General features: G+C 54.1%; 1 protein-coding gene and 1 non-coding gene across 6 annotated transcripts; both read right to left on the minus strand.

Moving 5' to 3' along the window:
• Nucleotides 1-2,013: 2,013 nt before the first annotated feature.
• On the minus strand, nt 2,014-98,046 carry CRACR2A (calcium release activated channel regulator 2A). Of its 5 annotated transcripts, XM_064478941.1 has the most exons (19): nt 97,870-98,046; nt 92,388-92,572; nt 62,698-62,948; nt 57,979-58,090; nt 56,705-56,888; nt 53,217-53,363; nt 39,837-39,927; nt 37,503-37,598; nt 35,447-35,634; nt 30,848-30,919; nt 28,041-28,086; nt 26,174-26,277; nt 22,784-23,102; nt 20,206-20,338; nt 16,578-16,659; nt 16,365-16,479; nt 8,595-8,696; nt 6,038-6,114; nt 2,014-4,586 (listed from the first exon to the last, which is right to left on the minus strand). In XM_064478941.1, the coding sequence occupies exons 3-19, from the start codon at nt 62,929-62,931 to the stop codon at nt 4,502-4,504; spliced, it is 2,187 nt and encodes a 728-aa protein (XP_064335011.1). In that variant the 5' UTR covers nt 62,932-62,948; nt 92,388-92,572; nt 97,870-98,046; the 3' UTR covers nt 2,014-4,501. The 5 variants fall into 5 exon arrangements, 4 of the variants coding, with proteins under 4 accessions (XP_064335011.1, XP_064335012.1, XP_064335009.1 ...); XM_064478942.1 differs by lacking the exon at nt 92,388-92,572; XM_064478939.1 differs by lacking the exons at nt 92,388-92,572; nt 97,870-98,046 and adding an exon at nt 86,136-86,427.
• Nucleotides 95,538-95,610, minus strand: TRNAK-CUU (transfer RNA lysine (anticodon CUU)). Its single transcript has one exon. It is a non-coding gene; the product is annotated as a tRNA-Lys (tRNA).
• Nucleotides 98,047-124,626: the final 26,580 nt, after the last annotated feature.

Genomic DNA, 124,626 nt, shown 5'->3' on the forward strand with positions numbered 1-124,626 from the left:
GTTTTCTGTTATCCCCTCCCAGTCCACAGCGCACAGCCAGGTTTGATTATTCAGGATGTGGAGGGTGGGGGAATGATGGCCTGGGGAATTCAAAGTAGCGGGTGATACAAAATTCAGTTTTATGTGGCTTGAGGTGTGCAGTGTGTAATCCCTCCTGACTCTAACCACTGAAATCCTGGCAGCAGGCCGCCTGCCCGCAGGTGGAGGACACGCCGTGGGGCCCACTTATCGAGCCTCCGCGTGTTGATACTCAGGGCTTAGAGAGATTTGGTTTAAGTTGCAGCAGGGGAAAGCCGGGTTAGATCCACCAAAGTGAGCCGAGGACCCAGAATATCTGGGGACGCACGGGTACGCCTGCTGTGACAGTAGCCCACCACAGGTGGGTGACTGGGAGCTGTGGGGCTCTGGAGGTAGCAGACGGCCTTCCTAGACAACTGAACGCTGGATGCAGGAAGGCTGGCCGTGACCGCCTGGCAGCGAGCCAGGAGCCAGCATGTCCTCACCTGTCTTCACATGTAGCCAAGGGACTCTAGACCCCAGGGCCGCCCAGCCACAGCTAAGGCTGCAGACTTCAGGGCCGCTGAGAGAAGGGGAGGGGTGGGGAGAGGAGGGGAAATGGGCCTCATGAATGAAGAGTGCTCTGGGAGGGGGCCGGGGTGGGGGAGGAAGGAGAGAGGGCTGGGCGGCACGGAGGAAGGAAAATGTGGCCGCATCTGCTTGTTTGTGTTTCCTGTATTTAAGATGCTGACTTCTAGCATATTTTTAAATCCATCAGACGCGAAAGGCTGATTTAAATAGATCTGCAGTGTGAAGCTGGTAATTTCACTTGCCACAGTGGAAGAGCCGGCAGGATTCAGCGCCTCTCCCCACGCCAGGGATGCTATAGAAACACGCATCTCCCTGGGGCTTTTAGGCAGGTGCTTGCCTCCCTGACGGTGGGAGGCGGACACGGACTTGGCGGGAGGGGGCGAGGGTTAGCAGGAAACTGAACTGGAGGAGTGAACCAGCCCAACATTCTCCTGGTCCAGGGGGGCTTCCTGGTTCAACCCATTCTGACTCCCAGCCACGTCTTACACGACATACTGTCATTTCAGTGTCAGCTCGAAAGACTCCTAGACTCTTGGGGTTGGTGCAGTGCGGGTGGGGGCCTGGTAATTCACAGCATCCAGTTTCTCCCCTGCATTCCTAAGAGCAGAGTCCCCACATCTGCTTGAACACCTCCAGTGTCAGAGAGCTCACTGCCTAGTGAGACAGCCTGTCCCGTTGCTGGACAGCACGCACCAGGACGAGGTCCCCTGGGGGGAGCTGCAGTCCCCGTTCTAATCTGGTCCTCTTGGCTTAGTGCCAAAGTCAGCCCTCATCCCTGAACACGGTGTTCAGGTCCCTCCCCAGCTCCACGCCTGTGCCAGTTCTGAGGCCCCTTACTGTCAACTATTATGCTGTTAAGTCTCTGCAAAACCCAAATATTTCTCGGTGCTAAATTGACATCTTCCCTGCTGTAGGAATGCATCTTTCCCGGTGCAGCAAGATTCCGGAAACAACAGAAGACTCTGTCATTTATTTTGTGCTATCATTCAACACGCTTGGGCCCCTACTCTGGGGCCAGGCTGGACCTACCGCTGGCATTCGGGGTATGGAGGTCCCCTCCTCCCCAGGAAATTATCTACAGAGCGAGGAGGCCAACTCCTAAAGAGAAATGTGTGCACGGGTGGGGTGGGGTGGGGTGGGGGGGCCAGGCCGGGGTCGGCTCCGGGCCCTTCAGGGAGGGGAGCCTGGGGTTGCTGTCTGCAAGTTTTCACAAGATGTTAATGTATCCTTGGGGGCTTCCCAGTGTCTCCTCCCCTCAGTGCACCGGAAGTTCAAGGGCCTTAAGCAGCCTTGCCTTCCTTCCCTGCTCCTTCATCTCCTGACACAGCTTGAGATTCACACTGGGTGCCTGAGAGCCTCATTTGCTGGGCATTGAAGACACTCAGTCCTTCACTCCTTCATGGGACATAAATGTTTGCGAAAGAGGTCGTTCCAAAAAGAATGTATTGTGGTAAAATATACATCACACACATTTACCATTTCAACCATTTAAAATGTCCAATTCAGAGGTACTAAGTACATTCACAGTAGTGGGTGCAGCCATCACTCCCTGCCCTCCAACCTGAGACCGTGTCCACCGCCCCACAGAGAAAGTCCTCCGGACACCACGCGGGTGAAGGTGCTTCAGGGACGAGTGCGGTACCCAGCGTCTTGATGGCACCCATGGGACCTCCACCTGCCTGGTGTCTAGTCAGTGCCAGGCCCTAGCAAATACAAAGTTCTGAGACCAGAACCCTGCTGGGGGAGCCGGGAGCCTGGAAGCTGGCCCCCTGTCCACCTTCAGTGCAGCAGGGGAAGATGCAGAACAGCCTGAGGCCAAGTCTCCAGCTTTGTCCTATTAGCCACGAAATAGGAGACGCTCTTACCTGAGGCCCCAGCTTCTTTCAGTTACCAAGACGTGCAGGATTTTCTCTCCCTCCTATTGTCTTTTGCTCTGGTCCCTTCACGGGAGACAGACGACATGCGAACGCTTGTTTAGAGCTTTTCAGTTGGCTAAGTCCCTACCCAGACTTCTCACACGACCTGCACCCCGCCTTGGCAGACTGGTAGGGCAGAGAGCTGTTTTATGGATTTGCAGGCTGGGGCTCAGAGCATCAGGCGGTCCTGGGTTTTGCCCAGGGCCACCAACTTGTGAGCAGGTTCTCACTCTGCACAGGTCCTCAGGGGCTAGAGGAAGCACTGGGACTGGCGCTGCTGCGTGAAGGTGGCTGGTTCCGCTCCAGGAAGGAGGCAGACCGGGCAGGGAAGCACGTTTCACGGCGCGGAGCCCGGGCCACGCTGGGCCACTGAGCTGCCTGCAGGTGACAACGGCGCTGAGGTGGAGGCTTGGATGGGCCTCACGCTGTCACAAAGGCAGTCAAATTGCAGCAGCTGGAACGCTCCTTGGCACTTTGTTTTAAACCCAGAAGCAGCCCCTCATTCGCACCAGTAAGCCAAACCCCGCAGGTCGCCTCGGCCACAGGGGCCAGGCGTGCAGCCACCAAGAGGTGGGCCTTGCTCTTGAGATGCCAGCTCTGCTCTCACCAGGACCTCCCGGTGAACACTGCCGGCCAGACACCGCGTGACAGGCGGTGACAGAGGTGAGTGCTCCCGCCCTCAGGAGGCAGTCCCTGGGCGCCCACACCGCCTCCACGGAGTGGCCCGGCAGCCCATGCCCCTGTGCCGGGTCACCCTGAGCCTCTGCCCTGGACACCTGCCCACGGAACCCCAGGTTCCACAGTCACATGACCCAGACTCACTCTGAGGCCCCTTGAGGGCCACATGCTTCAATCCTTGTTTTCAAGCCAAAAAAGCTCCCCCCTCCCCATACACGTGCTCGGGCACCTGTGCCGGGTGGCGCAGGGGCCGGTGCCGTCACAGGGGTGCCGCGGCCGGCAGTGCGCTCGGTTCGCATCTCAAACGCCTGCAAAACGCCAACATCACGGCCACTTTTAAAAAGAATTAATACAGCCTTCTGGAAAAGGTAAAATCAAATGAAGTCAGCAGCTGTGGACCTGGTGTCAGGCCTCCCTGCCTGCCTGTCAATTTACCGAGTTAATCAGCATGTACGATTTTCTGAGAGCTATTTTGAGGACATTTAGAAAGTGGCTTTTACACGCTGTGTGTGCCTTACTTACACCCTCCGGACACGGTCGCTCTGTTTAGCAGCAGATGGTTCCTCCCCCCTCGTTTTCTTTTCTTCTCGTCAAAGTCAAGCCTGTAGTGAGCCCACTCCCTAACCCCAGCAAACACTTCTCACCCCCAGACCACCCTGGAGTCGGGGTTGTGGGTGGGCGGTGGGGAGCAAAGGCGGTGGTTTTCAAAGGCACGGCTCCAGAAAACCCAAGCGGACAAATAGGGGAGGTGTGGAGGCTGCTGAGAGAGGAGGGGCCCTGAAGCTGGGGAAGGAGCAGGACCCCTTGGTGGACAGGGTGGAACCGGAGGTAGGTGCCGAGGTCCATGACGCATGTGCCGAGAACATCCCATCGGGTCCAGAGACAGGCTCTGAGGCCAGACCAACGCCCTGGCACCACCCAGCACTGTCTCTGGCCTACAGGAAGCAGCAAGTCGCTGGCACAGTTGCCACGGCAACCTCAGGGGCCAGGCTCAGAGGGGCATGGGCGGGGGGAGAAGGCACGCGGTGGATTTTCTGGAAAAGTCCATCTGTTTCTTTCCCCCAAGAAACCAAGCTGGTGGAGGAGAAAAGAAGGGAACAGGCCTCCGGGTCTAGACACAGGAGGGAGAGAAAAGACCCCAAGATGCACCAGGAGCAGCTTTCCTGGCGGGATGTGCTCCCCTTCCCTTGGGGCACGTCACCCACAAGGACAACGGTCCAGGCGGGTCTCGGTCGGGGCCCTGGTGCAGGAGCCCGTGTGCAGGAGGCAGGGGAGACCCTGTGGCCTCGGGCCCGGGCGGGGGTCCTGGGAGGCCTGTATCAGCCGCAGCAGGCTTTCTTCTTGGCGGGGCGGTCGACCTGAAGCGTGTCCTCCCTCACTGTGTCTTCTTGCTCCTTGAGGATCCTGGGAGAGGGGAAGGTACAGGGTCACAGAGGAGAAGCTGCTAGGCACCTCAGGTTACAGGCCGCCTGGACCATAGGGAGGGACCCAGCCTCACCGGAGCATCAGAGACAGTACTCCAAGTCGCCCCCTGGCAAGCCCAGGTGCACGACTGTAATGGATAAAGCCGGAGTACAGTCCATACGGCTCCTTCACAACGCCTCCTCCAGGAAGCCTCCCCGATCCTCTGGGTGGTGTAAGTTCCCCAGCAGCACTTGGCCCCTTCCTCTGCTATAACCCCATCACCAGGGGTAATGCACTGTCCATGGGTGGCTCCCTGGGCAGAGAGTGAGCTGCTGGGAGCAGGGGCTGTATCTTTGGTCTCTGCAGCATATCACAGTACTGGGCACACAGCGGAGGCTCAGGAATGATACTGATTGGCTATTAACTTTATGGAAGGGCTTCCCACTTGGCCCCAGCTCCAGATAAAATATAAGAGGTGAAGGATTAAAAATAGCAGTAAGTATCCTATCTCTGCTTTATACTTTCAAAGAACTTCCACCTCAACATCTCTTCTGATTTTCACAACAGCCCCTGGGTGGGCAGGGAAGGTACACACGGATATTCCTATGTTGGGGGTCAAAGCTCGGAGAGGCAGGGTGACTTGCCTGGGGGATCAGTGGCAGAGAAAACCCTAGAACTTTCCCCATAACTCCCTAGGTCTTCCATAACCTAACCCCTCCAGTGCATTGAAGTTGTTCTGGGCTCTTAATTACTCAAATAAAAATAGGTTTGAGATGCCCCAGAATGAATGTTGAGCATAAAATGAGCTCTAGTCAGTATCTGCTGGATGGAAAGTGGATGGATGGATGGATGGAATGGTCGGATGGACAGAATGGACGGATGGATGGAATGGTCGGATGGACAGAATGGACGGATGGATGGATGGAATGGATGCATGCGTAGACGGATGGATGAACGCGTGAATGTCGAAGGATTAAAAATTGGTCTGTGTGGTCTGTTTCCTTAGTTTCGGTGTAGGCAGAGGCTTATGGGACCAGTCCCTGAGCACCATCCCCTTGGGTGCCTCTGTCCCCATCACAGCCCCTCTTCTTGGCTGCCCCTCCCCCACCAGGAGCCCGTATCACCGCCCTCTTGCCCCTTCTGGCTGCCAGCTAAGCCCCACTAAATATTAGCCAGCGTTGAGGGGCCTCTGATGTGACCTTTCCCAGGGATATTTGCATGTAAAAGGGGATCCCTGGGAAAAGGACAGCCTTTAAGTCTCAGAAGGCAGCTGCGGAAGGGGTGACAGGCAAGGGGGCTTTCTTTTGTCACTGTGTTTCAGAGGGCTACCCATGACCCCTGGGGTCCCACACAAAGGCCGAGGCCTGCAGCCCCTTTACCCAGGCAGAGGCAGGGCCTCCCCCGGGACCGCACAGCGGGGGCACGTCCCCTGCTTGGTTGTCTCTCTTTACCTGGCCAGATGGAGCACGGACTCTCGGGTGTTGTGACCGGAGTAGGCACTGCATTCATAGAAGATCAGACTGTTCTCCTGGAGTCACAGAACAGGGAAGGAAGGAGGAGGTGGGGGCGCTGGAGGGGGCGAGGGGAGGCGGAGGAGAACGCCTGTCCGCATCTCCCACGCCCTCCCTTCCTCTCGCCCCCTCCCCACTCCGTGCCAGGATGATTTCTGTGCCCTCCGGCTCCCTGACTGATGGGGCGTCCGGAGCCATCGGTAACCCGGGTGAGCTGTACCAGCTGCAAACAGCACAACGTGCGCTGCGGCCCCAGCGCTCCACGCCTCCAGCTGCTGTCCGGTGTGTCCGGGCCCGTTTCCCGTTTTTGCTCCAGCCTGGGAAGCAGGCAAAGACTCAGGGCACCCTTCCCACGTCACAGGCGGGGAAGCCGAGGTGAGACGCCCTTCAGGTCGCAGCAGGGGTCCCAGCAGCCAGCGCTCCCCAGGACGTTGGCCCAGTGAATTAATACAGTTAAGGAATCCTCCAGCAGCCCACGTGTCTCGGGACAACACCCATCACTTCACTGGGCCAGCATGGGGGTGGGGTCAAGGGTCATTGTTATCCACTCATCACTCCCATCAATAGGTCTCCTGCTTCGCTAATGCCAGTGCTAGTGGCATCCGGCATGAACCCTGGAGGCTGGTGCCCTGTGGGGATGGGCAGTTGGGGATGCCTGCAAACGCTGGCCCCACCCATCCTCTGCCCCCTTCACCAGCCCCCGGCACACCTCTGTCCCACCCCGACTCCCCTTCGACCCGTGGCAGAATGGAGGCTCCGTGGTGGGGGTGGGGCACGCCCGGACCCAGAACTGGGAGACAGCATTTGCCTTCCAGCTTCAGCCCTGAGCCCACCAGGGAGGAACTGGGTGATAATTTGAAGAAATCACTTAACTTCTCTGAGTCGTGTTTTTTGTTTTCACTTACAGAAAAAAAAAAAAAAAAAGGCGGGGGGGTGGGGGTAGAAAGAAGAGAAAAGAAAACGGGATGGTAACACAGGGCTGCCGTCCCTCGATCAAAATCCTTGAATCCCGATGCATCTTGGAATCCAGAATTTTTACATTTTAAAAAGAAGATGCAGGCACATAGCATGTATTACATAATAGCCTCAGCGAGTCCGGGAGAGCACCCTGTAATCTACTGTATGAATATTTCTTCAGGGGAACATTTGAATATTCATTCAAAATGAGGTGAACAAAAACCCGTAAATGGTCTCACAGCAGTTCTGGTCAGGTTTTTCTGCCAAACAAAGTGCAAAAAAAGCCCGTCCCTGCGCTTAGAGCTCTGCGGATTCAGGATGGTGGATGCAGGTCTGCGTGTGGACATGCGGCTGCCGGGGGGGGGCCCTCCACAGAACACCTGTGGCCCTCCTCCCTCCTCCTCTCCCCGCGAGCCTCGCCGCCTGTGCCCGCCTTCCCGGCCTCCGAGGCCAGGAGTCTCCGACTAGACCTACGAACACACTAAGAATTACGGGGTCCTGGGAAATCCTTGTGGGGAAGCACCAGCGCCCCAGACACGTGGTTGCTGGAAAACGCTCTGCTCGGGCCGGAGGGCTGAAGCTTGCTTTAACAGAAAGCTTCCCAGCACATGCCCTGAGTTTATCTTGGGCTTGCCTCTGGGAGGCTCAACCGTGGTAGGAAGGGTGAGCTCTCTAACAGAGCTGTCGGGGGGAGGGCACGTTGTCTGGTGGGTGGTGAGTGCTTCATCCCTGAGGGCGACCAAGCGGGGAAGCACAGATGATGGGATTCAAGTATCGGATGTAGGACTGAAGTAAGTAATCTCCTTATTGTGAGTGAAAAACAACTGCCTGCCCTGTCAGGAAGCGAAGGATGCTGCAGCCATCAAGCCCTCACACTGCAGCTGCCCCGACGGGGAGCCCAGGAGGAGCTCAGGATGGAAACAGGATGTTTGATACCAAGCCGCCAGCCACTGCAGGCACCCCAGAAAATGGCACCCCCCCAAGGAGACTCAGGATGGGGACGCACAGGACACTGGCCCTAGACATCGAAGGAACGATTTCAGTGAGCCCAGACTTTTGCAACTTCCCATTCACAGAAAAGCGCTAAATTCCTTAACTTGCGATGTCTGCTTTTCTTTAATTAACGCTAATCTTTGGATGTTCCAGACTAGCTGGTCTCTGTTGCAAACACTTCTGTGTATCTTGGCTCGTCCCCTACCTCTTCAGATCCGTCCCTCAGAGCGATCTCAGGAGTGAAGACTGCAGAATGTCCACCGAATAAAACAAAATTCTCAACTTTGAGGTTGAATAGTGTTTTCTCGGCTGACATTGCTATCTGAGGATTCGTAATTCCGAGTTCCTAGAAAGAATCTGGGAAACTGCCCCCACTCAAGTCAAGTCCATCTTACAGCCTGTGGCTTTCTGGCAAGTTCCACATACACAGCAGCTGGACCGTCCCCACGATGCCAGGACACCCGTCTGGCTCACTTGCCTCCTTGCCCAGGGGCTCCCGGAAAAGGTTCCCGCCCTGTCCAGAGAGATGGGAATGCCCGCCCCTTACCTTGGCCAGCTGCTCCCCCAGGCCCCGAGGGACTTCCCGCTCTTTCTCGTTGTCAATTTTATTGCCCAGCAGAAGAATGGGAATGCGGCCTCCCACGGCTTCCTGTGGGACAGATAATCCCCCTGTGAGAGAAGCATCCCAGAAGGGCAAGCGGGAAATCCTGGCTGGAAAGGCACAAACCGGCCACACATGCCAGGCGGTGACAGAGGAGACCGCTGTCCCCCAGAGTCTCAGTCTGCAGGGCTTCTGTGAGGTGCCCAGCCCTCTCAGTGCAGAGGTGCTCACCCTGCTCCTTGGATCCCAGATGGAATGTGCCGGGCCCCCCCACCCCCCGCACCTTGTGTCCTGGCAGTGGGAGCAGGACGAGGTCACAGCTGATGCTGATAAAAGAGAGGTCCTTCCAGAGCCACTGAGGGCACCCCCCAGGGACCAGACGTGGTCTATGTGGACCAGAATAAACAAGGAATTGCTGAGACGGGCTTGGAGGTGGTTTGGGGGCTGCGTGGTCAGCAGTGGCGTCTCTAGGTGCCTCAGATTGGGTACGTAGTTCCCTGAGGGTCAGGTCCAAATCCGATTCATGGTCCTGGGTTCACAGAGCCAGACAGATGACCGTCCTGTGCCTCCTGGGAGGGCACCGTACAGGGAGCCCTGTCATGGGTGCCCTGGCTCTGAAGGAGCCCTGATCAGGAGGGACTAGGGGCCAGTGCAGCCGCCCTGCGTGGGCTGGAGGAACAAGTTTATTCGAGGAGTCAACTCTGCTCACTCCTCCAAGGCTGGGGCGGATCAGCCAGGGGCCTGCACCCCAGGGGCCTGCACCCCAGGGTCCCTGAACCCCAGGGCCTCTGCACCCAAGGGTCCCTGCGCCCCAGGGTCGCTGCACTTCCCTTGTGGAGAGGAAGTCCTACGTGGGCCTCTCCTGGGGGCGAACAAGGGCCTGGGCTGCACAGTTACCAGGCGAGTCAATATGATAATGCTCACGTTTACGCCGGCGCCTAGTTTTGCTCTGTGAGACATTTAATTAGGGGCTTTCCATCATAATTCGGAAACAAACAGTTTTTCACTGTCGCTGTGCATTTTGCTCAGTAGCAAGGGCTGTGGGATCACAGAGACCAACCAGCGGTGCCGTCTGGCCCCCAGTCCAACTGCTTCACCTTCGAGTCCCTCCAAATAAACGTCCGCAGTCCAGCTGCACATCCCTGACTCTAAGTTTAAAGGCTGTTCCACTCGAAATGAAGCCTCCGTGCCTCCTCAGTCTACATGCTCGCTCTTGCCGCAGCTCAGCAGTGAAAAAATGCTCATTTATTCAATGAGACCATTAGAGCTCAGAAAATCCAGGAGGATGTTCGACCAAGTCAGGCACACAAGGATCCACCTGTTAGCATAGGCAAACGCCATTCTCTAATCTTTGGCTCCAAATTCTTACTTCCAGTGACCCTGTGCTGCCGAGTGTCTTATTAACCAGACGGCTCTACAGGCGGTCTCTCGGCGTACCCACGGCGAGACGGCAACGAACATTCACACGGCTCCCGGGCACCACGAGACCTCACAGCGTCTTCTGGTCCATCAAGAGTAGCCCCGCTCATGCGCACGGCGGCTGATGCCCTCGGCGGACTGCGCTGTGTTCCAGTTATCTGCTAGCAAGGAGCCCCCGACGGTGTGTGGGGAACTCTCGGCTCCTCAGTCCAACTGTGGGTCCCGGGAAGCCCCCCTCCCCGCCTGTGCTGTGCTGCAGAAACTTGTGCGGTGAGATTTTCACCGAAAAGGAAGAAAAGTGGAAGAATTGGGAAAATGGGCCAAAAGCCCTGCCGTTCGGAGCACAGCGGGGGAAAGAGATTTGCAGACTGATGTGTGAGGATGACTAAGGCTTGTGGGATGTCTTGACATGGAAACGCTCTGAAAATAAGAGCATCAGACTTGAAATTCCAGGGCGGAACTCTAACCCGGAACCTGGTGTTACCTGTGATGGGCAATGGCCTGTTTCCTTCCTTGCAAAGGGGATGCTGGGTCCTGAATGACCAAGCGGGCTGAGGTAGGGGACCGCCAGCCGGGCCTCTGGGCCCCGCACCACCAGCACAGGGCTGCCTCTTGGACAAGAAGAGGCAGTCTTCCTTCTTAAAGTGATTCTTGGATTAAAAAAAAAACAATAATGAAAGAGCTTAGAAAGAACAGCGGGAAAAAAAGCCCAGGCCTCAGCTGGAGCTGTGGTTTCTGCTCTTTGCAACATTCTTCTTTATACAAACTCTCTGGACACCTTGCTTCCCCTCCACGGGCCCTGGCCTGCGCTGATGAAGGAGGGATTAGGCCTCTCTGCAAAACTATGGCAAAAGTAAGTGAGAAATCACACGAGGCCAGGGCGCGTGAGACCCATCCCGGGCAGTCAGTCTCCCACACAGGAGGCGCTGGGGCTGGGCTGGGGTCTCCTGGTCCTCTCTGACTTAATCCTCACAGCTTGAGCTGCTCACCTGCCTGCTAGGGTGTCAGCCTGCTCACTGCTTGGACGAAGATGCTAATGATTATGCACCAGATGAAAAGTCCAAAGGGCATCTCCTTTGGTGACTAAGCCTGAGGCCACCCAACCTCGGCTGACACTTCTAGAGATGTTGGTGAATCCCGGCGGGCGCCCCAGGTCGGAGGGAAGGACCGGAGCTCCTGGGTGGGGCACACGGTCTCTGTGCCACGGGTCTGGGCTCTGCCACGTGTCCCTGTGGGATCTGCCCGCCCCTCCTCATTCCCTCTGTATTCCCTGAGCTGTGAGGTGAGCTCTGATATGGAAGCCTCTCCCCACCTTCCATCACTTCAGTTGCCTTTCTCTGAACTTGAGCCTCTTGGAAGATAGATTTGTTGAAATTCAAAAGATTACCCCTCTCTGACTTTAAATAACAAGAGCTGTCAATTTGGAGCAAGGGCTGGATTTCAGCTCAGGATGAGCAGCTGTTGTGATGTGTGTGTGTGTGTGTGTGTGTGTGTGTGTGTGGGTATGTGTGTGTGTGTGAGTATCTACTTTATTTGCTGGGAGACAAAAGCACTTAGCCAGGATAGTGCTGCTGTCTCTCCAGACCCAGAACAAAAACTTTCTCAGCACGTTAAAGCATGCAGTTAGGCTAAGAAAAAAAAAAGGCTGCAAAATTATATCTTGGGGGTTTCCATATTTATCTGGCCCCCCGATGATGAGTCAAAACAAGATTTATTTGTGTAGCTCGTTCTAAACTGCCAGCACTTCAAGCTCAACTTGGAACGTGGGGGGAAAAAATCAAACTGCTGTTTTTTGCTGCGTGCTGCACATCACTCCCAGCGACACAGACCACAGAGCGTGAGCCGGCCAGGGGTGGGGGTGGGGAGGGAAGCGGGCCTGGCCCCTCTCAGCTGCAGAACTGCTTTGCTTGGAGACTGAAGCCAGAAGGGCTGAAGAGAGATGAAGGCCTCTTTTCCAGAAGTGGATTTCGACCTGGGCCATGGACAAGGATGGAGCAGAGCACAGTGGCAAAGCCCGTATCCCAGCTGCCGGACAAGCCGTGTGTCCTCGACAAGTCCCTTCTCTCTGCAGCTCAGGACTTCCCATCTATGAAGCAAGAGCCTCGGTGAGATTAATCTGCACATTCTTCTTCCCCCAGCTCAGAGTCACTGGTCTTGCTAGTTAAGGACGCCGGTCAGATTCCATTCCCTTGACTTGCAGACCTAAGAGGACAGCGCTCACAGTTCAGGTTAATGCGTGGGGACCGCAGACACTGCAGACCAACAACCTGGGCTTGGGAGAAATACCAGCCCATCAGGCTGGGACCAGTCCTATGTTCTCCACCTGATGCAGGCCCCAAAGTCTTCAGACGTCCAGTACGTCTCACGATCTGAACATGGGGTCCTCAGAGCCTGAGGAACTTCTCCTGCAGACTGGACTGGTTAAACCCATGCAGGGGAGGTGAGCAGGTCCGGCAGGGCCGGGAATGCTAAAGGCTTTGATTTCCTTTGAGTGTACAGGAAAGATGAACTGGCAGGAGCATCTTCACAGAGAGTGTCTGGGCCCAGCGTGGGCTTCTTCTGCAGGAGGCCTGCAGGCCAGGCAGAGGTACCGAGCTGGGAAGAGGCCCGGGAGAGGGCAGGACACACCTGCCTCATAACACAGAGCAGCTGCCTGCATCTCTTGAGCCCAAGGAGTTTGGTTCCCCATGGGCTGGAAAGATCCTCTAGGGCCCTCTCATCCACATGCACTCCAGCTCCATCCTGGACCCCCTGAGAGTCACATGCCACCCCCTGTGGAACGTGGGGGCCAGGAGGAACCTTCCAGAGCCTCCGGTTCATTGTTTCACTGAGTGGCTGGCCACGTTTCATGGTCAGGAGGTGGCTGGGCTGGGACAGTGAGAACTTCCTATCCAGGGAAGTCCACACCTCCCCCAGCGCTGTTCCTGCCCCACAAGAGTCAGTCTTTGCCGTGTGTGATCGATGGCAATCTCAGCCTTTTCTGCAGTATCGCTTTTCAGGATGAGGAAAAGGCAGCTGAGAAGAGCTGGTATTCACTTAAAACTAAGGTTTCGGAAAGCGCCCCCTCCACCCCTCCTCCTCCAGGTCGGGGAGCTGGGGAAGCACTCGGAGCGCTAGGGAGACACAAAGTGGGCCACAGACACTGGGTCCCGATGATACTGGGTGTCAAGGTTTCATCTCTGATTGCTGGTTGCCAAGGCAGAATGCCTTAAGCGTTTCAAGAATCTTGAGAAGAGGCGGATTTATGATGCCACTGTTCCACGCCTTCTACACACACCCCACCGCCTGCCTCAGCCCTCTGCACGTGCCCACGGAACCCCGGGCCGCGGAACCGGGTCGGTCACACGGAGTCCTCCAGGGCGCCCGGCGAGCGCCGGGCACGCAGGTCACACCCAGCCAGTTCCCGTCGAGGGAGCGCCGGCGTCTCTGAAAGTGGTTTAGAATCTTGCTTCTCCACGTGCTTCCCTGGACTAGCAGCACCGGCTTCACCTGAGAACTTGTCAGAAATGCCGTGTCTCAGGCCCCTGCCGGGACCTGCTGGACCAGAATCCGTGTTTCAACAAGGTCCCAGCAGCTCCCGGATACGATTCGACTTGGAGAGGCACTGGCTTAGGCTGGGAACCGTGGCGGCTGAGACTCAAACGACCTGGCAAACTTCGGCTCTCGTTTGGATTTCTAGGCCCGGAATCATTCTGCCTGGGCGGGGGGTGGAGGGAGGCCCCGGAATCTGTCCTGTTTGAGCACGCCAGGGGTGAGCCTTCCAAGTCTGGAAGCACCATCACCGGACGCGGACCTGCGCCTTTCACTAAACCTTTACAGCAGGAGAACTCAAACCACAGGCCATGCAGAAAAGCCCCGCCCCACGCGGATGCCTCTGAGTTGACCGCAGGCGGACCTCCTGTGTCGGCGTGGCTTCCGTGGACACTCTGGGGGGGGGGGCGCGGCTGGCAATGCTTTCCAGCCCCACTCCGCGCTGGAACAGGCCAGGCGGCGGGGCCCGGCCGGTTCCCTGCGGAGCGACTGAACTCACACTGCCAGCTGTGAGGGCGCCCCTTCTGACAGTTCTTAACCTCCAGGTCCACCTCCAAGTTCAACCTGAGGTTCCACTTCTTTGCTAGATTCCCAGGCTCTCTGCCCAAAACAGGGACCTTAGAAACGACAGCCCCCTACTAACGGCGGAGAGCATATAAATTTGTCTCCATCCATTCCTGTTAATCCCAGACTATTTGAAATGCCTCGTCCCAGCGCTGGTACATGGCTGTCCCTCCGTGTCTGCAGGGGATTGGTTCCAGGACCCCCCGCAGGCACAAAATCCACAGATGTTCAAGGCCCTTACATAAAATGGCGTGGCAAGGTTGGCACCCCGCCCCCACCCCAAATCCATGTGTTCCACACCCTCTGGTTCAGTGTGTGCAGAAAGCCCCTCTGTGCTTCTATCAAAGTTTAGATACAGGGAACCAACCATTAACCGTCTGCAGCTGGGAAAGGAATAGGTGACCTTGAAAAAGTCATGGCCCCAACTTCGTCTGAGAACAAGCTGGCTGCATCACATCAGTGATGTTCAAAGGGAAACACTCTGGTCTAACAAAATTGTAGCTGGACCTCCAGGGCACAATCCTGAACAAAGTAGAGGGTTCTGAGGTGGGGGAGGAGGGGCCCAGATCTTTGATCATGACCCTTCCCTGCCCCTCCCTGGCCCGCGGGAAAGGTCAGTCTGATGCCAGGGCTCCTGGGAGGAAAGCTTTGAAAACCACTGAGTTAGGTAATCACTGAAGTCTCTCCCGGTGCTTAACTTCTGCGAGGAAGGGAAACCGGCTGGTGCCATCAAAAATAATCATGTCACAAATTATAAAGTTTAAATAGGAGTCACTTCCAGATCACCCACCACCTGCCTCTGCTATTAGCTCTGTGCAGAGCTGTTCACTGCATTTCCAAAATGTACATTTTCTCTATGGTCAGTGTTATAGATGCAATAGTTTTGAAAAAATAATTTGTATCAAGCAGATTTCCCAGAAACCCCTGAATCTGGCTTCCATCCTTGTTCCTTATTTTTCTTGGTAACGAGAAGGATGTGGATTAACAGTAGAGAAGGGAGTGGCCCATTCAGTCCAAACTTCCAGAGAAACAGATTTCAGCACGAGGAAGCGTGACTCTTAGGGCCGAAAGACAAAACAGTGAACAACCCCCGTGTTCCGCCTGCACAGCAACACAGCCTCCATCCATGCAGCCAGCATCTGCTGAGCGCAGGTGCCGGGGGGCCAGGTCAGCGCTGGGCTCTGCAACGAAGCTGCACAAAGCAGCAGAGACCCGGGCAGGTAACGGCGTGGTTACAGCATGTGACAGGGTGACAGGAAGGTGAGGGGCGGGGCGAGGCCTATGGGCTTGAGAGAGATTTTGAACCTAAGCTCCACGGGATGTCTGCTCCTCAAGTCCCCAGACCCCAGAACAGTGCCTGGCAGTGCTTAGAGCAAATTAACACACAGAGCAGCGGTCCTGCTGGTGCGAGGGGCTGGGACCTCCTATTTGACTGTGAGCGAAAGAATCAGGGCGGGGCCCGTACGAAACAGTAGGTGGCTTCTCTGCACCGCCCTTGGCCTTGAGAGGCCTGTATCCGAGTGGGCTCGGAGGACACGCAGGCGGTCAGGAAGTAAAGACGAAGCCTGCTGCAAGGACACCGAGAAAGCAGAGTCTCCCCGAGAGCCCAGCAGTCAGAGAGGAGCCCTGTGTCTCTCGGGCCCTGCCCAGGGTGACTCTGGGGCAAGCCTGGGGTCCTCACACTTCAGACCAGCCTCCCCTGGCTTGAGGAGTGGTGACCAAGGCCCCCAGACACTGTGAGGTGCCGCTCCTGGGCTGGGCACAGCGGGACCCCCTGGATCTAGAAAACTGCAGGGGGCAGGGAGAGGTGGTGGTGACTCAGGGTAACCACAGCGGGGGGAGCCGGCCTTGACACTGGGCGCCCCCTCCCCCAGTCCTCTCCCACTTTCCACAGCCGAAATGACACCATCATTGGCTTAATCTGTATTTTCCCTGTGTCCCCTCCACCCCTCACCCCAAGGAGGGCAGAGGCGGCATCTCTCATGTTCACCTTTGGGTCCCCAGTAACCAGCCTGCTGCCGGGCCCTTGGGGAGACAGACACATGGATGCCTGAAAAGGTTTGTTCCGGGAGGTGGGGTCTGAGCCAGGTTTTGAAAGTGCGGGTAGCGGGGATGAAGGTGGGGTGGGGTGGGGGTGAAGGTGGGGCGGGGGTGGGTGTGGCCCAGGAGGAAGGGCCTCCCTGGGGAGGACCACCGGCTCACCTCCACACTGCTCAGCCACTGCCGCACCGACAGGAAGGACTCTCTGGCCGTGAGGTCGTACATGACGATGACGCCGTCGGCCTTTCTGAAGAACTGCCGGGTGATGCAGCGGTACCTGCGCCGAAGGGCGGGTCAGTGCGGGGCCTCCCCTCCGCAGCCGCCCCCGCCCCCTCAGGGAGGGGGAGGCAGGGCTCCCCGACGATGTCGCCTCACCTCTCCTGCCCCGCCGTGTCCCACAGCTGCAGGGCCACGTGCGAGTCGTCCACACACACCGTCTTCACGCGGTAATCGATGCCTGCGGGTGGAGCAGAGCGTCAAGTCCAAGTCAGGAAACCACGCCCCACCGTGTCCTCCCTCCCCGTGTGGCTCCTGACAGGTGATGTGGGCGGGGACAGAGCACTGGACAGGGAGGGCCGGGACCTGAGCTCTGGTCCAGTCTCTGCTACTGCCTAGCTGTGGGACCTTGATCAAATCACCTGACCTCTCTGAACCACAGGCTTCTCCCTGCAGTGTAACCCAGACCCTCCTCAGGGGTCAAATGAGACCAGGTATGTAAAAGCAACCAACGAATGCAAAGAATTGCCACTCATGAATTCACTCCCTCATTGTGAAGATGGAGGAGACAGAAACACTGTCCTCAAACTCCATCCTTCCTCCCTCCCTCCCTCGCTCCCTTTCTTCCCTCCTCCCTCCCTCCTTCCATCCTTCCTTTTCTTATTTCCCCCTAAAATCCTGTTCAATGTTCCCACAATAAAATTCAAATCTCCCTGGTGGGATGGATCACACTTTCAGACTTCCATCTGTGACCCCACCTGGCGTCATGGACCCTGGAGAGTGGGCACAGGGTACGGAGACACACGGTGGGCCCCACAGCAGCCCCCGGAGACGGGATCTAAGTGCAGGTTCTTTGAGAACAGACGTTGCGAGGACACCGGAAGCCAGCGTCCAGCCAAAGAGACAGTGCAGAGTGATGTGGGACCAGAGGGATTTCTGACCTGTTCCAACACTCACGGGGAGCCCTGTCACCGCGGGTGTGCCGTGCGGTGGGATATGTGGGTCAGGGCTGGGCGATGGACCCCGGGAGGGTGGCGTTCACCTTTCTGGACAGGACAGGCCCGAGCGGTCATTCTGAGCAGGAAGGTCTGGGACTGGGGAGTGCCAGCAAGTTGTCAGGGAGGAAAGCTCGTGGGGTTTCTCCACGGAGATGAAGAGAGGAATGGAAACTGGACGGGTGCCCTGAAGGGCAGAGGACATCCTGCCAAGGAACGCTTTGGGAAGAAACACCTTGGCTGTGGCTTGTAGTTTTAAGCAGGGGACTGTGAACCCAGGCGGGGCCTCAGGAGGAGGACGGGACTCGGAGTCCTGGGTTCTAGGGCCTTGGCCTCCAGCAGCCAGTCTTCTCAGTGACAAGCTGAGCCCCAGTCTTCTATAGGAACCATCACCTGCCGTCTCCAGGACGCCCGCGGGGATGGGCTGGTGCTGAGGTCTGGGAGGCAGGGCGCCCCAGTTCACACTGTTGCGTCATAGAACCAGATGGTGCACAAGCTGAGGGTGGTGTGCAAGCCTGCACTCGTGAGGGAGATGGGGGGCCAGGAAGTCCCAGGTGGAGCTGAGCTCTAGGGAGCTGCTGCGTCCCTGCCGGTGCCGTGTCGAGGGGCTGGGGCCACCGTGCTTGATGGGGTCGGGGTGGGGGAGCTGCGTGGGCTCCAGGAGGCCGGCACGGTGGCTCCTCTGTGTCTCTGAAGGGAGCATCTTCCAGGCGGCTGGCGTGACATCTGCTCAGGACACGTGTGCAGGGAGGCGAACCCCCGCCTCCGCTCCAGCTTGTTTTGCGCAGCACGGTGAAGGGTGTCCCGGATTTGGAAACTTGGATATTTTTCCCCTTCCTAAACTGTAGGTGTTTCCGTAATTGGCCTCCTGGGAAGTGCAAATTAGTCTGATTTTTCTCTTTTTCAGAGTGCTCCATCTCAGGGGCACCGGTTGGAAGTGTAAGACCCCGATTCCCTGATTTCACCAACAGGAGAGGCGCTGTGAGTGTGCACTACGGGACGGACGCCCCCGGGGGCTTGAGGTCGCAGCGTCCCTCCCCCGCCTCCCGTGGGCCTATGCCCGAGCCATGACCTTGGTGGTCGTTCCTTGGGGACCCCACTGAATGCTCCAGGGAAGGCCAGTCCAGCTCCATGGCCGCTGCCTCCTGTGTCACTGCGCTCAGCACACGTGGTTTAGTCCCAGCCATCCATCTCCAGCCACACAAGGCCAGGCTCTTCTGTACTGTCTTCCCATCAGGGTGCAGTTCTTCATCTTGGGATGCCCCCAGTCTCCGGGTGCATCAGGGCGGGAGGGGACAGGACAATGTTCCAGCTGTGGCACAGCGGAGGAAAAGGCTCAGCGGTAAGAACAGGGCGCCTGGAGCCTGCAGGAAGGGGCGCCTGGAGCCTGCAGGGAGGGGCGCCTGGAGCCTGCAGGGAGGGGCGCCTGGAGCCTGCAGGGGGAAGGCTGGAAGGAAGGTTACGCTACAGGAAGAGAACGGAGGCCCCCAGGCAGGGCTCTGGGCAGGAGGTTTGTCTCGTAGGGCCAGGCTGCGAGACAGCCAAGGGTCACGGTGGTCTGGACAGAGCCCTGGACTTGGAAGCTGTCCTGGGTGACCCGGTTCAAATCTCTCATTTTTTTGGGTGAGAAAGTACTGAAGCCCAAAGAGGAAACGTGTCCTCCCGAGGTCACACGGCTGGTCAGTGGCGGAGCTGAGATGAAGGTCCAGGATTTCTGAGGCTCTGTTGAACCTCCCCACCTGTGCCAACCTCTGCCCACGTCCTGTGGCAGAAAATGGGGGCTGGGCACGCACAGCTCATTGTTGTCAGGGACACGGTGGACTGGCACAGCAGGGGCGCGTGTGTGTCAGGGGTGCAGGCCAGGGTCAGCGCCCACCAGCGGAGGGGATCGAGGACCTGCCTCTGGACCTCTCTGGGCCTCAGTTTCCCGGTCTGTCCACTGCTAATAGCAGTGCTTGCCTTTCAGGGTTGTCGTGAAGACAGATGACTGTAAACTATGGTAAATATTCAGATCAAATCAACGTACTTGCAAACAGAGTTGACTTTTCTGTGTGGTTAAATGGCCCGTAGAAGGCACGCAGTGGATTTCCTCTTTTTGCTTGAGTGATTTGAGTCAGTAGAAGCTAAGAAGTTGACATGCCCCTGGGTCTCCCACATATTCCAACACGAGGAGCAGCTCTGGGTGAGGGGGCAAAGGCCCCGATCTCAGTGCAGTGTCAGCCAAGATGCTACCGGGAGCACATGAAGCCGTGATGGGCTGGTAATAGTGGAGGTTAACGGGCTTCCGCAACAGACTCCAGCTGATACCCAGCAGCCCTGGGGTGGAGTCGGGGACATTTGATGAGTAAGAGAAGGCACCGAGAGCACTGCCACCCGTCCCGCCTGTCTGCACGCGTGTGCGTGGGCTCACACGGGCAGGTGCGTGCGCGCGCACACACACACACATGGGCAGGGAGGCGGCTGGCCCGCGGGGGAGGCAGGTTGCTGTGGGGGGTGCCGGCCCTGGGGAGAGTAGGACAGGGATGATTCCAGACCGATGGGCTCAGAGAGGGGACAAAGGGCCAGAAGTCCACCTTTGCCAACTTCAGTTCTCCTCAGGCTGGACGTAGGGAGCATTCGTGGTCCATCCTCCATGGAAAGAGCTGAGGGGCCAGCTCCGTGCAGAGGTGGGCCTCCCCTACCAGCCGGGCCCGCGGCCCCTCCCACGGCTCCAAGTGCCTCCCAGGGCCCCCTTCCCACAGCTGTGCCCTCCGCGAGGTGGGCCAGGGGTCCAGCCTGGGGAGAGAACTCACCTACAGTGGCCGCCGAGCCCGGGGAGAAGCTGCCGTCACAGAGCCTCCCCAGGAAGGACGTCTTCCCCACCGCCGAATTGCCCACGAACACGATCTTGAAGAGCCGGTCTAGGGTGGACGCAGGGCCTTCCTCCTGTGGGAGGCAGAGAGTCCGGCCACATGTGGGGACTGTCGCCAGCCCCCAACGCCTGCCACCCCCACCCTTCACTGTCCCTGCGGTGTCCAGGGAGGCCGCTCTGGCCTCAGATACAGGAAACTTCGAGCTCGAGGCCTCGAGTGTCTTCCAAGCATCAGCAGAGGGCAGAGAGGCGTCACTCAGCCAACACTGTGGCCCACATCCTGTGCTGCAGGCCTGTGCTGTGGGCCTGGTTTGTGGTGGAGGGAGGGAGGCCGGCAGGTGCGGGCCGTTCCAAGGGCCCCGGGAGAGCACGGAGGAGGCAAGGGGCACGCGGCGGGGAGGCTGTGAGCTGGGGCTTAAGAGGTGGCAGAGATCTCCTGCAGGGAGCGGAAGGACAAGGTGGGTGTTTGCAGGGAGAAGGGGAGGCAGGAAAAAGAAGGCTTATGTATCTCTCAGGGGCAGAGACATCCCAGTGGGAGTAGGTAGGGCCTCATTTCTGTCCCATGACTGAAAGCCTGGACCAGATGGACACACTGCCCTACTGTCCCATTGCACCAGCTTCCCTCTGGGATGCCCGTCTGCCCTGGAAACAAGGCAAGACAGCCCCCGCGCAGTAGCCCGGGAGAGCCTATGGTGCCAGGCTCCATGGGCAGAGCTTTTCCAGAACTGAGTCCTGCTCCTCCTCCTCCGCCCCGCAGCGGGAGGCGCTGGGAGTCCAGCGCAGAATGGACTTGCTCTGGGGTGCTGGGTGAGTGAGAGGTAGTCAGGCCCAGCAGAGGGTCCTTCCCGCCGAATGGCCCTTCAGGTCCAGGGAGCTGCCTGCCTGCCCGCCCTGCCCAGCACCGCCTCGACAAACGAGGAGGTCCTTAGAGCCCGTTTAGAAGCGGATTTGGGGGAGTTAAGCTCCTCTCATTGAGCAAATACTCTAATGCAGTGGCAGCAGATATTAGCAGTACTTGAGTTTCAGAGAAAAGCCATTAACAGCCTTTTGGGGCGAAATCAATTCCATGCAGTACTTAGGAGGGAATTCAAGGTCAATTACAAGAATTTAAACTCAGTTTAGAAAAAAAAAAATCCCACACTCAGAAATGCAGCCCCAGTTTCTTCACTCCGGCAATGCACAGGAATCACTCCCTTCCCAGCCTGAGTCTCCGTTTGTTTCAGACCAAAGCTCTGTGCAGCCCTTGGTGCCACCAGGCCCAAGGATGTTCGGTCAGGGGGCCATGAAGGCCGGGGTGGGCGGGATGGTTCTGGCCGCAGAGGCGGTGGTTGACCTCGCTCTGTGCTCCCCCTACCCCCGCCCCGCCCCAGGCAGAGCGCTTATTGCCAACAGGAGGCAGGATGCGATCAACACGGTGGGGGTTCAGCTTTGGGCAGGACCCACCTCACTGGAGCAGCGAGCCCACTCCAGGCACTTAACCTGGGGGACAACCCCCCACGCCCGCCGAGACACTGAGAGAGCCAAACTATGGGGAGGGGCTGGGGAAAGGGTCTCTCTGCCGGCAGGTCAGGAGATCTGTCTTCACCCTCCTTCCCACTGTTCTTCTTTTTAAAAAACAAGTCTATTTATTTATTTATTATTAGTTTTTTAAAATGGAGGTACGGCGGATTGAACCCAAGACCTCCTGCGTGCTAAGCATGTGCTCTACCACTGAGCTGCACCCTCCCCGCGCTGCTCCTCTTTTTAAAACAGCTTTAACAAATAAAAGTGATGCACACTAGTTTTTAAGATTACAAAACTTAGTAGAGAGGAAAATAATAATTACTCATAATCTACCCCACTGCCTGGAAATGGTCACTATTCATACATCTGTGCATTTTTTCCATTTATACAGATGAATTAACATATGTTTTTTGAGAGATTTGAGATGGTATATATAATTTTAACCTATTTTAATATATTATTATGTATTAATATCGATAATAAATGACAACTATATTACTAAGTTATATATTATAATTAAATTATGTTATTTAGCATTATATTGATATATATTATTATTAAATTATAAATATTTCTTTGAATCACTAACGGTTTTCAAAAACGTGATTTTTAACAGCAATATAATATCCTACTAAGTTAATCTGCTCTGACTTCCGTCCCCGTTGTTTCTTCAATTGTTTGCTTTTTAAAAATTTTTTAACCTTTAAAATTTTTTTTTATTCAGGGGGAGGTAATTAGGTGTATTTATTTAGTTATAGAGGGTCTCTCTGACTCACTAAATGCTTTTGAATCTGAATCAGAAAAGAGCGCACAGGGCACGGAGTGAGGCCAACAACAGAAGCTGTCAGGAGACTGGACCAGACCCCCGAGATCCCCCCGGGACACCTGGCAGGGCAGAGAAATCCGGTGAACCACCAGGCCGGCTTCATCTGACTCCCCCAGATCCCTTCTCGTGCTCCCACGCTAGGGCCAAGCGACAGGGGTGACCCACAAGCCAGCGTGGGACGTGCCCTTACCTTCCACAGGGCTTCTTTTCCGACAGGCTGCCCTCGAGGAGACGTGGGCACCTGTCCCAGAGGTCGGGCCTGTGGGATTTGTCCCTCCAGCCCCTGGTCGGAGACCTCCTCCTCTTCGGGGCATTTGCCCAGTGGCTGCTCAAAGGCCCCCCCCAGCAGCTGGGGCAGGGGGTCCTCTTCAATGGAGATGATTCTGCGGAGTGCCCGGCGGAGCGGCCCCCCAGCCCCTGGCTCCTCTTCCGTAAGCGGGTGTCCGTTCAGGCCCAGTGAGCTCCTCCTCCTCGGAACGCCAAACACATCTTCCTCCTCCACTGATTGGCTGTTTGCAGGAAGAAAGAAGGGTGGGGAGAATTTTGTAAAATGTATCAGTCTTTTACTGAAGTAGGGGTGGCCTGACGGCTTCTATGACAGACAGTTGAGGAGCAACCTCACTGTGGGGCAGAGAGGAGCCAGGGGAGGGAAAACCAGACCCAGCACTCTTTAGCTTAGTCATTCCACACCTGGAATGACCGAGTGCCTGGTGAGGAAGGCGGTGATGGTGAAGGTGAGGTGATGAAGGTGAGGAAGCTGAGGAGGCAGGTGATGATGGAAGCTGATGAAACTGATGAAGACGAGGATGAAGGCGATGAAGGTGATGAAGGTGAGGAGGCAGGTGGTGGTGATGGAAGCTGATGAAGGTGAAGATGATTATAGTTGAAGATGATGAAGGTGAAGGTGATGATTGCTCCCAGGTATTAAGCTAAGGACACAGTCAGCAACAGGTGGACACGGCCCCGTCCTCATGGAAGGCCTGGCTCAGGGGGTTGAGAGCGGCAAAGACACACCAGCTACATTGTCCCAGGTTGTGGGAAGTAAAGGTGTGAAGAAAGGAGTGTAGCAGATGTGGAAACAAAGCATCCTGGGTTAACCGACCATCGGTGGCCTTGGCGCTGGTCCAGCCCCAGCCCTCACCACCTGTGTGTCCCGAGGTAAGATGCCAACTCTCCAGGGCTGTTTCCTCACCGTGAAACTTGGCCCGCCTGCCCTGCCCACCTCACCAATAAGACGGTGCACAAACCAGACACGTTAGGGAAGTGGCTCTAGGCGACGCGGGCGAGGGGCACCGCTGCTCTGGGAGGGGCCCTCGCACTGCAGATGGCCGCTGGCCCGGGGAAGCTGCCCTCCTGGGGGCTTCGGGTGCGAAGGAAACCAGGTGGCGCCCCCACCTGCCTGTCCTTCCTCTCTGTTTGGGGTCAGAAGCGAGTGGCCTCGGAGGCCTGAGTGCATATTTGTTTCCGGGAGCATCTGAGCGTGAGGAACGAGGAGACGCTGTAGGAGGTGGCGGAGCTGGGCAACAGGCGGTGGGGCCAGCGCACAGGCTGCGTCCCCAAGGTGTGACAGCAAAGTCCCACAGCCCCTCTGGGGGGCGCTCTCAGGTCTTTGTGAACAAGTGGAGATGAGGACTGTTTTACAGGGAGGACCTTGGGTCCAAAATCGAAAGACACACACACACACACACACACACACACACACAAGGATTAGAAGAGAAAACAGAGCAGGATGAGGCGGTGAGGACATGGGGGACAAAAGAAAGACAGTGAGTGAAGAACACGGAACACGCCGAACAGGGAAGAGCCTGCATTTGGCCCCTGGCTCGTGGCACTGAGGGCTCCGAAGGCCCCACAGCAGGAAGGAAAAAGGAAGCACCGCGTGTTTCTCCGTCCTGCAGTTGCGGGCGAGTCTGCGAGGCCAAGCTGAGGGGTAGTGCCTGCTCACGCAGGCGGTGGCTTAGTTTGGTCCCTTCACATAGGATAAAGGATTTGCAGCAATTCAGGGACCTTTACGCTCATTTATAAAGCCAGCTTTTAACAGAAGCTAACTGTCTTCTTTCCAACAAATCTCTTCCAGAGTCTAATGAGCCTACTGCGTGCTTTCCCACCTCAGCACACACTGAGTGTCCCCATCTGCTCGTGCTCCGCTCACAACTCACACGCAAGTGCAGGCGTGTGTGCCCCCGTGCCAGGAAACACACACACACACACACACACACACACACACAGAGCACGGCTTTTCAAAGGCCTTGCAACTAGAAAAGAAACGGCCCCTGAAACGACCCTAAAATGAAGCATTTCTTGGCAAAAGCTCTTCATTTGGGAAATTCTCCAGCCCCGTCACTCTCGGGAATACCTTCAGCTTAGCATGGCTAAGTTCATTCTTGGTTTTGCCTCAAAACGCTGTGCGCCGACGGGAGGGAGCAGGCGCCTCTGTCAAAGCCGCACGGGGTGCAGGCTCGCCGCCGGCTGGCTCTTCGCTGTCTGCGGTCCGCTTCCTCCGCTCAGCTGTAAGCCCCGCGGTGAGGGCCCCTGTTCACCGCCATGGCCCCAGCACACGGCACTGTAGCTCGCACACAGCAGGCATCCGTGATGGACACCACGTCCGGTGAGTCTTCGGAGCCTTCGCAGGGCCCCGCAGAACGTCTGGTACAGGGCAGGCCATTGGTAACCGCCTGATGAAGGCCTAGACTCGGTTCGGAGGAACCCAGAGGCCAACTGTTGCTGCAAGGATTTGGCTCCCACACTGGGTCTCACCACTCAGCTATTTAGAAAGGGACTTCATGACGATCAGGTTCAAGGTCTTGACTGACCAGCCGCCTGGCCTCCTCAGGTCACCTCCGCCTGGCGAACCCGCGACTTCCACGCTTGCCGTCCTCAGGGTCTCCCAGACGAGCAAGTTCACACACTTTCTCCAGGGCTGACACTTAGGGATCCGCCTCCCACTACCCCTCTGAGGCCACGCACGAGGATGGAGCCCATGCCCCGAGGAAGAGCGGGCGGGGACGGGCTTGTCTCCTCCGAGGAGCCACGGGCACGCCCCTGGGGACTCTCAGGCCGGGGGACTCTCAGGCCGTTGTCTGCTGTCCAGCAGCAACCAAACCTGTTATCCTTGAGCTAATTAAACAGGAATTATTAAAAGGAGTCCGTCAAGTACAGATCCTGTGCTTGTCCCGTATCACACTTTCATTACCCTTTAGAGCCACAGTCCTGTCTCTGTAAAACCGAGGGCGTCCGTTCTGCGCAGCAGAGCCCCATCCAGCACGCCCGCCCTCCTCCCGCTGACCCCTCATCCCCTCACGCTCCCTGCCACGCCGCTGTGTCTCTCTGCAGGCACACGCCAGGCTGGGGCGGCCTCAGGTGACAACAGCCTGTCCTGAGGGCTGGCTCTGCGCACAGCTCCCTCCCACTTAGAAGTCAGAACAGGAAGGGGCACGTCCTCCAAGATCCCAGGGGGCCAAGTGCCTGACCCCAGGGCTCCCCGCTGGGGCCCATCGGCTCTCAGTGGGCTCAGAGCCCTTGCCCAACCGGAGCAGGACCCGCGAACAGATGACCAGTGAGCAAAGCGGGGCTGGCTCACCTTCTGAGAATCCCTCTGCCGTCCATGTATTTGCCGATCACAGAGCCAGACCGCTGCTTCCAGCCTGCTGAAGCAGCTGGGTTTGCCTTGGCCACCTTGTCTTTCTGCAGAAACACAAAATGCCCTCAGACCCACGCCTGCTGGTCTGTCCCAGCGTTGGAGCAGAAGAGGGCTCACTTGCCCACTGCACAGGTCCGGCTTTAAGTAAAACTCTAAAGGAGGCAAGCGAGGTCCCAGGTTCCCTGCCAGCCCTCATCCACTCCTTCCTCTCACTGTCATCTCTCCCTGGAACCGCCCCCCCATCTCCCATCTAATAATGCAATCAAACAAACCGGTACACCGTTTAGAGCTTGGGGTCCGCCAGGCTAGCCTTCCCAGGAGTAGTGATCATTTGCAAAAGAACAAATAAAAAGAGCTAAGTGTGGAATGCACAGGAAAAAATATCTGTGGGCAGAAAAAACTATGCGTCTTGAAATCACAGTCTCCTGTGAGGCCCCAATTCCTCTTTATTTCCAAAGCCCCAGAGGGTTGAGTAACCCCGTGCCCTGAACACAGCCCCTCAGCTGGACAGGGGACTCCAGGTCCTTGTGGAAGCAGGCTGGGTGCAGACAAACTGCTCACACATCTGCAGCAGAGAGCCTGGGTGGAGTGCGGTGCACTCCCACCACCCATACTCCCCGACAGACGCCTGTCTTGTCTTCCAGGAGAGGAGGGAGCTGGATCACAGGAAGACTGGCTCATTAAGCAGCCAGCCCCATGGTTCCCAGTGATCCGTGCTGACAGAAGGAGGGGCTGCATGTGCCCCGGGGCCCCAGGAGGGATGGCTGTGATTCCAAATGAATCTTTAATTATGATTCAGCAGGAACACGATTTTATCCCTCTTTCTTCTGTGCCCCACGAGGGATCTTAATTCCATTCTCTTCTCAAAGCAGAATGAGTTTGGCAGGTGAAGGGAAGTGAGGTCAAGAGATTAGGGTGACATTGGGTGGGAAGTTTTAAAATACATTCCGTGCTACTTCTAAAACAATTATAAGCATTATCATCATCAAACAAACATGTGTAGGCTTAAGCCTTGCTCTAGCAGCACACACAGGTGGGCGGCGGAGAAGCGAGCTGCCAGCCAGCGATAGAACAGAGGTGCTGGTGTGCGTGGTCCCCCCAGGATTGGCAGTTATAAACCAGGTGGGACCGGTTTCCAGGCAAACTAGCTGCCGTTTGCCAACCACATTTAGGGCACTGAACAGCTGAGGGTCAGTGCGAGACCTCCTTTTGCCAGAGTTTTTGCCAGAATCCCTACAACATGGAAAAGAAGAGTAGTAGATTCCTTCTCCTCCTGTGATAAATGAGGTCTTGGTTCAAGGAAGCTGATCTACCCAAGGACACACGTGACATTCGCAGCACGATGGTCCTGATAGTCAGGAAGTCACATCCACCCACCCTGCCCCACTTTTGCTTCCCTTCAGAGCATCCAGTGGCTACTGTCGGGGAGGGGGGTAATAGGGGAACGTGAAATCCTAGATGCTGTGTAATGCAGCCCTAAGCGGAGATCTTCCATAAACGCAGGATTTTTGTGCTATTTGAGAATGTATGTACGTCACGGATGGAACTAGCATTTCTGCCTCCGAGAAACGTGGGCAAATATTTCAGTCTCGTTCTGTCCAGAGGAAAGTGCGTCACTTCATGGGAAATTAACTCACGGTTACACAATAGGTCACCCTCTATTTTTGCTACTTTCAAAAAATCTGCTGCCACTGTCCTGCCCACACAAAGGAGCCATCAGATCCAGAGCCTCAGGACACTCTTGGGCTGGTCCCAGCACAATGTGGCGGCCACTGGACCCCAGGGGAAGGGGGCGCCGGCCAATTACCTGAAAATGCATGTCCCGTTCATCCCGAAGGTGCTTGTTCCTTTCCCTGTGGACGGAGAAGGGGAATCGATTCAAACCCGGGGTTCGCAGTCAGCAGATGCAAGGGCAACCGTTTGAGGGTCAGATGGGTGCCGAGGAAGGCTGGGTGTGGAAGCCTAGGGAGGGCGTGGAGTCGCTTTCCTTAGGGACTGGGGTTAAGGACAGCTGTGTAGAAGTGAGGTCAGAGGCAGGGGGATAGATGGAATGGCCTTGTGACACCCAGGGCCCTTCAGGATCCTGCCCTGGTCCATGCTGTCGCTAAGGGAGCCTCCCCTACAGCTGGCCAGGTGGTCCAGCTCCACCTGGACCGAGCCCCGGCCCCCCTCTCCAAACCGTTCATTCATGCATGCGTGCCTTCACTCAGCACATGTCCCCTGAGCTCCCGTGGCATGCTGGGCTCCGCTCCAGCCACCAGGAGTACCCTGAGGGCTGCGAGACGAAGTTCCTGCCCCCCCCCCAGGGCATTGGCATTTTAGCTCAGGGATCAATGCTATTGAGAAAAATCAAGCGGGCAAGTGGAATAAAGAGGGCCAGAGATGGAGGGTGGTCAGGGAAGGCCTCTCCAGGAAGGTGGCGTCTGAGCAGCGGCTTGGGGAAGGTGGGGGAGACTTCATCACGGACGGGGGACCAGCCAGGGCAAAGCCTGTTGTCGGGATACAGGGGAACAGAGAGGAGGGAGCAGGTGCTCAGAGGAGGAGGTCAGAGAGGAGATGGGTGGTGTGGGAGCCCTCCATCCCTGGCCTGTGCACCACTGTAGGGGCTCGGGTTTGATCCCAGTGAGATCTGGAGCCGTGGTGGGGGGTGGTTGGCTGTGGAGTGTCTAGACTGGGCTCAAGTTTTAAAAGAAGACGCTGTGCTGAGAAGAGAGTGCAGGGACAAGGGTGGGGCCCTGATGATTGGCCCATATATTGAAGTCTAGTCAGTTTACAATGTTGTGCCAATATCTGGTGTGCAGCATGTTTCAGTCATACATATACGTACACATATTCCTTTTCATATTCTTCTCCATTATAGGTCACTACAGGATAGTGAATATGGTTCCCTGTGCTGGGCAGTAGGACCTGGTTGTTTACCTATTTCATATATGGAAGTTAGTGCCTGCAAATCTCAAACTCCCAGTTTAACTCTTCCCGCCCTCTTTCCCTCCTGGTCACCATAAGTTTGTGTTCTACGTCTGTGAGTCTCTTTCTGCTTTGTAAATAAGTTTGTCTGCGTGAGAAAATTCAGGCGCCAGCTGGTGGACAACTGCCCAAGGTCACACGGTTCACAAGGGGCGGCCCTGGGTTTTGAACCAGATCCAGCTGCAAAGCACACGTTCCTACTGGGCACCCCAAATTGCTTCCTTTTGCCCCCATTTGCCTTGGGAGGGCAGCCCCTCCTGGCCTGGTCACCCCCCAGCCGGTGTCCTGATCCCTGCACCCATTCCCGCTGTCCTCTTGTCCCACCCACTCCCAGCTCCCTCTCTCCCTGATCCTGGTTTCTCTGTCGCTACCTGGTGACCTCACTGTGGGGAGGGGGCTGCTGTGGGCCTCCCTCCGCATCTGGGCTCTCACCAGCCGACTTGGGGGGCCAGGCGACGGCACAGAGAGGCGTCTGGCTGGGATTCTGCATGGATGCTGGTCTCCATTAAAAAGACCCAAAGTAGTGGCAGCGTGCTGCCTTGGCATCCTCCCCTGCGCACTCACGCTGAATCTGCCCTTTTAGTTTTTCTAAGAACAATAGACAAAAGAAAAAAAAAAACCAAACTCAGACTTGTCCATCTTGTTCTCTGCCTTCAGCTGAAACCTTCCTATGAATCAGGACCTTCTCTCCTAAGGATTAGAACTTGGCCACCATGACCCTCTCCCACGGCCCCAGCCTTTGGAATCACGTCTTGAGTGAAGCGGATCTGAAACGCATTCAGGCTGAAGCATGTTTCTGTTGAGCGGCTGCAACGGTGTCGGACACGGTGACCTTACCTTGCTTTCAAATTAAAAAAAAAAAACCCTAAAACCTTCATAATGTACCTGATTCAAAACCATTCGCACTTTAAAAACCAGAATTCAAAGTCCTTGTTTATCGAGGGGTGTCTGGCAGGCAGTGTGTACAGCAGCTCAGAAACTCTGGAGGCAAAACGGAAACTTTCATCTTTCTCCACATACGTCTGAGTTGGCTGTTTTTTTGGTTTTTTTAGGGGGGTGGCGTATGCCAACCCAAGCCGATGAGCTATGAATGCCAGACCACGGGCTTTGAACTCACAGTGGGTTTAGCAGACCGAGGAAACTGCTAAACCCTTTCCTTGGTGCCCCGTCTGTGATTCATGTAGTCATTCAACAAACATGAATGGAAGACAGCAGGATCAAGACAGTCAGCCAGATACGGGTCTCAGTTCTGCTCCAGCAGCGAGGATCTGGGGCACTTTTGGCAAATGGCTTCACTTCTCTGACACTGACTTCCTCATCAGTTAACTCCTGGATTAACAACTGCCCTCCTTCCCCAAGATCTGTGAAGCTGGAGACACAGCGTCTGGCACAGGGCAGATGCTCAATAAATTCCGGCCCCTCCTACTCGAGCGAGTCCAGAGCCGGTGCCCAGCAACACCACGCCCGCCCGCGAAGGTGCAGCCTGGGAGGGGAGGGCGGCGCATGTGAATGGACCAAACGTGGCGGAAAGGTGGCACTCTGCTGCCCAAAAGTAGGCGGGGCCAGGGGGACGAGGGCGCTCTCCCGGCAGGCGGGGGAGACTCTGGGCTGCCCCTCTCAACCTCAGGCGTGGGGATGTGGACGCACCTCAGGAAATCCAGCTGTTTCAGGAGCCCCGACTTCTCCCGCTGCAGGCTCTCCGTCACGCGGTACACTTCCCTAGGAGGAGGCAGACGGCAGAGATGAGCAGACACGCCCGGGAGCCAGGCAGGTGGGGCTGCAGCCAGACCCCCGACCCCCGAGTGGGACCCCGCCGGCCTCCCGCTGCAGAGCACGGCTCAGCGCAGGGGCTTCAGCCAGATCTCAGCCAGTCATCGCAGGGCCGCTGTCTGGAAGCCGCCATTATCCCCACTTTACAGACACAGACGGTCAAAGGTCACACGGACGACCCATGACTGGGCCAGGGTTCTAATCCAGCCCCCGGCCCCCGGCCCAAGAACGCGCCCTAGTGATGACTGCACCGCTCCCAGCTCGCATCGGAGGTCAGGGGTCGGAGGTCAGGGGTCAGAGTCAGCAGGCTGCTCTGGACCAACCACAGAGCGAGCTGGTGAGCTTCCTCCTACCCCACGCTGGTTTACTTTGTTTTCAGGAGCCACTGAAGAATCATTTTTCCTTTCCCACCTGCCCCCAACAGCCTCTGATCTGTTCCCAGATGTCTGGAATTTCTACTGTTGGCCATTCATTTCTCTGACTTAGGATTTCTTATCTCTAGCTACAAAGCAGAGATTTAATGCTATCAAGCGTCATCCATCCTTTGTACCACCGTGTGAGCATTTCATTCCTAGGAGTTTTGAGGGAGGGGAGAGAGATGCTGAGCGATGCGTGGGGTCGCTGGAGGGCAGTTAAGGCTGCAAGGTGGGGGCCGTGTGTGCTCTCCTTACACCTGCACCCTCCACGCGGTGCCCGGCTTGGGGGCACAGGCAGCAAACAGTGGTGGGAAGGAAGGGAGGGGAGAGGATGGAAGGAGGGGCTGGCAGGGGTGGAGGGAGGAGGAGAGATGGAAGGGAGGAGTGGGGTAGGCGAGGAATTCGGCCCCGCTCAGAGAAGAACAGAAAAACATAAAGCAGAACTGAGTGACACTGGAAAAGGAGCCTTGCTTAACTGTACAGCTCTGTCTCCATGCTTCCGTCTGGGCTCTGCACCATGGCGCAGAGATTTTAAATGTCCCTCAGGCTTACTGCAAAGGGTCCAATGGCCCTCGAATCCAAACCACAGCATGGTTTTCCACAGGGAGCACCTTACGCCCGATAAATCTGTCATGTCCACAGGCTGTCAGGGCTGCCTGGACTGTGCACCGCCTGGGCTGGGCAGGGACGTACCCCCCGTCGATGGTCTTGCTGGGCTGGCGAGAGCAGCACCGCTGGCTGGGGCTGCGGGACTCGCCCGCCAAGCTAATTCCTTAAGAGGTATCTGCGGGTTTTTCCCCTTTATAGAACAATTATAAAGTCAATTTTCGACGGTAACAGACTGAATCAGATTCTAAGTTCAACTGAGACAATCCTAATTAAGCAACGAAACTTCTCTGGCTCCTGAGGAGCTGCAAACTCCGAACATTTCATCCCCAATTATATTTAATTTCAACTTGAGGGAAAACAATGCATTTCCCATGATCCCTGTCGGGGACTCTGCTCTGATCAGCATCATGGGATCAGCTCAGCTGCCTGTTCGCTGCCTGGTGCCCTGGGAGCCAAGGTGGCCCATGCCCAGCCCTGGGGCCCCCCGACCCCAACCCCAGGCCCTGCTTCTTTCTGGGGGCAGCCGGGAGCAGACGGCGTTCCCCGCTAAGGATGCTCACTCACTGGAGACCTAAGGGCTGGATTCTCAGACCATTTTACTGCAGGGCTAATTCCCACATCATAAGGCATTCCAGGGGCGGGTCTCCTTACACAGCACCAGCAGACCTCCGAGCTGTGCAAACACACACACGTACCTGGCATGTAGTGGTGCAAATACACCTCTGTTTGTCTAATAGGCATACCTCTGTCTGTTTAAACACACACACATAAATATTCAGATTTTTCGTGTGTTAACAAAAAGAAAAGCATTTCTGAAAAAAAAGGACACTTGAATATTTGACTAAATGACACTTAAGGTCCTTCTAACCTAGACATTCCACAAGTTTACGTCTGGCTGATGCATGAAGTGAAAGGGGCAGAACTCGCCATTTCGTGGTAGTGACCGGTGAGAGGTTTGTGGCTGCCTGGAGGAAGTGGCTGTGGGCTGTGTTTTTATGAGAAGGAATGAAAAACAGAGCACTCTCCAAAAGATCTGCCAAGTGAAAAATGCAGGCAAACGTAGAACCGTGTGCTGCCACTTTGTGAATGAAAAATGTGTGTGTGTGTGTCCATGCACGCCTGCGTATGCAGAGGAACACTCTGGAAGGATCAAGGGGTGACGGGAGGCCGGGAGTCAGGGGAGGGGGCCAGCCTCTGAGTGTACATCCTTCTGTGCTGTTCGAATTTGTGCCTTGTCATTAACAACCTACCCAAAAGGAAAGGTAGTTAACAACACAGACAGAGGACCTGCTTTGCAGCTGAACTCCGTCTTCCTGTTATCTCCCCTGCTTGATTGCTCCTTCTTTATCTGACTTTAAAATCTCATTCTCCTTCCCTGAGCACCTTCAGAGCACAGGAAGATTCATTTTGCCCATTGTGAATTCTAGCTAATACACGACGGAGTCTGTTTACCCAGAAGCTCCCCCTCCTGGCGCCCAGCTGCTCGGGAGCAGTGTCAGGCAGCGGGGCACTGGCAGGGAAACCTGGGCGTCAGAAGGACGGGGCTCTGACCTCGTTTTCCAGCCCTAACGAGCTGAGTGGCCGTGGGTTGGTCACTATCCCTCTCTGAGCCTCAGTTTCTTTCCTTTGTCAAATGAAGAGGAGGGTTTGAGCATGAAGGTCCCATCAGCACCGCTGGGCTGGGATCCCGCCCTGCAGAGGACAGGCTGCCCTTCTCTCCCAGCCTCCCCAGACAAGGCTCGCTCTCCTGGGCTCCAGCGCGCCCTCCGGCTGCACGAGATGCCGCCAGACAAGTCCTGAAGGTTCTGCAGTCATTTATCTCTCCCTTCTAACCCTCCTTCCCTCTTTTTCAATTTCCAGCCTCCAGAGATTGCATCTCCGGCTTGGTTAATTAAGATAAGACTTGAGAAAGAGTGCGGTCCCCACGCTGAGCCGTTACCCCGGCTCCGGTGGGTGGCCGCTCGCTTCCTTTTGCTGCTCTCCAGCCTGCAGAAGTTTGCTGCTTTTAGAACTTGATTGAATTTTAAGAGCCCGAATCCTTCATTCTATTTGTAAAGGCAAACGCCTTGTTGACCTGCTCTCAACGAGGAGGAAAGGATTCTGCTTGTTTACAAGGAAATACACTGTCCTTCCCCTGGTACCCCAAGCGTGGGGATGGCGAGGCTGGTTGTGCTTTAAGTCAATGGCTTGGGAATGCATCTGTTTTTTGGCGGGAGATATCTCACTCCAGTAAAACTCCAAACCCAAACACATCTCCCCCCTCTCCCCCTGATCAGTCCCAACCACTGCAGCACCCCACACGTGAGTCAGACAATGAACCATGCGATCTAGGCCGATGGACCAACGTTTTGCCAACACTCAAGTCAAGGCTTTTGAACAAGGAGAGTTGTTAACATGTGGAAAACACCAAGCCTGGGTGAGTAAGACGGCTCTTCCCTCTGCAATCAGACTTCATACCCTGCCCAGCCCGGGACCAAGCCCACAGGTAAATTTTGCAGAGTGAATGCACGAGTGTATGAATGATGGCCGGTCCCCGTCCTGTGCACACACTTTCTGGAGTCAGCCACGTGTGGCCAGCACTCAGCATCCTGGGACAGTTACTGAACACCTCTGGACCTCGGTTTCCTCGTCCGTAAATCAGAGCTGATAATAAGAGTAGCTGCTACAACAGGATGCTGAGAAGGTCCAATGAGATAATGTCGGACTTTCCACCCAAGTGAGGTATGCTCAGTGCCCAGTACAGTCCCCGAACTCAGTAGCTTTCAACAAATGTTTGCCACGTGACTGAGCCAATGAACGCACGGATCCACGAATGAACAGATACACTAGAGGGATTCCTCCCCCCCGGGCCTCAGAACACACTTGTTCTCAAAGCTGGATGCTCCTGAGACTCATTCCTCAGGGACCCCTCTCGCTCAGGTGCAGACCCAGCCCTGGACACCGAAAGCAGCAGTTTGTCAGCAAACCGGGCTGGGAGAGACATGGGATTCCCCACTGGGCCCCCGGAGAGGAGGGCTGGTCGGGGAAAAGGACAGGCAGAGCGGAGGGAAGCTCCCAGGGCCCCACGGAACCATACACTGCCCTCGGAAGTCCCCCTGCTCCGCCCTGACCACCTCGGTCTCCCAGGTCTCCGGAGCACGACGGCCACGCGTGGTCTCTGCTCCACTCAGCTCTCCCGCAGCCCGCCTTCCACCTGTTGGCTGGACAGCGTCTGTCTAATTACATAGTGCATTTCCCCAGAATGAGACTCTGCGTGTCTCATCCATCCCGGTAACGCCTGGCACAGAGCTGGCCTGCTTACTGGTCTCAGGATCCTAGACAGAGGTTCGAGGAGCCGCAGCCCTATGTTATGAGCAAGGAGGGGGGTCGGGAGGGTGGGGGGCAGTGCTGACAGGCTCACAGCAGGGGATGGAGCCCGAGGGCAGCGCGGGGGTGCAGGGGCTGAGCTCACATCTCCTTCTCCTGGTGCAGCTGGCAGGCCTCTCGCTGCAGGCTCTCCAGCTGCTGCTGCGCTTCCTGCAGCTCCCAGGCTGTCCGCTCCAGCTCCCGGGCCAGCTCCTGGTTTGTGAGTCTCAGCTTGGTGTTCTCGGCCCTGGTTTCCTGCTTGTCATCGCTCAGGGCGGCGCACTGGCCTTCCAGCTGGAAAGGAACCGGGGCGAGGGGTGTGCAGAGGGTGAGCACCGCCACGGGCAGGCTGGCCTGCCCCCGCCACCCTGCCACCCCAATTTCCCCGCCTGCTGGGCTGAACCTGCCCCGCGGCCCCTCACTGCCTCCAGCCTCAGGGAGCTTTGTTTTCCCCTTCGTTCACACACGCACACTCTCGGAGGCAGGCGGGCTTCCAGAGCACACCTTGTCCCGTCCCTGTCTCAGCGGGGCCACCGAACAGGCCGCGGGAGCGGCGCCACCCAGAGACCGCCAGGAAAGGAAACGCCACATCGTCTGTGTCCCTTGCCCCGGTGGCAGAGAGCCTTATCGTCTCATCAGTGGTCTCATCGGTGGTCTTGAGATCTGACCTAACTCCCTCTTCTCCTTTATGGCAGTTTCCTTTCCTTGGTCCTCGATGGAGGCGGGAACAGGTGATGCCGTTTTCATAAAACCACCCCTCCCGGTCGTCAATCCTAAGAGTCCACCCGTTTATTCCCTTTCCTCCTCTCCGCTGAGTCAGTCCAGCTCCTTGAATCCAGAGAAGCTTGGTGTCAGTAGCCAGAAACCCTGGCAACTCTTAGGAAACAGCTCAGACAGGTCAAACCAGACACACACCACTTCTCATGTCCCTGAAGCAACTGAAAACCTGTGTTTGTATCACCTCAGCTTTCCTTGGCTGGTGGTGATGCTGCGCAGCGCTTCCAGCCCTCTCACCAGAGGAAGACTCAAAGCAAGGCAAACAGACCATCACGCGTTCAGTGTAATGAACGTGGCCAGAAGGAGGAGGAGGAAGCCGCAACAAGGAAGCTTGTATGATTCTCAAGATGCTCCTGTGTAATCAGGCGAGCAAGCAGTAACTAAGTGGGGTGGCAATCATTCAGCGGAGGGTAAGTCTAATCGGTAAGAACTTAATGCAGAAGAGTGAGGAGGAGGAAGGGAACAAGGAGCGTCTGTGCAGGGGGAGGGGAAGGCGCTGAGAGCATCTTGCTGCGGGAGAGAAACCAAACTCTACAGGTTGGGTGCTCACGGGAGTGATGCGGTCTCCAGCCTTAGCATGGGGTGTCTTCAAGCGATTTTAATGCGTCGCTAAAAACAGCCCTCTCTGTTCACGTGGAAGCAATGCGTCTGGGTCTGTCCAGGGCTGGATTCCTTCCAGCATCAGACAAAACAAAACAGGAGGCCAAGTGGAATCCGGGCCTCTCTGCTCTATGAGCCCTTGCTTTGGTGAGGAGGCTGCGAGCGTGAGGTGTGCCTCGGTAGTCGGTCTCCCAGCCGTGGTGGAAGGACACCACCCCACACAGTGTACCACTCAGCCCGTCTCTGGTGCTCAGGTGTCTGCCTCCATCCTGGAGGGTGACGGGAACCGTCCCGAAGGACGCTGGTGCACCTTGTCCGGCACACGAGAAGACGGGATGGCCAAGCTGACCTTTGAAGAGTCTCTTCCACCTGGAGGCACCCCTGGCCATCCTGGCAGGAAGACGTGACAGTCCGCAGCCTCCCCCCAGATATCAGTGACTGTGTCCCGCCTACCTCAGCATCCCCGCCCTGCCTCACACAGGCTACAGGAAACATGTTACACTTTGGCCTTCTGGCGGTTCCTGGGCAGAATCATATGATGATACCTGCAGGAACCTCGAGGGGGAATTCTCGGCAATTTTCCCAAGTGCAACACCTGGCACGGGAGAGGTAAAGGCTTTATCTTGGAATTACCTATAATTTCTAATGCTCTCTTTTGTATAGCTAAATGCTGCTTCTCAGATGGAAAGAAAAAGTCCTTAAGCGAATGGCAGGGAGAGCGGGCAGGAGCCAGAGCAGAGGGGGAGGAAGGGTCTGGTCCTCTGAGGACACGGACAGGAACGTACCCGCTTCTGTTTCTGGGTCAGCTGCTCCAGCTCCTGCTCCTTGGAGAACAGCTTCTGTTCCAGCTCCTGACTGCGGGCCTGGAACCTCTCCGTGTCCTGCCAAGCCAGGAAGAGCGACACATGAGGCCCAAATGCACCTGGGATGGAGATTTTTTTCCGCCTTGACTCTGCTCAACCACAGGGCCCGCCCATCCTTTGGACCTTGAGGTCCTTCCCACAGGCTCCCGGTGTCTCACTGCCTCGCCGGCACAGAGCATTGAGGGGGCCTGTGATGCTGGAGCTGGATGTGCAGGTGGTTGAATATCTCCCTCGTGGACTCACAGCGCGAGAGATGGAGAGATCCAACCAGGGGTCCAGCCTTCCCAGCTGTCCTCAACTGTAGCCCCGCCGTCCTCACGCTGTGCCAGGCGAAGCCTGTGTACCCAGGGGCTTAACAGCCTGGCCAAACACATCTTCACAGCTTCCGTGTTTATGCAAATAGCATGAATCTAAGCACTGAGGCTGAAAGGCGTTTGGGTCTCAGAGGCACCGAGGAGGGAGAAGCCGGGGCAGGAGGGGAGAGGTGGAGGTGCAGGCGTGCTCAGGCGGCCTCACTGGTGCACACCTGGCCGAGAATTTTTCTCCTCCGACCTCTTCCCACTCCCCATCCCTGGGCCTTGGCCCACCCTTTGTTCTGGACGCCCACCTCTTTCCTCAGCTACGACCTTTGACTTAGTCATGGTTTGGGTAGAGGGGGCTAAAATATCCCCCAGAGCTCAGCCCCTCTGAGCAGAAGGCCATTGGGGTAAAGGGGGTGGCTGTCCTATTTGTGGGGCCGGGGTGGGGGGAAGCTGCCGTTCTTGGAAAGCTCTGGCCGTGTCTGCAAGGGGAGGAGCTGAGTCCTGTCTGTGTGTCCCGCTTCATCACACGAGAGGCCGGACACAGCCGGAACGCATGGGAGCCCTAAGAAGTAAGCGGGGGCGGTCTGGAAATACCAACCCCCGTGCAGGGGCCCTGGGAGAACATGACTGGCTTTTTCCGGGAGGCATTCAGACGCCCTCTCAGTCTGGACACCTGTGATTGTAAATGGGGCTGCGGTGTGGATAATCGGAAGCAGTATAAAATGAAAGACCGGTTCAAACCAGCCTGCACCAAGGAAGAGGGAAGGGGCCTGACAACAGCTCAGATCTGCGCTGAGAGGCAGCGGGTGACAGGGTCCCGTGTTCAAAATTCTATGCTGACTCTTAACTCCCAAGGTGATGGCCCCAGGAGGTGGGCCCCAGAACCCACGTCAGTGGGATTCGGGCCCCCATCGGAGATGCCAGGGGGCCTGCCTGTCCACCCGAGGACAGAGAGAGCGGTGGGCAGCCCGCAGCCCGGAGCAGGGCGCTCGGCAGAACCCGGCCGTGCTGGCCCACTGCCGTGGGCTTCTAGCCTCCAAAACTGTGCGAAATAAATACTAGTTGTGTATAAGCCACCGGGTTATGGTATTTTTGTCATGGCTTGGACTAAGCCAGGAGAACGCCATTTGAGACCGAAGACTTTTCTGCTGAGAACCCACTCAGTGGATAATCCACAAACGGATCATAGAGCGTTCCCTGTAGCTCTGTTTAAGGAATGTGTCCCCCAAAGGACCCTGCTTAGCCTGGAAAAGGAGGGGACGTGACTGGTTCTGACCTCCCAAGACAAACAGCAGGGCTTGGGGGAAGGCGAAGGACAGGCTAGAAGCAGGGGTGTGAGTTTGACGTCTCTCCCCCGGGCATTGAGAAGGGGAGGAGTTTGCGTTGCTCTGGGAGTTAAATTCTCTAGGTGCCGAAGGGGAAGGGGGAAGCCCTGGGTCTATTGAGGGGGCTGCTGGGCATGGAGCGGGACGGGCTGGTGCGCTCGGGGGCGCCTGCCGTGTAGGTCTCGGGACCGGCCCAGGCCCGGCCCAGGCTTCAGGCTGCTCCCACTGGTAAGGCACCTTCATCCTTTTGTGCATTTATTCCTTCCTTCGTTCGCTCACTTGTTCATTCATTCATTGATCCAACACACACGCCGAGCACCTGCTGACTATGCCCCAGGCGTGGTGGAGGTGCTGCGGCTGTGTCAGTGCGTCAGATAAAGATCTCCCCCTATGGGGCTCACATGTTAGAAGGAGCAGGTGGATCATAGTCGATAAGAATAAACCAACCAGTAAATGATGCACCATGTTGACGGTGACGACTGCCTTGGAAAAAACCAACAACGCAGAGAAACAGGAAGCCAACAGTGCGGTGGGCGGCGGGCGCCCTGCAGGCTTGGCAGGGGGAGGCGGTCCGGGCAGGTGAGGGTTCAGCCTGGCCCGCACCCAGACCCCGGGACGGGCGCTCTTACCTTCAGGAGGAACTTCTCCTTCTCGCTTTTGATTTGTTGCTCCATCTCCTCATAGAGGTGCTGGATTTCTTCGTCATAAGCAGTAATTTTCCTGCCGACAGAAGCAAAGTCTGATGAGGTCGACACCAAGACCCCCTTGTCCCGCGGTGGGGAGTCCCGGAGCTCCGGGAGGAGAGGGTGACCGCATCGCAGGTCAGGTCAGCCAAGGCTGCAGGGCCAGCTGACCCCAGGGGCCCGGCCGGACCCTCTCGTCCTCCTGTCTCCTGGCCGTAACTCCCCCGGCTCTAGCTTCCTGTCCTCTCTGCTCGGCGTCAGCAGCAGCCCACCTGCCTCTGCTACGCTCACCATCTGCTTGCCCACTGATCCCTGTGGTGTCGGCAGCACAAAGGTGTGTCGTGTTGGCTTCTTTTCTGCTTGGTTTCTTGGCTTCTCTCTTTCCCCCTTTGGATGCTGTCCCTCTGCCCAGCTCCATCAGCACCGTCTGAACTGTACTCGCCTGGAAATTGTGTGCTGAACTTTGTGTGACCCACACTTCTCAGCAGATTTTCCAGAGGGGCACTGGTGGTGACCGCCACCACCGTCACCACACCCCTCTAAAGGAAGGGCCCCACACCTGGCCAAGGGCTCAGGCCGTCTCGGCACAGGGCGAGGTGGGTTAAATGCTGAGGGTGGTGCTGACACGTCCTCACGCCTGCTCTCAGCATCCTCTTCTCCTCTGGAGAGCCCCACAGGACAGGAAGTAAGTAGCTGGGCTCCTGCACGGAGACAGAGACAGACGTGGCTCGGGGACAAGGTCTGTGGGCCACCCCAGGGCGGCTCCTCCTTCTCTCCCTGTAACGGGTCCTCCCCCAAGTTCAAACGGAGGGACCGGGTGTTAGCACCTGAACCAGGACCGGAAGTGACTACACGTGGCTTTCCCAGGGGACTGCGTCTTCACGCCTCCTGTCCAAAGAGGGCGTATGAAAGGCCCTCGCGGCCCCTCCCTCCCTCCCCTCTTTGTCTCCTGTTACGGGGGCTCTAGGCTCCAGCAAGCAGGTGGATGGTGTGGCTCTCAAGGTCTGTTCGGAACACACAACACACACCTACTGCAAATTTCGGCACCTGCCCTTCTAAACGCAACCGCTGCCCCTCTGCGTCCTTTACTCGAGGAAACATGCTTTTATAATTGAGGAAAGAGCCCTGGTTCTCAGTTCTAAGAAGTACTAGGGAGATTCTGAAGAACACACCAAGGATGGGAAAGCATTCATTCCTCAGAGCCTTCCACCCTTCAAATACACACCTCCTGTATCTTGATGTCCCCCGGGACTCTGGTCCGGTGCCCTCCCTGCTGCCCGAGGCTGCCCGCAGCCCACCGCCTGCCCTTCCTCACTCGCTGCCTGTCGGGGGAGCACTGACAACCATACGCACAGACTGCCATTTTGATTGGCATCCTTCCAGTCCTACAGAAACCACAAAACCGACCCAAACACAGGAACTGGTGTGGGTCTCCGTGGTCCAGGTCACTCACTTGTCTTTGCTCCCTTTCTTGGTTGGACCCCCAAGACCACCAGCCTGACTTAGAGTGAATATGACATTGGCCCAGGGAATGCTGAGCGAGAGAGGACAGCTCTCCAAGACCCCAAGAGCGGAGGCTCTGTGTTCACCACTGGGTTCCCCGTCCCCAGAGTAACACGTGTCTTTTTGGCTAAGAGTGAGAAATCTTGTCTTGGTAAATGACAAATGTTTGGACTGACACTTTGGTTCTTAGCTAACCCATAACAACTACAAGGAAATCGTGGCAAGAAATAGGGAGTGAAGTCACCTGCTGTGGAACAGGGCCACCCCAGGGACACAAATGAATACGTTTTCATGGAAATTCCAGAAAGAAAGATGGTCTTCCCTTGGTCCCTGGACTTCTCTTCCTGTGTGCAAAGAAATTCAGATGCTAGATGCAAATGGTACTGAGGAAAACTTTAGAGACAGTGATTCCAGCCACATGGGTACCAGAGAACTAATAAAGGGAGATGAGAAAAACTTAAAAATGGATTTGGTGCTGTTAAAGCAATACTAATTACAGCCATTCATATGAGCTGTTTACCATTCAGGCCTAATAACCATGCAGGGCATTCATTTTACACTATCATTAAATGTGTTATATTAACTTGAAATTTTATTTAATTAAATTAATAAACTCTATGCTTTTTGTGCTCACATGTCAGTTTGTTGTCGTGAAGTCAGTAACTTTGCAAATTGCTCAAAACAAAACAAAAAAGAAATAGAGGAAAGATAGATGGATCTTCTGAAGGGAACCTCCCCCCAGCCCTCACCACAAAGGATGTGCCCGCCGCCAAGAGGCCCTGGGACCCCGGTGGGCGTCCAGCATCCTGGACCCCAGCGGACTCAGACACGGAACCCACGCTTTGGAAATGCTTTTGAACAAAGCTGGCCTCCTGCCAAGGCCCAAGTGACTTCAGAGGGTGAGCCCTGACTCAGGGCTGGACACCTGAGCCCCGGGAATAGGAACGTGAAGGCCCTATGCACACCCCTCGCATCACTGAACCAGCTCAGGGGGCAGGAGACCGGGGTTCTGATCCCAGAGCTGGCTCATTTCCTCCATGCGACCTTGGGTAAGTGCTCCGACCTCCTGCGACCCCGGGGCTGGAGTTCCCTCCGGCCTCATTGCAATGATGAACGGGAGGGCAAAGCGGTGGGAGCCACGAAGCCTAAGCACATGTCAGGTCTGATTTACCGTCGTAATTGCTGTCAGGGGCTGCGGCGGGCGGGGGCCGGCCCCCCACAAAGGAGGACGGTCTTGGTTTCGAGGAGAAAAGGCTGCTGGGTTTGGAAAGGGTCAGAGACCATCAGGAAGATGAAGAACGGAAAGCCTGGTCAACACCACCTCCCGATGGAGCAACCCATCCGCGGCACATCCCCAGGTGAGCAGGAGCTGCGGCGCCAGCAGCCTGCCCGCCAGGAGCCCCGCAGCGGCCGTGGGAACAGGCCCCGGGGGAGACTCGGGAGAGAGCCCGGCGCCGGGCGCCCCGCGTCCTGCCCCCGAAGGAAGGAGGCGGCCCGTTATGTTTGCTCATTAACCACCCCTTGTGGCCACCGTCTCTGAAACCACTCGTGCGGCCTGATGTGCGCAAACAGACTTCGGGGTCTTCTTCCAAGAGAACTTCCCCATCAATCCCAGCGCACTGCCCCCCACCCCAGACCTCCGAGGACACCACACGTCTTTGCCGGAACATTTCATTTTAAAGTCCTGAACAGTGGTTTCTTTTGGGTTTATGCTGTCGCAACTAGGTTGTGAACACTCAGACATTATGTCACCCACGGGGCCTGTGCTCAAACTGTTAAGGCTGCAAATCTGTAGGAAATACAGCTAAGGCTTTGGCTACCAAACTCAGAAGACCATGGACCACATTGGGGGAATACCGGATTCCAGGGGAATTCAAAACCTGCAGGGTTGGAAAGCTTGCCTGATCCAGCCACCTATTTTTCCAGTGTTAAATCCTTGCTACCATATCCCCACCAAGTATTCACCCAAACTGGGTTAGAACGGCCCCAGTGGCAGGGAATGCTGGGTCTCTAAGCAGTTCTTTCTTCTATGGAATATTCTGCCCCATAGAAATATGTCCTTTCTATGACCTTGTGCATCTTCTGCAGATATTTTAAAACAGTGTTAAGACTTGAAGGAGTCGCCTTGAGTTGAGGCCACGCCTCTCCATTTCCGCCAGCCACGTCTTACGTGGAATTTGTCCTCTATGTAAGTCCTTTCACCGTCGTCCCCTTTACTCTTCTCTGAATGGGCTCTAATTTAGCCTTCTCAGTCCACGCAGCCCCACACTGAATGCCCAGTGTGTGAGTCTGATTGGTGCAGGTGGGAGCTGGATGACTGCTCTCCTGATCCGGACGCCACGTATCTAGTCATGCAGCCCAGAAGCACATTCACTTTTCTTGGCAGCCACACTACAGTGGATGAATGCCGAGCCTGTTTGTCAGCTGAAACCTCTAAACCTTATGGCTGTGTGCTTGTTTTTGTTTTAAAGATGGTACCACTGAATCCTCTCCCTCCCACCTTGTGTTTCTGCCACTGGCGTTTTGGATTTTGGCAAGGTCTCAAATGTAATTCTGTTAGATTTTATGTTTGTTTAGATTCAGTCCATCTTTCTAGATTGTCACTATCTTAATGGGTCCCAACTTGTTGCTCAGTGACCTTCCAAGCTGTGTTGATACTTTGAATGTTCAATCATAATGTAAGCCAAATAATCCACAATGTCGGTTTTGATTATTTATCTGAGAGTTACTTAGAGGAACATTTTTAAAAATATACAAATTACTGGTTTCTAGTTTTATTGTATTATTGTAAGAGAATATATTGGTAAGGAATTTACTTTTTGGAATCTATTAGCCTTTCCTTTGTAGCCCCATATGATCAGTTTTTACATAAGTTCTATGAGAAGAATGTCTCATAGAACCACTCCACAGTCATCTATTAAGTCAAGCTTGCTGGTTGATGTTTCAAATACTTTGTATATTTAATCTGCTTTTTGCTAGACGAATGTCAAATTTGAGATAAGTTTGCTAAAGTCTTCTAAAGTTTTGTCTTTATCAATTTTCCTTTTGCTTTTCCAAGTTTCTGCTTTATGTATTTTGTTGCTATGTTGTTTGGTACATAAGGGTTTGTATCTGTTATATCTTCTTTAGGGATGGAACTTTTTTTTATTACTACAAAATATTTTCTCTCATCTCCCTTTATTCATGCCATTAATAAAAATGTTGAACAAGACAAGGAGAACAATCTATAACAAAGCTCTCTGAGCTACTAATTAATAACATGTGGGCATAAATATGCAATCTGTCTTCTACTAGCCATTCTCAAAACACTCTGCTCCTCCAGGGATGTGTTTAATTATTTCATTCTATGCCATCTGTGCCCAGTTATTTTGAGCAACAGAGGAAGGAGGAGACAAAGAAGAGAGAGAGAAAAGAGAGGGAGGGAAAGAAACATGAGTTCTCAGGGGGACAGAGGACAGACGTATGAGGAGCCAGGGAGAGTAGGTAATAGTCATGATCACGACTATTTACCCTCTCCTTTCTGTCTCCCTGTGATGGCTGGATAGCCCCTCTTGCAGAGTCCAGGGTGGTCTAGGCCATAATCCCCTGCTGACAGCTACAGCTGGCTTAGAGTTCATGAGACTCAGAGTGACAAAGCCTCTGTTCAAATCCTGGTTCTGACACTGATAAGCTTTCTGGCCTTGGACAAGCCATCTTATGTCAGCGAGCCTGAGGTTTTCTGCATCTGGAAAATCAGGTGGTAACATCTATGTCAGAAAGAAGTCACCAGGACTAAGTCAGATAATGCTTGTCCAGCGTGACAGGGAGCAGAGAGACTGTATCTACTACATTCTAATTAAATAAGTTCTCTGATCCTCCAGAGGCCTGGGGATCCCATTTTGAAGGTCGTTTCTCTAAAATTCCTTCAGATTTCAGCCAAGAGGCAAGTAGAAACTGAAGGAAAATCACACAGCTGTCTGGTGTGTGCAGGGATGTGTGCAGAAGCAGGGAGGCAGGAGGGACAGAAGACGTGGGACGGACACAGAGGGGTGGCTCAGGAGAGAAGGCTGTGTGGAGAGAGATCCATTGGGTAGCCACCAACATTACAAAGTACTGATTAAATTCTTCGTAAAGCCACATTTGGGGTAAAACAATTTGGACTTCCAGAATGGTCTCTGCACACTAGGAATTGAGCATTTATGAACTTCAAGTCCACGCTGAAGTGGCACAGAGGAAAGGAACAGGCAGAAGAAGCCACACACCATGAAGCAGGCCCTTTCCAAGCTCCAGCTGACACAATTCTGTGACCTGTGACTGCAGGGCTCTGGCTGAGGCAGGAAGTGGGAGAAGGCCCCCTGCTGCGATGGTGGGGAGGGTGTAGGGTCCTCAGGGGAAAAGCTAAGAAAGGCTGAGTCCAGAAGAGGGAGATTTTCCGCAGTTTCCTTGCCAAAGGACAACACTTTGGTACTGAGGATGCTGCTCGGGAAGTGATGGGTCTGAAAGGGTGGGGCCCCCTGAGCGCCAGGCTGAGATGCCCAGGTCCCAGCTCGAGGATGCTGTACCATCCAGGGCGTCTGAGTTCAGAAGATGCGCCTCTCTGAAGGATGACTGTGTGTGTGTGTGTGTGTGTGTGTGTGTGTGTTTGTGTGCGCGCGCATGGGCTGTGCACGTGAACAGGAACAGAGGGACTGAAGAGTTATGGATGGGACACGTGGGAAGGAAGGAGGGCTGAGAATAGTGATTCTCAGGTAATTACAAGGCTTACATTCCGAGAGGCCTTCAGAGATAATTTGCAGGGAGCAAGAACTGACCCTGCCAGCCTCCCACAGGCGCGGGAAATCAATTAACCTTCACAGAGTGCACTGTGCCCAGAGAGCTGAGGTACCAGCTGGAGGACGGCGTTAACACTCAGCACCACTGGGGTTCCAGCTCACGGCACACAGGCCAAGGCCTTCCTGCTACAGAATATTACTCGGTCAACATATTTTTCTCCTGTTTCCTCTCTGCTTTGCCTTTGATTAGGAACAAAGGATCTCAGAAAGTCACCTGGTCCAGCTTCTAGGCTCCAGACAGGATATGCTGAAATTATTCCAGGAAAAATGTAGCGTCTTCTCCCTAAATGAAGGTGGAGTCTTGACCTTGGACAGAACAAATGGCCATTTGTCTACATTTTAGATAAATTTCAGGAGATGGAACTCAAGACAGAAGTCCAAAATGGCCACTGGCCTTGGAGAATTGTTGCTCTGGTTTTCTGAGTTTCTGTGTGGATGGGTAGTGGGCTGGCCTGCCTAGCTCTGGTCTGCAGAGTCTGGTGAAGGCAGATGCAGATAGAGGAAGGGTCTCCCTCCCATCACAGACTGCGTGCTTGAAAGCCTCCTGTGTCCCACGGGAAGGGAATGAGGGCCAAGGCAGCAAAGTGGCCGGTCTGTGGTCAGCCAGGTTCCCGGGCCAGGGTGGGGGGAGAATCCAGGCCTCGATCCAGTCGCGTGTCCATCTGCAATACCACACTGTCCTCCCAGCATCCTCGGTTTAAAGCTGCCAATGCCAAACGTCTGTGTTTAGGATTGCGGTGATCCAAGTTCCATCTGGGGTCTGTCCATCATGGCACGAGCATGGACTGGGGCGAGGACTGGGGCCGACCGACTGCACCGCCGGACAGAGAGGGCCACGATCATGGGGGACTGACCCTTTTCCTGTGTCTCCCCTATCCCTGCCCCTCTTCCTCTGATCACAGAGTGAAGACCCCGGACCAGAAACATCTCAATGAGTCTGCTATTTGCCAGAGAAGAAAACGGAAGCAAGTTCAGCCTGCGCCAGCTTTGCAGTTGGGATGAGGCCAGTAGGAGGGACTCAGACTCAACACTGCCCCTTGCCTCCTTCTCCAGGTAACTGCAGGATCCGGCAGCAGAAGGAAGCTCTTACTAGAAAAATCCACTTGGGATTTTATTGTTCCCCCGAAATCAGTCTCTCTCAGTCTGTCTAATGCCTCTCTGTCCCCGTCTCTGCCTGTCTGCCTGTCTCTCTCTCTCACACGCGCATGTGATTAGAGTAAAGCTGAACGAAGTTGGGAGGGTCTAGCTCAGTGGTAGAGTGTGTGCTTAGCATGCACAAGGTCCTGGGTTCAATCCCCAGTCCCTCCATTAAAAAAATAAGAACAAAATAATTAAATAAACCTAATTACCCGCCCCTGACCCAAACACACACACACACACACACACACAGAAACCTGAAGTACAGCTGAATGAAAGGAAAACATAAGACTTTGTAGAAAATTCTGCAAAGGTTGTAAAATCGCCAATTGGATTTTCAAGATGGATGGTTTCTCCCTAATTAGATTCTGCTGCCGTGTATAAACCAGCTTTGCAGCTTTATCCTGTCCTATAAAGCAAACCATTTTTCACTAGTCAGGTTTACACATCATGTCCACGCCGCCAACAGCGCACAGAGCCCTCGCCTTTCACTCTGCTCGCAGGGCGATGTTAACAACGCGCTTCGGCTTCAGGTAATAACATGCCAATTAAAAAACACATGTGCGTGGCTGAGCCACAGCCTCACCAACCCGCACCGAGAACCTCGTGTTTCCACGCCAAGAGCAGGTGCACAGTTATAGGCTGGAAGGGCCCCCGGGAGTGCCCCTTGCAGGCTGACACCTTCTGGAAGAAGAAGCCAGTGGGGCAGCCTTTCTCCGCGCGTGGTCTGGGGCCCGCCTGCATCAGAAGCCCTGGGGATGCGCGCTAAGATGCACGTTCCTGGGTCCCTCCCCAGGCACACTGACGTAGACTCCCTCGGGGAGGGACCTGGGAATCCACCTTCCACGCGAGGCTCCCTGCTCATCCTGAAGCAAGCCGACATTCAAGGACCATGCAGCGAAGGCTCGCCACAAATGTCATCCCCACGATGCTCCCACCGCTGCCCGACCCGGCGGCAAGGTGAGGGAGCGATGCCCCTCCCACAGCACCAAACACCAGCCCTCGGGCTCTGTCGGGTCCCGGGTGTCACAGCTGGGGCCGTCTGTCAGGCTGGAAGACGCAGCCTGGTCTGGACACCCGCTTGGAGCTGAGGGAAGTCAGTGTGGACAGAAAGCTGCAGGACAGCGGCAGGGCAGGGGCTGGAATTGAAGGGCCCCTCCTGCTCCTGAGAAACGGCCTGCGGCCCGAATCAGCTGGACAGACTGTGCAGACGAGGAACCGACTCCAATGAGGGTGTGGGGGGCGCTGCCAGGTTTGTCAAGGCCAAGGTGGTCCAGGCGGCTTGGGTGGTGGTCCAGGCTACTGAGCGGCCGAGGACCTAGCCGGGCCTGCCTCTGATCTAGAAAGCGCTTTTCTCCAGAGTGCTCAGAGCTCCCAGGCAGCCTGATCCATCCTGACCCCCACCCTCGGGGTTATTGTCTTGGTGAGGAACTCAATCAGGTCGCCTTCTCCAGCAGATCCCGACTCTGGTCGGAAGTCAGAATCTCTCGGGATATTTTATAAACGCAGACTTCAAGCCCCACCCCCAGACCAAGGCAACAACGGGGCCGTCCCGGGGTGGGGCCCCAGCATCCCCCGGCGAGTCTGGTCAAAGGTCCGACTCTCCAGACAGCATGGTTTTGCATCCAGAGAGCTCAAGCTTGTCTTTCCAGACGAAGGTGACAGGGAGGGTGGTTTCTCCGGCAAAGGAATTCCTAATTCTGAGGGTCAGTTCTTCCTCACGTCGCACTACGTCTCTCATCGTAAAAGGTCAGGTTCTCCGAGCTTCTGCGTGGTGGACTCAGAGAAGTGTGGCACGGGTGCAATCTGACCCTCTCCTCCTGGGGAGATGTGGGGGTGCTGAGGGAATGTGCCCACTCTGGAGCGGCCGCAGGGGAGCTGGGCTTTAGCCCAAGGTCTGTGCATTTGACCTTGACCCAGGAGGCCATAGCTGCTTCCCAGTGGACACGCACCAGAGTCAACACTGACCCAGATGCCAACGCAAATCTGAGATTTTCTCAACCCTCTGTCCCAAAGGACAAGAGGGTGGAGGCTGGATGGTCCTAGACTTGCCTCCTTCCCCTGCTCCCTAAACACAGGGTAAGAAAAGAAAATCCACAGCAGTGAGGGAAGGCCCCGGGCCATTTCTGACACCGCCCCGGAGCCTGGGTCTCCTGACATCAGCCTCGAGATGTCAGCCCCAAGCACGCGACCCGCTGCGTCCTCCTCCCTCCCAGAGCCTGGAGGTGACGCTGGGGGAAGCTGAGGGGACCTTACTAACGGCCATGAAACTAACTCTGAGGGGGCAGGGGAGCTGGGGACAGGACTGCCCCCAGGTCAGTGGCATCTCTCTGGGTCCTGTGGGAGAAGAAGGTGTGTGGTTTGGAAAAGGAGGAGGGAGCCTGGGCGCTGCTGCCAGTGGCAACGCTGCCTCGAGTCTCAACAGCATGGATTTCCCGGTCAGCTTCGCGGCGGAATCTTGACGGCTCTGCCCATCGGTCTGATCACAAACTCCTCAAAGATGGGGACTCTGTGTTCTGTTGGCTGAACTCAGCCTGGCACAGAGCAAGTACCCCTTCCGTGCGAGGTGCAGCCCTACGTGGACCGTCCTCCTGGGGCCCAGCCCTGGGCGGGTCGCAGCCGCCCTGCCTCGTCACCCTCCCCAGGCCAGCACGGATTCCCTGACGGAGTGGCCCCGGCACTGAAAGGCCAGCTTGTGGAGGCGCCTGGGTGACGCGTGGAGAGTCCTCAGGACTCCCCCGACTCCAGCCCGATCAGACCCTTCCGCAGACCGTCCTTTCTCTCCCCTCCCCGCCAGACCGCGCCCCTCCCACAAACAAGCCCAAACCCCCAGACCTGTCTCCTAGGAGATGCCCCAGAATCACACAGCCTCACCCTGGGTCACCCAGAAAGCCTCCTACTCAAACCCTCTGCACCCTGTTGGGGTTTCCGGTTTCTTGTCTGACCTCGGAGCTGCAAGGACTTCTAAGGGTATGTGGTCCAGGTGTAACCCAGGAGCAGGAGGTGACCACTCTGTTTTTTTTCCCTTTAACAGAAGACAACACAGAGACACTACTCTGCTGTACACCTGACTCTAGTGCTGTCAAGCGACTGCACTTCAATAAAAAATAAGAATTAAAAAATTTAAAAATAAAAAAATTTTAAATAAATAAAAAAAAAAACTACCTGAAAACCTCAGAGCCAGTCACCCGGAACGAGCGTGAGCACGTTTCCTGGGCCTTGTCTCAGTTACTCGCATGTGTACGTGTGTGGGAGCAGCAAAGCCAAGTGCATCTCTTCTGGTGAGTCACAATCAGAAAGCTTGAAAAATCCCGTTCTCTCCCGCTGCCAGCAAGGAAACAGGTGCACAGAGAGGTAAGGCAAGTTGCCCGAGTCACACAGCTGGCCAGTGGCAGGGCCTGGGGAGGGGACCTCGGAGTGCTCCTGCCTCCCGTTTCAGGGCTCCACCTGTGGCTACAGGTCTCGGGTTCTGCACCAGAGGACACTCGGGAAAGGGGCTGCCGGAGAGCTCAGCGAGCCCCGGATCCCACCAGAGCCCCCCACCCGGGAGGGGGCCTCGTCAGCTGGCCCGGGGCAGGTGCAGCCGGCAGGGGCGCCTGCGGAGGGTGGGTGCAGAGAGCTGGGGGTCTTGGCTGAGCTAGTCTTGCCCATGCAGCCGAGAGTGACCTTGACTTCCATCTCAAGAACGTTCAAACCATCATTGAATTGGGATGGAAGCACGAACAGAGGCCACTTAGAGATGGACGGAAGGGCTGAGGGTCTCTCCCTGCGGGAGTGCAGGTCAGCAGGGGCGCTCCCTGCAGGTAGGGTTCTGGGCCACAGGCCACAGTGACCCTCACCTCCTTAGTCAGCAAGGGAAGCGTCCCCTCTGGGGGTGCCGCCTGGCTTTCACTGTGGCTCCTCGGGGCGACCATTGTTGGGGTCTGAGGGGAGGGTGGTGAGGGGCAGAACTTCATCCAGCCCCTCATTTTACAGGTGGGAAAATCATGGCTCAGAGAGGCCCGGAGACCAGAGCGAGGTCACAGAGCCAGTGGGTAGGAAAGCCGCCGATGACTCAAACCCAGATCTCCCGATTCCCAGCCCCCATTTCTCACGTCCACACAGGAGGCCCCTGGACACCTTGTTAAAACGCAGAGTCAATGGGGCTGGGGCAAGGCCTGCCACTCCGCATTCCCCAGAAGCTTCCTGCTGGTCCCCAGGCTGGACTTTGGTAGCAAAGCTCTACATCATGCTGTCTGGAAGGATAAAGGGGTCCTTAAGCTTCACCCCAAATGCTCCACATCAGCCAGGCAGATCCTCCACGACTCACAAACATCCCTACTTAAAACAGTGATAAACATGACGACCTTAACATTCACCGAATACGTGCGGTGGGCCAACGCTGTTCCGAATGCTGACACGCGTCATCACATCTAGTCCTCGCATCTCTCCGAGACGGAAGCTGTTCCCATCCCTGTCTGACAGATGAGGAGGCTGTGGCTCAGAGAGGTTAAGTAACTGGGCCGACGTCACACAGCTGGTTAGTAGCAGAGCTAAGACTGAAACTCGGCTCCGTCTGAGTCCTGGCTTACTTGGTGGAAGACTCGCTAGAGCATACTCTCAACCCCTCCTCCCGCCGGGCCTCGGGAGGCCCTCCCCACAGTCCCTAACACTCCTCTCGCCAGACCGTGTGTCCTCCAGCACCAATTGGCCACAATTTCTCCTAACGCAGGGTCCGACAGGTCCTTTTTCCACACCTGTGTATACCCCGTGGACCTCAGCAAGTTTTTAGAATTGCTGCAGGGGACGCCCCGGGTGACAGGGAGCTCAGGGCGGGGCGTGGACAGCGGTCTACACAGGAGCACATGTGGTGAGCCAGCTCTCTCGGAACTAGGGGCCTGTGTGCTTTCTATAAGGCCACGTCAGCCCAGACTGCAGTGCGGACCCCAGGAGGCTTTGGTAGGAAGCACCTGCACGGAAGGGCCAGTGGTCTGTGCTGGAATTATTGGGGATTTTTATGGAACACGAGCAAATCTCCAGGTGGGACCAGAGGCATGCAGAGGACCTCCTCGGCGTGCTTCCAGGCTCTACCTGAACCAGCCTGCATTTTGGCTGAGGCTTCAGGACTACAGACCATCCTTAGTGACACCAGGGTTCACAGAACGCGAACTCATTGCTGTGCTGTGGGCTGGATGACCGCGGACAGGCACGGGGCCCGAAGACACACTCATTCCCACAGGCTGACCGACACCCGCCCGCTGGCCCGCACCTGTGCAGCACGGGGCCCGGCCGACACCGCGTCGGCCCCTGCGCTGCCTCCTCCGGTTGGTGTTCACCTAGCCTGGCGCCACCTCATCCAGGCAAGGGAGCCCTAGAAACCGGTAATGATTGGGAGAAGCCCTGGGGGGCAACGCGGACGGCAGGAGAGACTGAGAGCGGGATGAGAGGGAGCGGTCAGGACGGCTGAGGGCCCCTCCGGATCGTGCGGGCAGAGCCGGCGCATCGGGGCCTCACTGCCCAGAGGCACGTACAGTGGTGTCTAATGGGTCTCAGGCGCCTGACTGTCTGACTGAATCCTGGCTCTGCCACCCGCACGCTGTGCGTCCTGGGACATGTTACTCACGCTTTCAGAGCCTCGATTTCCTCATCAGCAAACTGGGGAAAATGATAGAGAGTCCAAATGAGCTAGTGCAGACCAGGTACCCAGGACAGTGTCTAGCACACGGTGAGGGCCCAACAAACGTGAGCGAGGGCTTAGAAGTACATGTGATGACAGCCACAGGGCCTGGCCCCACCCCGGCAGACGGCCATAAGGCGGCATCGCCAAACGTGAGAACAAAGAGGTGTTTCCGGCTTCCACGCGCCCGTGCCGAGGGCGGCGGAGACGGGTACCCACTTTTGCAGGGCGCACTCGAGTTCGTTCTTCTCCTCCTGGGCTTCTTGGAGCTGCGAGAAGATTCTGGTCAGGAAATCCTCGAAGTCGGACAGCAGGTGAGGTTTGTCCTTCTTCAGCTGCAGCCAGAGTTGCTTGACGTCACGTTCGCTGCGGGAGAAAAGGGAGCGTGAGCGCGGGGGGCCCGGAAACGGGGCCCCGGAAACAGGCCCAGGTGTCAGACTGACGGCCGGAACAGCTCGCCGCACGCCGGCTCCTTCATGCGTGTTTCCTCTTTTGATTCTCTGGGAACCTGAGAGGCTGGTGCTGCCATTCCCCGCCATTTACAGGCAAGGAGATGGAGGAAGGGGGTGAAGAGGGCGGCCTCAGATCACTCAGCTGGTGGGTGATGGAGCCGGGAGCCTGTCTGGTCCCGTGCTGGCCTCCGCTCTGCTGTCTCCCTCAAGGGGCTGGTGGGGCTGAGCCCACACTGCTGTGTGGGGAGCACCTCTAGAGGCCAGAAAGAAACAGAGGGACCGGAGCCCAGCGTGGGCAAGGACAGACGCATGGAGCTGAAGGAGAGAGCCTGTGGCCCCCAGAAGGACGGTCCTTGCAGCTCAGAGGGAAAGACGTGCCATCCGATGGCTGGCAGAAAGCCGTTGTCACGGCGGGGCAGGGAAGGGAAGACGCAGCGCCCTGCAGGGGCCTGGGGGCAGCAGGCGTGACCAACAGGCAAGAGGAAGAGAAGGAGCAAGTCTGAGAGGTGTGTGTGCACACGTGGAAGGACGAATAGAGAGTCCGGAGGGAAGGAGGCAGGCAGAGAGACAGAGCCAGAGCGACATGCCCAGAGTTGCACCCCCAACAGGCACGTGCGCGCACACTCGGCAGCAGAGACACGAAGGGCCACACAGATCAGCGAGGGGAGGGACGAGGGGGCCCCCGCACACGACAGGCCCTGCTCTCCCTCTATGGAGAAACTCAACAATCTACAGCTGGTGATCAAATTGAGCCAGAAAGCGATATGATCTGCACTCCATTAAATTCTGAAACCACTGTGATCTGAAGGTGGTTATAAGCAGGGACCCTCAGGATAAAGAATAAAACCTTTGTGCTTGTGTAACAAGCACTATATGTGAGACATTTTACTCAGAAGTGATACTGGTATGGCATGCCAGCGGTGTGCCTGGGGCGGAAACACTACTCTGCACCCAGCGGAGAGAGGCCCACGCAGAAGTGACCCGACCTCCGGTTAGTTAGCTGATCGTATCCAACCACCCCTCCATCCCGCTTTCCTTCCCGAGCTCCATTCCATCCAAACATCCACAACCTGTGTAGAACCTCCATCCATCCACCTACCCACACACCCATCCATCCTTCCATCCTTCCATCCAATAAGTATTTATCATCTGTTGAAAAGCTAGCACAGGACTGGACGGCATGAGGGAATCTGGGAAGCAAGACAAGGGGAGGTAAAAAGCCTTCCTGCTTCCCAGAGTGAGTTCCGCTTCCCCCACACAGAACACGTGTGGCTGTCTGCTCTGTTGTACTGCAGATGTGACGGAGGTGGTGCAAAGGGTTCAGGGACAAAAGGGTCTCAGGGAGACACAAGGATGACCTCCCGTCACTGTGGGAGGTTGCCTGTTGTGAAGTAAACGCATTCTAGGGTCAGGATCCACCCTGCTGGCCCAGGCCTGTCTGTTCCCACCTCCCAGGTTCCTGTTGGAGCCTCCAGTGAAATCTGCAGATCCACCCGACGCTCTTCCAAAGCTCTTTAACCACCTGGTCATGGCCACATCACCTCCCTGGGAATTTCTGGAGAAGGGACAAGTCTTTCAATCTTGAATGAAAAATAAGCCAAGGCCCATAAGCTGCTGAATCCCTCAGCCAACCAGACCACCGGGAAGAGCTGGCAGTCCAGACGCCAGTCCGCCACGTCTGGGCCACGTCTGGGCCACATGCAGGCCACTCCTCATGGGAGGATATGGGGTGCAGGGTGAGAAGGGGTTCTGGGGGGTTAGGCTGTCCATCTCCCTGCTTCCAGCACAACACACAGACCATCTCGGTCGGTGACATCTCTAAAGACCTCCGAAGTCTTCAGAGCCGCCTGTCCCCTCATCTGCGGTCCTGCAGTCAGGACCGGTTCCCCCAGGGGCCCGCTTCCCTCTTGTTTCACTTCCCTGAGGACAGCGGTGGCTCTGGGCCCTGTCCTCTGTGTGTCGGTTTCCGTAGACCGCGCCTGGAACCTTGCCCAGAGCCTCCGTGCCGGGACATCTCATGTGGGCTCAGCTCAGCACAGGCCTTTGACAGGCGTCCTCGGAGCACCCCCGGTGAGGTGCCCGGAAGCGAGCAGAGGCGCCCCTCTTTTGTGACTTGTGATGGCCCCCGGGCTCGCCCACCCTGCCCGCTCCAGCCCCCTCCTCCAGGAGGTCACTGTCCTTGGAGAAGCTGGGTCAGGTGTCCCTTCTGGTACGGGCTATTGCCGGCCTATCTCAAGTCTGGCACAACCTGTCGTGTTGTTTGCGGAAAGACTCTCGAGCTGCACATACTTTTTGGCCTGCGTGCCGTGTGAAGGCCCCTCTCTCTTCCTTCCTCTTCATCATCCACCCCCGCCCCTCAGTCTCTCCTCTTCCCAAGCTTCGGGCACATGAGCTCCAATAATCCAGCCTTTCCAGTTCCTCATGAAACACACACCCAACCCAAGACCCAGAGCCCCAGCAGGAAGAGGCAAAGGGCGGCGGGGAAGGGGCCGAGGCTGCCCCGTGCTTCTCAGGCCGCCCCGTGCTTCTCAGGCCACTGAGTGCTTCTCAGGCCGCCGTGTGCTTGCCCCAGATACAACACCACTTTGTTTCATTTTACTTGAAATGTCTGGGCTTGAATCTATGTGTCTCTTTATCCCAGAACGCTTTTTTGCCAAAAAGAAAAGAAAAGGGGGTGGTATTATCTTTTGCTTAAAGTCCCAGGCACGTACGTTTTCAGCTGAGCTGCTGATGGCCCGGGTGGCAAGCTGCCCGGAACTGGGTCCCCTCCCACCTGCCTGAACAGGTGGGCTTTGGCTCAGGGATCCAATGTGTGGATGCTTCCACGTAAAGTGCCTTTGCCCGGAGCACAGCACGGTGCGGGGAGGGCGAACTGCAGCCCCAGAGACCCAGCGGAGGTGGAAACCCGGTGAGCTGATGGTGACAGGAAGCCTTAGGCAGGACTCAAGGAAAACCCTCAAGGCTTGGCACAGCCCTCTGACGGGTGAGCACCGCTCAGGGAGCATGGCGGGCTGAGCTGAGGACCGTGCTGATGATGGACAGCGGGGGAGTGTTTCCCGTGAAAATAACGCGGAAAGCAGAGCCCGTAGACCCCGAAACACAGACAGGTCATGGCCAAGGACAGGCTGCGTGGAGTGAGTGACCCGGCCGGAAGCAAGGAGCCGGGGCCGGGCCGAGCGCGTAGGAAGCCTCAGTGACGAAACGGAACAGATGAGGAAGTCGGGCTCCATCCCCCAGACCACCGTCACCACTTACTCTTCCAGAGCCTTCTGGGCTCCAAGCCTGTCCATCAGCACCTGGAACTGCGCCTCCTCGTCTTCGTCCATGCCGCCCAGGTCCTCCTCCCCTCCGGTCTGGTACACCTTCTCCTCCTGGGGCTGGGCCGCCGGCTCCCCTCCGTCTTCCTGACTTGGCTTATTCTGGCTGAAGATGAAGTGACCTGGGGGAGCGTGGCACAAGGGTCTGGATTAGGGCGACACTCACCCAGGGGGACCTTTGCTTTCCCAGCCGCCAGGAATCATCTGAGGTCCAGCTGAGGGAAGAAAAGGGGAACCCCCCCCCCCAGCCTCCGCCCTTGCAAAGATCCTTGGATGCCGTGTTCTGGCTTTTGTCTCTCTCCTACTCCCACGAGAGTCTGGTGGAGAGGCTACGACCTGGGGAGGGCAGACGGCATGGCAGGTGCCACGGCACCTTTGTGGTTCGCAATCCTTTAAAGTCTGCCTAGACTTGTCTCTTCACTGATTCCTTCTCTAAAGGAGATCTTTCTCTCCAGCGCCCTCCAGCAGCCTGGCTGCCTGCGAGCCGTGCCGTCTCCCAGCATCAGTGCCCCCAGTACCACTGTGCCTCCCGTTCATGAGTCAGTGACAAATTTCTGAAGGTCAGGAAAGGCTGCAGATACTTCTCAGGAAACGCAGATACTTCTCAGGAAACGTCCGGCACCTTGTGTGAGACAGATGTGTGGCTAAACCGGCCTGGTGACTTCTCTGACCCGCGTTTGCTCTAATCACTGTCTGATCAGTATTTGCTCTGAGGGGGTACATGGTTTCTTTATCTCGTTCATGCATCTCCTGGTTCTTCTTCCTCCTGGTTACCTGGGGCACGACTGGTCTATTCAAACCCTTTATAGATTCCTCTGAAAGCGGGTGTCCCTCAGCCTGGACAACTCAGCCAGACTCTGAACGAAATGAGTCGCTGTCATCTGCCGGTATCTCGGCAGAAAAGGAGAGGCTGGCAATCCCATCTCAACCCTCCCCGCCCCCATGCCGAGCTTTCCGCCAGTGTCTCTGCTTGCTCCCTGCCATTCTGCAGCAGGAGGGGACCCAGCAGTGACAGTGCCCCCGAGAGGGCAGTGGTATGAGCCCCATAAAAAGAGGTGGACGCGTGAAACGAGGTCCAGAGGACCCACAGCCTGGACACCTCAGGGAGCAGGAGCTTTGCTACAGCGACTCTAGGGGCTGGCGGGGCAGGGGTGCACCTCACAGAGCTCTGGGAGGCCCCTCCCCAGGGCCCTGGCGCCCGGCACCACTCACTAAATCCAGTGGCGAACTCCTCTGGGGTCAGAAAGCCATTGCCGTCAGCATCCAGGGCATCAAACACATCCTCCAGGTCCTCCAGGCTGAGGGGCAACTCCTTATGGAGCCTCTGAAAACAATCCAGACCCCACTGGTTAACACGGCTCTTCCCGGACGGCTGCCCCAGGCTGGCCCTTCTGCCCACAAGTGTCTCGAGTTGGCCCCAGCCTCCAAAAGCCAGAAGCAGCTTCTGAAGACCACTTCAGCATCCTTCTCCCCCTCTGAATAGCGGGACATCCACCATCTGGCCCCGCTGGTGATGCTCAGTGAGGTCTTGTAAGTTGGGTGTTTTTCCAGAGCCTGGAATGGGAAACAGTCCTGCAGCAGCAGCGCTGAGGGCCGGGCTCCCGGAGCCAGGGAACAGTGCTGTCTCCCCCTGGGCCCCAGCCAGACTCTCTGCCTTTCTGGTCACCAGCCCGCAACAGACCTCGTGCAGCTTAAAGCGAATGGATGCATAGCTTCAAATGCGTCATTAGAAGACCCACCTTTACATCCAGACTAAAGTCTCCCTCCTTCCAGACTTCCAAAGCCTCCTGTTCAGACCTCTGAGCCAGCACCAGCCACTCTCTTTCCTGTGGCAGAGCTCAGCCACACCGAACACCTCCAGGACGGGGAGGTGAGGCCCAGAGGTGGGATCTACCTTCATCCTGCTTGGTGCCTTGACCTGCTTGGTTCAGGCCAACGGCTGGGCGGGGCCTGGGGTTCCCCTCAACATCCACACTATTGACATCATGAGATGGGGAGTCTTTGGTGGGCGGTTGGGGGGGGGATCCAGCCTGTGCTTTATGGGATATTTAACAGCACCCCTGGGCACAACCTAGGAGGTGCCAGCAGCAGCCCCGTCTCCAGTCATTTCAATCGAGAATGTCCCTAGACATTATCAACTGCCCTCTAAGAGGAAGCCCGCCCCCACTCACATAGACTGGACGCAAGCCGGCGTGGCACCAGCTGGGTGCGAGGGGAAGGTGCCCTCCCCAGCAGAAATGGCCCTTCGTGATCTCTGAGGCAGGAGAGATGACTTGCACTTGAAGTCCCAGAAAGACAGTGCAGCCGCTATGGAAACGGCATGTTGGCTCCACAAAATATTAAAAACAGAATTGCCATAGGATCCAGCAATCCTACTTTGGGGTATGTACCCCAAAAAACCGACAGCAGGGACTTGAAGAGTATATGCACACCCCTGCTCGTAGCAGCGTGATTCACACCCAAGGGTGTGGAGCAACCCACGTGGCCACCGACAGACCAGTGGATAAACGAGGCGTGGTCAGTGGGAGCAGTGGAGTCGTGTCCAGCCCTAAGAGGAGAGGAAATTCTGGCCCGTGCTACAACGTGGAACCCTGACGACAGGCACTTTGTTACGTGTATTTTACCACAGTTTAAAAAGCATCCCGGGACACCAGGGATTGGGTTAATACTCGGGGTGCAAGGCCCCCCTGCCCGACAAGTGTGCATTTATGGAGAGATTGCCAGGTCCCAGCTCAGGGCCAAGAGCTCTACATATACATGCTTGCTAATTCTCTTCTAATGCTGGGAGTTAGTTACAAAAAGTTCACAGCTCCGAGGGGCTAAGAGACTTAACACAAATTCACATTGCTAGTAAGTTGCAGGTTCAGGATTAAAACTCAGGCCGATTTACTGCAAAATTCTTCAAGAGCCTTCTTATTAACCTACATCAGGAGTCGACCAGTGTCTGCTGTAAGGGCCAGGAGGATTACATTTGAGACTTCGCAGGCCATTCGGTCTTTGTCACAGTTTCATACGTTACAGCTTGGAAGCCACCGTGGACAGAACGTGGGGGACACAGCCCGGCTGTGTGCCAGTAACACGACTCACAGCAACAGGCAGGGCCAGGCTGGGCTGGCTGGCCAGCTCAGGTGGCTCTTAACAGTTGGGCCAAGCCCAGAATTACCCACAGGGAGCCCTGGGAGGGGAGGGCTCGGTACTGGTAGGTAATCATTACACTTCCCTAAAAAGTCAGGGGAAAGTTTAACGAGGCTCTAGGTTTCCTCAGAGATCCCCGCCCATCTGTCCCCATCTTCCTGTCTCAGCTGAAGGAGTCCCTCCACCTGCCCCGCCATGTCCCTCTGACCCGCTGAGGAAGGACTGGTTCCCACTCGGGACCCTCCAGCCCACGACTCTGCTTCTCTGGGGGACCCCTCCCTGCAAAGCAATCTTCACCACGGTTCTGCCAGGAACAGTCTCCAAGGAGCACACAGAGGGGCTCCTTGTGGAGGAGGAAGTGAGGTCCAAGGGGCCACAGGTGGAGCTGAAGACCCTCAACCCCCTGCCCAAACTCTGCACACACAGGTCAGGGTCCGCCGTCCACCGTCCGCCGTCCAGTAGCAGGATGTCTGGCCATGGAGCCTGAGCCCAGGGGGCTTGCACCCTGGCCTCAGGGCAGCCCGGCTCCAGTGCCTCCAGGTTGCTCCAGGGACCTGCTCCTTTTTCCTCCTGTGGTGCCTGCTCTGTTGGGGCGGCTGGCTGTCTATGCCTGGTGCCCAGAGCATCACCTCTGATGGCTGGTTCTCCACTGTCTCTTGGATGACTGGGAGCCAGTTCTCTGCAAGTGGGTTTTCGTTACTCAGGAAAGAGACCAGGAGCACCAGGGAAGGAGCCTCACCATCTCGCTGCTTTCTCAAAGGATGGCAAGCTCTGTGTGGGTTTGTTCCAGTTCTGCTTCTCCGCCGCCCCTCCCACCAGACCCCCCAACCCGGCCCACAGCCTCTCCTTCCTTCAGAGCCACCCTCCACCTTAAAGAGCCTTTCCTGGTGCCTGGATCTGGGTGTGCACGAATGCCCTGAGCTCTCCTCCATCCTGGGAGGCCATGCTGGGAGCCGAAGGTGAGAATGGGGGTGATGAGCGGGTTCGGGGACTGGCCACCGGCCACAGCAGCACTTGTCGGGTGATGGCGGCAGGCAGAGGTCTGTAGGTCCTGCCAGGAGAACCAAGGGCATGGGGGCCTCGCCGGGGAGCCCAAGGTCAGTTCCAGGAGAGCAGCTTCTTCCCACATCTCCTTCCAGCCCATCCCCCTCCAGCAGAGGCGGCCCTTCAATAAGGCATTTTGTTCTCTTGATGCAGTTCCTCAGCTGGAAGAGCTGACCTCTCCAAACTTCAGAACACGACAGCGGGGAGCGGGAAAGGCCGCGGATGCACAAGACCCGCTGGTGGGATGTCCGGGCCGCTCCTCCCGCCTGGACCAGGCGAGGCCCGAGGGAGGGAGGCTGACTTGGTGCCTCTGGGACCTGAGGCTTCTGACTTCGCTCCCAGCCAGTCAAACACAGACGATTTCTTTAACAGTGTATACTTTACAGTTTAAACTCCCCACGCCCTCCCCGCCGTCATGAGAGAGTGGGCTTCAGGGCAGCTTGACTGGCGTCGATCTGGGGAGAGTGCTGATTTGCACCCTGCTTGTGGCCCAGGGTTGACCCTCAATAAACGCGAATTCTTACGGCCCCAGGCCTGGGAGTGACCATTATGAGTTCACAGGGGTTTGTCAAAGTTCCCCACAACCCGCTGAGGCTGGCCCTCCAGAGGGAGTGAGACTTTGGGAATGAGTTTCAAGGGCAGAAGGGCATCTGGGGGCCAATTACTGAAAACTGGAGCGGTCCCGGGCTCACTCGTGGGCTAAGCTGCCTCTCTTCTCAGGTCTCCCCCAATTTGCGCAGCTACCGGATGGGGAAGGACTCAGGGAGCAGCCTGAACAGCACCCCGCCCGGGGGTGGGGGCAGGGAGAGAGGGACAGGCCCGCCGTCTCCATCCAGGTCTCGAGGTCCACCTCCCGGCTCAGGCTGCGCGGCACGCACAGTGAGCACGGGTGGGACGGGTACTAACGAGGGTCCGCCTTTCACTGCCCAGCTTTAGTGTCCTCTGAAAAAACGGACTTGCAAAACAAAATCTGACCATCGTGAGTCTCCCTCCTGTACCACAGCTGTGTGTCCCTCCTCAGATGCCCTGGACAGACGAGTGATGGAAGGGCTGGGGGTTGGGGGGGGAGATGCTGTCTCAGTGTTCTGAGGGGGACCTGTGCCTCCTTCACTCTCGTCGGGGTGAAATCATGACTGCAGCATGAGAGATTTAAGGAAGACGCTGGGAGGAACCTTTTGGCACTGGTGGTGGAGAGGCACCAGACCAGGGGTGGGCGAACCACACTCCCGCACTGTAAATCTGACCCAGTGTCTCTTTTTGTACAGCCAGGGAGCTAAGAATGGCTTTTACATTTTTAAAGGGTTGAAAGACTATCAAAAGAAGAATATTTGGGGAGACATGAAAATGACGTACCATGTAAATTTCCTCCCAGGCTGTGGGTCCGACACCGCACCCATCCCTGGGACACACGAGGCACCTCGCGGGAGTGGCTTGGGCACAGCTCAGAGCTGTGCTATGAAGCAACAAGTCAGTGCCTCTCTGCCTTTGTTCCAAAGAGTTCTTCTCCATGTCTTACTTAAGTCCCTTATGTTTCTATCGCCATTTCCCGCAATCCTGGGGAGTTACCGAGTCAGACAGAGAAACCCCCCCACCCTTCGTCTGACAGAAAGTAAAGACCAGAAAAAGAAGGAACCTAGGAGATCTGGCTCCCAGGGGATGTCACCTCTGGTGGCGCAGGACCCAACCCAACAGAGGGAGACCCAGGCCCTTTGGTCTTCCGGGTGGGCAGGCCCAGCCCGGGGCCCCTCTTACCTGCATATCCCTCCTGGCGATGAAGCCCTTGCCCTCGGCATCACAGCTCTGGAAGAATTCCTGCGCCTTCCTCAGCATGGCCAGCTCTGCCAGTGCCAGCTCCCGGGCCCCCTGGGTCTCCTCACGTGGCCGGTCGTCCAGGGGTCCCCGGCTGTCCTCGCTCCCCTGGCTCCCCTGGCTCCCCGGGCCAGGTCTCCGGGGTCTGGAAACCACTCTCCCGTCAGGGGTAGCCATCCAAGTCTTCCCAGAACCTGAAGGTGGAAGATGAGAGAGAGGAGTGGGGATGGTGGGGGGGTGCTGGAAGAAGATGGGAGAGGGTGGCAGGGAGCACAGCCCCACTCGCCAGCGACCCTGCCGCTCTTAGCAATGCCCCCTAATGTGCGCAAGCTCAGGACGGCCCTTAATGGGCCAACCTGCCTGTCAAAGAGCCTGGAGAAGAGGGGGGAGGAAAACGGACATTTCCAGATCGAGAGGAGGTGGCTAGAGACTTTCTCCCAATTGCAGCCAACGACGACACACATCCTGAGAGGCCAGCTACCGTTTCTTGAGCATTTACTTGGAGGCAGGCACCACGCCATGGTCCCTCTGTCCATGTTCCTGTCTGTTTCTCACACCCCTCTGAGAGAGAGTATCGTCTCCAGGCTCAGAGAGGTTGAGTGTCTTGACCAAGGCCACACAGCAGGTGAGTGCGGTGAGTGCAGAAGCTGAGATGCAAACGTGCCCTCATCTCACGGGTATTTGATCTTAATCCCACAGGGTCCTGACTCCTCAGCGGCGCCAAGGACAGAGAGCTCCCCTGGCCCAGAGGCTTCCTCTCCTACATTAGTCACAATCAGCATGTTCTTGGTGAGTGTTCCTCCCATGCTGCGGCCTCTGCTGACGGACGAGAAAGTGTGCCCCGTCCTCAGAAGGCCCCCTGTTGTGCTGGGCTTGCCGGGCCTGGTTTGGTGACATCGGGGCTGTCTTTAGCCAACACAGAATCACAAATCATACACCTTGACCAGAAAGTCCCTTGAAACATTTTTTCAGAGGATGCACTGCAAACATGATGGCGTGGAAGACGGCACAAGGAACCTGGCTTCTGCTGCTGCTTAAGTGACCTTGAACAAGTTAGTGCCTGTCTGGGCCTCAGTTTCCTCATCTGTATCAGACTAGAGATGCTTGCTTTAAACGTTCCTTTTAGCTCTGATAGTCTGTAAGTCCGTGAAGTTTCAAAATAATAAAATGTTACTAATGAAAAATGGGGTTAAATGTGATCATAAAGAAGAGTAATGCCCTTGGATTTTTCCATCCGAAGACATTTTGGAAGCAGAGTAGGTCCACATTGTAATATATGATAATATTTGAAGTTAAAAATACAGACATGCAGTGCAATGCCTTCTGTGGGGAAAGTGAAGTCCTAGTCGTACCTCCAGTGTCCATGGCCAGAAACGACGGGAAATCGCCGTGCCTCCAGCCCAGGGTCCTGGCTGGTTACACCCGGCTCCTAAGTCATCCATGATTTCAGTCAACATCGTCCAGATTCGTCAAGAGATCTGGGCCCAGAGCTGGAAGACGACCTCTAATGAACTCCGTGTAACAGAGCCAACCAGGCAGAGCGGACCGCACCGTCTCACTGCTCGGGCTGGACGAGGAACGCCCACCCTGGCTCCGCGGACCGGCCCCTCGCTGGGAAACCCGGCTCTGTCTTCATCCCTACACGGTGTGAACTGGCCGTCATCTAATCACAGGCAGATCTGACATTTCTATTCTGTCTTCCCCAGGGAGAACTGCCCCGGCTTAAGTCCCAAAGGAGCAGGGCGGTGTCTGCATGGTTTGTGCTCGCTGCCCAGGGCATCTGAGTCACTGCTGAGCTTAGGAAGGGCTTGTGGATAGTGATGGTGAGAACACCTGAGCTTCTGTAAACACGCAGCCCCCGCAGAGCTGCCCTGCCTTCCTGCTCCTGCCAGACTACCTGCAAGGTGCCTGCACCGCTACCCTCTTCCCGCCGGCTGCTCCTGGGACACTGGGCCAATAAACCTGTCTGTCATTCCTTCAGGGCGTCCTCTTGCCAGGCCCCTAACATACGTCATCTCACTGGGACCTGACATCCCAGAATTTCAGCTGATGAAATTCACAAACCGCTGCAAGAGCTACCACGTGACTTTAACAAGGTTACAGGGTACGATCTCCCTCTGCGGAAGCCGATTGTATTTCTGTATGCCAGCAACAGGAGTTCGAACTGAAATCAAAATATCATTTACAGTAGCATCAAAAACATGAAATCCTTAAGACAGCAAACATTTCCATCACTCCCCAAGAGGTGCAATTTCGAATTCCCATGTGAGCTATCTCGAGAGCGGTGGTGGTTTCATGGGCACATACATCTATCAAAATCCATCAAATTGCACATCTGAAATACATGCAGTTCACTGTACAGGAACCATAGCACAATAAAGGGGGTAAAAATATGAGGTGCTTCTGGATATAGCTGACGAAAAGTGTGTAATGCTTGTACACGGAAAGCTACACAATGTTGATGAGAAAAATTAAAAAGGAGGCTGATAAATGGAGAGATGTGCATGTTCATGGAGACACCATGAGACACCATTTCTCCCTAAATTCATTTATAGACTCACCTCCGTCTCAGTCAAAACCACAGCAGGTTTTTGCAGACATTGACAAGCTGATCTAACATCCATAGGAAAATGCAAATGACCTAGAACAGCCAAAACAGCTTTGAAAACAGAAAACAAAATTGGAAGACTAACGCTACCTGGTTACAAGACATTATGAGTCTCCAGTAATCAAGACAGTGTGGTATCGGCATAAAGGCAGAAAAAACGATCAATGAAACGGAATAGAGAATAGAGGATCCAGAAATAGACTCGGATAGAAAACTGACCTGTGACAAAGATGCAGAGGTGGTCCAGCAGAGGAAGGGTGATCCTTCCAGCAAATGGTACCAGAGTAATTGCATACCCACTTGCAGAAAGGAATTTCAATTCACACCTCGTGTCACATACAAAACTTTACTCAAAATGGATCATGGACCTAAATGGAAAATCTAAACATATAAAATTCAGGAAGAAAACGGGTTTTTGACTTTGGCTGAGTGAACTGTTTCTTCAGTTCACTAGCAGTGGCAGAATCCCTTAAAAAGAAAACCCTGCTGAATTGGATTTTATCAAAATTTTGAATTTCTGCTCTTTGAAAGACACCATAAGCTACAGAGGAAAAGTTGTTTGCAAATCATATCTGATAGTGGATTTTGATCCAGAATATATGAAAAACTCTCAGAACTCATTAAAAAGAAAATAAACAGCTCATTTTTTTTAAACGAACAAACATTTGAACAGGAACTTCACCAAATAAGATATATGGATATCAAATAGCTATATGAAAATGTTCAACATTATTAGGCATAAGGGAAATGCAATTTGGAACTGAAATGGAATACCACGACAGGCTTATTAGGGTGGCTGGAATGAAAAAGATTGACCAAATCTTGGCGAGGATATGGGGTGATCGGATGGAACACTTGTATGTTGCTGGTGGGAACAGACGCACAAAATGTACAACCCCTTCGGAAAACATTCGCTGGTTTCCCTAAAAAGCCAAACAAACTTCTACCAAACGATCCAGACACCCCACTCCTACATCTTCCCCCAGGAGAACAAAAGCCTCTGTCCATACAAGGCTTGTCCGTGAAGGTTCATAGAAGCTTTCCTTGTAGCTGAAAACAGCACACACGTTCACCAGCAGGTGCATGGGTGCGCGGGTGGTGGTCTAAACACACAATGGCAGGCTCTTCGGCTTCGAAAGGCAGGAACTCCTGATCCAAGCAACAACCTGCATGAATCTCAAAATCACCATGGGAGTGAAAGAAGCCAGACAAAAAGGCGACATACTCTTGGATTCCATTTATATTAAATTATTTTTTTAAATGAAGACTGATCTATAGTGTCAGGAAAGAGACAGGGAGGTGGGGATGGGTGAGAAGGGGTGACGAATGGGCCAGAGGAACTTTGGGGGGATGCGGATATGTTCGAAATCTTAGCTCTGGTGCTACGTTCACGGAGATATCCATATATGTGTACAGTCAAGCACACACACACATATACAGACATGTGTATACAAATCGGTATCAAAACATCAAATTACACAATTTAAATATGTGCGGTGTATTGTATGTCAACAGCTCAACAGATTTATTAAAAAAAAAAAAAAAAAAAAGGTCCAGCCAGAACCTTCTCATACGCCCCAGGTCTTGCAAATCAAGCCCTGCCTACTGTGTTTATCCCCAGGGTCCTGATTCTTCTTTTTACATTCAACTCTGGCAACCAGAAAATGGCTGAAAATTAAGTAATTTCCCTGTGAAAACCCTCAGTCCCTTAGCGGAGGGAGCTGGGTGAACTTTGAAAGTGAGGGGGCAGGGCAGAGCCCACCCGCAGACCACTCCCCTGCGGAGCTCCCCTCCTGCCTCCTCTGGCTCGGCCTGCAGCCCCTGGGGGTCCCAAGGGGCAGGACCACAAATCATCAGCAGGGCTTCTGCCCACATTTCAGGACAAAACGGAAGCCCGGTGAGCAGCTCGGCTGTCTCCCGGTTAGATGAAGTCCAGTGACGCCCTGGGCCCGGGGCTGGACGCAGCTTTCTGTCTCAAAGGTTTTTTCGATGACCAGACAGTGCACCCATAAAAGGGAGAGCGGTGGGATGGGTTCCAAGGGCAGAGGGCAAAGGGCATCAGCATCACAAGGGAAAAGAGAGGCCACTTGGATCTGCCTGGCTGTGTCAGAGCTGGCAGACCGCTGTTCCCCTCCAGAATGGTTCCATGAAACCCTCATACACAGATGGAAGCGATCCAGCCCTCAAGTATTCCCAGGAACACTTCCCAGACTTCCAGAGTCATTCACAGCTTAGTATCTGCTGCCCGCAAGCAGAGCGTCCACAGACCAAGCCTAGATCCCCTCTGCAGGCTCCAGGCTCAGCGCCCCTGCCTTCTGGGCTCCGTGGAGTTGGAGATCGGCTGGTCCCTCGCTCCGCACCACGCCCATGGCCGACCTGAAAGTCCCCCTGCGCTCCCCTGAATCTCTCGGGCGGCAGACATTGATCAAGAGCCCTGAAGCATCGTCAGGATGAGTTCAACTCTCCTTAACTGCCCCGGATCCGGGGCAGGAAGGTTCCACCTGCCGCAGGACCCCGAGCCTCCACCCCCAGCCTCCACCCTCTGCTCGTGTCACATGGACCAGTCTCGTCAAACTAAGCAGGCGCAGGAGGGCTGCTGAGCAAAAGGTTTCAAAGGCAGCTGCACAGAAAAGGACGAGAGATGCTCACAGGGAGTGGTTCTTACCCAGCCCCTGGGAGGGAGCAAGGTCAGAAGAACCAAGGTCTCACATGGGAGGTGGATTGGTTTCTCAGGTCCCCCACAGCAAAGGACCAAAGATCAGGTGGCTTAAAACAACAGAAGCTTATCGCTCACAGTTCTGAGGCTGCACGTCCAAAACCCAGGTAGGATCCGCCCTCGCCCCTTCCCAGCGCAGTCCTTGGCTCGAATGCACCCTCCCCTGAGCTCCACCTCCGTCATCGCATGGCCTCTCCCCTCCTGGGTCTGCTCCCGCCATCTCCCCCTCTGAGAAGAATGCCCCTTGTGCTGGATGAAGGGCCCACCCTCATCCTAGCTTGGCCAATTACATCGCCAATCCCCCTGAGACAGGAGGCAAGCGGGCGGGGCACAGCCATTAAAAGAATGGCGCAGCAATTAGCACCAAGACGGCGGGAGATTTGGCCTCCAGTAGACCTTGACCTTCATCACAGGCTCATTGTAACACATTAGCATGGTAAATGGCACTCCCACAGGCGCCGCGACAGCTCCGAGGCTGACCATAAAAGGTCAGAAAGTGGGCAGGGGCCTTGATTCCGGGGAATCCCGGCCCCTTCGCCAAAGTAGCTGGAATAATCGTCCCGCTTGTTAGCATATGGAGTTACCCAGCCCGTGCAAACACCCGCCCCGCGCTTTGTGGCCTCTCTGGCCTTCTGAGACGGCCTGCGCTCTGTCTGTGGAGTGCGCCTCACTCTGACTAGGGCTACTCAGCTCAGCTATGGCTCGCTCTTGAATCCTTTCCTGCACGAAGCCAAGCCAGGGACTCACTGGGACCTGGGACGTCGCCATCCTCTCACGCCCCATTTTCCCTGTATCAACCCTACTTTCAAATAATGTCTCATTCCAACGTACTGGGGTTAAGACCTCAACGTATCTGTTGGGAGACACAATTTAACTCCGAACAGGTGGCAGCATAGAAGACCCTGAGCTGTGAGTGGAAGTGGCCAGTTTGGAAGGGACGGGAGACCCAGTCCGGGGAGTCGGCGGGGACGGCAGCCGGTGGGAGGTGCCTGGTCCAGCCAGGTACCGGGTGAGCCACTCGGGCTACTGGAGGCTCAGAGAACTCCATCTCTCGTCTTCCTCCCCTTGGAGAAGAGGTCTCCCACCCTGCTTAGCAGAATGGGAAGAGCCACATTTCCTTGGGTTCAAAGCCTGCCTCCACCACGTCCTAGCTGGACGACCTTGGGCAAGTTGCAGGACCTCCCCAGGCCTCAGTTTCCCCATCTGTAAAATGCAGACGGCAGTACCTACTTCAAGTCAGGACCAGGCAACTTCCAAACACGTAAAGCACTTGGAAACTGTGCCTGGCACAGTGAGAGGCTGGTAAATATTAGCTCTTCTAATAACTTCTAATTCATTTTCAGAGTTATTCTTTTTAGTTTAAAATTCTGAGAGCGAGATGACTCCTCCGGAGGTGATAAAATAATGAAAGACACATAAAGGAATAGTGATGCTAATTACTTCCTCGAGGTTTAAAAAGAACTTTCACTTCTGTCATCTCATTTCCATAGTGATCCTGGGAAGCTGTGAGGACTGGCTGTCTCTTCCCCCTTTTATTCATGAGAATCTCAGTCTCCAGGAGGTTAAGTGGCCTGCCCAGGGTCACGAGAAAGCAGAGCTGGGATGCAAACTTACCACCCCGGAGAGTAAGAGCAAAGACCAGAGGCGCAGCGGCGCTGTGGGTGTGTTCTAGGACTCGACACAGGGCAGTTGTCAGTTCCTTGTCCCTCCTGGAAGAACACATCTGCTCCAGCTCTCAGCACTGTGCACGCCTTTAGGGCTCAGCTCTAAGTCCACCTCCTCCGAGAAGTCTTCCCTGACCACCCAGTATGGACTGCTCTGGCCCCTGCCCCTGAGGGGCCTACTCCTTCATGCTTCACGCATTAGAATGTACTGTTGGGTCCGGTTGGCTAGATTGTCAAGTGCACATGATGTGGCATTTTTTTCTCAAAAGCAGAAGCCCTATCAATAAATCAGAGTAGGTGTAAAATTGATATTTGATCATTTAAATGAACAAATCCCCAGCCTGGTACTTGGCATATAACAGGTACTCAACATAAAAGTTGAGAATTATGTTTTATTTGAGGACACTCCCCAGGACTGTAGCCCAAGAAGACAGCCTCTCGGGTAGCTCTGAGGGACTGTTCCAAAGAGGTAAGGGAGGAGCCAGGATATATAGTGGTTTTTGCTGAAAAATAAAACTTATAGTCAAATGTCAAAAGACTACTGCTAATCACAAAAAAAACCCCAGACATCTCAAGTAGATGATCTGAGCGACTCTCTGTGTACGGGAAGATGCAGGAATCTGGGCTCACGGAAACCACTCCTTTGATGAGCATCTTAACTCTCTAGGGCCAGCATCCTGATTTCCTCCAGCCTGAGCTCCCCGCAGGGCACACTGCTGGGGGCGGCTGCAGTGGGTGATGGCTTGATGCTGGGAGACACTGTTTCCTGAAATGGCAGGCGATATTTTTTGTCCATGGTGGGTTGGAACTTTCAGCCCCACCCTTACCTCCAGGAAGGGGAGAGGGGCTGGAGCTTGAGTTAACCACCAATGGTTTGTGAAGTAATCAATCTTGCCTAGGTGTCAAAGCTTCCATAAGAAGTCCTAGTGAATGGGGCTGGTGAACACATGGAGGATTGGGTGGGGGCGTGCCACACCCCAGCTTCCCCTGCCCCCTACCTGCATCTCCCATCTGCATCTCTTCCATCTGGCTGCCTGCCAGCTGCATCCTTTATAGTAAGTAAGGCACTTCCTGCGTTCTGCAGGAGGGGCTTGTGGGAAGCCCAGAACTTACAGCCCATGAGTCAGACACATGGGTGACAACCTGGGATGTGAAGCAGGCATCTGAACGGGGACAGTCTTGTGGGACTGAGCCCTTAGCCTTCAGGGTCTGTGTTACTGTCAGAATTGAACTGGATTAGAGAACACACGTTTGGTGTCAGAAATGGTGTTAGGAAAAAAAGACACCACAATATGGAACCAGCAGTTCTCCGTGGTGGGCACAGCGCCTGCCCGTTTCTGTGGTGTCAATATTGCCACTGCGGCCAGTTTCAAGCTACCAACGGTCAGGTCTTACCAAGAAAGACGTCCTGAGGCCCGTGTTTCTGCCCAGGGTGTCCCTAGGGGCGCTCTCTGCAACCGCAGCACTGTCTGCTCGGGGGATGGTCTGCCCTGATTCCTCCTTAGACAGCATCCCCCACCAGGGACTTACAGGCCGGGGCCCCTTTTAAATCCATCTTAGTATCTGGGAAACGGGCTCCACTCGAGTCTCAGGGCGCACAGGTGGCCTGCCTTCGTTCACGGCTCTGGGCAGACCCTCAGGTGGGACCAGGACGGCGAAACAGATGAACAGAGATGCTGCTCCTTCACCGCCTTCACACCGAGATGCCAGTGTGTCAGCCCAGGTCCGTCCGGGAAGGGGACCTTCCCTGCTCCGCATCAGCTTGTCCTTTACTTCTCTGACACGCAGGATGGTGGGCTGCAGAGACTCCCACCCCTTCTCCGACAGGCCCCTTAACCAAGGTGGGCAAGAACACCCAGTCCGAGGCCGGATCACCCGCGCCCCTGGCTGTGTGGCCACAAAGAGGTTTCCCACCCTCTCTGGGCCCCACTCTCCTCCCCTGTCCCGGGAAGGCAGGGCAGCACCTTACAAGTGTCAGCTGCTGTTAGCATTCTCATCATCATCGGAACCCAAATGTGCTTCCTCCGCCCCAGGTACAATCCCAGCAAAACAAACTCTGAAACAAAAATCAACACAACAGCAGCAACAAAAACACTACAGGGAGAGATACAATCAAGAAACCCCTAAATCTGTCATGGACGGCCCAGCGGGATGGGACCCCGTGGCGGGATGTCACCCACCCCAGGCCACCGGGGAGGCCTTATGCCCCAGCAGCCCACATAAAGGGGCAGGGGTATAGAAGCACCTTTGGGACTGGGAGGGGACGGCTCAGGGGCAGAGCATGTGCTTAGCACGCACCAGGTCCTGGGGTCCATCCCCAGCGTCTCTACTGAAAAAAGAAAAAGCAAATAAATTCATTAAAAAAAATAAAATAAAAGAAGCCCCTTTGGGAGGGCGACTCTCCATTCTGCCTGCTGTGGCTTATGTGACGGGTCCAATTTCCTCGTGTGTTCTCAAGGGAGACGGGGACAGCTGTGCCCACCTCTGTGACGTAACTCTCCGGGCCTGGATGACTGCTGTTCAGCAGCCCCGTTCACAGTCCTCCCACTCTATCAGAAGACACATTAAAGGCCTCGGTAGCGGTTTGGGGTCCCCATGATATGGTGGCTGTTCACCCTAATTCTCCCAATAATTAGTGGTTGTAAACCACTTTGAAGATAAAAGGCATTTTAGAAGAGCTAAGTCCTATTATGATTAGCTTTTCAATATTTCCTGGCTGATGAGCACATCAAAGCGGAACACAGCCTCGGCGGGAGGGCTGGTGGCTAATGAGATGCACTTCAAGGCGACTGGCGTACATTAGAGACAAAATTTACCAACATGAAAAAAAAGTGCCCGCTTCCCTCCCAGCAGAGCCAGCTCTTTCCAAAGGCTGTCAGGGCGGATGCTTGCAAGACGGTCAAGGACCCAGCGCTCACGCGCCCTCTGGGCCTGGAGGGGAAAGGCTCAGCGACGGCCCCTGGCTCAGCATCATGACTTACTGTCGCCAGCGTGGCTCTGTGCGCCCCTCATTTCTCATTTCACGCTGTTTTAACGCTCACTCTGTGATAAGGGCAAGTTAGCTGACACGATCCCCAGCTGGCAGACGAGGAAGCTGCAAAGTGGTTTCCAAGGCAGGGACATCAGCTGAGCACAGTTAAGGCTGCCGCTACCCTGGCGACACTACGGACGCCCCATCGCATCCCCTCCAGTACTTGTGCGCTGCCCTCTCCCCCGCCCCCCCCCCACCTTTGCCTCTAGCTCCGGGCACCTGTCACTCTGAGAAGGGTGAGCCTTGAGCTAACGGAGCCACTTTGTCCGCAGGCACAGAGCCAGGGGGGCCCGAAGTCTCTGGGTCACCTGTAAGCAGCCCTTAGCCAATGCCACCTGGCGCAGAAGTGGGGACGCCTGTCCCCCAGTCTCCAGACGGGACACGGTCTGAGTTGGGGTCTGCGCTTTTGTGAGACCGGCTGAGACTGGAACTCTGCCCCACTCACACTCTGCCTTCCTCCCGCTCCCGTCCTGCCTCCTACGCCTTTACTGGGCCTTCCTGGAGCATTTCCTTAATAAGTCATGTGCAAGTGGAGCCCTCTCTGGGGATGTGCTTCTGGGGAACGCAGCCTAAGACGAAGGCTCTCTCAACTCCACAAGAGTGAGAATGTTTTGCATGCGTGCTATTGAACACGTGCCCCCAGGCCCCCTGAGTTCCAAACCTCCCCTGCCAAGTCTCCAGCCCTAAACACCCACCTTTCCTGTGTCCACCCTCCTGCTGCAGCTCTCAGTTCTTCACTCTCAAAGCCCCTATTTCCCCTTGGGCCATGGTGTCCCATCTGCTTTGGGAAAGCTACCTTCGGGCTCTCCCTGGGCCCAGGCAAGGCACTGAACCGGGCAGATGCCGTGGGAGACACAGGATACACTTAAGACCACCCCTTTCCTCTGTGAATTTGTACTCTCGCGGGGGGACAAGATGCAAATGAGGGAGGTAGAAGACGCGCAGAAGTAACAGCTCTCAGAGTGGCCCCCAAAGCCAAACACTGCCCTCGGCGCTCCCTGCCATGTGACTCTGGCTCTTCCATTGAATCTTAAATGCTCAGGAAATTGGAGGCCAGCTCTGGCTGAGATAATCCAGATGCAGGGATAGTCCAATAAAGGGCAGCCTCTCTGTAATGCTGGTTTGCATTATGATTATTTTTTACTTCCGGGAAGGGATTCACAGAGGTTAAGCAACTTGTCCTAGGAAAACAGCTAAGCAGTGACAGAGTATGGATTCGATCCTAAATCTGCCTAATTCTTTAAAACCTCAGTTTCCTTGTCTGTAAAAGGGGACCAACGATCCCCACTTTGCAAACCTGTTGTAAGGATTTTATAAATAATATGTACAGGGTCTCAGAAATACCTGCTACGATACCTGGGCCACGAGCACCGCGTCGGTGGTGAGTAGTGTCATTATTGCCAGAGGCGACGCCATCGAGCCAAAGGGCGTTTCACGCGCGCACTGTAAAGGCTCTTAGTGCATACTAACAAACTGCTTTCCAATAAAACAGGTAAGCAAAGCCGTGACAGCCCCGCCAAGGGGCCCCGAGTAAAGCAGAGAGGAGCAGGCCTCCTCAGTGCTTTCAGGACAAATCTTAAACACACGGGCGCAGCCCCACCTCTTTACTGGCGTCCTCTCCCCCCGTCCCACCACAGCCCCTTTCATGCCTCGGCCTCTTCAAACACGTTCCCTCAGCTGGCACGCCCCTTTGTCTAAGCTGAGTCCTACAAATGCTCAAGAATCCCATTCGAGGGGCGCTTTCTCTGAGAAGTCACCCCGACCCTCGGTCTGACTTAACTCGCTCTTTCTCTGGGCATCCACAGCCTCCGGGGCCTACACCTGCTGTTGGATTTACTTGTAAAGATTTACTTGCCTGTCCTTCCCCGGGACACAGGTGTGTGAGCACATGTGTGCGTGCGCGCGCGCCAGCACACACACACGCACACCCCTGTAAGTGCCTGGAGGGAAGGGACCACATCCTACTCCCTGCACTTAGCAGAACACCTGGCTCATTGATGATGCTGAGCACACAGACATAGCAAGAGTGCATTTTAAAATGTGTGCCACTTGGCCGTAAAAAAAAAGAGTGAAATCATGCCACCTGCAGCAACATGGAGGGACCGAGGGACGATCACACCAGGTGAAGTGAGTCAGAGAAAGGCAAACGTCGTTTGATGTCACTTACATGTGAAATCTAAAAACAAAATGACGCAAATGAACTTATTTACAGAACGAAACAGACTCACAGGCACAGAAAACGAACTTATGATTATCAAAGGGGAAGGGTGGGGAGGGATAAATTAGGAGTTTGGGATCAGCAGATACAAACCACTACATACAAAATAGACCAACATCCTCTTCAGAGGGTGGCTGACTCCAGTCTGGGGACATGTGTGCTGCCAGCGATTTGAATCCCACCGAGGAAACGGACAGAGACGAGAACCCCGTGCTTTCCACTGGGGCCGTGGTGGAAGGAGTTTTACGGCAATTTAGAGAAAACCGGGGGGAGACGCCCCCCCCCCCCCCCCCAAGTAGGGCTGCCGCGTCTCCGAAGGAAGCAGGCCTAGTCCCGTCTCCTTCCAGGTTTTGGAGAGGTGTCAGGGAAGCAGCAGGAAGTCTGGAGGCCGTGTCCCGCCCGGTGGGGGCAGACCCTCGTGCTTGAGAAGGGGGTGGCTTTGATGTGGGAAGCCCCATAAAAAAAGACCGGCAGGACCCCCAGGCAGGGCCACTACTCTCCTCCCAGCACCATCCGGTTCCCTGGCCCAGCAGCTTTACCTCACTTTTTGCCTCTGAAGGCTTACTTCTAGGAAAGTGGAACTTACCCCTAAAATTCTATTGGTTCCCTGAGCTCACTCCTGATTGGTCCATTTGTAGTGCTTCATTTGCATGGAGCTCACTCCTGATTGGTTATTTCTCTCCCTCCTGATTGGCCCATTTCTACAAAGCTTCTTCCTAATAATTAGTCAACTTTTGTTATACCTTATTTGCATATGATGTTGCAAAGTGTAAACTGGCAGCCTATAAAAGCCTGTGTAAACCTACAGACGGGGTCCAGAGCTTGGAGTGCTAACTTCTCTGGGCCCGCTGGCGTAAGAAACCTGAGTTCTCCAACCCTCCGAGTGCTGCTTGGTCTCATGCCCAGATCCAGGTTGCTGTTACAACTGAGCTGTAACACTTTTCTGCAACAGCGTCAGGGCTATCTGAGCCCCCCACCCAGCAGCCCCGGCTCTCAGCAGTGCTCTAGAAGTTCCCTGCATCCGACCCCCAAGTGCTGTTTGCATCCCTGAAGCTCACCCTTGAAGACAGAGACGCAGCATTGCGGCCAGAGCCTCTGCCCTCGCTAAGGAAGGTCTGCAGTCCCATTTGTCAGAAAAGCCTAAGGGCCCCACGGGGACAGCAGGCTGAGGATGCTGCGGAGGAGCCGGCTTTGGGACAGGGAGCAGAGGAGCATCCTTGCCTGGGCAGCCTGGGGATGCGAGGACGTGAACGCGGAGAGGGACCTGGGAGAATGCTCAGCGTTGTGCTGAGTAGCAGGCCTTGCCAGCAGGCTTGCCAAGACCGCAGGGAACAGCGGTGATGGCCAAGGAGGCTGGGGTTATCTCCAGCTCCAACCACAGCTAGATCTGGCCGACCAGATGTGTGTCCCCAGTGACCGTGGCCTCCCTCCGGCTCACGTGCACAATTCATCGAGGCAAATGCTCCCTTTTCTGTACAAGGTGGCACAGCACTTGGGCGCTCACCCATCCATTCAGTGATGTGCCGGCACTGTTTTCGGTGCCAAAGAGGCAGTAATGGCAAATCCAGCAAGCTCTTGACTGAGTGGAGCTTCTGTTCCAGTGGAGAGAGACAAACAATAAATCCGTAAGCCCAGTAAGTGTTTTCGGTGCCGGAGTAAGACAGCCCTCTCCCTGAGTCACCTCCCTGCACCCGTCACTGGCACCGATGCCCGGGCGCCCGAAGCAACCCGGGTGGGGAGGCTCCTCCCCCTGGATGTGTCCCAGGCAGCAGCCATACAGAGCCAGGGCCCTGGGGGGACAGAGTGGAGTGCTGCCCTGTCTGCCCCCAGCCACGACATCCGAGAAGCTTCGGTCACACGTACTGAAAGAAAAACCACTTAGGCTATACATGAGATATTAATAGTGTTAGCTCTAGCTGGTTATCTTCAGAGATGATTTCTCTTGACTTTCTTCTGTATTTTCTAACATTTTTTTATGACAATGTGTTATTTTTGCAATAAGGGGCAAAACTTTTTTTTTTAAGTAAGAGGATTGGATTGGCCTTGCTAAATCAAATGAGTAAGAAATGTATTTGGATGGGTAGGCAGGGACCAGATCTCAGGGTGATGGATAACGTCTTGCCATGCCACTTTCTGGTTTACAAAGTGAATTCACAACAAATATCTTCTTCAGCCCTCACAAGACTTTCTCAAGGTTACATAGAAAATAAAATTGAGCTCGGGAAAATGCCTGCCCCTCGGGGCCCTGACGTCAAGGCCAAAGTCTTTTCCGCTATTCCACATGCCCTTCTGTAGCTGACCTCACATCTCTGCACAGCTGAGGCCCTCCCAACGCCACTGGGCACTCCAGCTCCTGCCTCTCTCCTGCCCAGCCCCCCACCTTTGCCTCTTCCGCAGACACCAAGCTAATTGCCCCATACCTGCCTTTATTAAACTACCGTCTGAGCTAAGCCCCTGCCAGGCTCTAGGCACTGTCTTGTACTCGGTCTGAGGATGCGGCACACTCACGGACGTGGAGAACAAACGGCGGCTAGCAAAGGGGGGAGGGCCGGTGAGGGGCGGGGGTAAATTAAGAGTTTGGGATTAACAGATACACACGACTATATGTACAGCAGATAAACAACAAGGACCTGCTGTACAGCACAGGGAACTGTGTTCAATTTCCCGTAATAACCTATAATGGAAAAGAATCTGAAAAAATACGTGTATATGTAGGTATATGTATAACTGAGCCGCTTTGCTGTACACCTGAAGCTAACATTGTAAATCAACCACACTTCAATAAAAACAAAATTAAAAAAAAGTAAAGGGTATTAGGCGGATGACTGGCCTCAGAGGGAGCTGTTTGGATTTGGGGACTGGCTCTTCCTGCGTGCGGAGCAACGCGCTGCCACCGAGGCCCCCAGGTAGGCCGGGCAGACATCCTAGTCGGAGGCCACGGTTACAAGATCCAGCTCTCCAAGGAGGTCTGTTCCGGATGGAGAGGCAGCCCACACAGCCCGATGAAAACGGACAGTGATGAAACAGCCCCTGAGACCCTCTCTGGACCGAAGGAGTGTCCACCAACCACATCACCAGGGATGTCACAAGTCAGTCTGCGACTGTCCCTGAGAGAAGTCACAGAAAGACAGAGCGCAACCACACAGAACACACGCAGCAGACAGCCCAGGGCAGGGCTTCGACGTCGCAGCGAGGGCTCAGGCCCTCCGCACCGCGGGACACTGGAGGTGGCTCGGGAGGCGCGGGGGCCGACCTGTGAGAAAGGCTCTGGGGAAGGAGGTGGCACTGAGTGCGGGCCTCCGGGAGTGAGTGGGATCCGGATGCCCTTCAGGGTGAGCCCGTTCAGCAAGGCCACGAGGATGCCCCGATAACCCCCAGCCCAGCCCGGGCCCTTTCTCCTCCGGACACTGGGCTTCCAGCCTCTCACCTGTCCTGGCCCCTGCACCACGTCTGAGGGCTTCTAAGTGTCTCTCTGACTGTGCTCTGAAGAGCCACGAGTGCGGCCAGCCACCCGAGGTGGAACATAAAGATGATCTCAGCGCAGAGAGAGCTGGCAAGGACACCTGGCTCATTAGCTCACCTGCGCACGGGGGTCTACTCAATACATCTGTGAACAAGGTTCAACCAGGTGCCGGGACCCACTGGGGGCAGACAATCAAGTCACGTTACATTCTCAGTTACCCTCTGAGATTACGGGCACCACCGCGGGGTTCTGGGCTGTGGGGAGCCCCTTGGCCGCACCGTCGTGTAAGTGGTGACAACGGTCACGACCATATAGTAAGGACAGCGAGCTTTCACAGGGTGTGTTAGAGGCCACCACGATCTCTGCCATCTAAGCCTGTGAGCTGGTGCCCCATCTGTGACACACATGTTGTTACCGTCTGGCCTCAAAGCCGGTGCTGTCTTGTTTGTCATAAGGATTCGAGACAGTCCCGGCTCCTGGACGCCGGCGGGTGGAGGGCTGGGCCTGCGATACGGGACGTCTCCCGTGTACCTCTCCGTGGGACACCGGCTCACCCGCAGGGTCACCTTCCTCTCTGAAGCATTTTGACTCTGCAGTGTGGCCTGTGAGCAGAGGGGGAGACCCTACGACGGAGGTCCAGAGAAGCTGAGCTCACCCGGGGTCTCCTGTGCTTCGTCTGTTTTAAGAACATGAAGCATTGGCTTTAGGAAGCCCGGGGTTCAAGTCCCAGGCCTGTGTGAGACCCCCAGCAGGTTCCCAACTCCTCTGAGCCTCTTTCCTCCCCTGTTAAACACGGGCCAGACCCACCGCAGAGCACAGGGAGCTCTGTTCAATTTCTTGTAATGAGCTGTAATGGAAACGAACCTGAAAAACAAAATGTCTGCATGTACATGTAGAACTGAATCACTTTGCTGTGCACACGAACCAAACATTGTAACTCGACTACACGTCAGTAAAAAAAAAAATGGGTCCCATGAGCACCTCTCTCGATAAGCTGCCATGAAAGTAAGACAGAGCTTAGCCTGGGGCCTGGCCGATACTCAGTGCTCCTTAAGTACTAATTATATTATTATTATTGTTGCTGTTGTTGTTACTTCAGAGAGGATGGCTCGGTGTTGTTCCTTCGCCTGAGCCCACAGGCCAGGGCAGAACTCGGGCTGTGGGTGTCTCTCTCCCTGGTGAAGCCAGCAGAGCGCCCCGGGCGGGGCCGCCCTTTCTGCGTTGGCAGCACCTTCCTGAGGGCGGCGGGGCCTGCAGGGAAGCCCTTCCCTCTGCTTCCCTCCCTCGGAAGGGGGGTGGGGTGGCGGGTTCTTATCCTGAGCCCCAGGACTGCACCGTCCAACCTGGTAGCCGGGAGCCGCCCGACGCTGTCCAGCCGCTGCAATGTGGCCGGTCCAAAATGAGATGCGCTGTAACAATCCCCCAGTTCTCTAATTCACAAAGTATCAGGCCAACTAGATGCTGAAGTGGTTGCCCTGGGGGCACCTTGGGTGAAATAAAATGTTAATAAAGCCAATTTCGCCTGCTCCCTTTCCTTCTTCCCCGGTGGCCGCAAGGATATCGGAAAGGACACGTGCTCAGTGCTCACACGCACATCTGCTGCCAGCCCTGGTCGAAACACGAGCTCCCTGAAGCCGAGGCTTTGTCCCTCAGGGCTACTGCTGTGTCCCCAGCCCCCAGGGCAGGTCCTGAATGTGGGAGGAGCCCGGGGGGGTGTGAGGCCTGGAGGAGACTCTCAGGGCTGGGGGTCAGGCTCCAGTAAGTGGGGACCGGCGTGGGGTCGTTTGGGATTTACTCTCATGAGTAAACTGAGTCTGGAAAAAAATACTAAAAACTTGTCCCGAAACAGCAAGTTTCAAACCAAGGGCATCCCAAACCTACAGTCTTTCAACTGAATCCTTCTACTTCCCACAGCAATGTAGAGTTGAGAAAGAAAACTCGATTTGGGGTTTTCTGAAAATCCACCTCCCCTCCCGTCACCACCAGCGTCTGAGCTCTGGGCAAATCACTGGCCTCCGTGGGCCTCGGCAGCTTGGACCCTCCCCTGCACTGCGTAAACCAGCGGCGTCTTTATCCTGGCGGGGACAGCGAGCCTGAGCCCTAAATATTCCCACGCACTCCTCTCCACTCCCGGGTCCCCAGAGAGCCTCTCCGGCTGAAACTTCCTCCCATCACCCGAATCAATATTGTGTTTGTTTAAGGTTCTCTTTGATTTTACTTGGTTTTAGATGCTTTTCATCAGTAGCCAAAACCTTGCAGACTTTCCCCTTGATCTTGTGACGAAATTCCCTTAGAGAGATTTAATTCCAGAAACAGCTCTGTGGCACCACATCCCCGTGAACGAGCAAAGCCGTCCAAGTAACAAGCATCCTGCCGTGTTCAAACACGACTCTCAGAAGGCACACGGGCTCCTTGCCCTTACATCTGTGTTTACTGTCCTGCAGCATCGACACCGAGGAAGTGCTTACATCTTGTTCCCAAAAAGGTCCTCAGTACACCGCCAGCCTCCACGTTCTCCACCTGCGCCTTGAAGGGACCCTGAAGTTGTCTGCCGCCCCGGCTCCCGTGAACCCCTCTGCTCTGCCCTCGCCTGGCCCGCTGAGTAAACTCCCCTCTTGACTTGTCCCCCTCCCGCCCCCACCACCACCACCACCACCACTGAGCTTTTTGGAAGAGTCTGTGTCATTTCCACTTCTAACTCCAGCTCAAGAGCCTTCTGAATTTTAATCAAAGCAAGAGTCTTTTAGAACCAAATCTGATTTCCCAGAGAAGAAAATCTCCCCCCACTTGCCCCCCCCCCCCGCCCCGGGGAACTGCCAACACTATTTTTAATCAAGAAGAATAAAGAAAGATGTACCAGAATCAACTATGTCGTTCTAACGCAAGAAATGGGCCTCGGTCCGACAACAAGGGTAGAGTGGCTTTCAATGCAGCCCCACGGAGGAGGCAGGACGCACTTAATCACCCACCCGGGTCTCGGCCACTTGCTGAATCTTTACGGATTTTCATTCCCGTCCCCAGCCACCCAGCAGAGTGCTTGACTGGCCAGCGGTGACTGGTGCTTGAGGAAGGCATACGAGGTTTTAACAACCAGCCGGCACCAGGACATGCCTTCTCAAAATAATTATGTGCCGCATCCCAAGGCGAGATGAACGCACCTCGTGGTTCTCGGGAGCCAACGTTTACAGAGGCGCCTGATGCAAGATGCTGTGTTTGATAACAGGGATGCAGAGTGAGCTGCACATCCCCTGTGCCCGCCGACAGCTCCCAGGCTGACGGAGACGGATGCGTGTGACGGACTAAAGCGTAAGGCAGAACGGGGAAAGGGTAATAAGTGTGAGAGTGTGTGTGTGTGTGTGTGTGTGTGTGTGTGTGTGTGTGTTGTACCGAAAAAAGATGGGAAGGAAATATACCCCCACGTAATTATCTCTGTTTATTGAGTTGATGGTGATTTTTCTTCTCTTCTTTACTATTTGTTATATTCACTGATCTTTCTTTTTATGAGAAACATATATTGCTTATATGATAAAATATTTTTTGTTGCTTATATGATAAAATAATTTTCAGGGAAAATTCAGCACATTATACAGGATCGGGGTGATAAGACTTTGCGGAGGATGGGGTGTGTCTCCGGGCTCTGCAAGATGGGGAATCTTGGGCAGGGAGGAGATGGGGGTTATTCCAGGCAGAAGGCACAGCATGAAGCGGCCCCCGGCCATGGCAGGGGGAGGACACGACAGGGGCGGGAGGACAGTATGTGAGGGCCCTCACGTGGATGGGCGCGGGGCTGGGGACTGGGCTCCTACTCTGTGTTCCTACCCTCTGGGTCTGCTGCTACTGTATCACACTGCGTTACGCTTGGTTGCATTCAAGTCTACCCTGCACTAAGTTTTTGGCTCCTGGAGGTCAGGGATCACAGCTCATTCATTCTGTCACCATCGCAGCTAGCACGACGACCAGCACAGAACAGGAGTCCACACAGCTTCCTGGAGGAACTTGGTTCTAATTTCAAACTTGGTTCAAAATATTCTTTATTTTGTCAGTAATAGGACTCTTTGTGGGTTCCAGAACACTGCACCCTTTAGACAGCTAATACGTTCCAGGAACTCTGCTGGGTGCAGAGGACGTGGTCCTCCTTGGTCTGACCTACACTCCTGTGTGGCACCATTTACCCGTGAGGCTCAGAAGGGTCTAGTCACCTGCCTTAGGTGGTACGGCCAGTGGTCAGAGAAGCCAGGACAGCCTGAGGACTGTGTGGAGGACAGAAGCCTCACAGAAATGGGGAGACTAGAGCAGCGGGGATCTGTGGGGACCTGGACTGGCCCAACCGGTCAGAGTGGAGGTGAGGAAAAGCCCGGGGGACAGCCTGGAGGCAGTGCCGACACCCGAGCCTGGATGGCTCCTCGGCTGCTTCTAAAGCACACTCGCTGTTTCTGACGTCAGCTGAGGGACAGAGCCTCCACAGGGACTTGCTGTCCCGCGAACGAGCCCCTGCTCTCAGAAGTAGGACCGGTGGAAAGAGTCCCTTGCCAGCCCAGGGGTGGGCGCCCCTGCCCCTCTCCCGTCCACTGCAGGCCTTGAAAACTTCCTGGACCTGAACATTCTCCCGAAAACGTCGACGAAACTGGCCCGGACCCAAGCGGGAATCAACTCCCCATGCCAAGAGGGAAACAGAATTGGGAGTGAGATGTAGGATCTGTCTGTCCTCATCACTGACCAGCAACTTCCTCCCCTCCCGGGGCCTCCGTCTCCTCTTCTGCAGATGGGCCTGGCTGCACAAGATGCCCTTTGAGACCCTCAGACGAGGTAAGTTCTCAGGGACTATGACCCTCCTTAGTGTTTCTGCCCATCAAAATGAATGTCTCTCCCTCCTGCCGGACCTCAGCGCCCCGAGGCCAGCCTGTCCTGTCCCGGCAGGGCTCCCAGCACTTTCCTGGGTGCTGAGCCTGACGCAGCACCCCACGTCTGCCTGTGGAACGGAGCGACGGCCGGTCTCGGGGCCGTGTGGGGAGGCAGCAGCCCCAGGCGACCCGTCCCTGCAGAGCGGAGCTCGCTCTGGGGGTTCCAGGTCCTCCCCACAGGTCAGGGGCCGGTTAGCGCCTGGCTCCTCCCCCCTCCACCCACCCTGGGAAGCCCCTCAGGTTTCCTTGCACACAGGACGACATCTGAGGTGGAGGTTTGGAAACCTGTGTGTGTCTGCATTCGGAAAACTCTGCCAGTCCGTCAGAAACATTTTCACATTTTAGCTCTGATTGTGATAAAAAGGAGTAAAGGGAGAGTGGTTTATGCCAAAATAACACACATTTCAATCAGGAAGCACTCACACGTGGCCGCCCTGGGACACATCACCGGGCAGTCAACGCCTACACCTGCTTGTGACGAATGAGTAGACCTGACCCCCCCTAGAAGGGGCACAAGGAAATAAAAGCGCGGAGGACAACAGAAGAAAAAGCATGAAGACGAGAAACGGCAACCCCGCTGGCCTGTCTGTGTCTGCTAACAGGGAGGAAAGCGCCTGCACCGAGCGGGCGGCGCAGACCCGCCGGATTCAGTCCTGGGTGTGGCGGCGGGGAAAGCAGGGAGGAGCGGAGCCGCCTGTGCAAGTGTCACGTCATGGCCTGTGCCCTGCTGAGGCACGGCACGAAGCGTCTTGGAAAACAACTCTCTGGTCTGGAAATTCCACCCAGAGGGGAGGCGCACCCTCAGTCTGCAGCACCAAGACGGCCTGGGAAACACTACCCTCTTCCTTCAGGCAGTGGGGAGAGGAGGGACTGGAGAAGTTTCTCTGGGAGATCTCCAGCGAGAACGTCGGGGTCAGAGTGGGAAACACAAGCAGCCCCCAAGTAGATGATTATCATATGTGAGTTTTGCAAGAGATTTCTTACCACTGACCTGCAAATATACACACACACACGTATTAGGATATAAACTATTTCAAAAAGAGAGTCTATAAAGAAGTTCATGGACATGGTGACATCTCCTGTGTCCCCGCTAGTTTAATGACATGTTGTCCTATGTCTACATCTGTTAGATGAAGCCTCGAGCCTCCTGATACAAATCTGGTTTCCTCGCTTTTGGGGTAGCTCCACGTTGCATGGAAACCCTTCTCAGCTGAATGTATGCTTGTGGGATGCTCTGAACGAGACAGGATGTGTGAAGTGGGGGAATGATCTGGTCACATCAAGACCTGGCCTTTATTCCATGTAGGCTTCTCTTCCTGAAACAACCATCTCCTGAGCCATCGAGCGTTTGGCATACCTTCTTTGCAAACGTTTCAGGGCTGCTATGTAAAGGTGCCACCGGTTTCTCTTTATTTCAGGTTGACGTGGGCAGGGCAGGTGACGATTCTTCCCTGATGGGGCCAATGTGCACCAGCATCCCCAGCCCACCCCCAGGAAGTGCTAAGGGCATCTCTTAGTCACGTGGCTACCCCAAGCCACCCCACAGATTTCCCAAACACCCTCTGGGCTTCAACACTCAGAGCACCGTGGCCCCTGGACCCCCAGAACCTGGAGTCTGTTGGAAATGCAGACTCTTCAGCCTCGGACCACACCCACTGGTTCAGGAGACCTCCCCCACCCCCGCCAGGTGACTCACCTGCACACTGAACTCTTCCAAGGGGCAGCACCGACCCCATCGGGAATACCGACCAAGTCCAACCTCACTCATTTCTCGAATGAGGAAACGGGCCCAAGAGGGCAGGTCAGCTGTACACTTTCCTCCTCTGCTTGTCACTAAGCTCCTTGAGGACTAGACGGGTCTGGGACCACGGGGCTGCTAGCCCACGCAACTGTGGCCCTAGAAAGTCCTGGTGTCTGGACTCCGTCAGGACTCCGAACTCTCCTTTTCCACCAGAAAGCAGCGAGTCCCCAGGGCTCAGCCACAGAAGCACCGGCACGCCCACCACTTGTCTTGTCCGTTTCAGCCCCAGCTCCAGCTGCGCCGGGGACCGCGGGGTCTGAACGAAGAGGAAGGGGCCCTCGCCCTCTGCCTGCCTGCAGGCCGCTGCGGTTAGCGCCACACTCGAGGAAGAACAAACAGAAAGCAAAACCCCCTATTGTTCTAAGATAACCACAGAGACGACGGAGGTGTGCAACCTTGGCGGAGATGAAAGACAGAAAAACAAGAAAGACGTGTCCCCCTGCCCAGAAGCCCTAGCCTGCAGCCCCTTTGCTGAGGTGTGATTTCAAAGGTCCAATCCGGAGACCTGTGAGCTGTGCCGTCCTGGCCCCATCCCCTGCCCCCATGCTGGCTAGGCTTAGTCCATCACTGCGGAAGACGAACTCCTGGGTCAGTGGCCCACGGGGACACACCAGCTCAGCCGCTGAACAAATGACCAGGAATGAGACATTCTCAGCTGGCCAGCAGCGCGAGGAGGGAGGCTGGCTTCCTTCCGGCCACCCCTCCACCCTGGCTGAGCCCATCTCCGAGCGCCCACGGGCTCCGGGGTGCAGACACTGCCAGCCTCCCCACCCTGCACTGTGAGCAGAAGGATGGCCCAACCCCTCCACTCACAGCCTCCACTTCCGGCCCTACTTCCTTCCTCCTTCGCTCAGTGATGGACCCAAGACAGCCGAAAACCACCCACCACCTTACTCTATAGTGAATTTGTGTCTTTTGTCACATCGGGACCCAGCCTGACACACCCGTGTACCCGGCGGGCACGGAGCTTTCTGCTGACCTGTCCCAACTCGGCTCCACGGACCAGGGTGTGGCTCCGCCATCCTCTCTGCCACGGGGCCTGGCGTTCGGACGTTGATCCACGGATGTCTGACGAAGGAGCCAAGGGGGCAGTGGAGCCAAGTCCTCGCTATATCCTGTGGCAGACCACGAGGCTGAGCCGTCCCTTCTCTGGGGCGTGTCACTGTCTCCCCATCCTCAGAGATGCTCTCTCTGTCATGGCTGTCATCACCACGCCACCACTGACAACCCAGAGGTCACTGGAAACCACATCTTTTTTTTTTTTTTTAAGACTTTGGAGGCAGCATAATATATTGGCTAAAACATCAGGTCCTAGAGCCAGAAATTCCTGGGTTCAGACACCAGTTCTGCCACGGAGAAGTTACAGATCTTGGCCAGGTGACTTCAGTCTGTTACTGTTTTCTTGTCTATAAAACAGGAATAAGAATGCCAGGTCCTCGTGGGCTTCTGTGGAGATGACACATGTCACAGAGCAGTACTTCACACTGTCTCGTTCATTTTTACGCTGGTCTCCAAGCAGCCAAGGCCCTCCAAGCTTTGCTCAAGCAAACAGCGAGCAGAGTTCCTTCCCTTCTGCTCTGAGATGGGGCGTAACAAGGCTGGGATGAAAAATAGTCTTTAAGAATAAGAGAAATGTAGACATTATCCAACAAAACTCTAGTCTGCCAAGCAGACTCTCAATAAAGGACATTTTTTAAAGGGGTATTTTAGACAGGAGGAAAAGAGATTCTAGATGGAGGATCTGAGAAGAAAGAAGGAATGAAAAGCGAAGAAAATGAAAATTGATTTTCTCAGTCGTTGAAGAAATGACAGCCCCTGGGAGTCAGACAGATTTATCCTCATATCCTGCTTTCATTTCTTAGGACCTGGGAAACTTAAATCGAGTTAATCTCTCAGAATCTGGAAACCCTCATCTTAAAAATTCATAAGCAAGTTTTCTGTAAAGCATACATGAACAGCCAGCTGTAAATGTTCCCAGCACAGCTTCTGTATCTAGAAGGTATGAAACAAATGTGAATCTCTTATCTCTTCAAAAATGAATAAACAAACAAGTAATTAAGATGTGGTTAGCAACAGGGGTTCCTCCCTCTGCTTCAGGGGCGAGAGAGAATTCCACTTGTTTTTCACATCATGTGAATCTGCACAGCAGAGCTGATGTGCAGAGCTTTCTTTATCATCCTTTCGGTAGCAAGCTTACGATATTTCCAACCCAATACTTACGATTTCTTTATTTTAGAAATACTGCATGCGTACACATAAGCCCCAGGGACATATCCCAGATTCCAGTTTAACTCACAGTTTTAAAATAATTTGTGTTCTCAGCTTTATGAGATCATAAAATACATGTTGGTCCATCCTTGGGGCAAGATGGCCTGTCCTGCCCACATGCTTCCCAGGGCTCTGCCGCTAACCAGGAGGTAACAGCACACAAGTGGACCCACTGAGAACTCTGATTAGAAAGGATATGTGCTCCCCAGTGTTCACAGCAGCACTATTTACAGCAGCCAAGACATGGACGCAACCTAAGTGTCCATCCAGATGACTGGATAAAGAAGATGTGGTGTGTATATACAATGGAATACTACACAGCCATTAAAAAGAATAAAATAATTCCATTTGCAGCAACATGGATGGACCTGGAGATTGTCATTCTAAGTGAAGGAAGCCAGAAAGAGAATGAAAAATACCATATGATATCACTTATATGTAGAATCTTAAAAAAAAAGACACAAATGGACTTATTTACAAAACAGAAACAGACTCACAGACATAGAGAACAAACTTATGGTTACCAGGCGGGAAGGGGGTGGGAAGGGATAAATAGAGTGTTCGAGATTTGCAGATACTAACTTCTGTATATAAAACAGATAAACAAGGCCCTACTGTATGGCACAGGGAACTATATTCAGTATTTTGTAGTAACCTATAATGGAAAAGAATATAAAAAGGAATATATGTACGTATGTGGATGCCAGAACCATGATGCTGGACACCAGAAATAGACACAACGTTGTAAACTGACTAGACTGCAATAGATGAGCTTCTGAACCGTTTCTGCAGCCCAGCCCCTGCGCTGACGGACACGACACCATCCCCAACTCCACCCTTCACTTCACTCTCTCTTTCATATCGACAAGGAAGCCAAGCTATGGAAAAGTTAGGCTGGTCTCCTTTTGATTCTCTGCCTCATTTTCATTTGGTAACGATTTGTTGAGGGGGGTGAACGGGTAAACCCAGATAAACCCAGAACCAGCCTCTCTTCGAAGACGTCAAGGAAACAAGCAGCACTCGTCTGGAGGTTCCAGGCATCCTTACTCTGCCATTTGTCCCCTGTGTGTCTCCAGGCGAGCCACTTAACCTCTCTGAATTTATTTTCCTCAACTGTACATTGGGGCCAATAATGACACCACACTGTAGAGCACTTTACAACTTACTCAGTGTTTCCATGGTCGTAGTTTCATTTGCTAGCACAGTCAGGGAGTGTGACGCCCAGCACGAGGCTCACTGACTGCTGCCACGATACAAGAGCGGAGTGCGGACCGCTGTGCAGACTGCAAGGGGCTCCGGCGACCTGAAGGATCGTTGTCGGGGTCCCCGACTCACCCTGTTAAGAGCGGGGGCTCCGGCGCCCGGTGCCCGCGTCTGGATTTCTTCTACACTGACCAGCCATGACCTTGAGCGAGCTGCTTGGCTTCCAGGTTCCCACTTCCACGCGACGGGTGCGAACAACCGACCCCTCTCGGAGCTCAGGGCTTCGTACAGGGGAGGCGCCGCGTGAACCAGCCGACCGAGGCCGCACCAAGTTGAGCTCACGGGTGTCTGCCGCACACGTCCACACTTGCTGGCACCCAGCGCCCTCCGCCCTCTCTTATCTGTGGTCACACGCAGTCTCCACACCCCTGGGCAAACATTTGCAAAGGGAGGGCAGGAGTTCTGGGTAACAAGACACACCGGTGTGGGCTGCTTCTTGAAGACGACCGAGCCTCAGATTCCCACTGGATTTTGGGGGGTGTGTTGTCTCCATGCTGCTTGGACGCACGCAGAGCCCAGGCTCCTGGGGGTCCCATCAGCCCTGACCCTTCCCACCGCCAGCTGAGAGTCTGGCCTCGGCAGGCTAGAGGGTTCTGGACTATGGGGTGCTGCCTGGGCCCCCAGCCCCTAACCGGACTGTGCAGCTCACCCTGACGGTCAAAGGCACCAGGCGGGGAGGTCAAGTGTGTGCCTAGCACGCACGAGGTCCTGGGTTCAAACCCTAGCACCTCCATTGCATCACCATCACCAGGCCTGGGACATGGCCACCTGTGAAAAGGTGCCTTTGGCCCTATCACCAGGCCTGAAAAGGCGTCGGGCAGCAGACAGGAAAGAATTCAACAGCGGGCCTGTGGTTCAAAGGGTCTCACCTGGCCTTCTCTCTGTTTTGTTCGGATAACTTTGTCCCAAGACGGTGAGTCTCTGAGGGTGGGGCCGCCTGCCCCACCTACTGCCCCACAGCACCTCCTGCAGGGTTCTGAGCACTAGCCCCAGCCTCTTGGAGCCCGGCCCCTCCGACACACCCCACAGCCATGCAGATTCTAGAAGGCCCTACACAGACACCCACGCGCCCAGGCAGGGCCAACCGTGCTTAATTCTGTACGGCTTCTCTACCTACAGGAAAGGGGGGTTCAGAGAGTCCAGCCTGCACCCCGGCTCCTCAGGGCTTTTAGATGGTAAACCGAGCCAGCGAAGGCCAGCGGGAGGGAGAGGTCAACCTTGGAAACATGGAAAGGGTCGAGGCGCACCCCAGGACCAGGGCAGAGCGCCGCCGTTTAATTTCCATGCAGACTGGTCGGCAGACACTGTCCACCCAGGTGGACTGAAGGACCCTCACGGAACATTCTTCCAGGACCTCCTGCCACCACCCATCTGCTGAAGGCTGCCATCCTCGAAGGCCCAGTTCCGCTCTCGCCTACCTAGTTAAGCCGCCCCAAAGCCTGCTTCCTTCCAGAGACCAGCCTCTCCTGCTGCCCCGGCAGCCGTCACCCACGCTGTCAAAACAGGTATTACGACCTGTTCTTTCTCCCCGTGCAACGCACTGCACATAGTAGGCGCGTGTATCTGCTGATCCATTTTGCTTTTGTTTTTCGGGCTTTTTTATCTGGGGCATTAACATTCCGTAACGCCACACTGATTTAGTCCCTACAGTGTCAGAACATTCGGATGTGGCATGTGGATTGCTACTCAGTACAAATTAGAGCTTTTTATTCTATTTCTAATTCCAGTAAATAGGGCTCGTGTGTTTAAAAAAATGTATTTTTGGTTTGCAATGTGTGATTACATAATGGAGGCCTAGTAATTTTTTTTCATTAACATTCATTTCACTTAGCAGTTCCTTTTTGTGTCTTTGTTTCTGATTTGAGCTGTGGTTTGAGGCATTAAAATTGCATTCTTTAAAAAGAAGTTCCATTGCAGAATTTTAACTGGACTTCCCCACGCTCCTGTGTTTCTGCCTGGCCCATGCCTGGGGCAGTGCACCTTGTGTGGAGTCAGGGAGTCTGCCCTCATTTTACAGGTGGGTTAATAGAGCTCTCGTAGCAAGCAGAGGCCTCCATCCACCAGGTCAGCTCTATGCAGGGAGCAACAGCACAGTGAGGTGTCTGTGACAGAGGTATCGAGACCAGAAGTAGGAGTGTGAACTCAATTGATTTAACCTCCCTGAGCCTCAGTTTCCTCATCTGTAAAATGGGGATGCAAAGTCCTAGGTTAGAAACAGTGTCTGGCAATCAGTCTACTCTGTTATTTGCAGGGGGCCCACGAGGGGGTCTGTTGGGAGCCTTGCTGCTTCTGCAGCTGACTTTCTTCTGAGAAGCATGCAACATCTGCAGACACCAGAACCCTGAGCCCCAAGAAAAGACGAACCCCCAAAATCTGAGTACAGGGGTTACTGTAGTTCATGGAGGGGGTGATGACAAGCAGTAAGAAACGTGCCGGAGAGACACGGCGCAGAAGCTAAAGATGCTAGAATAGAAATAACAGCAGCTCTGTCTCGGGGCCATAATGAGGACCGAATGAGGACCTGGAGAGGTGGGAGACGGACTCAGCGGTACCCGCGGCAGGGAGTCAGCTACCTGCCCTGAGCAGACGCGGAGTCGGGTTACAGCAAGGCCCCCGGAGGGGACAGAAAAGCACAGCGGATCGTCATCAGGAGTGGCCTGGTGACCCAAGCCCCCGGCGGCCAGCGGAGCCGCGCCTTCTCTCGCCTGGTCCAAGCTAAACTCACATTTTTATGGCACGAGTGTAATTAGCTGGAAAGCTTAATTCAGCAGTTTGGTCAATTCCATTAGTGGTTTATCTATGGTACATAATTAAGCTATTTCCAAGCAAATCTTTTTTGGCTCAAGGCTCCAGCTGAGAACTCTAACGGAAGATGGTTTGCAGGACACACACCTGAACCCAGGCCAGCTCTTGGCACCTTGCCGAGGAGGCAAGGACGGAAGGGCCCGGGCTGGCTGTGCTTGCGCTGTTCGCGACACCCCGTCCAAGTGGAGGAGGAAGACCAGAGCGTCCAGAATCAAATCCTGGCTCAGAAACGACTGTGGCCGTGGCTATGCGACACCTCTGATGCTGCTTCATCATCTGGGAGGGGTGGATAGTAACCACCTCCCAGGACCACCGGGAGAAACAGGCTGGGTGCTATGTCAAGGGCTCAGCACACAGCTCAGCCCGAAGGAGGGCGGTCTCTCAGAAGCTCAGCGGCTGAAGCAGAGAATTAAAGAACCAGAAAGTCTAAGGAACAGCAGCAGAGAGATCTCCAGGGCGGAGGGGGCTTCTGGCGGCAAGCCTGCTACGCGTGGGGAAGCTGAGACAGGGCGAGACGGCGGCCTTCCTGGAGCCCAGATTAATAGCAGACCCGTCGGTGGGGAAAATGAGAAAGGTCCTGCGACGGTGCTGGTGGTGACGGCTGCGCAACGCGGTGACTGTTCTCGCCGCCGCCCTGCTGTGTGCTCACAAATGGTTAAGGTGGTCCATTTTATGTTACATACATTTCCCTCCAATAAAAGAAGACCAGGTCACCAAAACAAGCTGAAAAACAAAACAATACCCTAAAACCCAACTGTCAGCCCACGAAGACACTCAAACAAAAGTAGCGAAGAGGAGAGTCGGGTCGCCTTCCACCTGGGGGACTGTGCACCAGGCTCTGCAAGCCAAGCCCTCAGGGGCACGGAGATGACCTGTCCCCAGAACGTCCACTTACCCCCAACTCCCGAAGCCTCGGAAACCAAAGCCACCACAAGCCTCGGCTCCAGAGAGAGATCCAGAGGTTCGATGCAGAGCCGTTTGTCTTTCCTGGTGGTAGCTCTTCCCCAGTAGTAACTTCTGGGGACCACGTTATCTCTTCTTAAACCAGATCCCCGGAGAGCCTTGGGCGCACAGCAGGGGCTGCGTAGGCAGAAGGCAATTAAGTGAGAGAGTCTGTCTGGGGAATTTCAGTCCAAGACTGGCACCACGCGGGCAAGGACCAAAGGAAGAGGGAGGCCCCCCAGACGACGGGCAAAGCCACCATGACTAGCAGGGCGCGGCCTGGAGCGCCTCGCACTTTGAGCTCGCCTGGGGTGGACGGTCAGGTTGCTGTCCCCACTTCACCCAGGAGGGAAGGCGTGCAGGCTGAGAGGGCGAGTCCTGCGAGTGGCTGGTGAGAGTCAGAGCTGCCCCTGCACTCAGCACTCAGGGGGGCGGGCTGGGGGTGGTTGAGGACGTGGTCCTGGGGCCAGGCTGCCTGGGTTCAAATCCCAGCTCAGCCTCTTACTAGCTGCCTGGCCACGGGCAAGTCACTCCAGCGTGGAGGCCTTGGCCCTCACCCACCACGTGAGAATAGAGATCGCAGCAGCTCTGTCTCGGGGCGTAATAAGGACCGAGTGAGCTCGCTGGAGCCAAGCTCCCAGCGTGCACTTCTGTGCACCTGGCCTCGGGGCGCAGTGGGAGGAGGGTTCCTGAAGGCCCGTGTTTGCTCAGGATGGGGCTGCAGGAAGTGCGTCTCCCTCCCCCTCCTCGGCACCAATCCAACCGTCCATACCAGCGGGCAAGGGCGGGTGCTTGTGTGGATTCAGTTCCCATCCATTTCCCAGCAGAATGCGGCAAACCCCGGAGCACAACACGGAGCCGTGGCTAAAGTAAGTACAGTGACAAGAAGCCTTTGGCCCAGGTAAGAGGAGACTTTCCTCTATCTGCACTGGTAACTGAGCCGCTGGAGCCGGCCCCTCCCTCCCCTGGGGCTGCTGGGGTTGACAAGGGAGTGAAAGAAGCCGGTGGACCAGAAATGCAGGCGCAGGTCCGGAGGCGGGCGTCCGCGCCGCTGGATCCCGGCCGGCAGCTCCGGCACACCCACAGCAGGTGCGCTGAGTCTGCCCGGCTCAACTTTCTGCTCAGCCCAGCAGGACACGGAAGAGCACGGAACCGGGGGCCGGAGCAGGGGGCCGGGACTTAGCCAACCAGCCTTGCTGCCAAGCGCCCACCCTCCCGCCGTCTCTTGGGCTCAGCATTTTTTCCAGCCCCAGGCAGGGCTGCTCTACTTCGTGAATAAGGGGCCTTCAGCACAGGCTCAGTGGGGTCAGAGACCCTTGGAATCTGCTCCCACCTCCCTCCCTGCATCTCCCAGAAATGCCCGGAGCACCGCCAGGGTCAGACTCTGCTGCCCCTGTGACCGCCTCCCTCGGCCACGCAGGCCCATCAAGGATGAGCCGACAAGCAGGCAGGGGGAGAAAGAGCCCGCTGACATTTGGAGAAACAGAGGCTGAGAGCCAGAGCCAACAGACCAAGGGCAGGCAGTGTCTCCGGAAGGACCCGCCCCGAAGAAAAGTTCACAGTCCTCAAGCCGAGAGAGGCCCTGAATGTCACTTTGTCTCTCAGACGGTGGCCCCCACGAGTCCACCCAGGTAGACAAGGGTTTTGGGAACCCAATCCCCGCACTGGCCTTCAAGAGGGCCTTCCTGTGTCTGATCTAGTCCATAGGTGGTGGTGACCTCGTCTACACAGGCAGAAAGAACCAGAGAGGCACTCAGCAGGTGCAGAGACCGCACGGACAGGAGCTGCAGGGCGCTTCCTCCCCGCCACCCCAGCCCAAGCGCGGATGAAGTTGTGCTAAATCGGCCGCTGAGAGCACGTGTAGGGAAGACAGGGGCCAAAACATCAGGAGCTCTGGGGCAGCCAAACCGGCCGGGGCAAATCCTGCCGCTACCAGTCACTGGCTGTTCGATGGTGGGCACGTTGCTTTGCCTCTCTGTCCCTCACTTAATTTTCCTATAAAATGGGGCTGATCGCAGTCCCTGCCCGACAGGGACGTAGTGAGGCTTAAACAAGCAAATCCCTGTCTGGCGCTCAATGCCTGCTGGGTGTCGTGAGGATGACGATGCGCCCGCGACATCCTGGCTTCGGCCCTTGTCCCAGCATCATTACCGACACTCTCCCTTTCACTCTTGAACGCGGGTGGGTTTCACGACAAACGGTGAGACTGGCCAGCTCTGGTCTTTCTCCCTGGTCACCTCCCTGCTCCACGCTGTCCCTCTGAGCATCGGACGGCCAGGTCCCCAGAGCGTGGGTACCAGAGGTGCTCTGCCCCTGCTGTCAGCGCACTGCTTCTCTTTCTCCCTTTTCTCTTCCCGGGCCCCGCGCCTGGGGTGGGACGCTTTCTGGCCCTCCGACCAGACGAGGCCTCACCACGCCTCCCTTCGAGAACAGGAGACTGTGTGAGACATCAAAGAAACTGCTTGCCCACTAGGTGGGTGAGTGGAAAAAATATCCCATTTTGTGCAGGGGTGGGAGCATGTGTTGTTTAAGGGGGAAAAAGACAAACAGTTTGGAACGGTCTGTCCAGTGCTGGGGCCTGTCTGGGAAACCCCCTCCTCGCCCGATTTTACGGGAGAGGCTGGAGGCTGCCCTCCTACAGCTGCCGCCCCCATGGCAGCCGAGAGAGTCCGGAGCCCACGGGTCTGCACCTGTGTTGCCACATGCTAACCACCGGGGAAGGACCGTGGATTCTGAAGCCTCAGTTTCCCCATCTGTAGAACAGGGCACTCTTGTCCCCAGATCACCCGGATGCTATGACACTGTAAGAGGCCTGGCCCCATTCTTAGGATCCTGAAACCGCACCTGTGGAAGTCCACAGTATTCTGCAAACCCATCTCCACGGCCGGGCTCACCCCGTTTAAAAAAAAATGTGTATGTATTTATTTATTTATAATTTTTTAAAATAAATTCTTTAAAAATTATTTATTTTGGGGGGTAATTAGGTTTATTGATTTATTTATTATTATTATTTTTTTTATAAATTTTCATTATCAGAGTTTTTGGTATTTTCTTAAAGAGCAAAGAATTGTTTCAATCCAGACAGATGATTAAAAGAACCTTGTGCCCAACGTGGGGCTTGAACCCACGACCCTGAGATTAAGAGTCTCATGCTCTACCAACTGAGCTAGCCGGGCAGGCTTGTTACTATTCATTTTTAATGGAGGATTGAACCCAGGACCTTGTGGATGCTAAGCACGTGCCCCACCACTGAGCCACACCCCCCTCCCCAGCCCTTTCCGCAGGGAACCAAGGAGGGAACCAAGGCCTGGGACAGCAGGACAACCCAACTATTTCTCCCCCGAGGAGTCACGGCAAACGCCCGAGTCCCCAGTGCCTGGACACAGAACTCATGCTTGTTGTGTGTGGCTGGGACCTCAGCGCCTGACTTGCTAGATCCCTGGGGAGTCCCCTGCCAGCCGCCCCCCGCCAGCCACCCCCAGCTCCCCAGACACCTGTGAACTCAGAAAATTCACAGCAGGGCGCCTGGAGGCATGGGGTGCAGAACCATGGCTGCCACAGCCCCGTCCCAGTGCTTGGACCATCACAGGCCCTCACATCTCCCATCAGCACCAAACCTGACCCTGTTCCAAACATGGGGTGCCCTGTCAGGAACCAGAACCCCAAGCCCCCTTGCCACAGTCTCCTCTGCTCAGGCCTCTGACATTTCTTCAGCTACTAGGTTGGACCTATTTCAGCTTTCTCTGGGTTCAGGCCCTGCCCCCAGCTTATTTGCTGTGTGACCTTGGACAAGTTCTTGACTTCTCTGATTCTCGGTTTCCTCCTCTACAAAATGGAGACAGTAGTAATAACCTCCTCATAAGGTTGTGGGGAGGATTACGTGGGCTCCTGGGTGAAAAGGCCCTCCCACGGGCCCTGGCCTGTGACAGACTGTTTCTCCCAGGGACCTCAGGCCCTTCTCAGGACCATCCAAATATGCCCAGGCCCGGTAAGCAAGTGCCCATTCCGTAGCCTGACCCTCCGGGCCCTCCACCATCTGGTCCCAACCATCATTCCTCACCACACTGTCCACTGCGTTGTCCTAGACACAGCCACCTCCCTGACTCTGCTCAGGAGTCCCTCCCCACAAGTGCGCAGCTCCAGCTTCCTCCTCAAGGCCAGCCTCAGTGCCACCTCCAGGGGGCATCCGGCCGTCTCTGTGCAGAAGTGACCTCCCTCCTCCAAACTCGCCCGAGACTCAGGGCACTCATGACTCTTAACAGTCCAGACTGAGACACCAGGGGACCTCAGAGGACAGGCGTGAACCCTCTCACTCACCATCCAGAGATGTGCCCAGAGCAGCTCTCATGGGCAAGCACCACCGAACGCGGCCGTGCGTGTTAATTTCACCTGAAAAAGGACATGAACCCTGGACCCTTGAATAAAAATTCCAGTTCTCCGCAGAATACGCTGCTCTAGTTTCATAGCCCTGCACCCATAGCCTTAATAAAAAGACTCCTCCACACATGCTGGTTTCTTCCAGAGACGGGAACGCACGGCCTCGTGAGTTAGGCTCTTCTCTGAGACTCGGATTGCCGCCGGGGACTCCCACCCCGGGGCCCCTCCTGCCCTCCGGAGCCACGCCTAGCTACTTCCCCGGGGATTCCTGGAATCCTCCTCAGAGCCAAATGCAGGGCAAGTTCCCAAGAACGTGTGTACGTGGACAGACGTGGCATCAGAGGGCTCTCCCACAGGCTGGGCTGTATACACACACACACACACGCACAGGTGCACACACACACACACACACACACACGCACAGGTGCACACACCTAGGCCAGAGTCAGCAAGGCCGGCTGAGTCACGCGGCCAGAACACAGCTCAAGCGGTGCCAGGGAGGAAGTGTCGCCCCATTTCCTGACCTTCCTTTGCTCAGGGAGGTTTTCTTTCTGTCTCTTTCTATTTCTGACTCTGTCTTTCCCAGTTCTTTGTTCCTGCTGCTGTCCCGGCTCCGTGGCAAGGGCTCCAGGGAGCACCGACCTCCAGATGAGGAATTCTGGTTTCCAGACCTGCCATCCTGGGCAAGTCATGTCACCACTCTGAACCTCAGTTTCCTCATCGGTAAAATAAAGAGTCTGGGTCTGGCAGCAGGGCCACTGATGTCCCTTCGGATCTCAGCCCCAGGGCTTCTGGGCCTCCTCCAGTCCCTGCAGGGTTCTGAGCTCATGGGGCAAGGTGCAGGCCAGGCTTGGGGACAGCAGGGGAGCCCAGCTGCTCCCCTGGGGCCCCCACCCCACAGGTGGCCTCCCAGGAACTCCATGTGCTGCACACACTTGTAGGCGCGGCAGGGACAGCAGGCAGGAAGCGTCGCCCCCGCCAGGCTGCCGGGCAGAGGGGTGGGAGCGCCCGCCGGCACCTTCCTCTCAGCTCCCCCATCCTCCCTCCCCAGAACCCACCTTGCAGCCTTTGGTTTCTGCCTCTCCGCTGGCGCGCAGCATGAGGTGCCGCCAGCCCGGCCGGCCGATCAGCCCAACCCTCCGCCCGCCGACTGGCGCGGTTGGACGGCCCCAGCAGCAGACGTGGAAGCGGCGCGTCCGGAGCCGCCGCCCCCTGGGCGCCCTCCAGGATCTGCGCGCGCCGCTGTCCCGGGAACTGGGGGCGGGGTGGAGACCTCAGGCTGCCCTGCAGGAGAGCCTGGGTGGCGAGGGCGGGGCTTCTGGCGCCTTGGTCTGCCTGACTGCTCTGGCTTCCTGGACCCCTGTGTTCCCGATTCCCCGGGGCCTCTTGCCCCAATGCCAGGACTTTTCCAGGCAGTTCTTTAAAGGAGGACATCAGCCCCAGGCCTTGCTGGCCCACTGGAGAGAGAGATGGAGGTCTCCCCGAAAACGCCAGGCATCACGGCCCCTCCAGCGGGTATCTCTGGGGATTTCGTCCTTCTTTAAAGCTCTTTTTCCTTTCCCTTCTGTACATTCTACTGTGGCCATCAGTGTCTGTGTAATAAAAAACATCCAATACATATTTATTAACAAAGCAGTAAACAAATCTTCAAAGGCCTTCAGAGGCAGCCAGGCTGGAGGTTAACTCTGAGCCCAGCACACAGGACCCTCCACACGCACTCCCTGGACACAAGTTAACTTTCTGGCCTCACACGGCTTCTCCCCCAAACACATGTGCACCCTAGCTCTGAGCACAGGGGCTGTTACCACACACCAGCTGCCGGCAGCTCTTGCTTCACCTGGAATGCCCTTCTGCGTTCTTCTCTGCCTGCGAAATCGTAACCTATCCTTCCTCAGGCCCCCACCACAGAGCTCCCAGCCCGGTCTTGGTCTCGGAGAACACTGCTGGTTTATGATTAAAATCCCCCTTTCTCTCCCCGGCTTTGGCACCTCGCCCCCTCCACACCAAGCCCTGTTCCGGAGGGACAGAAATCAACCCCTATGGAAAAGCTGTCATAAATGGCGATGTGGTGGGCTTGCCTCTCCGTGAAGCCCAGGTGCCACTGGTCTACAGCCTCCCTCCGCCCCAGCCTGCATCCCAGCAGCAGGGCTGCACCAGAGCCCCACCCCCACCCCAGGGGTTCAGAAGGCTGTCAGCTGCCCCCACTCCCTCACCCTGTCTGTGCACTGGCTTCTGCATCGTCCCTATTCTGGGGTGTGCTTGCTTGTGTCAGCCCCAAGGTCAGGGTGGGCTGTATCCAGCTCTGAGTCTTTGTGCTGCTCCAGCACACACGTCTGAGGACTGGCCTTCTCCCAGGCCCCTGTGAAAAAAGGAGGACCTTTTAAATCAGCAACTGAGGATTGGCAGGGATCTTGGAGATCATCTGATGCAAAGCTTACCCGCACCCATTTTACAGAGGAGAAAACTGAGGCCACAGAGACAGGGGGGCATCAGAGGCACGTAACATCATTGTCTCTGTTGTTAAAGGGTGGTGTTAATACTGCTGCCTTGTGGGTTTAGGTTGCCTTTCTCTCCCACCCGTTGACGCTTGTTTGTCCCTCCTGGTCCCAGGAGGTATTAAGAGATGAGTCATGAGGTGCATGTCTGGAGCCTGGGGACCTGGGTTTGGACCTCGCTGCTCCAACCTGTCAGCCGTGGCCTTGCCAAGTTACCCAACTTTCCTCCACTGGTAAAACGTGGGTAGTCACGGTTCCCGCATTGTGGGGCTGCTCTAAGGATCTAACCAAGCGTGCGTCTTCAAAGGGCTGAGAACAGTAGCTGGTACAGGAAAAATGCCAAGGGCCTTTGCTCTGACCGGTATTTGTGTTATCGCTCACTGTATTATTTTGTGGGTGGAGTCAACTGAGTTGGAAAGGCTGAGCCTCACCCGAGGAATTGCTGCTTCTCGGGGCTAGTTTTCTCGCCCAGCCCCATGCACTCTTTGGCACTGACATCATTCTGCTCCCTGTCCAATCCCATCGCGAGACGGGACCGCATGCCGCACGTCTGGGATCTAATGACACCTACATTGTAGGGCAGAAAGCCACCGTTCTGCCCGTCTCAGAACACCTGGACGTTCCACGGTGCAAACACTAACCACACCTTTTGGGCTTTCGGGTGATGGCTTTGATTTGCCTGGGCCTCTCCACGGAGCACCATGCCTTGTGTCTCCTTCAGAATCACAGAGTCGCTGCCCGGAGGCACGGAAAGCTCCGTGTGAGCACCGTGTGTGCCTCTGAGTCAGCCCACGGCAGACACACAGAGGCGGCAGAGAGGATCCTCCTCGAGTGTGGATGCAGGACGCGGGCGCAGGCATCACTGATTGGCCCCAGGCTGGGCGGCCGCCCGGAGCGCAGGAGGGAGGAGGAGCTCCGATTTCTCCTTCCCCAGGGTCCTTGGCTCCTAATCCCTAATCCTTAGGGAAACCAAACTCACTCCTTCAAAGAGTGTTTACTGAGCAACTAGGAAGTGATGAAAGAACCCAGGGCGGGGCCGGCTCCAGGCAGGTGCAGGGCCCCGTGCTTGGTTTAACGCTCTGCTGTCATGTCTTGAAACTCTTAATCCTTTTGAACAAGGGGCCCTGCAGTTTTCTTTGCGGCTGGCCCCCCAGGTGGGCACAGCTAGTTGGCTGCATGGACCTCGGCCTTCCCTGGAGCTCTCAGTCCTGCGGGATTCAGCCAGAGACGGCGGGGGAGCCTGGGGTCCAGGGCAGGGGCCTGGCCAGGGCGTGGCCACCCGGCTGCTTGCCATGGTGCCTGCTGGGAGAGGGGCCTTCGCTCTGCACCAAGGCCTGGAGCCCTAGACAGCTCCTGCGAACCCCGCCCCGGAGGCCACCGCGAGGTCTTGGCAGCACCAGAAACGTGTGTCCTTGGAGCCCTCAGCCCTCCTCGTGTCCCCAGCCCCACCTCACCTTTCACCCCGACTCCCATAGCCCCTGGTTCCCGCCCGGCCCAGACCCAGCCAACTTCAGGAAGAGAGCAAGTCACCCGTGCTGGAAAGCTAGCAGCAGATGGCATTTCACGGGATCTTCATCCGAAGGGCACTTGTGTCTTCTCAGGGCTCTTCCTGTATCCCCCTGGCCCGCCTGCCTGACAGGGAACAGGCGTCTGATCCACAGTAGTTGAGGATGAAAGTAAAGGCCTATGATGAAGGTAATTCCAAGTTGACTGGCGCAAGGAAAGGGGATTTTTGCTGTCTTGCTGTGTCCTGTTGTGTTTTGGAGGGATGCTGGGAGCCTCAGTGCTAGAGTTTGGGGGTGAGTGGGGAGCGGGGGAGTGGGGGAGGGGGTGGCTGCTCCAGGGAGGCTGGCAGTGCCAGGGAGGGAAGATGGAGAGAAACACAGAGGAGGCTCAAGGATGCACAGACTGGGGTCAAGTCTCTGCGGGAGAGAGAAGGGAGGGGAGTGAGGGGGTGGTCAAAGGCCGTGGTTCAAGAAGAGGCAGGAGGGCCTGGGTCAGGATGGGGAGGCCCCTCAGTCTCCACCTGAGCCCCTGGGTCTCAGAAACAGGGCGGAAGTGGGGGATGAGGGAGGGTGGGGAGCCGGGTGCTGGAGGACAGTGGGCGGAGCTCCAGGGCAGTGGGTCCTGCTTTCCCTGTGCTGCAGGAAACTGGGTGATGGCTGGAGAGGTGGGGAGATGGGGGTGGCATTTAGACCCAGGTGCTGCGAGCTGCTCTCTCCTCTGGGGGTAGGGGGAGCAGTAAGCGGGCCTGCAGGGCCCAGCGACATTCCGGGGAGCTGTGCTCGCCTCTTCCCGAGTCCCCGCTCAGCTTCATGCCTTCCTCCCAGGGGTCCTGTTTTCTCGCCCACATGCTGCCCTTGCCCAGCCCTGGAGGCCTGTTCCTCCTGCGTGGTCCCCTCAGGGGAACAGCGGAGACACTCCCTGCCCCAGTACAGGAATTCCCTGTGCTTCCTTCTTCCTTGTTATGAATGGCTACAATTACAGAGTTTCCAACAGGTGGAAGCCGACAGAACAAACAGACCACTCAGTATTGATTCTCCCAGGCGCCACGCACAACGGCACACCTGTCCCGCCTCCCGGAGCCTCACCAGCCAAGGTCACACCACACAGCTGCCAGGGTCAGAGGGTTAGGGGGCTGGGAGCTCTCACTGAGGAGCAGACGCCAGAGGAGATGGCCCTGTGGCCACATCTTCATCTTTCTTCCCCCTGAACTCGCTGGGCTTGGGTGGGAAGGCGACTGTTTCTATCAGAGTGCAGGGGCCAGTTCAGGTTACTGCTGGTCTTAAAAAATAAGGCAAGAACGTAGGAAAATACATGCTCCCGGAGGGTGTTTATGAAAGCCACGTGCTTTCTCTTTACAAACCCGGAGTCCTTCGGAGCAGGACGGGTAAGATCTGACCTACTTGTGAGCCACGCCTTTACGCTGTCTCTCCAGCAACAAGGATGGACCTTGTCAATCAGATGGCATCATGGTTACGGAGCCGAAAAGCGGTACAGCCACCATCAGTCCCACGAGCCTAGGTGACATAACCGTGGTCCAGGGCGACTTGGCCAAAAGCGTGGGGACGCGACTCTCCCTGGCCTCCCCTGCAGGGCCGTGTCCCGTCCCCAGCCCGCGAACGCGGCCTCCGAGAGGCAGAGGACCTGGGGCCGAGGCCTTGTGTGGGACGCGCTGTTCTGTCAGGACTCTCCGAACCCTGCGTTTACAGAGCAGGGCGGGAAAGTGCACTGTATGATCCAGGGTGTCCCCGAAAGGGCGCAGTAGGGGCTCTCATTACTTCTGCCAAAAAAAATTAAGACTGTGCAACGAATCATAAATTGCCCCCAAAGTACAGGAAAACAGAGGGAGAATCAGCTCTTGTGAGAGTGGTGAAGTCAGTGTTTTCTATCTGCCGTTTTACTACGTGCAGAATGTCTGAGGAAGGGAGACACAAATCCTTCGTCCTCATTATTCTGCTTCCTCGTGCGCGGACGCACATACACAGAACGCTGCTAAGGTAGTGAATCAGCAAAGGAGAAACGCAGGGGCTTAAGTAAGGCAGAGGCTGCGAGAAGCCAGGGAAGGCTTTCAGGCCCAGAGTCTGGTGGACCCCGCTGGATCCCAGGAGCAGTGAGGACAAAGAAAAGCTGCTGCCCAGCTACACGGTGGGACGGCTCCAGATGATCCAGGTCTCCCACCTTCCAGAGCTTATCAGGAACATCGCCATTTGGGGGAGGTGTTTTGTTTTGATGTGGGAAGAAAAAAAAAATGTTTGATTCTTCTAAGCTGGTGCTCTCGACCAAGCTGTGACTGTAGACATCAAAGGTTATACCACATGAAAAAAATAATAGTAATTAAATAAATAAACCTAACAGTAGTTAAATAAATAAACCACATTAAAAAATAGTAATTAAATAAGCCGAATTACATTAATAAACCATGTTTTTTAAATAATAATAAAAATTAAATAAATAAGCCTCCCCCCAACCAAAAAAAAAGTTAAACCAGCCGACAATGTGGAATTTCAGAAGGTGAAAGTTAAATGACCTACTTTCAAAATAGACAGCCAGGTCCTGACCCATCAGAAAACAAAACAGAACAACAACAGGCTGCTTAGAATTATTTCAGGAAAAACCAGAGGCTATAAATCAGCTGGCAGATATCAGAATTAGAATAAGATTTGGCTGCTAATTCACGAGGTTATGAGTCCTCTCAAGTCCTGTAGGATTTCTCCCAGGACGCCTTTGGCCCCCACGGCTACCGTACCTGGTCTGTCACCTTAGCTGAGGTGTCGTCATCTCCTTCTGGACCATCACCTTGACCTTCTACTTTTAGTCCCTCATGCATCCAGTGCTCCCTGCACGGGACAGCCAGATGATGCCACGCAAAGCCCAGTCCAGACATGCCCCTTCTCTGCACACACACACGCACACACAAAAAAACCTGAAAGCTTTCCATGAACATGTCTTCTGGGTTTTCTGAATAAAATCCAAGTTTTCTAGGCTGGCCTCCAAAGCCCTCAACAGCCTCCAAGCTTGCTTCTTGCTTCCCGCTCGCAGACAGGCTGCGTAGCCCCCCTCGTCTGTGCTCCAGCAGCAATGTCGTGCTAACTCTTTCTGTCCGAAGGGCCCTCCCTGTCGTCTCCAGCCCAAGTCCAGGACCAGACCCAGCTCTCGCAGCACCCGCCGCAGGAAGGCATCGCCGCGTCTCACAGCCGGGAGCAGCACCCTCGCCCCCAGCTCCCGACCGCATCCCCCAGAGACATGGTCACACCGCCACCTTACATCCAGTTTGTTTGTGGAGTCGGTGCTGCGGAGGGGAAGGGGAGAGAAGGGTGGAAACGACCTGACTGCAGCTTCCGGCAAGCCAGGACGCTTCTCTGACCCTCAGTTTCCTCATCTGTGACACGTCGTTAGGGCAGGACCCACCTGATGAGGTTGTCGTGGGAAATAAATGAGACGGTTCACAGAGAGGGCTCTTAGTACGGTGCCTGGAGCTAAGTCAGGGTGGCGGGGTCAGGATGGAAAAAGGCATGAGAGAGGGGCGGGGAGAAGGAAGGCGGGGAGCGGGGTGGGGAGAGAAGAGAAGGGACGGAAAGGGAAGAAAGAAGAGAGAAAAGAAATCAATTGCCTCCTTTTCTACTGGAGTCAACGGACTTGCCTCTCCTTAGACGGAGCATACACACCACCTTCCTTGCCATAAACAGGACAGCATGATTATGAAAAGGGCGAAATCAGTCATTTTAGGTGCACTGTGTATCTTTATTAGCTGAATTCTGTTAGCAACTTAACATTTTCAAAATGGTAAAAATGGTAGCAACCGCCTTGTACAACCTCATTGCTTTTCTGCTCTGGAGGCTGCAAAGAGCCAGAGCCGGGAACCGACAGAGTCCAGGCAGGAAGCCTTTCGGCCCAGAGCGCTTACCTCCTGGTACATCGCTCTCGCGGCTTGGGGAAGACGCAGTAAATCCCCTCATGCTCAGAGGGTCCCCTCCAGCATGAGAACGTAAAGAGGTTGATAAACCACGTCTCCAAAAAAGCAATAGAAGTCGTGGTCAGAGCTGTCGAAAATAACCATTTCTCACTCGGGAAACTGACTGAAGACATGCAACAAACTGAGGAAGGTTTGTTCAGGAAAACCGCTGGGTTTTTGTCCTTGCCTGGAGCTGTTCCCATCCCCCGCAGCGCTGTTGTTTGATGGGTCAACCAGGGCAGGTTGTAAAAACCAGCAGTGTTTTGTCACTGCCAACAGCGGTCTCTCTTTATTTGGAGAGGTATCAATTTAATGGTGATCTCAGAAAACAAGTGGACCGAGGGGCCCAGCAATGCTGCCAGCTTGACGTGGGTGAGCAGTGAACCGGTGACCACCTGGAAATTTAACAGGAAATTGAGGGCAGTGAGGCAGCCGTGGGGAAATGGATAAACTCCCCACACTTGATGCGTTGACAGAGGTGGCCTGTAAGCACTGCACAGGCAGGAGCAGCCTCGCCGCCCACACAGCCCCGGCCAGCGGAGCCTGCCCGCACGTGCAGGGGAGAGGCAAGCGCTTGATGGAAAGTTGGAGCCTTGGAAGACTTGGGGAAAAAAAAAGCTATACATTCGAATGGGCTCCCCAGCTCACTCACAGATTCATCAGCAGAGCGTGGAGGGTTGTTGGCTCAGGGTATCGGAGCCCACCCTCTGACCAGTCTTTGGCTGAACCCTGATCTAAGCAGACACAGGGATGACTACAGAAAACTAAACTGAGGAATGAAACACAAGGAAACAAAGCAGCAGAGGCATTCATAGATGCCCACTGTGGAGGTAGCACAGTTTAGTCCAAGCAAGCTATTAAGCGAACACACACACCAAAAAGCAACACCGCTCAGGAGACAACGAGAAGACACGGTTACTAAATATATGAAGTAAAGTGTCCAGTTTTCAACAAAGAGATTACAAGGCAGGCAAAGCAACGAGGAAATGGGACCACATTCGGGAAAAAAGAAGGCGGTTAATGGAAGCTGCTTCTGGGTGTCCCTAAGCTGTGCGGTTTAGCAGACGAAACCTTTAAAGCAGCGATTATAAATATGTCTAAGTAACTGAGAGAAACTGTGCCCCAAATGTAAGGAAAGTACGACAACAGTGATTCAATGAATTTTAAACATCTCAGCAAAGACAGCAATTACACAAATGAATCAATTCTGAAACAATGGAGGCCACACAGGAATGGAATGACATATTCTGATGCTGAAGAATATCTGCCAACCAAGAATCCTGTATCCAGCAAAACCATCCTTCACAAGTGAGAGCAAAGTAAAGGTCTCGCCAGACAACCACAGACTGAGACAACGTCTCACTAGCAGCCACGCCTTATGAGGAATCCTACAGGAAGTCGCTGAGGCTGACAGAAGGGCACACCAGGTGACAGTCAAGTCCACGGCAAGAGATGAGGAGACCCAGAAATGATAAACACAAAGACTCAATCAATATATTTTCTCATTTCTTCTCTTAATTTCTTCTTTTTTCATTTTCACCATATTTTTATTAATGGTAACATGTTTAAATTTATTAATACGTCAATGTTGTTTTCTTTTTTATTGAAGTAGAGTCAGTTTACAAGCAGTGCTAATTTCTGGCATACAGCATAGTGATTCAGTTATACAGATAGAGATACATATTCCTTTTCATGTTCTTTTTCATTAAAGGGTATTGCAAGGTATTGAATGTAGTTCCCTGTGCTACTACGTTCTTTAAAAGAACCTGTATAAAGCAAAAGTTATAACACTGTACATTACTGGGTAGAAATAGATATGATAATAATAGAACAAAGGAGGGGAGAGGAAAAGAAAATATTTTGGAACAAAGTTCCTAGAATTAATCTCATGTTATTCTAAATCAGATTGGGGTAAATTGAGATGCATATTGTAAGACTACAGCAGCCACTAAGAAAGTAACTATAAACATAGCAAAGCAACAGCGAGAGAGGAATTTAAATGATGCACTTAACATACTGATTTAATACAAAAGAAGGAAGGGAGGGAGGGAGGAAGAGAGGAATTATAAAGACTTGAGGAAAATAGAAAACAAATACAAAGAGAGGAGATGGAAATGCAGCCATATCAGTAATTACACTAAATGTAAACGGGCTGTGACATTGTGCTTTATGATAAGAAATATATATTTGGTCTTTGTCCAGTTTCTGACTAACAGCTCCCCAAACCCCGGGAATTTCCTAAGTGATAAGAGCAATGAGGGCATCTTTTGTTGTAATACTTAGTTTCTTATCCTCAGTTCCTGAGTTAAGAGCCATAAAGGTGGAATGGGTATCTTATCATTCATAACAAGACCCTTTCAACCACAACTGAGTTTGTTAATGAGATGACTTTTGGAACTCCCCCGAAGATGAGGGGTGGGGCGCTGGTTGCCAGGGGAACCGATCTTGAAAGGAGAGTTGGCACTTTCAGCCCCACCCCCTGATTTCTGGGGAAGGGAGAGGGGCTGAAGTTTGAGCCGATTGCAGCGGCCCATGATTTAATCAGCCATGCCTGTGTGACGGGGCCTCTGTAAAAACCCAAAAGGATGGGTTTGGAGATCTTCCAGGTTGGTGAATCAGAGCACTTCCATGTGCCACCGTGCTGGGCCCAAAACTCCGCCGGGACAGAAGCTCCTCTGCTTGGGAGCTTGCCCTGTGTGTCTCTTTATCTGCCTATTGATTTGTATCTTTGACAGCCTTGGTTCTCCTAAGTTCTGTGAGTCACAAACCACAGCTGGGGGTCATGGGAACCTCCAATTTATAGCTGGTAGGTCAGAAGCACAGGAAGCCACTGGGACTCGCGGCGGCATCTGACGTGGGGCAGTGTTGTGGGACTGAGCCCTCACCCTGCGCTGTCTGATGCCACTTCCAGGTCAGTGGGGTCAGAACTCAGCTGAATTGTAGGACGCCCAGCTGGGGTTGCGGAATTGCTTGAGGCTGTGGGGAAAAAACCCACACATGGAACGAGGTACAGAATTGTAACTCAACACTCCATGTAAAAGGCACAGATGATCAGACTGAATAAAACAGAGCAAGACCAGACCACGTGCTGCCTGCAAGGGAAGTGGCTTAGAGTCAAAGCAACAATGAGATTAAAAGCAAAAGAATGGAGGAATTCCAGTTTCAGGTATGACATATAAAGAGCTTGGAATTCATCACTTCTGTACTTGTGACAAGATAAAATCTGAACAAACTGAAAATAAACGACTTTCTTAGACCATCAGAAAGTGGATGTCGCTGGCAAAGCACCACCCTGAAATCTGGGGAGACAGATGAAAACGGAGACTCAAAGCCTCAATCAGCTCACTTGGAGAAGAAACCACCGTGGCCACAAAAGGGTAGGAGCACTTAAATGATCATTCTGATGACTTGCTGGAGGCTGAGTGTGGATTGCTGGAGAGTGAGACTCTCCCGGAGGTGCAGCTTTGGGGAAACCCACATACACACTTGTATGGGTTTTACTTCAGGAGCGCACCAGATTCTCCAGGTGAGAGGAGAGAACCCGACAGCAGCTCCCTCACGTTTCAGGCAAAGCGTGGGGAAGTGGCCACGTTTATATGTGCTCAGAGCCTTCTCCATCACAAAGTCCTGCTCTCCAAGGGGCCAGCTGTACCAGAGAGCCTTATCCATCGGGGAGAAGGGCAATTAGCCAACTCCTGTTTCCTATAGCCTTCCTGCCTCACCTGAAGGAAGATTAAAAAAAAAAAAAAAAAAAAAGACAAAGAAAAAGTTCTGAATGGCACAGCCCAAGACCCAGGCACAGGAAAATACTGAGATTTAATCATAAGATTATACAGAATGCTCCCCCTCCCTGACATCTTCCCACCACATCCACAGGGCTCCAGGATCATAACGGCAGATTTCAAGCAAAAGAGCTGAAGCACAAGGACCCTACAGCTACCATCAACATTAAACACAGCCCAGCATTTAGCCAGATTAACACCAAACCTCAGAAAAGGCCTATCTGCCTCAGTCCTTACTACCTAGTACACTATGTCTGCTTTTGTGAAAAGGCAGGAAAAAACAGTCTGAAAAGACAAAAACAGTATCAGAACTGGACTGAGAGATGTCATAGATTTTGGAATTATGAGGCAGCAAACTAAAAATAATGGAGTACATGTTAAGGGCTTCGGTGAAAAAGTAGACACCAGGCAAGAATGGATAGATAACGTGAGCAGAGAGAGAGAAATTCTAAGAAAGAATCAAAAGGAGTGCTAGAAGTCAAACCCACTGCAGCACGAAGAAGGAGTGCCTTTGATGGGCTCGTGGGTCCACTGGACACAGCTGAGGAAGGAATCCGTGAGACTGAATAGCTGTCAATAGAAGCTTTCCAAGCTGAAATGCAAAGGGGGGAAAAAATGAAAAAGACAAAACAGACTATCCAAAAATTGTGGGATGATTACAAGCAGTGTGACATCTGTGTGTTGGGAATAATAGAAGAAGAAGAAAGAAGGAAAGGAGAAGAAAAAATTTGAGTAATAATGGCGGAGAATTTTCCAAAATTAATGGTAGACACCAAACTACAGGAACTCAGAGAACACCGAGCAGGATAAACACTGAAGAGTTTATACCTTGGCATCTTGGATTTCAGCTGCAGAAAACCAAAAGCAAAGGAAGTCTTGAAAGAAGTGAGGGGAAGGGAGGGCCACCTTGCTTACAGGGGAACAAGGATAAACGTTTTATTGGACTTCTCATTGGAAACCATGCAAGTAAGGTTGCTTTCTTTCCAAATTTTAAATTTTGAAAGGAAACAACCACCAGTCTAGAATTCTATATCCAGCAAAATTTTCCTTCAATAGTTAAGGGAAGATAAAGACTTTCTTACAAAAAAACCTGGAGAGCATTTATCACCAGTATGCCTGCCCTGCAAGATATATTTTAAAAGAAGCTCCTCAGGAAGAAGGAAAATGATACAGGTCAGAAACGCGGTTCTATATACTCAAAGGAAGAGCACCAGAGAGGTAGTCAGTGAAGTGAAATAACATATTTTACTTTTCCTATTAATTGTTTAGAGTAATTCTTATTTGTTTAGAGTAATAATACTAATGTTTTGGGTGATTGTACCATATAGATAAGTGAATGACAGCACTGTTGTAAGGGACAGGAGGGAAAAATGAGAATTATAAATATAGACATACTTGAACGTGGACTTAGATTACTTGTAAACATATATTCCTAACTCCGGGCTAAGCAATATTTTAAAAAGAAGTACAATTGATGTTCAGAGAGGAGAAAAATAGGATCTTATAAGATTCTCAATAAAAACCAGGAAAGAAAGAAAAAGAGGGGAAGACAAAAAAGAAACAAAGAACAAGTGCCAGAAATAGGACAGTTATTAATGCAGTAGACATTAACCCAATGATAAAAAAAATCACTTAAAATATGAATGTTGAATGCAAAGACCAAGGGTAGCCAAGACAATACTGCAGAAGAGGAGGAGAAAAGTTGGAGGATTTGCAGGACATGATTTTACAAAATTTACTAGAAAGCTTCAGTGAGCAAGGCAATGTGGCATTGGCACCATGATGGGTGTACAGGTCATCGGAACAGAAATGACAGTCCAGAAATAAAACTTTACTTTTATGGCCCATTGATTTCCAAATCGAGTAACAAGACAATTCAATGGAGACATGATGATGGGAAAAGGGAGATCCATTAACCTAGTTTTTTCTTTCACATCACACATAAAATTTAACTCAGCATGGATCATAGTCCTAAGTGTAAGAACTAAAACTGGAAAACTTTTAGAAGAAAACAGGAGAAAGATCTTTGCGAACGCTGGTGAAAGTCTTTACAGCTCCAAAAGAGAGCCATTAAAAAAAAATGGAGAAATTGCACTTTATTAAAACTAAAAATCTTTGTGCTTTAAGAAACAACCTTAACAAATGAAAAAGACCAGCCATGGACTGGGATAAAGTACTTGCAAAACATGTATTTAGTAAAGGACTCGTATCCAGAATGTAAAGGGAACGCTCACCCCTCAGTAAGAAGACAAACAAGCAGATTAAAAAATGGATAAAAGACTTGAACAAACTTTCCAGCAGAGAAGACATATGAAGAGCGAATAAGCACATGGAAAGGGGCTCAGTGTCTCCAGCCATTAGGAAATGCAGGCTAAAACCGTTGGCCCCGGCACCCTCTCCCAGGCGCTGCGTTCGAAAGGACAGCATGGGTGCAGGTATGCAGAAACGGGAACCCTTACACGTTCCTGGCAGGAACGAAGATGGTACCTCTACTTTGAAAGACTGCTTGTTTCTTTAAGTTAAACATAAAGTTACCCCAAACCCACAAATTCTAAGGAATCTATCCAAGAAGAATGAAGACACGTCCACACAAAGACTCGTAAGTGAAAGTTCAGAGCAGCATGATTCATGGTAGCTCCAAACTGGAGATAATCCAAATGCCTACCATCTGCTGAATGGATAAACCAGTGCGGTATATCCACGCCGGGGAGTACTATTCAGTGACAGAAAGGAATGAAATATCGGTGCAGGTTACATCATGGATGAACCTAAAAAAAAAAATCGTGCTTAAAGAAGCCAGATGCAAAGGTTGCTTATATTATATGATTCTCTAATTCCATATATATTAAATGTCCAGAAAAGGCAAGTTACAGAGACAGAAAGTAGATAAGTGACTACCTAGGTCGGGGGGTGGGAGCTGACCTTGACTGCCAATGAACTTAAGAACAATTTTAGGATGGTAGCAGGGTTTCCAAACTGGATTGTGGTGATGGCTGCACAACTCTATACCTTTATTAAAAGCAATGAAATCATACACTTGCAAGGGGTGAATTGTAAGGTATGGAAACTATACCTCAATAAATCTGTACAAGTCACGTCTGAAGCTCAGGACTGGTTCAGCAAGGGAGATCTGTGCTCTGGAAGATGTAAGCCCAGGGTGACTAGCTCCTCCTCCGTGCAGACAATTACATCCTGACCGACCCCGGCTGACTGCACGGTGGCCCCAGTCAAAGCCAGTGTAGACTTGACCAGTCAAGTCACATCCTTTTCTGCTGCTCATGGTCTCTGGAGATGCTCAGATTTCACTGCTGAGAGCTCTGGGATAGGGTGCCAGGTTTTAGCATCACCAGATGGAGATACTTCTGACACCAGTGATAGTCCAAGTACATTTATTGCAAATCTGATCTACAATCTTAGCCTTTACACAAGAAAAGAGCTAACATGTACTTCAGTGCTTTATACATGCCTAACCTAGATTTTGCCCCACCAAGAATACTTACCAAGCACCGAAAACATACTTAAATGTCCATTGACAGATGACTGGATGAAGAGGATGTGATATATTTATACAATGGAATACTACTAAGCCATGAAAAGGATAAAATAATGCCATTTGCAGCAACATAGATAGACCTGAAGATCGTCATTCTAAGTGAAGTAAGCCAGAAAGAGAAAGAAAAATACCATATGATATCACTTATATGTGGAATCGAAAAAAGAAAAAAAAAAAGAAGACACTGAGCTTATCTACAAAACAGAAATGGACTCACAGACATAGAAAACATACTTACAGTTGGGAAAAGGGGGTGGGATGGGATAAATTGGGAGTTCGAGATTTATAAATATTAACTAGTATGTATAAAATAGATAAACAACAAGCTTCTACTGTACAGCACAGGGAACTATATTCAATATCTTGTAGTAACCTACAATGAAAAATAATCTGAAAAGGAACATATGTATGTATAAGTATGACTGAAACATTATGCTGGACACCAGAAATTGGCACACTGTGAAATGACTATACTTCTATAAAAAAATAAAATAAAATGTACTTGATGTTTCTCTCCCAGGAATGAGTGTGTGTGTGTGTGTATGTGTGTATATGTGTGTGAGTGTGTATGTGTGTGTGTGTGAGTGTGTGTGTGTATGTGTGTGAGTGTGTGTGTGTGTGTGGGGGGCAATCTGGCGTCTGAGCTGCTGAGTTTTACTTGAGGGACACATCTGTGAAGTGATGGGAGGTTGACGTCTTCACTTCCTCTGCCAACTTTCTCTGCTTTTTTTTTTTAAGGGGAGAATTTCGCTGCGGCTGCAGCTGGCTTCCTGCAAAGAGAGGTCAAACCGGCACCTGTCCTGCTTTTTGCCTTTCTCTTTCACTCCGGACCCCGTCACCAGCTGAGTTTTCCAGGGCTCCAAAATTCCTCAGCTACTTATCTCATGTTTCCTTAACCACGCATTTCTTGATTCTCATTCACTTGACGCCAGACGTCCGGGGCGCCCCCCCAGACGGGCAGGGGGCTGGCTGGGATGCGGCGGGGGTCCCGGAGGTGGCCAACGACCGCCGGCCTCGATCACAGCAGGAGGCAGGCGAGGTGTTCGCACGCACGTCTAAACCACCAGGTGACATGTGGGAACAGTACTACCAGCCAAGGCATCCGCGTGTTGAGGAAGCGAGAAGCCGTTGGGTTAGAACAGTCAGGACAGGCCTTAGGGAGGACGCGGTGCTGCGACGTCTCCCGGTGTGCGGCGGGCAGCCGACCGGTGGATGGGGGCGACAGTTACTCTGCTGCGAAAAACGAGGGGGAAGACGGGTTTGAGACGGTCAGGTGGAGGCCAAGACGGCTTTTAGATACAGGACGCCGGGGGTCGGGAGGGGTCTGGGCTGGAGCCTGAAAACCGGGGTTCAGCATCAGTAGATCCTATTTAAAGCGGGGACTAGGCGAGGTCAGCTGGTAGCAGGGGGCGGGGGCAGCCAGAGAAGGGAAGAGAAGCGGGTATGAGAAGGCCTGGGATGGAGCCTTGAGACCCTCCAACACCTGCAGGTCGGGGGAAGCAGAAAGTCAGCACAGGAGGCTCTGCTCTTCAAGGCCCGGATCCACCCTTCACGCTGAGGCCAGGGGTGACCGTGATGTGACTCAGGGGTGCTCACGCCTCCTCCCTGCTGGCCTCCCAGGTTCTCCACTGCCCCCTAGAGAGACTCCAGACCCTTAGATGCACACAAGTGCCCACCACGCAGACCTAACCTTCCCTTCTGGGTTCCTCTTCTTTGGCCCTTTGATCACAGCGCCTTAAGATCATGGTTTGATTTCCTGGGTACACATCCATCTCTGTTATTAGCTGGAACTTACGGAAAAGGATTGTGTCATTTGCATTTTCAATGCCTGGCACAAAGTAGGTGCTCAGTAACACTTGCTGAACAAGAGGGAGGAAGGAAGAAGGATCTTAAGTATACAGTTCAATGGGTTTTACAGGCGTGTACATCCCTGTAACTCACATGTCAGTCAAAATGTAGACCATTACCCCACCCCCCAAAATTACCTCAGATCTCTTCTCAGTCAGTACTCCCCAGCCTGTGCTTCGATCCAAACACATCCCTGACTTCTCACTTCATGTGGGTCACTTGGGGTTCCCTCCTTTTGCGGATCAGGCTGGCGAGAGGCTTACCTATTGCACTGTTTTCTTCAAAGGAACCCAATTTTGGTTTCATTGGTTTTCTCTATTGCTTTTCTGTATCATTAGTTTATCATTTTATTTTTATTATTTCCTTCTTTCTGCCTCCTGCAGGTTTAATTTGCTCTTCTTTTTGTAGTTTTGAAGGTGAAAGATAAGATTATTAATTCAAAGACCTTTTAAATTTTCTCGTATGATGATTCAGTGTGCTAAATCTTCCTGTGAGCACCGTTTTAGCTGCCTCTCTCAAATTCGAATACACACGCTTTCATTCAGTTCAAAGTAATTTCTAATTTTCTTTTTGATTTCTTTTTTGACCGTGGGTTATTCAGAAGTGTGTTAACTTGCAACTACTTGGGTTCTCCTGATGTATTTATGTTATCATTTTTGTTGTGGCCAAAGGCATACTCCAAGTGACTTCAAATATTTTAAACGTATTGAGACTAATTTTGTGGACCATTACAGGGTCCGTTTTGGTGAATGTTCCTGTGGGTTTCAAGAAAACGTGTGTTGTGCTTTTGCCGGGTAGAAGCTTCTGTAAGTATCAGTTCGTTGGCACCGACTGACAGCAGCCTTACTCGTTGTTTTCTACCTGTTTCATCAATTATTGAGAAAGTAGCACTGAGATTTCCAACTATAATTGTGCATTGGCCCATTTCTCCTTCCGTCTTATCAGATGTTGCTTCATGTATTCTGAGTCTCTGCTATTACATGTGCATGTACATTTAGGATCGTTCTGTATTCTCGATGAATTCACCCCTTTGTCACCATGGAATCTCCCTCTTTACCTCAGATAATAGTTCTCCTTCTGAATTTTGCTGTCTCCATTGTCAGTATGGCCATTCCAGCTTCCTTTCAGTTAGTGTCTGTATGGTATTTTTCTTTTCCAGCCTGTGTCTTTGTATACAAAGTGAGTTGCTTGAGTACAGTATAGAGCTGGTTCTTGCTTTTTTTTTTAATCCAATCTGATTAAATCTCTGACGTTTAATTAGGTTTTTAGACATGCCAATTTTATTTAATTTCCATGGGTTTGTGTTTGCCATCTTGGTACCAGTGTCTATTTATCTCATCTTTTCTTTGTCCCTTTTTCCTTCTTTATTAGACTTCTTTTCAGGGAATTCAATAATTTTTATACTTCCATGTTGTTTCCATTATTGAATTGTTAACTATTCCACTCTTCTTTAAGGGCTTGCTCCAGGATCAGGATTCACAGGATCCATCTGTAATTTTTCACAGTCTACCCTTGTCTAGTATCACACTCCACCTGTAGCATAAGAAGCGTATGACAAACATGACACCCCCACGTCCCCCTTCTTTCCTTTGTGTTTTTGTTGTCATGCATTTTATTGCTACTTGTTTTATTAATTCTACAACAGAGCGTTTTTTACTTTTGTTCTAAACAGTCAATTGTCTTTAGAGATTTAAAAATATCATCACAGACATTTTTATATTCACCCACGTATATGATTTCTTTGGCATTCATCACTTCTCTTTATTGATCCAAATTTCCTTTTGCCCTCATTTTCCTTCTGCTTGGAAATCTCATTTAAGATTTTATTTAAGGTAGATCACTGGTGATGGGTTCTCTTGGCTTTTAAGCATAAAAAATGGCTTTATTTTGCCTCCACTTTTGAAAGATGTTTTTGCTGGTTATACAAACCAAGGTTGAATTTTTAAAATCCTTTCAGCGCTTCAAGGATGATGCTGCATCGTCTGCTGGCTTGAGTAATTTATGACAGTAGGTCGGCTGCCATTCTTTGTTTATTCTGCTGAACTGATGTGTCTTTATTTTTTTTCCCTTTTCTAGTTGTTTTAAGATTTTTTCATTCTATCACTTGCTTTTGAAAATTTGATATTGTGCTTTTTCCCCCTTATGTTTACACTGATTAGAGTTCGTTGAGACGCTCGGATCTACGGGTTTATAGTGGAAAATTTGAGGCTGTTATTTCTTCAAGTGCTGTTTCTTTCCTCACTTGTTTTGGATGCTAGTTACAGATATTTGGACTGACCCCGCCCTACAGCCCCGCAGCCCCGCCCCACAGCCTCGCAGCCCCGCCCCACAGCCCCGCAGCCGCGAGGCTCTGCTCTTCTCAGTTTTTTTTTTTTTTTTTAACGTTTTCTCTCTGTGTTTCAGTTGGATTGTTTCCCGTATTATGCCTTCAACTTCTCTAGTTTTTCCTCCCGCAGTTTTCAATCTGCAGTTAATCTCATTTGGTATAGTTTTCATTTTAGACATTATATTTTGCATCTCTAAAAGTTCTATTTGGGTCTTTATATTCCATTTTCTTATATGATATATTAATGTTTTTCTTTACATCTTTTAGCATATTTGTAATTGTTCAAAGTTCTTATCTGCTAATTCCCTCATCTCTCTTATTTTTTTTATCTATTGCTATTGACTTATTTTTCTCCTGGATCTGGGTCATATTTTCCTGCCTCTTTGGATGCCTGGTAATTTTTTATTGCATGACAAACATTGTGAATTCTATGATGTTGCAGGCTGGATTTTGCTGTATTCCTTTAAAGAATGTTGGATTTTGTCTTGGAATATGGTTAAGTTATTAGCAGATATGTTTGTTCCTTTAAAGGCTTGTTTTTAAGCTTAATAAAGTGGGTCCAGAGCAAAGCTCTGCTAGAGAGGATGACCCTTCTCAGAGCTCTACTCAGTGTCCTGTGTATTACAATTTTCCTCTGTTCTGGCTGGTGCAGTGGGAATCACCCTCAGCCTTGTGTGAGCTCTGGGAATTGCTCAGCCTACTTCTTTCCTGGTGATGATTTCCTCTGCCTTGTGGAGGTTGCACCACACAAATGCAGGTCATCAGCCACAGACAAGGGGACCCCTCTGCAGCTGTCTGGAGCTTCTCTGCATCACAAATTCTAGCTGCCTCGGTCTCCCCAATCTCTGAGCTCCAATCAGCTGAATGAGACTGCAGGACTTCTTTGCATTCCCTTGCCCTGCGTTTCAGCCTGTAAACTGCCTCCAGACGGCAAGCTGGGGCACCACAGGGCTCCCCTAGTCTGCTCCTCCTCTTTCTGGGATCTGAGTCCTATAGCCTGTCTTCTCCTTCCAGTTCTTTGGGCAGGAGGGAAGTTCCCCAAACAGCTGTTCTACTCTAAGTCTCCTTTGTGTGCACTGACTCTCACCACTGCTCTCTGAAATAGATGCTCTTATTATTACACTCATTTTATAGATGAGGAAGCCAGGCATAGAGGAATTTAAGATCTCACCCGAATTCATATACCTGGTAAACGTTAGAGGCAGGATTTGAACCCAGGAAGTCTGGTTCATGAGTTTAAACACTAGACTATATTGCTTCCCAGGTAAGCACTAGAAACACAAAACTCTCTAAAACACACTCAGATATTTGAAGAAGGAGTAGAATGTAGCCCTGATTTCAAATTTAAAGAGGGTGAGTTTAAAGCCTGGCTCTAGGTAGGCGGTACTTCCACGCCTACAGGGTGGCTGGGGGTGTGACTCAGTCAATGAGGACCAGACGCAGCTGGGGCGAGGTGCCCATGAACACTAAGAGACGCCACCGCTGGGGCGGCAGGAGGTGACACATGCTTCCAATACAGAAGAGCACTCCTTGGACTGACCTTGGCAGCATGGGCATTTCAAAGAGTGATGGGTTCAATTTGCTCAAGCCAGGCTGAGAGTCAGCACTTGTGGGGACAGATGTGATTGTCTGGAAAGCAAATCAGAGAGGACACTTTGCAATTAGAGGAGCCGCTATGGAAGCAGGAGAGTCCCGGCTGCATGGAGAGAGACGAGCTGCTGACACCTACAACGGCCACCACCTCCGGAGTGGAGGCTGGTGACCGGACAGATGCCTGACTTCCTTCCTCTCATCACGTGGCCAGAACTGTCCCCATTCACCACCCTAGGACTCACTCCCTTCTCGCAGGGAGCGGGGTCTACACCCCAGCCCCTACAAACGTCAGTCTTGGAATCTCTAGAAATGCTAAGAGTAAATACTATTTTGCAGAGTGAAATTTTATCACCGCTTTTGACAGTAATAACCAAAGAGGCTCCCCCCTCGAGGACAATCTATCCTCTAATGATAGACTTTTTTACTCAACTTCTTAGAGAATGAATTTCTCAGCTATCTTAACTCTGTGTTGGGAACTTGCTCAGTTTTTTTAAAACCCCTCAACAGTCTGCATGTTTTCCCACAACCGGCTTTATCGCGCCCTGTCTTGCTCACCAACACCTCAGCGGCGCCTTACCGCGTGTTAAGAGTTCCACTCCAAGAGATGTTTTCATGCAAACCTTTGGTTTTTTCAGTGCAAATGCCTCTCTTAGTCAATCTATCCCCCTGTTGCATGATGGTGTTTTGGGCTTCTTTCCATTCTTGGGGTGAAAAATGTACTTCCCATCTGTGCCAGTCGTTAATTCAGTGTCTTGCAGCTCCAAACCCCGCGTCTTTCTCCTGCTTTGTAGCACTGGAGCTGGCCCCGCCAGGCTCTGATTCTCGCTGCCAGCTGGCTGGATGCGCATTTTGGACACCAAGAGGGCGGGAGGGACCAGGCAGGGCTGGGAGAGAAAGAAGGGCCTTTTTCTTCCTCTCCTTCGCACTGTGTGGTCTTCAGTCTGCACGCTGGCCTCCCAGGGGCATTTTATGGGGGCAGCCGGCTGCCTTGGCAGCTCAGTGGTGGTGTCCTTGTCACTGTCACCGCCCTTAAGGCAGTGTGTTCCTGGGGCGCGGGAAATTCTCGCCGGGGTCTGCGGCCAGCGTGCACGCGGGCTCTTTACCCTGAGTTTCGAAGTTCCCTCCTTGTTCACGTTTCCCTTCCTGCAGTTACTGCCCCTCCATCCCTTAGAGTTCTCTTGGACCCCACTTCATTGTACACAACCCTCACCTAGTCCACCAGTCTCTATATTAAAAAAAAAATATGTATGTGTGTGTGTATATATATAGTCAACGAGACTTTGTATTAAATTTATAATCAACACGATGACTTCCACTCTTGTCCGGACTCCGAGTGATAACCATCTAAGTATGCTTTGGTGTTTGATTTTCATTTTTGAATAAAGGACTCTATTTTGCACAAAGGACTCTCTGTTTTAGAGTTTGCACACTAACATAGGTTTCACGTGGCAATTTAGCACAGGCTAAGAGCACAGGAGATGAAGCCAGATTGGCTCTGCCATTTCCTCGCTGCGTGTCCTTGGGCAAATCGTCTCTTTGTGCCTCAGTGTCCTCATTTGTAAAATGGGGATTGAATAGACTTGCCAGATAAAATCCAAGGCGCCCAGTTACCTTTGAATTTCAGACAAACAACAAACAATTCCTTGGTACGTGTATGCCCCGGATGTTGCCCGGGCATCCATCCTGTGTTCGCCTTTGCGAAATCCGGCAACCCTAACGCTGCGTCATAAATAGTGAGATGAGTGGCCCCGTGTGAAGGGCTTGAAACAAACGTGGCGCAGACGGTCACCGAGGAGCCGGGGCTGCGGCGTTTGCCTGCTTGCTGCGGCGCAGCAGCGCCCTCTTGCGGGGGTGCTCCGCGGCCAGTTGTGCCGATCTTGCTGCGTTCGCTGCGGCCTCCAGCTGCCTGGCCCGCAGCACCCGCCTTCCGCCCTTCAAAGCAGCGTGGCCAGGCAGTCTGTTTGGGGGGAGTGGCCACTGATTAGATGAACATGCATGGGGCCGAGGAAGCCCGGTCGTGGACCGGGCACCCACCCGTGAGGTGGCCCGCGAGAAGCCTGCTGTCCAGCGGAGCAGCAGGAGTGAGTTGAGCCCATCGGGATGTAGGCTGGAGAACGCGGAGGGGAGGGATCTGTGAGGACCAAAGCGAAGGGGAGCAGATACGCAGAGATGAGAAAACTTGCCGTGAGAGAGACGCGGGAGCAGAGAGAAGGAGGGCAGGGGTCTTACACCTGAAGTCCTGGTATTTTTCCAGTTCCGGTTCTCATATATGAGTTCCCCCTTTTCTTCCCTTGAGACGCAGAAACACCTGCTCCTCGCAAGTAAGACACACAGTCCCCCCCAAACAACCCCCCCAACACACTCAATCGACAGCGCCTACCTGTCTCCGGGGCGCTGTTGGGGAGGGCGGGGATAAAGGCTGAGAAGCAGCGTCTCCTTCCCCGAGGACCAGGGAGCCTGGAGGGCAGAGTCCCGGGAGGGCGGCCCCCGCCTCACAGATGCCAGGCCGAGGTGTGCGCGCTGCGCGGTCAGCGAGCACACCTGGTAGGAACGGCACGCGCATCTGCTGGTAGAGTTCATCTTTTCTGGAAAATAGAACGCATTCTCGCGCTAGCAGAACACCAGACATGACGAAAGCTTCTCTCACTTCCAGGCACTGAACTGCCCCTCACACTTGGTGTCAGGTGAGTGTCCTGGAGACCACAATGTTGGAACGGTAGAAGGCACACAGAAAGCCAGAGGCCCCGGGCAGCAGGAGAAGCAAGGCACTGTACAGCGGGAGGCAACGCGAGCGCACACGTCGCAGCTTGAAGGACAGGTGCGTGTAATCACATAAATTACAGGCAAGTGTGTGTATCTGCACGGGGGCACACGCATCCAAACGCGTAAGCAAAGACAGGCTGGTGCTGAGTGGATGAGCTACAGCTCTCACGCTTCGGAGACCACCAGACTGCCCCCTCCCAGGAATCATATAATCACATTTACCACGATCTTTAAATATTTTGAACTGATGCACAACATAATTCTTTTTTACTGCAAAATATTTGCATGTTTTTTTAATTGAAATAGAGTTGATTTACAACGTTGTGTTAATATCTGGTGTACGGCTTAGTGGTTCAGTTATACACACATATATTCTTGTTCATATTCTTTTTCATTACAGGTCACTACAAGCTATTGACTATAGTTCCCCGTGCTCTGCAGCAGGACCTTGCTGTTTATCTATTCTGTCCATAGTAGTGTGTATCCGATAATCCCAAACTCCTAATTTATCCCTCCCTTCTTTCCCCTTGGGTAACCATAAGCTTGTTTTCTTTTTTTTAATATATATTTTATTTACTTATTTATTATTGTATTATTTAACTATGTTTACTTTGGCAGGGGGCAGGGAGGTAATGAGGTTTATTTTTTAATGGAGGGACTGGGGATTGAACCCAGGACCTTGTGCATGCTAAGCATGGGCTCTACCACTGAGCTCTACCCTCCCCTCATAAGTTTGTTTTCTACATCCGTGAGTCTGCTCCTGTTTTGTAAATAAGTTCATTTGTGTCATTTTTTTAGATTCCACGTACAAGTGGTATCATAGGATATTTGTCTCTGCATGCCTGACATAATTCTGAACCAGAGGCTGAGGTTACAGGAAAGAGGATGAAGAAGGCTGGGAGAGGGGGTGACACTTGATAGTGTCAAGGCTTCAGGAGGTACAGACACACTAGGTCAGCAGGTGAGACATCCAACCCGGAGACCCCCTGGGAGGTGGTGAGCAGTTCAGGGCTCAGGGGCCGTCCACCCCAGGGCGCCCTCTGGTGGAACTCAGTGTGGCTGACAGCGTGGACCAGGGCACTGTCAGAGCAGAAGCTGCTCCTTCCTCTTGTCTGAGAACTCACGTGCCCCTCCCTTCTCCAGCCTCCAGCTCCTTGCAAATTCGCAGGACTACACCCCAGACTCCCTGACCCAGGAGAGTCGGGGCGGGTACAAGAACCGCAAAGAAAGATATTTCCAACTAGTTGCAGTTTTTTTCTCTCCAGAGAGGTGCCACTGCCTTTCCGATCCAGTGGCAACGAAACTTGGCGGGGATTCAGGCAGTGAGCAGCGCGAGTCGTCACAGACCTGCACTGAGCCCGGGAGGCGAAGGCACCCACTGCGTTAGCGCTCAGGCACCTACTCATCCCAGGCTGCATCCTAACGCACCCGTAATAACCCAGCTGGCGGTTACAGCAGCCCTGGGGGGCCGGTGCCGATTGTCCGATGGGCCCGCAGCACAGAGCGGCCACACAGTCTGTGACTGCTTGGCTGGATGGGACCCCAGGCTGTCTGGTTTCAGAGTCCGCAGTGCTGATCAGCACCCTGTGCTGCTCTGGGTACAGATGTAACGGCCTCACCCTCCGAGAAGTGCATGTTCAGTGGGTGTGTTCCCAGAGCTGACATCCTTTCAAAACGGGGGCCCCAAGTTCCAGCCCCTCCTGCCCTGTCATCGCTTCAGCACAGAGGATGATAGTGTTGGGAAACCAAGCGTCACCAAAAATAAACCCGTATTTCCCCTTCAGCCCCCACCTTAGAGCTGGTCAGTCCCTGCCCTGGAGGGTCGCTGCACAGTCTTCTCCGGTGATGTAGTAACAAACCTTCCGTGGACAATTGCTTTAGGCCGACTTATTCGAGCCGAGAAACGATACCTCCCTGGTGAATTACACTGTCACCGCAGGGAGGGCGTTTACAACTCTCTCTAAAAGGAGTCTCCAAAGCCATCATACGTGGTCACAAAGCACAAAACTCTCTGGGAGACCTCAGCGCCCGAGGCCCAAGGCAGCCCGCACTGGGGGTGCCTGTGTTTGCCATTTCTGATGTAGCACCTAAATACGGTCAATTCCATATTATTCCAGAAAGTTCTAAACAGCAACACCTGAATTTTCCACCTGCTGGCGGCTATTTACGCAGAATTTACATTGTGGTCACAACTATGTTTGCAGTATTTACATTATATTGGGTATAGCAAGTACTCTAGAGATGATCTGATGTATACAGGAGGGTTCCGTAGGCTGAAGGCAAATGCCTCTCTGTCTTATATAAGAGACTCGAGCCTCTGGGGATTTCGGGATGGGGGTGGTGTCCTGGAACCCATCTGCTAGGAGCGACTGTGAGCATGAGGTCCACATGTCAATAAACTTCTGCTTTCCTTTTGCTAATCTGTCATTACAGGGGTCTCAGCCAGGAATGCCGAAGGGAGACGCGAAATTATTTTTCCTCCTCTGCATCAACCACTAAGCTTCCTTGTCTTTTGTTACCCTTTCCTCCCGTTGTTCAAGTCTTCCGCTGACATCGGGTTGGGCGAGGTATCCAGAAGGCAGCTCACCCGCGGGCTCCCTGTCTGGCGGCGTGCGCAGGGCTGGCTCTGTGCTGTTCTCCAAGAACTCGACGGAAGCAAACTGGGCTTTGCTACCTACACACAGTATTTTTCAAATGTTGACCTTGTAATACATTTTTTTTTTTTTTAATGGAGGCTGTCATACCAAGATCAGGCACATACAGCCACATCACATCCAAGTCACACGAAAAGACAGATTACCGGCCCGTGTGGGGTGATCCCGACGCCTGTGTGTGGGTCTCCGCCAGCTCGGACACGGGCAGGTGACCCAGGAGTCAGCCCTTCCGGTCCTCGCGGTGACAATTACAACTGCACGAAGCCGAGTCTCTTGTTGTGCCCACGGGGACGGTGAAGCCCGGGGCTCGGTGACTTCAGAGTGACTCGGAGCAGCCCCGGGGGGAGCGCGTGCGCCAGTCAGGAGCCGGACAGGTGGGAGGGGAGTCCCAGGATCGGAGACCGCTTCTGTGTTCCGTGCCGGGGGAGGGACGGTTCGGAGAGTAACCATCTCCGTAGCTATGGACTCAGAAGCACCCAGCAATTTGCTGGATTACGTAAAATTCCACAGGAGAGAAGGAAGGAAACGGGGGCTACGTGACAGCGCGGGGAAAGGCGGTTCGCGAAGGCCTTTCCGACAGGCCAGGTTCCGGAGCACGTGAAGCGGTCACTGTCGGAAACGGGCCCGCTTTTCCCGCAGTTCCTACAAATGGGATGGACACACCCCCAGGCGGACTCGGCTGGGCTGTCGCAACTCGCGGCCGAGGAGGAGGCCGGGCCGATTCCCGAGGGCCCTCGCACTCCGTTCTCTTAAGTTTCCAGCCAGGAGCTCGGCTCCCGGGTCCGCGGTGCCGGCTCTGGGGGGAGATGGCGCCACCTGGTGCTTGTCGCCCTCAACCGCACCTCCCGCCCAGACGCCTCCCTAGCTCGGACCCCCAGCGGCGATCCCTGCCCCCTAGCCAGGCCGAGTCGCCCGAGGCAGCAAAGCCTTTCAGAAAACGGAATCAGCACGGAATTGTTTGCTAAATTAGAATGTTCTTTTTCGAAAATTATGAGGGGAGTCAGTGCAGCGCCGAGACGTGAGGACGCTGAGTTCCCGTTCCCCTCCGTGCGTGGACCACGCGAGGTGCTGCAAGGAACACGCAGGGCGCCTGCGCACGACCCTTCGCCCGGCAGGCACGGCCCGCGGGGTGGGAGAGGCGGGGGCGGGTGGCAGACCCACCGTCACGCTGAGTTTCCAGCCCTGCCTGGGGGGAGATGGCGCTGGCCGTTCGGGAGTGTCCAGGCAGGCTGGAGTACTTCCTGGAGGGCAGGTCAAAGAAGGCATTTAAACTAGCAAAATGGCAAACAACAAGGCCCTGCTGTGCAGCACAGGGAGCTAGATCCAGCAACTTGTAATAATCTATA

Source organism: Camelus dromedarius, chromosome 25 (assembly GCF_036321535.1).
Source record: "Camelus dromedarius isolate mCamDro1 chromosome 25, mCamDro1.pat, whole genome shotgun sequence".
NCBI classification, from domain to species: Eukaryota; Metazoa; Chordata; class Mammalia; order Artiodactyla; family Camelidae; genus Camelus; species Camelus dromedarius.

What these genes read in the sequence shown, in the direction of transcription:
- CRACR2A (XM_064478939.1), bottom strand. Translation starts at nt 86,178, where the DNA reads ATGGCGGAGCCACACCCTGGTCCGTGGAGCCGAGTTGGGACAG. An exon ending in GCCCAGAAGGCTCTGGAAGA is followed by an intron (nt 53,364 to 56,704) that starts GTAAGTGGTGAC and finishes TTTCTCCCGCAG; the next exon opens with CGAACGTGACGTCAAGCAAC. An exon ending in GAAAAGAAGCCCTGTGGAAG is followed by an intron (nt 20,339 to 22,783) that starts GTAAGGGCACGT and finishes TGCCTCCCACAG; the next exon opens with GAGGAAGGCCCTGCGTCCAC.